At 42.6% G+C, this 121896-nt stretch overlaps 1 protein-coding gene across 1 annotated transcript; it reads left to right on the plus strand.

Moving 5' to 3' along the window:
- Positions 1 to 17121: 17121 nt before the first annotated feature.
- On the plus strand, positions 17122 to 118945 carry ELAPOR2 (endosome-lysosome associated apoptosis and autophagy regulator family member 2). The gene is made up of 22 exons (XM_063153775.1): positions 17122 to 17376; positions 69146 to 69266; positions 83141 to 83336; positions 84377 to 84524; positions 87099 to 87185; positions 89560 to 89665; positions 90985 to 91137; positions 92408 to 92496; positions 95667 to 95847; positions 96572 to 96700; positions 97645 to 97735; positions 98678 to 98780; positions 99551 to 99688; positions 100389 to 100652; positions 102671 to 102844; positions 104304 to 104493; positions 107929 to 108025; positions 109707 to 109808; positions 112189 to 112315; positions 113055 to 113233; positions 113902 to 114067; positions 116662 to 118945. The coding sequence occupies exons 1-22, from the start codon at positions 17257 to 17259 to the stop codon at positions 116719 to 116721; spliced, it is 3021 nt and encodes a 1006-aa protein (XP_063009845.1). The 5' UTR covers positions 17122 to 17256; the 3' UTR covers positions 116722 to 118945.
- The last annotated feature ends 2951 nt before the right edge of the window (positions 118946 to 121896 follow it).

Below are 121896 nucleotides of genomic sequence, written 5' to 3' on the forward strand. Positions count from 1 at the left end.
TTTTTTTTTTTTTTTTTTTTTTTTTTGCCACAACATTGTTTAAATTTTTAATGAGAAAGCTTCCAGTATAAAAAATGTAACTGCACGTAAATAAGACTGCAGAGCAACAATAGGGGAACAGGTGTGTTCCTCAGGACGGCCGTGTCAGAGGGTCAGTGTTGTGCATCTGCACTAATTTTGGCAGGGCTGAAGCAGATCTGGCCTGGAGGAAGCTTTGGGTCACCTGCAGAGCCACTGAGATCTGCTCTGCACAGGATGGGTCACCCAGCTCCATCATCAGTACCTGAATGAGCCAAGATGGACAGAACTGCCCTTGGAACAGATACTCCCTCCACACAGATTAGCTGTGGTGCCTAAGAGAAATTTTCTGCCTGCTCTGAAGCTCTTTCAGTCCTGGTGTTCAGCTTTGTGCTTTATTCCTAGAGAAGAAAAGAGCTCAGGAGAAAACCAGAGATGACAATTAATCTCCTCCTGTTTCCAAACTTCACTTGCACCACTTTTTGTGGACATCCAAAGGGAAAGATAAAAATAAGTGAGGAACTCAAGACAGGCTTCTTCCATCAAAGCTTTCACTGTGACTGTGTTCACAGGGGTCTTGGGATGAGGGAAGAGATGAGGATCTGACTCCATGTTTCAGAAGGCTTGATTTATTATTTTTATGATATATATTACATTAAAACTATACTAAAAGCATGGAGGAAAGGATTTCATCAGAAGGCTGGCTAAGAATAGAAAAAGAAAGAATGATAACAAAGGTTTGTGTCTTGGACAGAGAGTCCGAGGCAGCTGTGATTGGGCATTAATTAGAAACAACCACATGAGACCAATCACAGATGCACCTGTTGCATTCCACAGCAGCAGATAATCATTGTTTACATTTTGTTCCTGAGGCCTCCCAGCTTCTCAGGAGGAAAAATCCTAAGGAAAGGATTTTCCATAAAAGATGTCTGACATTTCACCTGTGTCTTTATTAGCAATACACTCTGCATACTTTTGAGTTTCACTGATTGGCAGTACTCATCTGAATTCCTACAGGCAGCTTCAGCAAGTGCCTTAAAGATGTGTGGTTATTAAAATTAAAAAAGGAACTGGTTATTTCTGTGCAAATTTAGCATCCTACAAATGATAATTTCAAACCTTCACTATGAATATTCATCCATTACAAGAAAAGGTGATGTGAATGGTTTATTAGATTCTGGGCAGATTTGGAAGCAATTCTGCAGCTGGTAAAAAGGAAAATAATAAGTTTGTCTTCATGAGGCTGCAGTCATTTACAGACTGAAATAACCTCAGCATTTTCTGTTTGCTCCTTGAGGCTTTTACATGAAGGCACTCAGTGTTTTGGGGAACTCAAATGTGTATTTCACAGGAAATATGACATTCTTAAAAATCTCCTAAGAATTACATCTGCTCAGCTTTACTGTCATGGCAAAGGTTCAGATGTCTCCCATCCAGGCACCTCTGTTTACACGTATGCACACCTTAGGTAATTTTTCCTGTACAAACAAGTGGCAAAGGGGGCAATAACAAGACCCAAATATGCAAATTAAACAGGAAAGTCAGAAATAATTGGAATAAACCCAGACTGGTCTGATCTTTTGTATTCTGACATCTGTGTACTAAATGCTGTAGCAGCTGGAGAGGAATTTTGGCTTTTGGAGAGGAAATTTTGGCTGAGCATCACATTAGGAACTCCTAGGATCACAGAATATCCTGAGTTGGAAGGGGCACACAAGGATCATTGAGTCCAGCTCCTGGCCCTGCACAGGAATCCCCAGGAGTCACACCCTGTGCCTGAGAGCGTTGTCCAAATGCTCCTTGAGCTCTGTCAGGCTCAGTGCTGTGACCACTGCCCTGGGGAGCCTGTTCCAGTGCCCAGCCACCCTCTGGGTGAAGAAACTTTTCCTGATATCCCACCTAAACCACCCCTGACACAGCTTCAGGCAATTCCCTTGGGTCCTGTCACTGATCACCCTAGAAGACATCAGTGCCTGTCCCTCTGCTCCCCCTCATGAGGATGTTGAAGACCATCATAAGGTCTGCCCCTGTTGGGGTCTCTAGCTGGTCAGAATGACCCTGAGATACATTAGAAAGTCTCTTTTCCCCACCCAGCGCTCAAAGAAGGAGTCAGAGCTCTTCACTTCTCAGTCTCAAGGTTGTTTATTGTATCTTATCTATAAAATTTTTTGTCCTGTCCTGCCAAGGTCCGTCCAGCAGGACAGTTCCAGGCACTCTGCCTGCTCCCAGGGTGGTGTTATCTTTTTATGCTAAAAACTATGTATACACTATTTACAATTACTTTCAAACACCTATCACCTATGTTAGACAGTGAGCTTCTACTCTAAACCAATCCCAAAGTGCCAACACCACAGCAGAAGATGGAGGCCAAGAAGAAGAAGAAAGGCTGGACATGCCCAGTTCCCTCCATCTTGCCCCCCTGAATCCCCATTCTAAAAACCCCAGAATCTACTTTTCACCCCATAATAAATTCACTATCATTCTACTTAATTTGTCATGGCTTGCAAATCTTCATCTAAGGTTGGTAATTTGCTCCATGGGTCATAATCAAAACCACGGGGGCATCCTGGGCTCTGTGTCAGGGGTCTTGGCTGCTCAGGACAGCCAGAGGGATGTCCTGGGTCCTGACATCCCCCTGCCTCTTGTTCCATTGCCCTGGCCATGTCCTACCATGATTAAAGAGATCTCTCCAAGGTCATGTGGTGTCTCTGCAGTCAGGCATAGACATTTATTTTGACATGCATGAAATTGGTTTTGAGGTTCTTAATCTTTGGGGGTAGAAGAGGCATCTTTCTGCCATTTTACTTTTCTACTCAATCTTCATTTTGTACAGTATTCACTCTGCAATCTTAGCACGTTAGAATATTCAAGTCCCATTTACATATATAGAAAAAGGCTCCTAAATGCTCTGTAATTAGATGATTCAGAGTAAGAGCCATTTCATTTGGTCTGACCCAAATCTGCTGTTTATCACTGCATACAGTCTGAGTACACGCCAGGGTTTTCTTCTGTGCTGTAACAAACTCATCAAATTGGTGGGGAAGTCTATTTTATTGTTCTCAGAGAATGAAATATTGTTTTTGCTTTCTTGGTCGTCATGGAAAGGAGTAGAGAAGCAATTTTAGAGCTGCCAACTTTTTATGAGGCTGATCTGGAATACTAATTCAAAACTCACATTAAACATCTGATCAAAGTGTTTTGGGTTCCATTATCGTGGATTTCTTAAATAGAAGCAGATGGTATTTTACTGTGTGACAGCATTGAGATTTCCTTTCTCTCAGTTTTATCCAGGGGGAGTACTATTCATGTGAATTCTTATGTAATTCTTAAAACCAAAAAGCCCAAATATATAAAAAGATAACATGATGCATGCAACTTTTCCTAATGAGGTAAATTCTCCATCTCTATATCAGTCTGTATTGCACTTTCCAAAACAGAATTTGGAAGCCCCAGATCCTCCATGATTAAAACTTAAGGATGCAAACGGGTTTTGTGTGATTTATATTTTTTTTGTGCAGTGATGTTCCTCTGGCAATAAAATTTGAACAAGAAATGGTGAAGGTCCTTAAGCATCACTATTAACAGGGATTAGCTAAGAAGAAAATCCCAGGTGTCAGGGTCACACTGTAGTGCTTTCTGTCATAGTTGTAATAATAACCTGAAATAGCATGTGAAATCTCCCATGGAAACATTGGTGGGGCTCCACCCAAATTTAAAGCTCTGCCCATGTAATCAGCTGGCTGTGAAAAAAGGGTCTCAGATCAATTTCCTGTATTTTCTTCCAAAAAACCAGTCATTTATCAAACAAAGTGGGGCATTGCTCCCTCTCCATCAGCTTTGCTTCTGCTTTATCTATTTATTCCTTGCCCCAGAATTACAACTCATTTACTCTATAAATCTGCAGGTTTGACTCTGCTGTATTTGATGAAGAAATGTTGTTATTAGACTCCAAGTTTACACTGAAGACTAAGAGAGCAGCTTATGCTATTTTCTGTCCCAAGCAACTCCCTGAGGCAATCCAGGACAGTTCTGCATTACAGCAGATCTGAGAGGTGATTCTCCTAATGATGTGATTAAAAGCAGATCTTCTTTGGGTGGCAAAAGTAGATTTTCAGGGGATGATTTTATGAATTAAGCAGGCAGAACTGGTTCTATAAGCCAGAATTTGTCCTGTCTGGTCTAAATCAAAAAGAAAACTGAATATATATATATATATTGCTTTGCTCTATGGGATAATAAAGTCTTCAGGAGTGTCAGACTATTACCATGACTGATGGAAAGTGAATCCTGGCTCCCAGCACTATGAATTTTGCATAGAGGTTAAGAAAGATAATGACCTTTATAAAAGCAGCTCCCAGAATTGCTGCACAAGGCCACGAGTTTCAGTGCCTGGAATGTGGATGAGGTATCCCCTGCCCTCGAGATTGCTTCCAGACCTGTGGTTCTGAGATTAGGAAGGGCTCTGCTTTCAGTTATCCTGCATAGTGGTAATCATGCCAATGAGGGCATGCTAGTTTAATATAAATTGCACATCATAACTTCGCATTTCTGCACAAAACAAAAAAAAAACCCCAAAACCAAAACCAAAACAAAATAGACCCTTCTCCCTGTCCAAAAATCAAAGCACTATGAAACTTGAAAAGCTCTTAAAATTCAGTTTCCTTGTGGAGACAACTGTGGGGTTTTACAGTTTTTGAGAATAAGGAATTCCAGACAGGGCAGTTCAGCTTTACCAACTGTGAATAATCAATCCCTGCTGTTACTTGTAGACCCTAGTGTGGAGAAATATCCTCACGTTTGGGTACAGTCGATGGTGAAAACAACAGACTTGGTGTGGGCTTGAGTAATTTAAATGCCTTGTAGGAGCTTTGTAGGGTCACTTTGTAGGGTCACTTTTAATCCTCATTGGAACAAGTGGAAATATTCTTAGCAATGTCAGTGATTCTTAACTATTCTCTGAAGGCGGGTGGTTTGGGATGGCCCTGAGCAAAAGTGTGTCTGCAGCACAGATACCTGCATTTCAACAAGTTCCTAGGACTATCCTAGCCAGAAAAAAATAGGTGTCTGCTGGATGTCATTCATCCCATTTTAGTGCAGGTGTCTGAAAGAAGCCATGTGAATCCAAATGCACAGCAGATGGTTCTGAAATGTTTGATACTCCAACAGCTCCATCTTAAAAATCAGAGAGGGCTTTAGGCTATTTTTAGCAAATCAGTGTAACAGGACAAAATCCTTCAATTATTCAATAGATAACAATCATCCCACAATCTTTTTCAATCAAAACTGCAGTTGGTACAAAACACACTTATTGTTAGCTCACTTACTAAATTTATGTCATAGACTCAGTGTTACAATTGTGTGGAGACCCCACAACCTCTCTCCACACGGTCTTGTTGTATATTGCAGCAGCTTTGGTTGATGTTTGCAAGTCCCTTCTCCATAAACTCAGTTGTCAGCTCTGGGAATTCCTGACACCACTTCAGGATGTTTGGCACAGCAGGCTGACTGTTTTAATGTTGCTCTTCCTTGGCTGTCACTCTGCCAAGGACTTTTTAAATCTCTGAAATTACTTAAGAAAGCTTTAAGGTAAAATCAGTGTCACTTAATAAAAAGCAAACTATTTAATTAGTTATTAGTTTCAAAGTGACATATCAAAAGATAAGTGATTATATACCTTAGAGTTTCCTCTGTGCTGGCAATGGGATGTCTGAAAACTATGAGGTGAATGTATTACAGATGGAGAAGGTCCTGCCCAGGCTTGCAGTCCAGCAGCACAAAACTCAGAACGTGTTGGGTGATAAAAAGTGGAATCAGACAATCAGACTTTACAATGGCTGTCACCATCATATTTTCTGAAAAATCCCCTTGCCCAGGATTCTTCTCCTGGAAAGCTGAGAAACCTCAGAGAAAAAGGAAAACAATAATGATCTGATTTTCTTCTCCTGTGTTTTGCTGCTTTGGAATGTGTTTGGAGATTGTTTACCAACAGGTGGTTGTTTCATTGGTTTAATGTGAATTGTTTTGACTCAATGGCCAATCAGGGCCAAGTTGTGTTGAGACTCTGGAAAGAGTCATGAGTTTCATTTTTTATCTTTCTAGCCTTCTGTAAGTACCCTTTCTGTATTCTTTAGTATAGTTTAGTATAGCATTCTTTAATATAATATAGTATCATAAAATAAAATCATAATAAATGAGCCTTCTGAGAACATGGAGTCAGATTCATCATTCCTTCCTTCATCTGGGCACCCCTCAAATACAATATATTCCTACATTTAATTAACTCTGAAGTTTGGCAGAAAAATGCCTGGAAATAAGAATGTTCAGCCTGCAGGATTTGTCTCTGCATGTGGGAAAGTGATAGAGGAGCAAGTTGTTCAGCTGCAGCAAAACCACCCAGTTGTTATGATGGGTGGGCTGAGCACAACCTCTCATCATCCTTTTGAAAAGGCTGTAATTTCATTACTCTGATAAATATCAGGGGTCACTTTAAGTCTTAAAACAGAGATTGCTTTCACAAAGCTTTTAACCTCAGGCTGACATTCTACCTTACCTCCATGGCAAAGCCCATTTTTTAGAGATTAATGCAAACACACTGTTCACTTTGCAAAGTTATTTTCAAATTCACTCCCTCTGATCTCTTGCAGGTCTGTGGGTTTCTAATGACGCCAATGTTTGTATTTTTTACAGCCAAAGGTACTAAAGATTCACCTTGCCCTCACCTTGACTGCATCTCAGTAATATCTAGGGATGAGTTAATGCATAGTTTCATGAGGTGTTTAAACAAATCTTTCCATCTCTCAGCAGGGGAAGAGTTCTGTCATCTTTTTGGTCTGGAATGGGCTGTTTTGGTCCCATCCTGAGATGTTTGATCCTTCTCATGGCCCTGGAGGCCTGGCTAAAACCCACCTCTAATTAATTGTGCCAGGATGAGGCTCCTCATGGATCATCCTCATCTTGGGCAGGTCTAGGCTGCAATGAGCCTCTGTGTGCCAAGGGCAAACAGACAAATGCTCCAGCTTGAGCATCCATGGCTCTATAGAAGCATGGATCAAGGAGATTTGCATTCTACTTGCAAGGTACTGAACTTTTTTGGATATAATCAGCTGGCAGACAAACTCCTCTTGTCCTGCTGTAAGTCCTTTTCATCCAAACATCTCAAAGGCTGATTAAATACTAATTTACAGAGACAGACATTGAAATAAAGAAATAAAAAGTGGCTTTCCTGAGACAACAGAAGCCACAGTAAGCCTTTAACTAAGGTGTAAGTTTTGAGGTGATGTTCTGAAAAAGAATAAATTTTATCTGGGATGAGTCAGTGGCAGTGATGTGAGTGGAAAGACATTCCTGGAGCTCTGGGCTGGCACAGGAGTGGGATCTCTGTTCAGAAAGCTGGGTTTGAGATGAACCGGAGTGCCTCACAGACTTTTAATTCAAAGCATTTTCTTTCAGCTGAATTTGTAGGGAAAGGGGGCATTGGGAAAGATGATGGGGAAAATGGAATTACTACCTTTGGGTAAGGTAGTAAGGTAAGCAGTGGTTTTAAAGAGGGGGGGAAATTCAGGCACCAGCATAATCACAGCAATGAAAGCAAACTCATAAGGGAAAAATTAATAAGTCATAAAAACTACATTTACAAGAATTCTACATAGCTAAGTGCCACTTGAACACCAGCATGTTAATGCAGCGAGCTATTTTTAGTGCAACAAATCACCTCATCCCTTAAATTGCAAATTCACCTTTGTGGATTTTGAAGGCTGAGGTGTGTTACCAAATTTAAAAGTGCTGACAGAGCAATCAGTATTTTTGTGGAGCAAATCAAACTGAGATTTTGTGTCAAAACAACGTCATCCTGAGGGAGCTGGAGAAGCAAACATGCAGAGAAAGGTATATTCCTTGTTTAAATACTGCCATATTCCTTGTAAGGGAAATAGGTTATACTCCGATATAGCATCCTAAAGATGATATATAATACTCTTTATAGGGCTCAGAGCACCTGCTTTAAGAGACAATTCTCCCTGAAACCACAGAGGGAGCAACCAAGGCTGACTCTGAGGCATCACCTGGAGGTGGGGACAGGGCTAATGTGAAATGTACAGGTCTCCTCCTGCAGAAAACCATGCAAAGCCCAGCTGTGCCCCAGATCTGTACGTCCTTTTCCCCAGAGAAGTGGTGTTCCCTCTGGGCAAGGGGTACAAGCCCCCAGGATGGGAGGTGCTGCTCTGTGGCATTCACATTCCCTGAACATGATTCCTTCACCCAGGGTTTTCTCCTGGGAAGCTGAAAGGCAGAGAGTGAAGCCTCAGAGAAAAGGAAAACAATTCTTATCTCATTTGCTTCTCCTGTGTTGCGCTCATGTGGAATGTGTTTGGAGATTGTTTACCCACAGGTGATTGTTTCATTGGATTCTGCTGTGAGTTGTTTGACTCTTTGGCCAAGCTGTGTCAGGGCTCTGGAGAGAGTCAGGAGTTTTCATTACTATCTTTTTAGCCTTCTGTAAGTATCTTTTCTGTATTCTATAATATAATATAGTATTCTTTAATATAAGATATCAAAAACTAAAAAAAAATATATCAAAAAGAAATAAATCAGCCTTCTGAGAACATGGAGTCAGATGCATCAATCCTCCCTTCCACAGGGCTCGCTGTGCATTTACAATACTGCTCCTCTGATGGGTTTGGCCCCAAACCTTGCTCTTTTTCCATGAAGATCCATAGAGTGAGCAGGGTCTAATGGATGAAAACCTGTGGGAGTTTTAGGAGAGGGAGGCTCAGCAAGGCAGGCAAAGAATTTACACAATGTTTATTTTTGAGCACGCCAGCATCTGCCTGCGGCACCTGAATGGCTGCAGAAATTGTTTTCAGAAATTAATCATAATTGAGGCTGATGCTCTGGGTAAATGCACCATGACTCATCCAGAGCTGAACCACAGAGAGCCTGCACGGTGACTGTCGCTGTGCTGGGATAAAATAACTCCTCAAACAGATGATGCATGTGACACTTGGATGTGCTCATCTAATTGCAGTAACTGGCACAGAGAAGAGGAGCTGTTATGAAGGTTTTTGCATTAGCACACACGTTTGAGGGTATTTATTGCTTCCAGGACTGCTGAGGATGGACAAAAGGCTCCCAGGTGCCAAGAAAGCTGCTAAGAGCACTCAGCATTTTAAGCTTTCCCTGTCATAGCTGCAAAATCATCTAACAGCATGTGCCTTGCTTTGCCTTACATCCTTACCCACAGGAGCAGCTTGATCTAGTGTGTGACATCCCTGCCCCTGGCAGGGGGGCTGGAACTGGGTGATCTTTCCAGCACAAACCATTCCATGATTAGGAGTCAAGTGAATGTTGTGTCTTGCTCCTTCAGCCTCCTTACAGCTGAAGCCCCAGGAATGGAGATGGGACCCTGCACTGACATGTAGATCAGCCTTTTGAGGTAGATCAGGCTGCTTGGTGACAGCATCACCTTGAAATTACCTTGAAAAGTTGTATTTCTGTCACATGCTTTTGTAGGGCCAGCACAATTTCACACCCAGATGTGTGAAATCCGAGTCAGTCTTCTCACATGATGAATTACACCTCTGGCTTCTACTAAAATGACTTTATTACAATTTCTGACATTTAGTTGTGTGCTTTTTTTTTGGAAAAACTGGGTTTTGAAAGTTTAAAAAGGCTTTCTTGGGAGCAGAAAATCAATACTGTTGTTAATACTGAGTTGCAGTCATTTGCTGCCATTGCATGTGTCAGTGCTATCAGCAGTGTCAGCTCAATTCGTTTTTGCTACCAACCACAGCAATAATAAGGTGATAAAATATGTCCTATCTACAAAAAATCCTGTTTATCAAACAGGTGGGACTTTCAGAGCATTTTAATGTTGGCTCAGGATGGCTCCCATTGGAGTACCTGGTATTGTTTGGCTTGAAGCTTCTCACAGACATCTTTTATGAAAAAATCCTTTCCTTAGGATTTTTCCTCCTGAGAAGCTGAGAGGCCTCAGGAACAAAATGTAAACAATGATTATCTGCTGCTGTGGAATGCAACAGGTGCATCTGGGATTGGTCTCATGGGGTTGTTTGTAATTAATGGCCAATCACAGTCAGCTGGCTTGGACTCTGTCCGAGACAGAAGCTTTTGTTATCATTCTTTATTTTTCTATTCTTAGCTTAGCTAGCCTTCTGATGAAGCCTTTTCTTCTATTCTTTTAGTATAGTTTTAATGAAATATATATCATAAAATAATAAATCAAGCCTTCTGAAACATGGAGTCAGATCCTTGTCTGTTCCCTCATCCTTGGACCCCTGTGAACACAGTCACAGAAGCTTTTGAAGAGTGAGGAGATATTGTCATTCATTCAGGGGATGCAGAAAGACCTTTGAGAGACCATTGAAAATGCAGTGTTTTAATCACAAAATTTCCATCAAGTTCAGGCAGGTCAATAGAAAATATGAGCCCTTTTTCCTTCCAGAGAAGAGTATCATAAAATCATAAAATGTTTTGGGTTGGAAGGGACCTTTAAAGGTCATCTGGTCAAACTGTGTGAAAGCCTTGTGATGTTTTGATTTTTCTTTTCCTTGAAAAGCAAGATGTTTCTGATAGGGTGGGTGGGAGAGGGAGTTCTGCTCACTACACTGAGGGATAGTGGCCTCTGACACTTTGGTGATGGAACAAGGGACAACGGTGACTGGAGAATCTGGGCAACACGGGGACCCCTTGGTCAGAAATACAGCAGTGCATGGAGGCTGCTTTGCTTTCTGCTCCTTCCTAGAGCCAAGAGTGCATCTGCAGAGCCCTTGCCAGCCTAGAGTGGATGTGGTTAGCCTCAACACCCCTGCCATCACTGTTGAGATGAGTACAAAGTTACACCAAACTGTTCTCCTCTGCAGAAAGCAATTCAGTCCATGCCACTCCTACTTAGTTCACACACCAAACCAACACAGGCAGAACATGCAGATTTTAGCTTTCTAATAGTTTACACTGCATTACTTTGCAGATTGCTAACCCTACCCCCCATCTCTTTGGACATAACCATGTCACCATGGATCCCTGAGAGTCCTCTAACAAGGCAGGATTTTGCACACAAAGTCAAGAGGATCGTCATTACTCAAAACCCTCTTTTTACCCAATAGCACACAAATAGGAAAAAGATGCCTGTGGACGAATTGCTGAGAAACCCTAATAACAGCAGTAAAAGGCTTTGGATGCTGATCCTACTGTCTGTCCCCAGTTGTCTTCGAAATAATTACCCTTGCTATTCCTTCTTACTCAAAACAAACATGCTAACTTGATTTTCATGCAGTGATCATCTCTTTTTATCCTATATATGATAGGGAGGAGAATCAGATGGTCCATAGACTATAAAACTGAAAATTAGTATTTCCCCCTTAGTTTAGAAAGCAAAGAAAGAGCTGTCAAATCATGTGGCTATCTCAAAAGCAGAGAACTCAGAACTGAATTTCTTGTGATTCAGATTCAAGCAAGGCAGATTATGTCTCTTAACCTCTTTTCTCCAGGCCTGTGGATAGAAATGGTACAGAAGTGCTTTGGGTCTTTTATGTCTAACCTTTGCACAGCTCATATTAAATTGTATGTATTCAAGGAGCTGTTCTAGTGCCAAGCCAAGAGCAAGATTTACAGGGAAATACACCTAAAGTCACAATAAGAGAAAGGATGAACAGAGAAATCACAAAGGGAAGGCTTTGAGAGGTTTAAAGTGGATCCAAAGGATGAAGTTTGCTAGAAAAGCAAAATATCAGGCACTCTAAACATCTCTAGGGAGAAAAGGCAAAAATACAGCATTGAGGAGCACAGGAGGGAAAGGGATAAATCCTGAATGTTCCACCTAGGAGTGGGTATTATGAAAAGGCTGTACAAGTTGATCCTGGCCTTCCTCTACCCAGGAAGCCTTGTTTTTCAGGTGTGGGTTTAAATCAGGAGGCTACAGCTATGTGATGAAACCTCTCAATTGCATCACTTGTAACCCCTGTACCACATCACTTCCCCTGTGCTGGGCTCTGGTTTGGAAGCAGGTGGGGCTGAGGGTAGGGTATAAACCAGCCAGACATGCACCAGTTAATACACCCCAAAGCTGGAAGACGTGAACCTTGTTTAAAGAGGACTCTCTCTAGATAGCAGAAAATTATTTAGGGTGGCTTCATTGCACCATGTATGAGTGTCTATATCAGAACTACCCGTACAGTTAATGGAGAGAAAAGACATTCAACTCCTCCTCAAGTAGATGATTAAAACAATGTCTGATGAAGGCTACCTTCACATTCAGCTCTGGATTCTGTAAGGTACCCTTTAGAAAAAGGTTTCTGATGTGTTTATAACTTATATTTTAGGGGAAGGTGAATAGTGCTCCCAGAGCCCTACAAGCTGAGGGTGACAAAGTTAAATGAGGTGAATCCCAGCACTGGGTTCTTCCATGGGCTACAGGAGAACCTGAGAGAGATCTCAGTGCAAATGCCATCCATTTTTTACAGTGACTGCTCGGCCAGCACATCAGCTTTCTCAGCTGGGCTCCCCAGATTATTCCAGCATGGAGTCACGATGGTCCTTGAATGATTTGACAGTATAAGTGATGTCTAAGTATGTCAGAGGCCTGGGTATAAACATTCTTTTAGTATTGTTATGTATCTTGAATTTCCAAAGAGCTTGAAAAGTTTGGAAGTACAAAAGTAACAACATTTGTAGGAGCAAGCACATATTTTAAGGTTTTCTTGAACTGCACTCAGTAAAGCAGCAGGATGACACAAGGTCTTGAAAGAGTGTTGTTTTGTCTCATATAAAGTATTTCCTCATGGAAGGTACACAGATGACCAGGTTATATGGGAAAATATATGGTTTACAAGAAAAAGAATAAGTCAGAGCAGGACATACTGTGGTAGAGCTCACAGATGGATGTGTTAGCAAGCTAAAAGGATGGTACCTTCTGTGGAAAAGCAGTTACTCTCGCAGTGCAATCACAAAATTTAACCACATGGATAGTCAACAATGTTAGAAAACAAGTTTCAGCAAAGAAACTCCATGAGATTGTTTTATATTGGTTAGCTTTTCCAAAAGTTGCAGTGAAATTTGTGTGCAGGCAAGGTTTTTAAGGCAATTTCACCAGAAAGAGGCAGAGCAGAAAGGGGTTAACAGCTTCATTTACTGTGTGATGTATTCTCACGAAAGGCTCTGTCAGCCCACAGACCTGACTAATCCCCAGTGTGGTTACTAATTGCTGCCATCCAAACAGTAGCTGGCAGCCATTTAATTTTCCCTTTCACTTGGTGTCATTAACATTAGTGACATATGGCTCTGTCCCTGCCCCAGCTCAGTGGCCACCAGGGAAACCCATGGCCTGAGCTTTGCAAACATAAAAGTCCATGATTAACTTTCAGCATCTTGATGGTGTCAGGAAGAACTGTTTACAGATCTGGATCCTAAATGCCTGCAAGCTGTTGGGCTTTTTTCTGGGCACAACTTAGAATAGCAGTATAAAGGTACTTTTAGATCTTTAACTTATACCAGGCTGATGCACAATAAAATTCAGGTAATAGGGGAGATGTAGCTTGAAACACATTACAGCATAAATTAGTACTTGCTACTTTGCTTTTTTTTCCTTTCTTTTTCACTTTAATGTAGTTGAGCTGAGCAATTGTTTATAAGTGAGATTGCATAAATCTTCTGAATTACTTTTGTATCTTTTCACTTGACTCAAAATATTAGGTCAAGATTTCAGATACAGATCTCAAAACTGTTTCACTCTCTGCTATCTGTTCTTAGTAGACTTAAAATTCCTTTATCTCTGCTACCTTATATATAGGTGCTACTCTTTTATGTATGAAAGCCATACAGTACATCTCAAATCCCTCACTGCTTTCCTCTACTTCATTTGTTCATGTCTATCTAAGCTCATTAATTTTTAAAACTTTTTATTTTCTGCTGGCCACATGATTACTATGCACTGCAGAATTTTTGCCATTCTGCTTTCAGATAAGATCTTCAGGATTTAGTATCACAGGCATTTCAGATCCTGTTCAGATAGCACAGCAACCATAGTGATGATATTGCTTTTAAAGATTGAGTAATTTCTGGACCTTGTGTCATTTGGAAACAGAGTAAGACAAAAAACAAAATCTCAGATCCTGGTGATTTTTCCTGCTAGGAAGGCAGCAAGTCCCACAGAGGACAGTAGAAAAGCTTTGGTGACTTTCAGCAAGTCTTGAAGAAGAGTATGTAGCCTTTTATTTGTAAATTTACTTAGCCCTGCTCTGAGTTTTAAGGTTAAATAATTTAGTGATGCAAAAGGGTGACAGAGCAGCTGACAAAGCACGCTCTGGTACTCCCTTTCCTCACCTGTCCCTGTGCTGTATGGAAGCTGTGCTCACCTGAAGTGACTCTGCTGGCCCTGTTTCCTCCTGGAGGGTCCCTGGGAATCAGCAGCAGTAACCCCACACTGCAGAGAGCCATTCTGCCAGCAGCCCCCCAAATCTGCTTCCCACTCTGCATTCTTACTCAGGGTCAGCCCCTGCAGCAAGAAGTTCACTTTTCTGCAAGCTGACCTTGTGCTGCAGCACATGCCTCAGTTGAGATGGCCACAACACACAGTGAAACACAATTTCGGAAGGTTTTAAGCACCAGCCCATACAGAGTAACACCATACCACTTCAGAAGGCTCCAAACACCTGCTCTTTATTGCTATTTAGCCCAACCTTTTATCCCCTTCATGTTGATGCATTGCACCTGTGTGCCCTCTGCTCCCTTGGGTGGTTGGTAGCACACCTGGGCACTCCCTGTCTCATCACCTTCAATGCTGCTCACATAATTTTCACATCTGTACCCATTGGGGATGGGGCTCAGCCACAGCCCCACTCCCAGTCACCACAAACTGTGTGCCCACACCCTTGTACCCATTTTCCTTGTGTGAAAGCCGTGCTGTAACCAACCGATATAATTTTTCCCATATACTTTGAGCATTGCTGAAATTCCTGGGAGTGCCTGCAGTTGTGTGTGTTTTATTTTACCAAAGGTGAAGAGAAATGCTGCTCCAGCTGAAATCAGTGCTCCTCAGACACTGGATTTTATGCTGCAGTTAAGGTGAGCAACAAATCCTTGGGACCGATCTTGTGACCTACCCAGTGCAGAAGCACAAAACATAAAGCAGCAGCAGGATTTCTGTTCTGTTTTCCACTTTTTCTGGAAAGATAATTTTATTTTTTTCATGTAACTGATTACACAAGGTGCTTTGTTTGTCATCCTGGTGAGCAATGGGGCCTTTGATGGAAGCACCATAACCCACTTTCCTTCCTCCAGCTGGAGCTCAAATCAGAGCAAGGTTCTGTACAAGAACAAAGGGAAATTGCAAACCTGTCTCCGTTAGCAGAGCATCACAGAGCTCCTTTCCTGACTGCTCCAGCAAGCGTCTCAAGTGACATAAAATGAGCAAATTGAACCATTTTTGTGTTAGCACACAGTCACAGCAATGACACCAGCCAGGGGTGGACGGAGAGCTGGCATGATGCAAAGATCTGAATCTGCCCTTGTACCTGCATCTCTTTTCATGAGGTGAATAAAAGCTGAGTCAAACCTGAATCATGGTGAGCAGGAACCGCAGTAAAATTACTGAAAAAAAGTCACTCCATGAATTGAAAGAAAAAGAAAAAAGGGCTATCTATTGGAGTCCAAAAAGTGGATCAATAAGGACAGGAACATCTTGTGCCAGCCATAGGAAGCCCTGTGCTGGGCTTTGCTAGTTAGAGAAGAGGAGGCAGAAAGGCAGACCCAGGAGGGAGCAGGAAAGTGAGCAGGGCCAACCCCAGAGATGCCAGGGAAGCAGAGGATGATCCGTGCCTGAGGCAGTCACACACTTCATTAGCAATGAGTAGTTGGACATTGCTGGGGAGCAGGAGACAAAATTCGGACTGAAAGGCAACCACCGAGGGAGAAACGTGCATAATTCTGGGGGATAAGAATAATTTGGGTCAGGCCACGAGTAAGCTGCTTTCCCATCTCGCTGAGCCGGTCCCTGCCCTGCTCTGGCCATGAACTGAGTGGTCCAGGGCACATCCTGCCCGTGGGATCCCACCTGGCCCGGGGGACACGGGGCATCCTCAGCACATCCTGACTGGGGGATCCCACCTGGCCTGGGGAACACGGGGCATCCTCAGCACATCCTGCCCGTGGGATCCCACCTGGCCTGGGGGACACGGGGCATCCTCAGCACATCCTGCCCGTGGGATCCCACCTGGCCTGGGGGACATGGGGCATCCTTAGCAGTCCGAGGAGAAGGGGAGGTGGGTGCAGGCCACCTACACTCCTAACCATCCTGGCTATCCTCTCAGCAGCCCTGGGAGGATGAATAGGTCAACCAAACACAAATCCGAAAAAACTTAGATTTTCTTCCATCTCCCACCTAGGCTGAATAGCAATCATTATCATCTACAACCTTAAACTCACCCTCCTCAACTTCTACCTATACCCTATAATAACTGCAACTGTTCTCCTCACCCTAAACACAATGAAAGTCCTAAAGCTATCAGCCCTAATAACGGCACGCACCAAAATTCTGTCACTACTCCTAACCCTGCTCTCTCTCGCAGGACTCCCTCCCCTGACAGGATTCCTGCCAAAATGACTTACCATTCAAGAACTGACTGAGCCAGACACAGCCCCATCAGCCACACTTATCTCCCTCCTTTCCCTGCTAAGCCTGTCCTTTTACCTTCGTCCCGCATACTGCACAACAATTACAAACCCCACGCCGCCTGGCGCTGCCAAGGACAGGGACAGGGGTGCCAGCAGCCAGGCGGGGGATGCAGGCCAGCATCCCAGGGCAGGGCTGGGGAAGGGGGGATTCCATCCCGGAGCCTATCGACCGCAGAGGTGCCAGCGGGGGCTGCTGTGTGCTCCCCAGTGCGGGGGTTTTGGGGCTGGCGAGACGCAGCCGGAGGATGCTCCGCGCTCCCTTGGCCGCTCCGGGGCTGGACCAGCCTCGGCAGCGTGCGCCTGCGCTGCCAGCCTTCCTCCCCCTCCCGCCGCCGCTCCTCCTCCTCCCGCCGCTGCCGGCCCCTCCTCCCGGCTCTCCGGTGCCGGCTGCCGGGGCCGGCGGGGCCGCGGTGCGCCGGAGCCCCGGGGTTATGCGCAGGGCCGGGGGCAGCCCGCGGCCGGGGCTCGCAGGTGTCCGGCAGGAGCGGGGGGCGCTGAGCCCCAGCAGCACCCCCGGCCCCGGGAAGGGCTGAGCGGGGGAGGACGAGGAGGAGGATGATGCTGCTGAGGATGCTGAGGATGCGGCGGGCCGGAGGGTACCCGGGCAGCGCCTGGCTGTGCTGCTGGCTGCTGGGCTGGCAGGCGGCCGCCCTGCAGCTGCCGCCCTGCGAAGAGGTGAGATTTCCCGAGTGCTCTTTGGGTTTTCCCCATCCGTAAGGGCGGGTGGGGGGCACGCACCGGCTCGGGAGGAGGGTGGTATTCCAGCCAGGGGTATTGCTGGCTCCCCAGAGCTGTCCGGGGGATGGCAGAGGGGTCAGACCCACGGGGAAGGATTCTCTGCGGCCGAGCCCCCCGCACCCCGAGCGGAGCCGCTCCTTGCCCGTCGGTCGCGATCCGCTCTCCCCACTCCCCTTGCCCGTGGTGATCCCTGCTCCTTTCAGTACATGGAAATAGCAAAGTCCTCCCTCCGAACCAAGGGGGCTCGCCCGGCCTCGCTGTTTTAATAAATACCGTGTTGGATCAGCGCAAAGGTGGAGAGTGAGGGAAGGATGGTGTGTGATGTCCCGCCCGCCCGGTGCCAGCTCGGTGTGTCCGGGGCTGAGCCGGGCTTGTGGCATGGCGAGAGAAACTTTCCGGCTCTGTGCTGCCGTAGGAACCCGACCCTGGCGGGAGTCGGTGTGTTCGGTGTGTTCGGAGCGGGGACGCTCCGCACGGCTGTGCGGGATGCGGGGCCGGACAGGGATGCGCAGCCCCGGGTGATCCCTGAGGTTTCCCGGGGAAGGGACCTGGGCTTCATGAAGGTTTTTTCCAGGGTTTCCAGCCTTACTCCTACATGCAGGGAAATCCTCTCTGCTGCTGTTAAAGAGCAAGTGGGTCTTTGCTGTGTTTTAAACCAACAGTAGAGGTGGGGAGACTGGGTATCAGCATCCCGAACAGGTCTGGGTGGCCGGAGCTCTGCTCAGGCAAGCAGAAACCTGTGAGTGCATTAACAATGGTCAATCCTCTTCCTTTCTAACCCCCTCCTATCTGAGGATGCTCTGGGACCACAGCTTCCCCAGTTTACCTCTTGCATTGCACCGTTTAGCAAGAGTGAATTTGTGCATTTTCAGAGTGGGCTCGGGTGGGTGGCTGCAGCCAGAGGGGAGCACTCGGCTGATGAAGGGTCCTGATCCATGCTTGGAGGTTTTTGCAGCTTGGGACGTCCTTGGCTGGGGGTGCAGAAGACCTTCCTGTGGCGAAGGAGAGCGTTTCTGACCTGGGGAATATTCTCTCTTTGCCTATGAAATTTCCTTGTTTTCTTCCAAGTGGCAGAGCTCAGCGCTAGCCTAGCGTGGGAAATCTTGCAGCAGGGAGAGGTGATGTCTGGCAAATCAGTGTCTGCTTTGGGCATGTTTCTCCTAAATGTTGATCATTCTCAGGGCATGTTTTTCCTAAATGTTAGTCATTCTCAGAGAGAGGAATTTATGCAGCCACCTGCTTTAAATTACCTATCTGCCTTTTCAGCTAGTGAAGGGAAACAGGTACTTGTAGGGCTGTTTTCATCCTAAAGTCTTTGCATCAAAAAAATGAACCTCTGCAGATGGTTAAAGGTGAGAGCTGAACCTGTGCAGTGGTACCAAAAGTATAGAGCTGGTATTTTGAGCATCTTGCACTGGGCTTTAGGTGTGCAAATTCTCTCTGGAGCCCCACTCCTGTACACCTGTGGATCTGGACCTGTGTGCTTTTGCTTTCTTTTCAGAGAGGCTGACAATGTGTTTTACTTGAGTTGAGTGTTCAGAGACAGCCCTCACTCACAGGGTTAAAAAGCTGTGTGTTGCTTGTGCTGGGGTGTGTGTCCCAGGAAATGTAATTACAAACATGCCTGGATGGAGACAGAGGGGAGGAAAAAAAGGGAGCTTACAAAGAACCAAGATAGCAGATGAGCTGCTTTACAAAAGGGAAGAACAAAAGTTAGTATTTTTTGTCTCAAAACGTGTCCATTTGCCCTAGTTCAGTCCAATTTGAGTGACCTGGGTGTATTGCCATTTACAGCCTGATGGGACTGATTTGGGCAGACTCAGACAGGGATGAAGTTGTGCCCTAAGAAAGCGCAGCCTGTCAGAGGGCATTGCAGTCCTTTAAAGACTTGGTAAATGTCCTTTGTTTTACACCCAAAAGCTCTGAGAAGCACAAGGCTTAATGTACTGACAGGTAGTTCATTTTCAATCTATAGGGGATCCTTCTTTAGCAGCACTTTCCCCACTCCTTCCTTGACTACTTGTTTTGGGTTCCCTCACTTATGACAAATACAGATATCTGCTGGTTTGTGAGATTTCTGTGCTGGCACAACATTTGGAGCAGTGGGATCTCTGGCTGTGCCTGAGGCTCTGTGGTGTTCTCATTACATAGATAGTAAAATAATAATGTCTAGCAATGTCACTTTCCAGAAACCTTTTTGTCATTGACTCCATTGGTCAGGGACTGCAGCAATTGAGCACACTGGATTTAGGAGGGGTGTGTTTGTGCTGCCAACCAGGGGTACAAGCAGCTTCAATGAATGCTCCTGTGAGATTTTGGAGTAAATTGACACAGCCATGAGCTTCTGGCACAGCAGTGCTCAGCTCAGGCTGTGATGGTCATTTACATCATGAGCCCTCCCTGAGCTCTCCAGTGCCAGCAGCGAATTTAAAGGGGATTTGTGCATCTCCAAGAGATGGAGACAGCCTCAGCTTGGATGGCTGGGGTGCAGAACCTGGGGAGACCCATCACTGCTCCCTGTGCCTCTGGTGACCTGGCAGCTCGGATTAGGGCGGTGGTAGAAGAATAAGTATTTGGTGAATTCCTTCTGCTGTGCCAGTGACGATCAGGGTACTCATGCAAATGTTTCATGCGTTGCATAAATTATGACTTTGAGTGGAATTGATGACACCCATGCTTTTCACTGCCATTAAATACACATTAAGCTGTTATCTTGGAAATTATGAGGTATTTATGCCAGTCCCCCTGCTGCTGCAGGGACAATGGTTGTTGCATCTTATATTCCAGTGTTTTGTGCTTTTTCTTTTCTGAACTTTTCAACTGAATGGGTCTTCTTCAGCCTCCCCTCAGAGATTCACCCAAATCTGAGCAGATTTTGCTTTTAGGACATTTGATACTCAGCCTAAACGGGTCTTTTCTTCATTTCCTCTTTCCCTGAGTTGTTTTTTGCAATAATAATAAAAAATTGAACTCCCTGATTGACTCTTCTCTTGATTCCCGTTCAGCCAAATTGCTTTCAAAGAGAGATACAGAGTATCCTGCTGGCAAAGATGTTTTCTTTCATACTCCTGTGCAACTCTCAGTTATTATGCAGATTGAGAAGTGCCTCTGACATTGATAATAAATGTGATTCTGATACACTGCATGGTTTACCTGCTGTTTTAGTAGACAGGTAAATTAAAGGGTAATGCTAAATGCTCTCTTTAAGGGAATGTATTTTTGCACTAGTCTGCTAGAATCCTTATTGAAAAGACAAAAACAATACAAGAAATGTTCCTGGAAAATAAGAGTCTTATAAAATCACTTGAAGGCAAAGGCATCTTAAGAATAAAGGAGGAGCATGAAATTGAACTTGGGTCAAGTAAGGGAGATTTGGTGTGTTGAAATAGTGCCAATTCTCATGAGGAGAAAAGGTTAAAAAATCTAGTATGCCTAAGCTAAGTGTGAAGTATTTTTAGTACATTAGTATGTTAAATCAGGATATTAGATACTGAGCTAAGCAGTGTGGGAAGCAAGGTGAAATTCTGTATTTGCAAGTAAAGGATGGAGAGGAGATGTGTCAGTCCCGGAAAGGTGTCACATAAGCCAGCACACCTGTCACACATGGCAGGAGTGACAGGGATGTGCTGGCAGGAACCTGGATATCTGAAACACCTGAATATCTGAATATCCTGTGCTGTAAGTGAGCTGGACCTGCTTGGGAAGAGGTTTGGAGTCACTGCAGAAGGCTCTGTGGAGGCAGCACATGTGCAGGTGGTGAAGCAGTTTGGGTGGGTGATTAAAAGGAAAAGAGAAGAATAAAACCTGTCAGAGGGGTTGTGTGCCCTGTCATTAGCACTCAGGAACCGTGAATGCTGTGTTTGTTCTGCGGCTGGTTAATGAGCACACAGTGATCACAGCAGAGGGTGGGGCTGTCTTGGTGAGGAGGGAGTGACTTAACAGAGCAAGAAAAAGAAGAATTATCCCATGTGTTAATGCATGGGATAGAGAAAATTAATGAGATGCAAATCTATGGGATAAGGTGGAAATAAAAATGACTTTTGTGCACTTGAAAGGCTAAATGTTTTTATTATTAAAAGGTAATAATTTTTTATTTTTATGTAACCATAGACAACCTTTGGGTTGATCGAATACAACCATTTGATTTCTGTTGGCTTTAAAATCTTTGAAGGGATTTGCTCATTTAGGAAGGAATTCTCCCTCTAAATTGGTTTCCTTGCTGCCCCTTATTGGTACCCTCATCCATTTCTCTGAAGCATCTGCATTTGCTGTTTTGGCAACAGAGCAGGTGCTACCTATACCAGCTTCTGGAATGATCCAATGTTGTATTCCCTAATTTCTAACCACCTTGAGAGATTTTAGACACAATCTATGAATGATTCATGGTCAGAAGAAGAGGCTGGGGAAAGGTTCCTGCACAGACCATTTTATTTCTTTCACGTCTTGCTACATGAATTTTGTGTTTGTGAGGGAAAGAGAAATGTACAGCTTCCATTTTCCATGGTGATGAAGGGTCATAAAGATGAGGAAAGAGGAGCAAAAAACAGGCTACAAAACTGCTGACAGTGAAGCTGATGGAGTGGAAACACGTGCACAAAATGTGAGGAGACAGATGCTAAAACACAGGTACCACAGCAGAGAGCACAGGGGCAGACCAAGGTGGGGGAAGCTCAGGGAGATTGGTGAGGTGTCAGAAATGAAAACCTGGGAAGGAAGACAGATGCTGGCATAAAAGCTGGATAGTGAGCCATGGCTGTAATGATTCAAGGGTAAGAGATTTAGTCATAGTGGAAACTGCTGTAACAGACCATAAACTCAAAACAGGAGTAGCCATTAAACCAACACAAGATTGCATTTCTTCCACCATCAAATATCACTGGATCATTCAGGGTGAGATTTATCATTTATAAAGAAGGCCATGATTTTATTTTCTCTTTTCCCTCATAGGCTGAGGCTGAGTGAGAATGGGAGCTGTGCTGGGACTCCTGACACATCCATGAATCGTGGAGTCAGGATTACCAGCCAGCCAGGGGCCGGGATGGGTTTTTGCAGGATTTGGGCTCTCAGCTGCCTCATCCAGGCCATGTTTTCCTCCAGGTGTTGGTTGGGAAGGCTTTGGCAGCGCTGTGTGGTGCTTTATGCCAGGTCAGAAATTCTGGGATCACTTGAAGGGAACCTTTTCCACGAGCCTGAGCGTGTGTCAGGGAAGGTGTTGGCAGGGCTCCCACAGACTGCAGTGACCCTGGGGCAGAGCCAGGGGCTCCCAGACCTGCAGGGCTCAGCAGGGAATGCCATCACTGCAGGCTTCCCTGTGTCATAGGGTAGGTTGCTGTCAGCACCTGCTGAAGGAGGTAGTGAGCATCAACTAAGTAGAAATAAACAGATTAGAGGAGAAAAGATAATGGTTGGTAAAAGGAAAAGCAGCCTTGAGTGCCTCATGCTTGAGAGGAAAACAGTGTTTAGGAACAGGTCCCATGTGTCTCCCAGATGGTGCCAAGGTTTTTCTAGGGGTTGCTGCTGTGAAGGTCCAATGTTATTATCCTGTTATTATCCATCATGGCCATATCTTCCCCAACTATTACATCTACTAGGAAAAGAGTGTCCTGCTCACTAGCCTTTGTTAATACCTTAGGTCTTACCCTGGACCAGAAAATGTGTTTAGATTTTGATTGCTGGTACTGGGAACATTTTGGTTTTCAAATGTTTGAAAACAAAACCCTCTGGTTTTGAAGGAGAGAAATGGATAAACCCTCCCTTTTTGTTTTTTTTTTTTTTTTTTTTTTATTTTAACAACCATCTTTTAAAGCAAACAACAAACAAAACCCTTTCAAGTACAAAGCATTGTCTAAATCTCATAATGACCTTGTTTCACCAGCATTGTGATACTCTCTGTGATAAATAGTGCCAGACAGTAATCACTGTGCACTTGGGACATGGCTCAGAGCTGATTTAAGATGATCTAGGACGACGTGTGCAGCTGAGCTGCTGGCTCTGCTGTGTTGGTGCTGATGATCCTGCCACTGTGCTGAGTCAGAACTGATGCTGATTTGGCTGCAAACTCACCTGCCATAAGGGAAAAATAAACCTAAAATAAGGCAAAAGAAAAAAAAAAAAAGGGGTGAGGGTTTAGCTGGGTGAGTGTCAGAGATGACTCAGTCAGGGTTTAGGTTCTGGGGTGTTAGAAGTGATACAGGTGGCTTTGGGATCTACTCAGGGGCACAAGTCTGGTCTTCTTTTATGTCTAGAACATAAAGTTTTGGTGGAATAGAGCTGGCCTGGATTTACACTGAGATAATGGCAAGGGGATTGCATTTTGTCATGTAGGAAGAAGAAAATGCGAGCTGTGTGTTAAAGGTGTGAAAGAACTGGATTGTTGCTCTCTGTTGTGCTTTGATTTAAGAGACACAAGTGCTGTCCCTGCAAGGAAAGGTATTTGCTGGCTGCAAGACGTTTTCAATGAAAAAAAAACAATAGTTCCAGATGATGGTGTATTCCCAACTGGAAAATTTCTTTGGCATTGAGTTTTTACTGCTACAAAGAGAAGACAAATCACTCATCCCATTGATATGGAATTAATCTTACTTGTTGGTGTTTTGTGGTCAAGAACACAACGCACAACAGAGGTGATTTATGGTGATACTTGAAGACTATTGGAAAGTACCTACAAAAACTCATAGGAACTGTTATCTGGTGGTGAAAATGCTGGCTAACTCAAGTTTCATTTGGTTAGATTTTGTTTAGATTTGTACCTCCACCTTAGAGGTACAAATATTTTCCAGGGATAACCCACAGGAAAGTGGCTCAGGGTGTTTGGGATTGGTTAAAAGGCTGTGCCCACCCTGCCAAGAACAGGAGCATCAGGAGAAGATATTCCTGCAAACAAGATGAGCAAGTCCATGACTGTGGGCAGATCCCTGGCCCTCCTCCAGCTAGCAGGGCTGACCCAGTCAAAAGAGCTATTTTCTATATGATAATTACCAATGTGGGCTACTAGTGCTAATCTTATAATCCAATTTGTTGAAAAACCCTTGCTTTGGGGAGAGGGTGAACTTTCCCTCTGAGGTGGAACTGACCTGAACATGCTTAGAGGTGTTTTTGATGTAATGAATATGGTCAGAAAATTGAAATGCATTAGATAACCTAGCCAGAGGGAGGAGAAATGGGGAGTGCAAAACCTGGAGATGACATTAACATAATTGCTGCTGGCTTGGTAAAACACAGGACACATTTAATAGTGGAGAAATCAGTGTCTAAATTGATTGTACTGCCACAGAAAACTGAAGTGTACCAGGTGGTGACTGTAGCAGCAAACTGAAGGGTAAAGGTGATTTAGACCTGAGCTGTTGACTCTCTTCAAGTGTTAATTTCCCACGGTGTTTCCTGTGGTGTATGAAATCCTCCTGGTTTTGTACTCGCTCTCTGAAGTTTCTTAAAGGAAAGCCTTCACACAGGCTGGTGGTGTTTTATACACACAAGGGTGCTGCTGTGTCTTTGGAGAGATGTACAGCAGAAATGGATGCTGGCTGATTTTTCCCAGGCTTTTATATCCATGGCTCCCTCCTGCTGGCAGGTCAACAGTGCTGATCAAATGCTGCTTGTTTCTGGTTAAGCTGCTTTTTATCTCCAGCTCTGTGGCTCCCTGAAGCAAATGAAGAAAAGAAAGATTTCCCAGGACAGCTCTTTTCTTCTCCATTCTGTTTGTTCTTATTTAATCCAATTTTTTAAAAAATTCAGACTTCTCTTGAAAGGCAGGCATGAGGGGCTGTAACCAGGCTTTCTTCATGGCAGGGTTCATGCTTGCACGGGGGGACTGCGAGCTGATGTTCATCTCAGGGATGCTGGGGCCAGGCTGCATGACGGAATTGGAGTGGGAAATGAGTCAGCTCATGATGCTGCACCTTCCTCACAAGCACCTGCCCTGCAGAGCTGCTGATGAGCAGCTTGTATTCCTTGTGATGAATGTCAAGTGTCCTGATTAGTGGGAGAGAGGCTCTCCCCTAGAGCTGCTCAAGTAACAGCTGAACCCATTCCAGCTCTTTGCTTTTCCAGAAGTTCTGACAGGATGACTGTCAGTTAATGCTTGGCTTTGGTGCTGAATATAGGATACACATGTGCTCTGAATTCTCCTTTTGTAGCTAGAAGCCCACTGCTCTCTGTGTTAGCCTCTGCACAGTGAGGCAGTCGATCCAGAGGCATTTCTCCATCCTCCATCTCCATTTCACCAAAGGAACACATCCTGTGGGAGTCAAACCATCCTTTCAGGGAGGCACTGACCAGGTATCACAAACAGCTCAACACTGAGCCTGAACTGCTGCTGAAATAGCTGTGATCAATGATCACACTCCCATTCACCCCAGCTGAGAGGGGGCATAATGCCAAACCAAATCAATTCCTGTATCTTCTTGTTTTGCAGTATTTTTAATAGCACTTAAAGCCAACTCTACTTAAATGTTTGCTGGCTCCTCTGAAAAGTCATTGCTTTGCAGTCAATTCCAGCTTTTAAATTACAAAAAATCCCAAACAAGCCAGCTGGTTTGCTGTATTGTGATACTGACCTGCAAATCTCTTGAACTGCTTTGCTAAACAAGGGAAAAAGATCTTAAAGCCTCGTCATGTGCTCATGCAGGAATCACAGCTTTCGTTGAAAAGGTGGGAGAAAAGAAAAGTTAAGTTGGCTCCTCAGTATGGAAGAGTTGAAAATGTGAACTTTGAAAATCTGTAAAGTTAAATGAGGTGGAGCTAAGCTGCATAGTGTTTTAAGGTCCTGTGGCACTTAAATAGGTTATATGAATTTGATGGGGTGGAAGCAATGATGCCTGACTCAAGGTTTTGGGAGGCTTTATGTGGCTGTTACTGAAAGTACAGTTTGATTAACAAACTTTGACATGATTTAAATTTAGCATTTACACTGTAGATAGTCTGATGGGAAGAGCCAGTAGTGCTCCATTGGGCACCACACATGCTAGAAATAGGAATAAATTACTGGGGCAATCACCTGCTCTCCATAGGCAGTCTCTAGCCTGCTGAACAGGACAGACCTGTGAAAAATGCATATTTTATGATTGGCTTTTCACAAATATTAAAATGAATATTATTTGTGTGATGTTAGAAAGTTATGCTATATTAATTTTCTTAAGTAATGTGTTAAATATAATTTTAGGTTATAACATAATGTTAAAATAGAAACTATGCTATGGAAGATACTTATTTTAAAGAAAAAAGTATCTCACAGCGAGATAGCAGCCACAGGACACCTGAATCTTTCAGAGAAAGAGAATTTATTGCTCCATTATCAGAAGAAATAAACTTCTTCCTGCCTTGCTCAGTTCTGAAGACGCCCTTAATCTTAGGATTAAGAGGAAGAAGCTGACACTGGCCAGACAGAATCCTGTGTTTGAATGGAATTTATGCATCATGTATGAGGTGTATGAATATGCAACAGGTTATTGTTTTTAAGGGTTAATCCTCTGTTTATGTGGGTCCTTTTTCGGGCTCATTTTGCCCAGAAAAGGCACCCGGCCATCTGTAACTCTTTGTTTCTATTTTCTCATATTGTCCTGATTCAAATTTTCCAAATTATTATTACTCTAATTATATTGCTATTTTTATAACCATTCTATATTCTATTACTATTAAACTTTTAAAATTTTAAAAGCAAGCGATTGGCGTTTTTCAGAGACCCAAAGAGCTCTGGTCCCTGGGCTGTCAGTGTGTCCCCCTGGCATGGATTTGCCCATGGCAGCTGGCACAGCATGGGACACTGCAGTAGAAGCTCTTGATGAACTCTGGAATCCTGCAGTTAGGCAGTAAAGATGAGAGGAGGCGGTTTTGTCATGGGATGAGGATAACTGGGTCCTTGTTAGATGTTAGGAAAGCAGGTAGCACCCTCCTTGTTCTTCAGGACAGCAGAAAATCAGCATGAAGAGACCTTGTTCCAGTGATCCATGCATAGTCCAAGCATGTGTGTGCAAGTAACACAGGGCAGAACCAGCATTTCTACCATAAAAAGAACTTACCTTGCTTTTAATTGTACAAGTTGAGCACCTAGCTTGACTTTAGTGTCTGGCAGAGACATTCACCATTGAAGATTAATGTTTATCATCCTGAAAGTGATTTTTCTGTTGAATGTGCCCATTTTTTCCCCACTGGCTACAGAGGGATGCTGGCTTTTGCCAGGTAGATGCTCAGCTTTTAGTTACCTGAAGCACAATAAGGAGGCATCAGTGGCATCAGTCCCCAGTGTGAGCTGCATTGGCTGTTACACAAGCCCCAGGGTCACTGTGCAGCACTCTGTAAGCTGCAGGGGTGAGGGTGCTTTGATAAGCTGGGACATCACAGCAGTGCAGCTGGGTCTCTGCAGTGACCTAATTATACTGGAGAAGGGATCTAAATCTCTGCCTCTGAACTGCTGAATTAGGAGGGAAACACAGCAGGAGCACAGTCTTGGTCCTTAGTTCTGGAGAGCTGTTTGTGAGCTAAAAAAAGAGTTTTTATTGCTTTGCCTTGTAGCAGCTTCCTACCAAAGGTGCATTATCACACAGCAGGGTCCCTTCCTCTCCAGGAAATAATTAACATCAGGGTAAATTTCTGTATTATACATGCAGGATACATCTATGTCTGTCTGTCTGTCTATCTCTAGACACACACATTTAAGCCTGCCTGTAACGATCAGCTTGTAATTTGTCCAACGGGCTAGACCTTGTATTTGAGTTTAATTCACACTGCAAAAATGCAGCTGCAGGATTTTTCATGCCTTCCCATGTGTGTGGTTACCGGCTGGATGCATTGCCCAGGCAGGTGAAGCAGCTATGAATGCATTTCTCTCTTTGTGTCCCAGACTGGCACATTCAGCAGCAAGGGACAGCTGTGGAACTGTGCCTGAGCAAAGCCCTGATCTCTCCCTCCTGCCTTTCCCCCAGTCCTGGCCTGATGAGTCACTGCTGATTGATTTGACTGATGCAGCCCTTTTGATAACACATTACCCTGCCCTGGAACAGGGTTTAATGGGGTTAGGGACAAAGCTCTGCCTACTGCTGTCGCGCCAAGCTCATCCCTCACCAGGCCCTGGCTGGATGCAAGAGGGAATCTTGCAGCTCTGGGCACTCTCTAGCTGCTAGAAATGCTAACAAATTTGGATTTGTAGCTGCCTAAGCTTCCTTAGCCCTGTGGGTAAATCTGGACTTCTGAGGAATAGTGCACTGAGCAAGGCTTGGCTAGACCCTGCTGCTGGAGGTCGTTTCAGCTGCAGTCAGCAGCACAGACGCAGAAAAGAAGCTGAATGTAGCTGATGGCCAAGTTAATTCTAAGATGTGTTTTCTCCACTGTTTACTTAGCTCAGGCTGCCTTGGGCTGGTAGTTTCTCCTTGGTTTTATTTATTTATTAGTTATTCTTGCAGTGGAAATGGACTCTGTGGGCTTGGAGACAGCCCTGGAGGGCAATATGGGATGAGGCTTGCTCATAATGTACAATGTTACATATTTCTCTTTGTCAGGCTGTGATTTAAGATATTGCTTTGTTCAATGAACAGGGTTGTTGCACATAAGGCAGTTAAGTGCTCACAAAGAGCTGCTCCTATCCTGGGATGAGTGGTTGCAAGTCAGGCAGAAGTTCCCAATTTAAACCTCCCAAGCATGATGTCCCTCTAGAGTTACAGGTGTCATCAGTCTCTATTTTGTCTTTTTTTCCCCCCTCTCAAAATGGAATATTCATAAAAAAACATACAGCATTTCCAAACGTGAATATTGATAAAGATTCAGCTAAAATTTTTAAAGAAAAAAATGTCTTATTTGCTATGGGGTTGTTTTTTTCCTTTCCTGTTTGAAAATACTCAGCCATCTGGTCAGCAAACAAATAAAATGCTGAATGATATTGGCAGCAAAAGATCCATTGAAAAACAATGAATGGGAGAAGGGAACAGTTCACAGTTTCTGTAGCCTGGTGGGTTTTGGTTTTGGAATGTTTTTTTTTCCAAAGAGAAGACTCCTGGATAAAATTTGTATTTGTAAAATGCAGAACCTGGTAATAATCTTCAAATGCAGCTTGGCAAAGTATAAAGTCAATGAAGTTATTTTTATTTTTACTTCCTCACAAGGATTAATTAGGTTTGGCAAAAGAAGCATGCCTTTCCTTAATTTTCAAAATGCTTACTTTGTAGTATTACATGTAAATGCAGTATTATATATTAGTGTAATATAGTAAGTAATACTGTATAGAAGTGTAACAAAGCCCTGTCTATAAATATGTTTGCTGTCAATGTGACCACTTTGCTTAAAATTGTGGGAGTTTGAGTGCACATCACTTGTTTTGACACAAAACTGGCCAATACTTGTAGCTCTTCCTTTGGGGACTTTGGTAGAGGAGATTTTGGATTGGGCTAACATTCCCTTCCACACTGAAGGTTTATTTCACTGATTCTCTCCCTGGCTGCACCTAAAATCCAGCCCCTGAGGAAGTCAAAGCCTGAAGGGAACAAGCTGAGCCCAGGAGTGAGCCAGACCCATCCATCCCATGGAGAAAGGGAGGAGCACGCCAGGAGCTCATGGATGTGGGTCACCAGTGATGAGGGAATGAGGGATGGGTTTGTCACACCCTGCCCTGGGCAGCACAAGTAACTCATGGACATTTTTTCATGTAGCAACACCTCTCAGGAGAAAGGGAAACGTGGAGCAAATGCATTTGGGAGGAAATTGTGGAGGAGGTGACAGGGCAGAAAAATGATACAAGATCAGACAAGTGAGCATCACATCACCCAGGCTTCCCTCTAGTAACTGTGTTGTTCCTTTTCTAATAATTTTCTGGTGCCTGCTGTGAAAAATTCTTACACCTAATGGAAAGTGATAACCAAGAGCAGAGGGACAGGAGTGGAGGCTTTGCAAAATGCTCGTGCATGTGCCTGCTTTTAAGCACATGAATAATTCCTCTGAAGTTTGAAAATGACTGCCTTATTTAAGATGAACTTGATGTTAAATACCATCCTGGATTAAAGTCAGGGAATTCTGTGTATTACAGAGTCAATGCTCTGACATAACTGAGATATATTATTGAATTTAAATCTTTTGCCTCCAGTAAGTTGAGGATTTTGCTTTAGGTTCAGTGTTGAAAAGAAAAAAAATTGATTGGTGTTAAGAATGTTTAAATGTTAAGTCAGTTTGGTTTAATTTCATGCTCTTTTGTGGGTTTTCGTAGAAATTTTTCTTCTGTATATATTCTGCAGATGTTTTAAGACTAACTAATAATGTCCTCCTATATGGTTTTTAAAGTGGAATTTGTGTAGCAGATTGGACAGGATGATGCTGTGGGACTGCTGCAGGAGGGGAACTGCAATGAAATGGGCTGTGTTGACTCCTCAAATGATTAAATCTGGCCATAGTTCAGGTCCTCACAGGATTAAAGCTGGCAACTTGTAAAATATTCTTACCTTTATCCTTCTCTGCATGAACCCCCTGGGAGCCCTGTGAGGATGAGGCAGTTTGGCAGTAGAGAACTGAATCACTGGAGATGGATTTTCCCTGCGGACACTTTATTTGCACAAGTTGAACCTGGTTCAGAGCAGTGGCTCAGTGAGGAAGTGGCGGTACAGAAGGAGAGGCACAAACTCCTGGATGCACTTGCACGTGCCCAAAAATATTAATGTTGAGCTAAATTGTTCTCTCAGATTGGAGGTAGACACATATGCTACAGAATTTGTCCTACCATTTCCTCCATCTGGTCAGTTTTTCTCAAGTACATGGATATAATTTCCTCACTGAAGTTATCAGCTCAGGTCCTCATCTGAGGTAAGTTATTTTGTCCTACTCAGCTCTTTTATATCTGATGTAGCTCTAGTTTGTGAATTCTACACATCTCAGGAGTACCCAAAGTGTGGGCTTGTCTGTGTCCTTTATTTTGAGATGATAAAAAGGGACCCCAATTTATCATCTTGTCTTGCATCTGGTAAAGAGAGGCCATGACAAGGCATGAAAAGAAGTGAGTTCATTTGGCTGGTGCTTCAGGAAGCAGTGAAATTTGCCACTGTGTTGGTGTTCAGAAGAACAAGGAGCGGAAATAAAAAGGAAAAAGTTGTCTTGGGAGATGGGAAACTCAGTGCCCAGGGGAAACCTGGGCTGAAAGTTTATAAATCTGTTGAGTGGAGACTGCCTGGATGTGCTGGCTCACCTTGGAGCAGCTTGCTGTCCATCTCAGGCCTGGGATCACTGACTCACAAAATTATTTGGGTTGGAATGGACGTTAAAGACCCTCTGGTCCCATCCCTGCCATGAGCAGGGACACCTTTCTTTAGACCAGGCTGCTCAGGGCCCCCTCCCAGCCTGACCCTGATGGCCTTGAATCCTTCACAAACTAAAGCTCAGCAATTTTTTGCAGTGGCTTAATTAGAGCCACTTGGGATACTGCAGGTACCTTGGGTAATTGCTTTCTTAGGATTTGCTTCTGGGCTATTAAATAGTTATACCCTGAACCCTTTCTGTGCAGATTGCCTTCTGAATAGGCAACAGTCAGCAACATCCATGCTCAAAAACCAGAAGCTTCTCTTTTCATTTATGAGTCTTAAGCCCTGAATAGCTGGGAATAAAACATCAAGGTTGAAAAGGAGGAGGAATGAATAAAATCCAGCATATTAAAAGTTATAATTAGAACTGTGATCAACTTTGATACTGTCAGGCCTGTTCGACTGTAATAACAGAGTAGCTCTGAATAAAAAACTTCACCATATTGGTAGTGAAACATGAATCTTGTTCTAGGAGAACATTTTGGCTGATTGCACAGTGCCAGGGTGTGTGGATTGAGATACAGCTCGTGGGTGGCTTATCTGGTGTCCATATGCACGCAGCGTTTGCATAAGGCGTGCTGTAGACTTGATGGTTGGGAATAACAGGCACTAATATTTACTTTGCTGAAGAGAAAAGCTGGGTTTGTGTCTATGGAAGTGACCTTGTGCAAAGAGATCTCTGCCAGCCTGGATGCTCTGTATGGATGCTGCTCTGTTTGTGTGGCAGGGAGGGACACCCAGACAGATGGGGACTGTCCATCAGCCCCAACATGTGGGGACACCACTGGTGCCACATTGTCATTGTCCCCTCTGCAGGGCACTTTGCTTTGTGCTCTTACTGGTGAATACCAAATGACAAAACAGCATTAAGTGAGCTTTCTCCTTTACAGTTTTGTAGGTAGAAATTTATGGCAGTGGGCAGGTGTGGCATTCCCATTCTCTGGAAAAATCCCTTTGCCCAGGATTTTTCTTCTGGGAAGCTGAGAAGCCTCAGAGAAAAAGGAAAACAATTCTTATCTCATTTGCTTCTCCTCTGTTTTGCTCATGTGGAATGTGTTTGGAGATTGTTTACCCACAGGTGATTGTTTCATTGCATTCTGCTGTGAATTGTTTGACTTACTGGCCAATCAGGGCAAATTTGTGTCAGGACTCTGGAAAGAGTCAGGAGTTTTCATTATTATCTTTTTAGCCTTCTGTAAGTATCCATTCTGTATTCTTTAGTTTAGTATAGTATTCTTTAATATAATATAGTATCATAAAATAAAATCATAATAAATGAGCCTTCTGAGAACATGGAGTCAGATTCATCATTCCTCCCTGCCACGGGGACCCCTGCCAATACAATAGGCAGGGGGAAATAGTATAAAATTACACCTCTACATCTCTTTTTGACTTTTTAAAATTGCTATAAAAGACTGTATAAGGGATAGATTTCCAGTAATTAACAAGGCAACTACTTAAGCCATGAATAGGATGCCTAAATATTGAGAGTTAAAAAGCTGTAGCCCATTAATGCTACTTTGATGGGCCTTCGTGAGATTGTGAATATTGGCATTAAAGCTGACAGTTTTTTCTTAAGCCTAACATTTCTGTTAATGCATGATCTTTCAATCTAGTTGACTTCAATAATTGTAGATTTAAGTCCTGAGAATCTATTTCAGCAAGGGGTTTTAGGGGTTGGTCTTTTGGGGTTGTTGTCGAGGTGTGCCCTTGTGGCCCTGTTCTCCACCACAAACCTGCACTTGCAGTGACCTGAAAACCTCTTGTCACAAACAAGAACAAGTGAAAAAGTGTTATTTTTTAAATGTTTTTTTTGAGTATTGGAATTCCTACTTTGGAAGAGAGAGCCTCAGGAAAATCACTGAAAAGCCTGGATCTCCTGAAAATGCTGATTCTTGCTGTGTGAAAGCAAAGTGAGGTGAAAGGCAGTGGGGTGAAAATCTGTAGGATTGTGTAAAATCACCATATATAGTGAAAGTATCACTGAAAAAGTTCAGCCATGTAGGAAGTTGTGTGCATTTATTAAACTTAAAATATGATTATGTGTGGATTAAAATGTGTGTAATAAAAAGAAAGTAAAACCCACAGAAACAAGCCATGATGTATAAATTTTAAATTGTAAGATTTTCATGTCATGAATATTAAAGAAGAGTGTAATACATAGGTGATAATAAAAATCCTTCTCAGTTTGACAAACTACATTTATTTGGTTGTAAAAATCTGAGGAAAAATACAAAAACTCATAGAAAGCTTGTTGTAGTTAATGGAAAAATATTCAGTTTGTGGAGTTGGATTAAAGCTGTCCAAATATTACTGCTGGGTGAGTAAAAGACTGGATGACTCAATAACATTAGAACAATGAAGATAAACTTATGTATCAACATCCTTTATGATCACATACTTTACTTCAGCTTTCTCTGTAGCCTGGTTTTGTGTTAGAAAATTTAGAAGCTCACTGAAAAATTATGATTTTCCAATCAGTCTTGTCTAAAACTTGTTTGAGAAGCAATAGAGATTTGCAGATGAATTTGTTAGGTTTCAAGACTGAAGGGTTAAAAACCCCATAACCCAAAACATGATGGCATAAAAGGAATAATTTTGGGATTTTTGCTTTGGTTGTGGAGTTAACTCTATCTTGTGTAAATGGCACTGGAGAACTCCCTGAGAAGAAAGGCTGGTGAATTGGGATGAAACCTCAGTGTTTATGGAGTAATTAGGATGTGAAGCAAGCTTTCAAAAGAGTATTTGAAAGGGTCAACCCCTTCTGCCTGGTCACAAAGTAATGGTCAAGTTCTCTGTTAAATAAAACCCCCAGTTTGAATTCACAAGTGCAACAGCATGCTTGGTGGTTTTTATTTTAATGGGTTGGGCTTCTCTCAGTGTGTGAAACTGAGTGGAATTCATCTCTCTGAGTGGGGCTTCTCCAGTGGGCAGCACTGCCCTCTTCACCAGCATCCCACCCCTGTCCTGCCTGCACCAATGCATCCTCCACCTGTGCTTGCTGACCACAAAATAATTTGGTATTTCCTTTAGTGGTACAAGGGACTTTCACCAGCACACTCCTGGGGAAGAAAATGGAGAAGGGAGGGAAGCTCAGTCACAGGGAATTCACCTTCATAGAGGTTAATTTTCAAGAGGGAAGGCTCTGAACTATCTGTTGGTCTCTTTTGACATTTGTGGAGCTTTGTGAGCATGAAGGCTGTGAGTGCTCAGTGGTACAGCTCTCAGAGACTGCAGTGACACGCTGCTACCCTGCAGAAAGCCAATGTGCCTCTGACAAGTCTATTACCAGGGAGGTCTGACTCTGGCTTATTGCATTCAACATCTTTTTACAAAGGGTAAAGTGTTTTAAAGCATTTCGAGGAAGAACAGGGAGAAAATGGTTGCAGCAATTTCTTTTCTCCACACCAAAGACAATGCTGGTGTTAAAGCAGCTGACCTCCAAAGCAGCTGGTATTTAAGGGCAGAAATGGTAAAATCTGGCCTTATAATCAAGTCCAAGGTGGTATTTAGACTGTAAAACCCTTTGAGCAAGGTCCTCTGGATAAGAAAGAGCAAGATCCTGGGTGGTTTAAGCATTATAACTGGATGAGTGTGTATCAGAAAAAACACAGGGTTGCTGCTGAGAATCCTGAAAGGCAAATCAACACATGGGATAGCCAAACCTTACATGCATCCTAGGGGCTGGAAAGAACAATTGCTAAATGTGTGGTGAAACACTGGCAGGTGGGAATACTGACATGCATGGTGTCCTGGCAGGAGCAGGGGCTGCAGAGAAGGGGAAGCTGGGGATGGGTGGTGGGAATGGCTCCCTCCTTGTAGAAGTTGTTTGAATATTGCCTGTGCTGTTTTTTGCACCACAATTATATAAATCTATATTACAAACGAAACGAGATTCTATATAATATGGTCTCCTAACTAGGCAGCTTCTTATGTTTTCCTGCTCCTAAAGTTTCTCTGTGTCAATCCAATAAATGCTGCTGGATTACAAGCACTGGTTGTCACAGGAGGGGTCATGACAAGCTTGAAGCTTCAAGCTGCAGCTGTACTGGCTGGAAGAGGAATCTCCCCCCACCCTTGTCACAGACATCTTCTATGAAAAATCCTTTCCTTAGGATTTTTCCTCCTGAGAAGCCGAGAGGCCTCAGGAACAAAATGTAAACATTGATTATCTGCTGCTGTGGAATGCAACAGGTGCATCTGTGATTGGTCTCATGTGGTTGTTTGTAATTAATGGCCAATCACAGTCAGCTGGCTCGGACAGAGAATCCGAGCCACAAGCCTTTGCTATCATTCTTTCTTTTTCTATTTTTAGCTGGCCTTCTGAGGAAATCCTTTCTTCTATTCTTTTAGCATAGTTTTGATGTAATATGTATCATAAAATAATAAATCAAGCCTTCTGAAACATGGAGTCAGATCCTCATCTCTTCCCTCAACCTGAGACCCCTGTGAACATGGTCACACTCCCTGGGTGCTGTGCCAAGTTTTTTGCCTGTCCAGAGATGTATTGTGCCCCAGGCATCATTGCCTTTGAGCCACAAACAAGTTTTGTGCCAGTACCCCTCGGTCTCTGAGGACTGGGCGGCCCCATCGCTGCATGGCAGAGGTTAATTAAGCAAAGCACATGAGGCTTTATGTGTTTGGGGGCTACTGAAAAACCTCTCTTGCATGGGGAGATCATAGAATTACAGAGTGGTTTGTGTTGGAAAGGACCTTAATGCTTATCCACTCCCAACTTCCATCTTTCACTAGACCAGGTTGCTCCAAGCCCCATCCAACCTGAACACTTCCAGTGAAGGAGCATCCACAGCTTCTCTGGGCAACCAGTTCCAGTATCTCACTACCCTCAGAGTAAAGAATTTCTTCTTAATATTTAATCTAAACTAGCCTTCTTTCATTTAAAACCATTGCCCCTTCATCCTGGCATTACATGCCCTTCTGAGATGCCCCTCTCCACCTCACCTGCAGATCTCATTTAGGAAGTGGAAGGTGCTGGAAAGTCTCCTCAGACACTTGGAATATTTACCATAAAATATTCCTTGTATTCCCTGAGCCCTCTAAGAGGATAGGTAGTACCTTTGTGCCTCTCACCTCCTCATTAGGGAATTAATTAGGTGTGCTTTTCAAGATATATTGACAGTCCTGAGGTCTTTGTCTGTAATTATTATAATCTGTTTTGGCTCAAGTGTTTCACCTCTAGAATTGGGCAGCATTTTACTGCCTTTTGGGCAATTTGACTGTCAAAGCTGTTATTTTCACTCAGTGTTATGGCCTGATATAATTCCTTGCTCTAATTCTACAAAAGAGAAAAATTGACATCTCAGTTTCTCAGCCTCCCACGCAGGGTAACACAGTGTTTGCCTTTTATTCCCAGAGTAACAGAGTTAGCAGTGGTAAAATCTGGTCTTGTTCTGTGTTACTGGAGAAGTAATAAAAATAAAATCATAGAGGAAATTGGCTTTTTTGTTTGTTGCTATGTTGGCTTGAGGATTGAGTGATGTGCTGCTGAAACTGGAGCCTTAATGATGTCCCATTCTCTCTCCATTGCTGCATGTTTCCTTTTGAATTAATCTCTAGGTCTTTGAACTAATTATTTTGAGAACATATGAGGATGTGTAAGTGTTGCCTCCCTTCCCCCATGCTGGCACGGCCTTTGGGGAGGGAAGGGACTTACACAAAGTCGGATATAAACCCTGACCCTGTCTGAGCAAATTAAGAAGGAGGTGGAATTACTGATAGGAGCGCTCGGCTCCGTAATCCGAACAGGAATGAACACTCTGATGAGAAATGCTTTGGGTGCTTAGGTGAATCCATAGTGAAGTTTTAATTGTGTCCTTTTGTGACTCAGCCTAAATTGCTGCCTTAACAACTTCCCAATCAGTAAGGCTGGATGAAATGGTGTTAAATAATATTAGTGTTTTGCCACTGACATTTCTTAGGAGCAAGACCTCTCTGTTAATTTTCCATAAGAAGAGCACTGAACCATTTTCTGCTCTGGTTTTGCTCTCTCTGATGCCATCAGGAAGGTGCTTGCCCATGGGAGTGGGAGCTGACTGTGCAATGGGCAGCTGTGATGGACACAAGCTGCTGCCATCATTCCAAGAACAGCAGGGTCAGTTCAGACCATCAGATGTCCAGGGGAACCCCAGGTCCTACTGCAGTCAGGAAAATTGGGATCTGCATCTGAATTTTTTTATTATCAGAGCATAGTTTAGGTTTTGCAGCTATTTTTCTCAGCTATGATGAGACCTGCTTTGCTGTCTGGAAGTTAAACAAGCCCTAAGTGTGCCTTGCTTCTGAGTTTTCCATGTTCCCAGCAGTGAGGCATCGCCCAATATGCTGCAGCCCTTGGCCAGTTTATAGTGGGACATTTACAAGCCTGTGTGTGCATGCATGCTCAGATCTGGTAATTCCCATTTCTTCTGGAGAAGGGCTTTATCAGAGCGTGCTTTTAAGCTATTAGAGATGCAGAGATTTAAGTGGGTGGCCCAGTGGTACTCTCAAAGCCACAGAACAGCTCAGGCTGGTGGCAGAAGGAGGATCAGGAGCTTTAAGCCTTATTCCCAGTGTTTGCTCTAAACACTAATGAACACTTTTCTTAATGCAAAGCCAAAGCCTAAAGTCAGTGTTGTGAAATATTCAGGAGAGTGAAACTTAGGATGCTTATAAGCCAGTTATCTTCAACCCTCCCAGGCATTTAATGGACAGTTCTGACTCACTCCTCTGTACAATTATGAGTAATCAAGGTGGTAAAATTAAGTTAATCTCTGCTTACAGTTTTTTATAACAGTTTCTCAGGTTCAGGAGAAAGCATTCAACTAGTGTCTAGCTTAGGGTAGGTACTAAAACTACCCACAGCTCAAAGAGTGACAGCATTCATTCTAACATGTACATTTTCATTGTACTTAGTCATCACAGGACTCCTCAGGAAGAAATAAAAAAACATATAATTATTTAGATGGGATATTGGGAAAAAGTGGGTGGAAAATGAGTCAGTGACTGTAGTTGTTGTGGTACCCAGATGTGCATGTTATGGACAGGTCTGGTAGTTTCATTTGGATACATACTCATGAGTAATTCCCTGTCATGCAGATAAGAGCATCTGCACTCTCATTTATTATTTATCTGTGAGCAATGTTTTTCTTTTAATTAGAAATGTCAAAGTAAAATGATCTTTTCTGGGACTAGAAATGGCTCTTGTACGTGAAGGATAATGTGTGCTTGGAAAATGTTAATACATTTCAATTTCGTGAACATCATGTTAAAGCTGCTGTACTGCACCAAGATTTGTAGAAACAGTGTTTTGGAGAAGATGATGAAATTTGATAAAAAGGCCCACTATTTTTGGTTAATTTGTAACATATCATCCCCATAGGTTTCAAAGCCTTTTGCTGTTGGATGCAAATGAAGTGTAAAATGTAAGATGAGAGGCAGTGCTGTACCACACCTCTACTCTGCACTCAGCCCAATTCACATTTGGTCACTTCTCAGTCTGCTGCCTTGATTGCTCTCTGTAATTAAATTCTCAGCAGCAAATTCAATATCTGGGCAGCTGTGGCAGTGAACATGCTCCTCCTGTGTCTTCTTGGATGGTGCAGAGAAAAGCAAGGCAGCACTTGTAAAAGCTGTCAATTGTCTCTAGCAGGAGAGTTGAGGAGGGAAGTGCAGTGAGGTAAGGGTTAGTCCTGCCAGTCTAAAATAAATAAAAACACTCCTTAATAAAACCACTCTTGAATTCATGGAAAAGGCATCTGTATTTTTGGAAAAGGCATCTGTATTTGTGGGATATGGTTTCTATTCCCTTTTTCCAGGCAGTGTAGCTCTGGGAGGGTGGGTGCTGTGGATGTTGTATATTCAGGCCCATGACAGAAGTGCTGGAGCAGGGTGCTAGCAAAGGGGATCCAGTTTATAGTGTTCAATGCCAGTTCAATAATCCAGTTTTTAGTGTTCAATGCCAGTTCAATAATCCAGTTTTTAGTGTTCAATGCCACCTGGGCACCAGGTCACTCAGGGGGAGATCTGCCCATTCAGATTAACCTGGGCATGCTCAGTCCCCCTGTGCTACAGACAGACCTTTCCATGTGGCTTCCCATTTTTTAATGTGGCTAAAAGGGGAGTCCACAGCCTTTGGGTTGCCAGACTTGGCTAAATAACCCAGGTTCATCAGCACTAAATCTTGTAGCCCTTTTTAAACAGGAGCAGCTGTAGGAAGATTAATGTGTTTGAAAGCATCAGTCTGTGACAAATGGTGTTTTTTGGTAACTCTGGCTCACGTGGGCAATTTCTCTGGAGTCAGTGGGATGACTTGCTTGAGCAGAAGCCATCAGTCACAGCTCCTGCACAGCCCTAATGAAGTGTGTGGCACTGAAGGAAGGATGCTGCTTCTCAGAGGAAGGCACAGATCCAGCTTTACTGAGCAGAAGATGCAGGCAATCATCCCTGCGCTGTGGTTTCATCACTTTAGGAAGCATGCCTAAAAAAATAGTTTCCTTCAAGAATTCCCAGTCTGTTTTGAGTCAGGTTAGGTTAGATGCCATTGGGTCAGCAGGAAGAGAGTCTCCACTAGCCTAGAAGCTGTGCCACAAATAACATCTCTAGCCACAAAAAAAAAATCCCTGCTGTAATAATTTGTACGCCAGTGATGAGGGCTTTGATGGATTTGATAGCCTAATTTGGATGACTTTAATAGTCATAATTTCTTCATCAGGTTAAAAGAATGCAGATAGACTGGGATATTGTGAAACTGTTACCTAAAGGTGTTTAAAAGCAAATCCCTGGCTAAGAAAGCTGCTCAATTCAAGTAATATTAATGTGTCTAGATTTTCCCAGACAGCTGCATATGTTCTTCAAGTTGCCATGCATTTTCCATGGTGGGATGTAGGGTGAGAATGGCAGGAAAACTTTGCAGCCTGAGTTGGCCTTCTTTTATCATTTAGTGTTTTTTTTTTTTTTTCTCTCTGGTGATCTGATTCAATGAACTTTTGATGTGGGGTGTTGCAACATGCAGCTCATAGCATCAAAAAGCTGCTTCCCAAGGAGCTAGGTATGCAGCAAGAAATAACAACAACAACAACAACAACAACAACAACAACAACAACGAGAAAGAAATCAAAACCAACCAAACAAATAAAGCAACCATCATCAAAAAACCAAAACCAAAACAAAAAACCAAACATAAATACCCCCCAAAAGCTTGAGCAGATCAAAACTAGACTGCAGAACCACTAACTGCTCCACTAATCATCCTGGTCATGATGAAAGTGATGGTATTATAAAAACAGTGGGGATAAAGATGCCTGCTCTGAAAAAGGTAAACAACCAGGTGAACAAAAAATGAGGCATCTTTGTGTAATACAGGAAAAATAGCAAACAGAAATGAAGAATTATACATATTATATAAAATAGGTGATGTTGGGCTAAAATATATCAAAGAAATGGAGAGATATTTTAGACTCTTAGAGAAGAGTGAATAATGTTTGCTTTACACTAATTCCATTACTGATAATATCTTAACTATTTTATGATGAAAGGATACTGACTCATGAAATACCTTTATGGAAAATAATTAGTGGTAAAGGTCTTGTACAATAACTGGAAGGATGATTGGAATCTAGAGAACGAATATTTAGTTAATGTATATGAAGAGTTTGGTATGATAATGAGTAACAGAAAATTCTGAGAAATAGAAAAGAATAATGCTTAGTGTTTCTCTGAAAAAAAGACCCTCGGGTACCACTGGCCCATAAACCTGATGGAAACAGTGTAACAAATAACAGGGAGAGAAAACCATTATCTTGCGAATAAAACAATCATGGATTTCACTGGAACAAATAATGCCAGATGAATTTCATTGCATTTTTGCACTTGCTATCCTATTGCATTGAAATATCCTCATAAAGGAAATCCAGCCTGTGCTTTGAACCCCATCACACTGATAAGCGACCAAAGAGCTAAAAACAAAGCAGTGGCATGCCCAGACAGAGATTCATAGCAGGGAATTTATGCACAGAGCAAAAAGCACTTTCATTTAGCATTTCCTTTGATGAGGGCATGTTTTAACTGTGTAGATGGTACTAAACTGGCAGGCACAGGAAACACTGAGGAAAAGGGAATAATTCATGGCATGGAGAAATTAGGGTTGCTACACGTGTAACTTAGTGACAAAGCATCCACTAAATTATTTTTACATCCTCAGTGTCAGCTTTATTTTTTCTTCAGTATTTTAAGTGTACACAAAAAGAAGAAAGATGACATGAAGCTCTCCCTTGTTTCTATGCAGGAGAAAGGGTTGGCCATATGCAGTGAATCCACTCAAGAGCAGATTTGCAGTGCTTTGCTCAGAAGGAGACTGAGCCAAATGTGCCCAAATTTGCAATGGTAATCCAATTCTGTCTTACATCTCCTTTAAGGGCTGTTCCTGCACCTGTAGGCAGCTTTTTGTCCACATGCATATTTGTTAATTTTAATTTTTAAAGTTCCATCTCTCCTGTAAATGATTGAATCCAACAAACAGCAGGGAATGCAACTGACAGGAGAGAAAATAGATCCTGGTCTCTGATCTGTCAGCCCTCTGCAGATACATGCTTAGTGCTGAGGTTGGGCTGGGTATGAAAATACCCAGTATTTTGGGTTTAAATAGTGGATTCACATGCTGGAATGCTGTCCTGTGTAGCTGCAGGTGGAAATGCTCTCCCAGATGATTCAGTGTCTGCCTGATAGCTAATATCTAGCAATAATTAAAAAAATTACTTTCTAATGACTCTTTAGAGGAGAATTATATTAACCAGTAAAAATTACTTCCAGTGAATAATTAAAGTATCTGTAGTAAAAATAGTCTGAAAGACATGATTAGTGGAAGATAGAAACCTGTAAATAGGAAATTCTAAATAGACACAGGGATAAAGGGTGTCAGCATAACAGATGAAATTCAGAGTAGTGAGAAAGATCAGTTTGGTGACAAAAAAGTGCTAGTCTGTCTTGTGGAGGCTTTCCCTGAAGAAATAATAGAAGATACCAGTGATGAAGGGTGTAAATAAATAGCTCATGGAAAAATCCAATTAAAATTCAAATTTGATTCAAGCTCAATTCAAATTAAATTCAAAAGTTCAATTCAAATTCAAATAGATTGTAAGTGGTTGTAATGGAGAAGGAAAATCTGGCATTAGTTTTATTCTGTTTTATTTTCCTGTTTATGGCCCCTGGGCACTGAGTTGAAGCTGAGCTGTCTGGAACACCACCAGGATGAGATGAGGACATCTCACTGCTGGCAGGGTGAACAATTTGGGATGTCTGTGGTTGCTGGGGCTGGCTCCAGGACTCTTGGTTCCATCCCTGCATCCCCTGGTGGCAGCAGTGGAGGCTTTCCAGGGCGCTTCTTTTTCACTGGGGAGCAGAGGTGTGGCATAAAAATACTTTCCTGGGAAACTGGGGTGGATTTAGCCTTTTAAAATCAAATACAGGTATCCTGAGTGACAGCATTGGTGGAACTGCTGGCTTTAAAACTGTGAAAAATGCCAATTTCTTGTTTTTAAAATTTTAAAAGTTTAATAGTAATGAAATGGTTATAAAAATTAGTATTACAATTAGAGTAATAACAATTTGGACAATTTGGATTAGGGCAATATGAGACAATAAATACAAAGAGTTATGGATGGTCCAGGTACCTTTTTCTGGGCAGCAAGAGCCTGAAAAAAGACACACGTTAACAAAGAATTAACCCTTAAAAGCAACAGCCTGTTGCATATTCATACATCTCATACATGATGCATAAATTCCATTCAAACACAGGATTCTGTCTGATCAGTGTCAAATTCTTCCTCTGAATCCTAACAGCGCCTTCAAGGCAGGAAGAAGTTCGTTTCTCCTGATGAGGGTGCAATAAATTCTTTTTCTCTGAAAGATTCAGGTGTCCTGTGGCTGCTGTCTCCCTGAGAGTCCTTTCTTTAAAAAAAGTATCCTACATAGCATCATTTCTATTTCAACATTTTGTCATAACCTAAAACGATATTTAACACACTACTTAAGAGAATTAATACAGCATAACTTTCTAACACAACACATATGATATTCATTTTAATATTTGCGAAAAGCCAATCATAAAATACGTGCATTTTTCACAAAAACCCTTGCAGATGCAGGTAGGACGATTACCAAAACAATGCTGACACAGCTTCTGCCCCTTTCCCTGTTCCTTTCCCGTGCCCCTGTGTGAGCCGTGCTGGATCCCAGATCCAGCAGCCTGTCCTGGATGGGATGGGATGGGATGGGCTGTGCATCCATTGAGGAGCAGCTCTGCTGGCACCCACCCCACGTTGCTGAGGCCGATGGAGGGCTGGAAGCTCTGTCCCCTCCTGGCTTGCAGCTCCCAGCAGTGCTGAAGCCTTTAATGAGCCTCTGCCTCTCATAATGGCCGAGACCGAGGGCCAATTACAGGTGGTGTTTGGGTTTCAGGATCATTAAATTAATCAGGAAAGTGCAGCCTAGTTCCTGTGAGGATGTTGTGTTTTGTGGCTGATGACACTGTGTTCTACCTGCTGCCTTTGTGCACTGCCCAGAAACGGAGAGAAAAGCTGGGAAAAAAAAAAGGAAAAAAAATATCCTGCTGGAAAAAGAAGCAGCTTAATGTTCATTATGGTGAGATGAAAACAGCCCTGAATGTGGGATGTTCTATTGACTTCCTGTAACCATGCTGCAATATTATCTGCATGTTTACCATTTACCTGGTTTACTCTGTGAATGTTTAACATGATAGCTGATATATTTCTTTCTAATGTATCCCTTACAGTTAAAACAACCCCCTACTTCCTATTTGGCAGCAATGACCTTGCCTGCTGCCTCCATCTTAGTTTTATTTCTTCCTTCTCCGTATAATCCTTTAATTTATGTCCTTTCCCTACTAGGCTTGTGCTTTTCCCCCTGCTATAGCACAGGCAGGTTTAGAAATGGTTTTATGAACTGAAATAACAGAGATAAAGAGCCAGCTCGTGCAAGTCATCTGTACATAAAAGACCAATTAACCTTGAGAATCAATCCTGAAGGGAGCTGGGGAAGATTTCTGCTATTCATAAGCCTATGGTGCTTTTTCTTTTCCCTCTTTTCTTTGAAACGTGCTATTGGATCAAGCTGTAAAGAAACTCCATTGACTTCAATGGTGCAAATGAAATTACATTTTGATACTGAGTTTGTCTCAGTAGTTTCCTTTGAAGAATGCATGTTCTAGGGAAAAAAGCACTGGGACAAGTTGTAACTTCAGTAAAGATATAAAAGGGTAACTTTGGACCAAAGAAATTTCTTTTAATCAAGAGAATTGTAGAAATCTTTGTGATTTGCATTTTTCACAGCTTGCTCTCTGGGGCAGAAATTCAGTTCTGTGAAGTTGGATGTAAATGCACGAGGGGTCATTTTAGTGTAGATAGGAGTTATCAAAATAGAGCAAGTTGTTTGTTTAAAGAAAGAGAACATAGGCAGCAAAGATAAAGACAAATGTTGGCAACCAATTCTGTTGTGCTGAAAGATAAATTGGTAATAATACCAAAGATTTAAATGAAAAGTGGCTTCTAGATGTGGGGTGAAACCTTTACATTTATACTGAAGGTATGAAATACATTGGAGTCTCTCATTGCTTTCTTGGGGCATTACATTCACAGAGCACTGACTTTATCTATTTTTTTAATACACAAATGTGCTATATATAGATACCCTTGATTTCAATTAAAAAAATAACTCTTGGTTTAGAGAACACTTCTCACCAGTCTAAATAATAACTCTCGTCTGACATGCTACAAGTTGGGAATTGTATTGAATTTATGATTTTCCCTCTAACTTTTACAAGACTTTATTTATGTCAAGCTAAAGGAAAGGAATTATCATTTGGTTATTGAATCATACTTTGGAGTTAAAAAGAGATCATATTAGGGAAATTCAAGGAAGGAAACTCTTACTACTAACAGGAAACTGATAAGAAACCTCCATTGAAGCCAAGTTGGCGTAGGAGTCTGGAAATTCATAGATATTTGCAAATTGCAATGTGGCAATCCTGAAAAGCACTGAAGTTGTCCTTGAAGTCGATATGAGATGAGAAGGCTTCTCTCCTCAGCTGAACTCCAGGACAATTTTTAGCTCTGAAGCAAATATTGTTGGGTTTTTGTTTGAAAAAAATCCAAAATGCAAATCTCTTGAAGGAGGACGGACTCAAAGTGTGCTGAAGGCAGGGCAAGTTTTTCCTCTGAATTCAGGGGTTCCTTTAACTGCTCTGTGTCCTTCCCTCCCATCCATTTCTCACTTGGAGCCTTTGCTCTTGCTTCTGTGTTTTGCTTCTTCACAATGAAAACACAGAGCTGCTCTTTTTATAGTTGGCTTGGCAACAGTGTCATAGGATGCTGTGAGACTAAACTACATTAGAGATATAAGGATGTATAAGCAGCTCCAGTCTATATCAAACCTCATCCTCAGTCTGTCCTTGATGTCTAGTCATGCTAAAAACACACACGGCTCGAGGAGTGAGGTTGGGTGATAGACCTGAGGTTTTTAATAATTTGGATAACAAAAATACAGTGACATCAATGAAGGCCATGTTGTTATTAAACTTTTCACCAGGGCATTTTGGAAATGGTGAATGGCAATGGAGATTTTTCTCCTTCTCTTGCTTCAATTTTGTTTCCCCTTGGAGCTCATTGCTGCCCCAGAGGGATTTCTCTGGGGTGAGGTGGGGACAGGTGTGTCTCAGTGGTCCCTTTTAAAATAGTTTTTTCTGTGTGGAGAACTTTCCTTTTAAAAGAGGTTTTTCCTTCTCTCATTTAATTTCTTTATCCACACTAGATTTCTTGGTTCACGGAGTGAGGGTCCTGCTGTCAGCTTTGCTCTGCTCAGTTTGGCTTACTTGGGCCTCCAGAAATGTGGACTCCAAATGCAGTCAGACAGAACAAACCAAAGTGTGAGCTGTTTCTCCAGCAAAGCAGGGGACTCTTCCAGCCACTTCAGAAACAAATAACACATGTTTTATCACACAGTTTTTCTGCTGACAGATTATATTACATTTTTTTCTTATCAGTTGATGGGAGTACCAAATCCCCAGTGGCAGAAGGACTTTGTGGATCAAATCCTAGGTGCCCTTTCAGAGGTTCATTCTTTAAAGGCTGCAGCTTTATTATGCTGTGGAAATGAAGACAGTTTGGTGTATTGCATGTCCTGAGTAAGACTTTTTTGTTTTCCTTTATGAAGCTAATTGAAAGATAGTTACTGATTTGGTGGATTTGGATGGTGGCCATTTTCTGAGCCAGTTGAAAGCTGAGCTTCTCTGGAACCAGCTGTTTCTCTGCTCAGCAAAACTCAGAACAAGCACACTCCCATTCATATAGAAGTCAAGCTTCATTTTGAAAACAAAAAATGTAAAAGAAATCTGAAAAAGACAAGGCTAGATGTTAAGAGTTTGTTTACTTGGAGGTTAAAGTATTCTATACCATTTAAATGAAAAAGTGGATCATGCATATATAAAATGACTAGTGAAAATATGTGGGCCATAAAGATTTTCTAAAATGGTCCAGTTTGAAAAGTTTACAGTGATGTGGTCACTTCCCACAGAATTTCTCAGGAAACTGATGCATTTCAAGAGAGCAATTTCTCAACCAGAAACTCGCAGCCAGTTCCTGTCCATAAGCACTGATCTGACTGAGCCAGAGCCTCTGCCATGGTGTGAGGCCAGATGAGGTGCCCTGGATGGGAAATGGGAAATGTGCCCTGCTGTTCTGGAGCATTTTGGCAGCAGCAGGAGCTTTGGGGGATGCTGGAGCCCTGGGAGAGCATCCTCCAGAGCCCTGCCATCACTGCATTCCCTGCTTCAGTAGAGGACAGGAGGGGATCTGTATATCCTGGATGTATTTATGGGGTAAGAAGATGTTTTTTGAGGGTGATCATTTCTCTGGTAAACACTAATCACCTCCTTTCCTAAGTTTAAAAACAGGGTATTTTTACCTCTAGATTTCCTCCTGCTCCTATTCCCAGAACAATTTATTTTCTGTCTTTTCATGTGTAGCCTCTTAGCTTTAAGCTTACAAATGTCCTGTGTTTGTGCTGAATATAATCTGTTTAATAGAAAATGATTGCCTGAGGCTACAGATCTTAACCAAGCATTAGGCAGATCTAATTCACCTCTGGTGCTTATTGGCCTGCAAAAGCCAGTTCTTTTTTTATTTATTTATTATTATTATTTTATTATTTCCCCCTTCCTGGCTACATAAATCTTCAGAGAATCCTTAGTCATGTGTTAAAGCTTGCTGGGCCTGAGGAGTTAATCCTTTCTAAGACGAGCCTTTTCTCCCTCACATGTGTGGGTATTCATGAAAGCTTGGTGTAAATCCAGAAGAGCTTTCTTCAGAAACTCATGGCCTTTGCTAAGGAAAGCACATTATTCACCTAAGGAAGAGGCCACCAAAGCTGAGCTCTTTAACATTTTCCTCATTTATCATGATTTCTGATTATATAATAATCTCTTTAGACTAATCTCTGCCTTAACTTTGGACAAGTAAATTGTTTAATTGCTGGAAATTTGTTATTTTCCCTAAGACAGGGAGCACAGAATCTCCTGCCCAATCTTCCTGCAGCAGCCCCCCAGCCTGAGCTCCAAGGGTTGAGAACTATTGCCAGTTCTGTGATTTTTTAGTAGGGTTTGAGATACAATACAATACATCTGTGCCCTCTTTTCTTCCTTTCCTAAATTCTGCTCATGAAAAATAGTTTTTTAGCTGTTTGGGCTCACATTCATTTCCATGAAGTCACTCTGGTTCATCAGGACTTTAGGGGGAGCCGGTGACTGAATGTGACCATAAAGGAGTGCTTTTATTTCCCCCCCTTAGGATGAAAGTGAAATGATTCTGTGAGCTGCAATACTGAATAATGATTTTAAAGAAAAGACAGCTGTGCCTTGCAGGCTGCAGATTTTTCACCATTTACCAAAAGGTGGGACCTTGTTTGGCAGAGAGCTTCCCATGGGCAAAGAAAACCACTCTAAAAAGCTGCTTTCCTGCCTCTGTCTGCCATCATCTAACATGGTGCAGCATACGGTTTGGGTAGCATGTGGTGGTAGAAGAAGAAGGTAATTAGAACTTGATTATGTGCCTGGTAGCATCATCTGCACCATTTTTCCTTCTTTAAAAGCTGCTCTGTGTAAGTGCAATGGCCCTGTGCAAACAGCTGGTGGTCAGCCTAATCATCACTATTCCAAAATACTGAGAATTATTCTCTGTGCAGGAGGTGAGCATGGTGTTTAATGGCCCTGTTACACTCACTTCTGCCTACAAAATGTAGGTCCAGAGTGTTTCTCTGTTTGGGATCACTTGCAGTGAGAGCTGGTGCAGCTCCTGGCAGATGGGGGGCTGCAGGCAGGACCAGCCACTGATGCTTATAAATTTCTTCTGGGCAGCAGAAGGTGAGGATGGGAATTGTCTGTGTGTCTGCAGTGTGCTGGGTTCCACAGTTGCACAGCTGGAGTGAATGGCAGAAAGCGTAGGAGCCAGAATGAGGGATGTGGGACTCCAGGGGCTCTCCAAAATGCAGTTTATTACATCCAAGAGTTACAGCAGTCCAGGGTCATGGGTGGCAGAGCCTGTGCCTGCAGCTGTCAGCTCCAGACCCTTTGGATTTGGTTACAATGCATTCTATACTTTTCTTTGCTGAGCATCTTAATGCAGTAGAACCAATCTGTACCTTAACTTTTATCTATAGCCTATCATAGATACTATAATTACCATATTCATGTTACTATTCTCCAATCACTAAAAGTTAGTACATTACAGTTTAAGCTAGAAGTTGATTTTCAGTTTTCTTGCAGTGGAAAATTCTGAGACCTTTTTTCTACTTGCAGCTTTGCTGACTTGTTTGCCTGTGCTATCTTTCTGCTTGGTAAATACATCTTCTTGTTTGAGGTGGGTTTATCCTTTGCTCAAAGTCATAAAAACCCCTTCTAACTAACACACCCTTTGGCTTCTTGGTCTTCCAATAAGACTGGCTCAGCAATTCTTTTCTTCTATATCAAAACTTGCTCCCATCTCTATTCCTTCATCAGACTCTACATTTAAAAATCTTTCTGCTAAGCACACACATCTGTGAGACTTTCTTGTCAAACCTTCATCCTTTCCAATAAGAAAGGAAAAGGCATCAGGATGTGCATCACTGTCCTCCAGTGTGCATTCATCACTGGTCTCAGGCAATGAACAGCATTTTCTCTGTCCTCTCTGTGAGTGGGATGAGGACATCTCCCACTCTGTTGCACTGATAGAGGGTTGCTGTTGTTGCACCTCTGTGATTTGCCCTGTCAGGTTGCGCCTCTTCACCAGGTACCTTAAAGTGCTTCCTTGCTTTAAATACAAAGATAATCCTGGTATTACACCTTTCTCCTTCACTCTGCAGGGCACCCATCACCCACCTTTGCTATCCTATGGCCCTTTGGTCTCCACAAGGAGGACCTGACCCCTGCATCCCTCTGTGATTCTGCTTCCTGGCCATGGCTTTCACACCCAGCAAGCAGCCCTGTTACTCTGCCAACATGGGGAAAACATCTCAGAGCTTCTCCTCTGGCCTGGCTTCTGCTGCTTGCTGACAGCCCTGCCCTTCCTCGTTTGCTTTTTCATCCATAAGGGCCAGTTAAATCCCTAATGCCATCATTTTTCTGCCACGTGACTCCCCCTTACATTTTGCTGTGTAATAACGCAGAGGCGCTTGTTTCTTTGAGGCTGTCTCTGTGAATCACTGTAATGTGTTTGCACAGTGAAAGGGATTTGGAATTAATGTAGCCTGGATTGTGGCTATTGATTTAGTCCCCCTTTCAGTTTGGCACTGTGTTTTTAACAAAGAAACGCTGGCCGATCAGTTCATATCGTGCTGAATCATTGTTCAGGGGTGTTTTCTATTTTAATATCCTTGGATGGTGGAGTGCTGATAGTGGTGCTCCAGGGGCAGCTCAACCCCAATGGGATCAGCCTCTCCTGGGTTTAATTTTGTCCTGATTTACTGCAGCATCATACAGTAAAAAACAAAACCAAAAAGCAAAGCAAACCCCCAAGCTCGGGCAGATGGCCTGTGCTGGTAATCCTTCATCATAATGGCTCCTGACAGAGCAGCTGTGGCTCACTGCTTCTCAGGGTATTCCATCAGAGAGAACACTTTTCCTGGGATATGAAACTTGGCTGTAGCAGTTTGCTTCACTCAGGCATCTCTCACAGAAAGGACAACACAGAAGAGGGAATAACTTTTTTGGAAAGGAAAGCAACCTCATTCCTGTTGAGATAACCTGCCAACATGTGACTTTTTGCTTATCGCTTGTGTTTATGTATTTTTAAAAATATCTTTCAGCCTTTTAATTGGAAAGCTTTTGTAGAGGCTGGAGGTAAAAGCCTACAGAAGCAAAACTGCTTAAAATGGTCACAGATCTTCACAGGAGGCAGTTGTGAGTTAGGGGCTCTGGCATTGCTCATTAGGGATTTGATTAAGCAGTTAATTCCTGCTCTTTATGGATTCCATGGATGTAAAGGTAATACTTCTGCAGGAAATCCCCAGGATTCTTCACTGGGGGTTTCCTGCAGAACCCCCTGGTTATTTTCTTCAGGAAAGCCCCAGAATGCCTCGCTGACTTTGCCATCCCTTGTGTCGGATTTTCCAGCCCTGCTGGAGGTGTCAGGTGGGTAGAAAGGCTGTAACTGAGATTTGCTGCCTTTGCTTCTATGTCTGTCTGTGTGTGTGTGAAATACTCAGCCAGTGGTGGAAGATTCATAATTATTTCCCTGTCTCTGTGCCTGATGGTGCATAGTTGTATATTGATTTGCTGTGGTTGAGATGAGCAGACAATTATGATGTTTCATTACAAACCTTGAATTATGGCATTAGGCAGCCAGTTGTTTGGTGTGTGTCAGGTTATGAATAAATATTATAGGATGTTGAGTTTGCAGAGGTTCCCAGGACAAGGTGAGAGATGAGAATCTGACTCCATGTTCTCAGAAGGCTGATTTATTATTCTATTCTATTCTATTCTATTCTATTCTATTCTATTCTATTCTATTCTATTCTATTCTATTCTATTCTATTCTATTCTATTCTATTCTATCCTATCCTATCCTATCCTATCCTATCCTATCCTATCCTGCTGTACTAAAACTACACTGAAGAAAGAGAAAGGATACAGACAGAAGGTTTAATAAGAATGATAATGAAAACCTCGTGACTGACTCCTCAGAGTCCAACACAGCTGATGGTTATTGGTCATTAAGTAAAAACAATTCACATGAAACCAATCAAACAATGACCAGTTGGTAAACAATGTCCAAACCACATCCCAAAGCAGCAAACACAGGAGAAGCAATCAGATAATTCTTGTTTTAATTTTTCTCAGAGGCTTCTCAGCTTCCCAGGAGAAGAAATCCTGGCGAAGGGATTTTTCAGAAAATATGACAGTGACAATAGGACATTGCAGGGGGATAGGCACAGGGAAGGTGGTATGTTGGGAAGGGATGGAGTGGCTTTGTCAGGGCTGCTTTATCCCTGGAGTCTGCCTGTGTGCTGCAGGAGACCCTTAATTCACATTGATTTGGGTTATCTCTGCACTGGTGTTACAATTAATTAGTGCTGAGGCTGTCTCCATCTGATGTGATAAAGCTTTGGCTGGGTTCTGTGGGTTGTGCTGTGGTTGTATTCTGAGTCCTGAAAAAATCTGATGTCTGCATTATTTCAAATGAGGGAAAATGTCCACTGGGTTGGTTTTGTGCCTTTTTATTTCCTTTTTTTCTTTTGCCTTAGAAGCATATGCTATTCTGGGTGGGATTTGCAGTCTTCCACATTGAAGGGAATGTTTTCTAATGCATTTTGACAAGCACACTTTTGTCTGGAAAGCAGACTATCTCCTGTTGCACGAGTATTTCAGAATGAAATATCCTTTGCTTTTCATCTGAGCAAACCCCACAACTCAAACCCTTCCTCCTCCTCCCCTCCTTCCTTCCAGCCTTCAGGGTGAATGACTTTGACATCCTGAGTGGTTTCAGCTTAAAGACTCTCAGGTGGCAGGGACTCCTCTGGGATGACAGGTACCATCCTCTGGAGGCCCCACCTCTCTCCTTGGACACCCAAAAGAGACATTTAGACTCTTTTAAATGAGGACAGCAAACTTCCAGACTCCCAGCTCAGGACAGATTTGATACTGTTGAAATAAGTGCAGTTTGTGGGGAAGAATGGAAATGTAATTATGCTATAGCTGTTCTTAATTCTGATTTTAGTAGCCAACTAAAAATATGTTTGGTTGCCACTTCAAAATATAATCACGCCATGCCCATATAACATCTCTTAATTTCATCTCTTAATTTCCACTGCTCTTCCTTCAATGTTGAACCTTGCTTAAAGCTTGAGAGCTTGCAAAGTACACTGTGGTCAGGGGTGGGAGGAGGCTGTGGGAACCTGTGCCAGCACTAGCCTGAGAAATGCAGAGTTCACAGTATTGGGAAATTAGCTGTTCTATATGCACGTGTCCTTTCAATGTATTATTACCCTTTATTTCTTTTTTTTTTTTTTTGCACCTTGACTACATTAACCTTGTGCTGGCTCTCTGGGGCTGGCTGGCAGAAGATGGATGGTGCTGGTGGCCTGGCACAGCACCACAGGCTGTGCCTGCAGAGGGGCAGCCTGTTCAGCCTGTTTGCTCAGGTTGGGCAGCACCACCTGCCAGATTGGCTGGAGAACCCTGTGCCCCTGATTCTATGTGATGAGCTTTCCTTGGCAAGAAAACAGATGGATTATCAAGAAAGCTGTGCAGAATTGTAAAAGTGGGGCTAAATGTTCCTATTTTGTTGCTTTTTGAAGCTCTGCAGAAGTGCTCTCTGGAATTGCCATGGCAGGGCTGCTGCGAGATTTCCTCCCACGGCGAAAGCAGCTTCCTTCCAGCAGTGCCTCAGGCAGGATCAACACTGCAGATTTAGAAAGCTCTTAGCAAAGAGTTTGATCCAGTCTTTTGACCCTCAGCAGACCTGCATTTGATCTTCTTGTGTGCCACTTGCCACAGCACTTGGGACACGATTCCAAGCTGGTGAAGAGCCCAGCTGCTGTTGTAACAGGTGCCTGGATAGGAGCAAAGCTCTTTTGTGCCTTTTACAAATAAGGACCTAAATGTCCTGGCTTTTAGCTCCTGGGCAGAATTACATTTGGTATAAGAACACTTGTTTTTATTGAAAGTGTTCAAGGCCACGTGGGATGGGGCTTTGAGCAGCCTCGTCTAGCGTGTGGCATCCCTGCCCATGGCAGGGAGGTTGGAAGTAGGTGATTTTTAAGATCATTTCCAATCCAAATGATTTTGTGGTTCTGTGTTGGAAAGATGCTCTGAGGATAAAATTACCAGAGCACCCAAGCTTGCTTCAATGTTCTGTGTCACAAGTAAGCAGATGTAAGTTAAACAGTGAATTATCAGGGTTTTTTTAATAGACTCTGATTTCAGATCTTAGATCTAGAGCTGAGAAGAGCACTACAGAGCAGGTGTGGATATCAGGGCTGTTCTCACCCATTTCACTGGGTGTCAACACTACCTCAGAATTCAGATTTTCCAGTTAGGGTAGGAATATGAACCCCTGCAGACAGATCCTGCTTTGGACATGAATTTGCAGCAAGCTTATTGAAACTGGTTCAGAGCTCATGTGCTGAACTTGCAGCGTGCTGGGAAAACTTTTGCTTAATGGAGACTGACTTGAGTAGGGAATAGTCTTCCTTCATACACTGGCCTCAGGTGATGCTTTGGGGAGAGGCATAGGTTTGTTCTATTCTTACAATTTCAAAATTGCTTTGAATTTTGCCTTTGGTGCTTTTGGTTGTTTCTTGTAGATTTTGATGTTAGGGTGTGCAACTCCCTCCCTGCTGCATGGCAGGGATGTGGAGCCCGACTGCGGATCTGTCTTGGAGCAGTGCAGCAAGCCTGAGCCTACTCTTCTGTAAATCCCTGATTATTTACTTCCTTATGCAATGAAACTGCTGATAATCTCAGAGGGAGTCACATGCAAATCCTGCAGCCCCAGGAGCAAACACGACACCTCTTTCAGCTCTGTGTTCACTCAAGCCCGGGCAGCCCTCGCTGTGCTCTGTCGTGGCAGTCAGCACGGTCTTGCTTCTATTTTCAGCCTAAATTGATTGAACTTCTGTTTGCTGGCTTTTGGCTCCATTTCTCCACGCTACCTGAAAAGGAACTGAGGGAGCAAACAGCTTTCCTGAGCTATTGTTACTGCCTGGGGCAGCTCCAACCCCCGTGCTGGGGGCTGGCCAAGGGAACTGGGACAACAGGGGAGTCTGGCATCTGCTCCTTGCTGCAAGGATCAGGCTGAGCTGGCTTGGCAAGGATGCAGGGAAAATTCTCACTGGAATCTCTGATGTCACGGGAGAGGGAGGAGGATTGTCATTGCCCCAGGAAAAGGGTTGTAAATCGTGTTTCCCGCTCCGCTTGCTGAAGGGTATTTCCATCCAAATCTTTTGTGACCTTTTCCCATGGGAGTTATGGATAGAAATAGGAAGTAGAAATAATGAAAGGGGAGAAAGGGATTATGTGGAGCTTGTGGGGAAATATTACTGCAGCTGTTTTAGCTGGAGCTTTAGGTCACAGTCCTTAAAGGAAAGGGAGGAGCCTTTGGTTGTTCCTGGATTTTCATGTGGGTCTGAATGCCTTCATGATTTGTCCCAAGTTATATATTGTTCCTCCTGTATTCCTGGGGCATCTGTATCCGCTCTGCAAATACCTGCTCTTGTCTCAGGCCAGGTTAGGGTGGTCTGCTGGCAACTGTGCTTTTCCTGAGCTGTGATTTTTATCTTACCAGAGCCACAGGTTTGTCTCCAGCAGCTGAGGTGAAGCACTCATAGTGCTATGAATGGGAAACTGCATTGCCTCCATATGTTTCCCTCCCAGTGTCCATGGGGATATTTTCTATCCAGCTCTAGATGCTTGTTTCCTTGCTCCTGACAATCCCTTGTGGCTGGTCTGAACCTGTGTAGAGGTTAATTGGAATGGAGTCTGTATATTTGCAATTTGTTGGGGTGCTGCAGAGACAGAGGCTGCTGGAGAGATCACGAGGCTGGAGTAGCTCTGGGAGAGGAGAATAGATTTGTAATCAACAGAAAGGAACAGATGGCTTTGGTTGTAATGCCTATATTTGTATTTGATGTTAATATTCCTCCCAGAGCACCAGCACTTCAGTGATATGTAACACAACTTAAAAGCATCTGGGGAGGGAGGGGATAAAATAAATAGGGTTTTGAATCCCGTGAGGAAATACAGCCGTGGATTTAGCCGCAAGATTTCAGTGGGTGTTAGCAAGCAGAGAAGGCAGAAGTTTGCTGCTATCTTCCTTCACAGCACTGTGGGCATTGCCTTGATGTGCCCATGCCACAGACCCCAAGGAGCCATGGTGGGACCCTGGAAGGGAGCAGCATTTGTGCCCAGGGCTCCACCTGCAGCAAGGTGTTGTGCCATGACAGGAGCTCTTTCTCAGAGCAGTTTTTGATTCAAATGTGGGGGAAGACATCAAGACCTTGCTCTGTCCATCCATGTTCTGGTGAGGTCAATCCCATCCTTAGAGCATCTTCTCCTGCTTGTCCATGCTGGGATTTATTGGTGTATTTGCTATGGTGAACTGATTCATTCTGTGAATGCAATTAGTCACCACCAGCACACAGGTGGAAGATGAAAGTTAATTCTGCACCACCTAATTAGCTGTCATTGCTGGAAGGGCTCAAGAGCAGAGCCAAGATGTTTTGGTTGTGGCTGCACCATCAGGGGCTCTCATGGAGCAATGGTCAGGTACCCCAAACTTCCCCCAAGACCTGTGTGTTACTTTGACAACCTTTTGTCATTCTGTTAAAAGATAAACAAGACGCTGGAGTCTCCGTGGGTGTAAGTCAGTGTGGCTCTGCAGGCAGCAGAGCTGTACCAAATTTTATCAGCCAAAGGGAGATGGGTTAAATGATGACAGAATTATCCTTGTGTGAGTTGCTATGTGTGCATAGAGAAATGCACAAGCAGGTGTGTATGTGCCCACACATTCATTAAAGGTGACTGGTTTTTTTATTTGCTTGCATTTAGTGCACCTTGGAGGCTTTACCTAGACAAGAGTCGTACATGAAATGTCATCAGATTGTTAACACATCCCCGACTTGTTAACAAATAATCCCATGATTTACAGCTAAAAAAGCCAGTTGAAAGACACGCTGAGTAACATTCTTCCAGGTCCCCTGGCATGTGCATATATTAGAAATCCATGTGATACAAAGCACAGGACAAAAATGATTGATAGCAGGTTACAGTGTTCTTCATTACAATGAATTAATTGATCATGTCTAGCAGATTTTCCTCCCAGCGGAATCTCTGGATATTGGACACGTCTGTCTCATTTCTCTTCTATCCTCTCTGTTGGAAACAAGCCAGGCAGTTTTATACCATCATTTAAATTTATTTGTGACCTGAGAAAGTTGTGTTGCCCTTGAGACAGCTAACTTTATAACTTTCAGCTGAAAAGTTTGGTGGTATTTTAGGACATACAGGTATGGATATTATAAAAAGTTTTCTGATGAGGTGGAGCTCCTCAATCCAGTCATGGCAGCAGGTCCCACCTGAGTTCAAGTGTTTTTCCTGATGCTTGAACTGCTCTTATTTGACTGGCATTCTATTCTAAACCAAATATACTCCAAAGACATTAATCAGCACTGTTTTCCATAGTTCTGAGCAGTGGAAGCCAAAAGCCAGTGCTTGCAGGAAGTATTCCTTCAGCACAGGGATGGGACTTCTTGAGACAGATGATGACAGGGATGTGATGGTAGGTAACTGGAGTGGGAAACTTCTGCTGCTTTCTGTGCCATGCTATATCACTTCTTATTCCCTCTTTCTGGTAGGTGCTTTTGGTGGCTCTTATATGTGGAATGACCTGCCAGAGGTAGAGAACATGTTATTAACCTGCTGTTTTTATAAGCTTTCTCCTGGCAGAACTATCCTATTTATTGCACTTGTGACTGGCCTATTACAGAGTCTTAAATGTAAAGAAAATAAGTGCTCCAAGCTTTCCATTTCCCAGAAACCATGCAGACAGTGGGCAAAATACTGTGGAATTGCATTAGTAAATTCAAATCTGGTTTGTGGTTTTGCTCTTTGCCTGTGGATAAGACATTTATTATCTGTTTAAGGACTCAGCTTCTGGATTCCACTCCTGACCTGTCTCAGTATTTGGCATTAGGTAAGACAATACAAAGTGGTCTGGTTCCCAGAATAATTTGCAGAGAAATATATCATCTCCAGGTGTGCCAAATGAGATTATACTTGAAAGGCAGGTGAGTGAACACTTCTCTGGTACTCCTCAAGCAAGCCAGCAGCTGATGAAGAAGTAGGATTTAAACCCCTGGCCCATGATAATCTTCCTGTGAAGGAGACCCAGCCCTGTTTGCCAGAGGATTTGATGTCTCCTGCCATTTTTACAAGGTGCCATTTGCTACATCCATCTCATGCTTTATCTGAGATGTGTTACACCCTCACTCCCCCATCTCCAAATCACCCAAGTCAGCTATGGGGGGGACAATGGAGCAGGGTGGGAGGTTTAACTCCTCCTTTCTCCTTTAGGAAAAGAATATTTTAGGCCTTAAGATACAATGCAAATGTGCATCATCATGTCTGAATTTCTTCTTGATGGCTTCCCTGCAAGTTGCTTTCTGTAAAGCGGGGATAGGAGGTTTTGAAACAGGAATCAGAATTTCACCAAAGATGCAGTTAAAGCACAAAGCTTATTCTCTTAACTCTCAATTTTCTATGGTCTGACTGGCATTAAAAAGTCTCTCTTTGATGAAGATTTGTGAGGCTTTCTTGCTAAGAACCAGAATATGCATTTGGAAATTCTACTGAGTGGCTTTGGAAATATGTATCCCTAGAGACTGTGTTAATTTCCATATTCATTAAAATGTTCTGTCATGCCTGAGAGACCCAAACCCTTGAATAATAAAGCTGTGGAAGCTGGGAAAGAAGACATCAGGATCAAGGAGTAGTTTCATCACCAATTTAATGCAGTCTAGGTCTGTGTGACCAATAGGTCAGTCCTTTTCCTGACTCAAAATGCTTTTCTTCCTCTGTCCATCTTTCTGCCTTGGCCATCCATTGCCACTCCTGCCTGTGTCCACAGCAGTGCTGACACAGTCTGCAGGGAGCTCTTCTGCTGAAAACTAGGAGAAAAAATTACTTTATGATGGATCAGCTTCCTTTTAGATTTAGTGCTGACACAAAGGAAAAGAAAAATGTGGTTTGGGGCAGGCAAACTGCTCAACACTTCTTATTAGCTTATTAAGCCATCACTGGATATGCCTCTGCAAATGCAGTTTGGCTGAAAATAACCTTTTTGAGGGCCTTTTTGTGCCATCCTGTAGAATTCTCTGTTTGGTATCTCCTTCCCTGAAATTCAATGGGATTATTTTAAAAGAGAAGAAGGGTTTTGCCTTCTCTAGAGCTTCACTTTCAAGGATGACAGTGACCATTACCTGTTATTAAAACAACATCAGGGTGATGAGTACATGAGCTGGTTAACTGTGGCTCATCCTGTTGTCCTTTGAAGTGAATGGATATCTTTTATTGACTTAACTGGGCAACAGATAAGGCCCTGGATGAAAGAGACAGTGTTTTACTAGAGGCTACTTGTTTCTGCAGATTGCAAAAACAAATAATCCCAGACACTTTCAAAGATGGCTGGGGTTGGGCTGCAGATATTTTTTGGTGAAGTTTTATTTAAAAGAAAAATGAATTTCTCATAGTCAAAGGGCTGCTGGCTGACCTGACCTTTTCAGACTGAAAATGGTCCCTGAAAAGAAAAATAAGGTAATGATAATAAGAACTCTCCTAGCCATTACTAGACTGCTGCTGAAAGGGATTTGGCAAAGGCTGCAGAAGTGTCAGAGTGAGGAAGCACCATCTCTGCTGGAAGATGACAGTCTCTGGCCTGGCTGCTGCCCTGTGAGGCTGCAGAAATCTCCCCTGATTCCAGCCAGAGGGAGGGTCCCTGACAGCCAAGAGAAGAACTGCTCAGAGCACAGCCCTGCAGTTTCTTGAAGTTGATGTTGTTACATGGGAATTCACTGTCCTTAAGAAACTATGTTCAACTAATCATGTACTTGTCACAGACATTTTTAATGAAAAATCCTTTCCTTAGGATTTTTCCTCCTAAGAAGCTGTGAGGCCTCAGGAACAAAATGTGAACAATGATCATCTGCTGCTGTGGAATGCAGCAGGTGGATCTGTGATTGGTCTCATGTGGTTGTTTCTAATTAATGGCCAATCACAGTCAGCTGGCTCGGACAGAGAGTCTGAGCCACAAACCTTTGTTATCATTCCTTCCTATTCTATTGTTAGATAGCCTTCTGATGAAATCCTTTATTCTATTCTTTTAGTTTAGTTTTAATATAATATATATCATAAAATAATAAATCAGCCTTCTTAGACATGGAGTCAGATCCTCATCTCTTCCCTCATCTTAAGATCCCTGTGAACACTGTCACAATGTACTAAATATATAGAATTGTACAGCATAGTAAATGTGATTTCTTGGAGGGATGCAGCCAGCCTTTGGGGCCAGCCATGCTCTCTGAATCTCTTTATATGCTGAAATGGTATCTTTAGGGCTGTACTTTTCAACAAATAAACTCTCCAGCCTAGATATTTCTTCCAGCTCTTCTGCTCAGCTCCCTGGCTGATGATATCTGCTTCATTAGCTGCCTGATGAATGCTCTGAGTGCATTAGCATCGTTTTATTGAGCCAATAACTGTGAGCTTCACCCTGCAGAGCTGGGCAATATCCGTCACTGGGAGGTTGCTAAAAGGTTAGGCAAACTTCTGTCAGGAATGGTTTAGGTGTGGGGGGCAAGAACATGGACTAAATAGTTTCTGAAATGCCCTTCTACCTCTGATATTCTTAATTTAAAACCTTGCTGTAGTAATAGCACATGATTTCTATGACAAGCCTCTCTGGGAGGCTCAGGTGAGCGGTGGACTGGGAGCTGTTCAGAGGCTGCACCAGCACATTCAGAATGTCCATGGCAGCCCAGCAAATTCAGAATGTCTGTGGCAGCCCAGCAGGTGCCAGCTGGGTGCAGCAGGAGGGAACAGCAAGGACTTGTCCCACCTAACTCAGGTACCTGTATGGAAAGGAGTCTGTACAAACTCCAGGTGTGGAGGGAGAAATGGATGTAGTTCCTGTGTCCTACTCTGAACATCTGGGATGCGCTGGAACCACCTCCTGGTTATCTCCCTGGTGGTCTTCATCCCATGCTGCAGCAGGTTCACCAAGAGCAAAGGAAGTCCTTTGGCCTGGTTAGGGTGAGAGCTGAATGCCTTTTTCATTTCCAGTGGGACACCATTGTCATTACAGTGCAAGAGTTCTATTATCATAACATCACAAAGGTTCCATATTGCTAGAGTTTTGTACCGCCTTGACATTTCTCGTAGGCATCTCCTCCTGGCACTGACTCTTCCTTGTCCTCACAGCAGCCACCTGACTGCAGTTCCCCTCAGCCACCCAATCCACTCTTTTATAACACTCTTCTTATTGGCTACAGCTGTGGCCTGTTAAAATCAGGCCTGCTGCTAATCTTTAATAATTAACCCAGCTGCAATTCTTTAGCGGGCAGGAATACTTTCTATAGTACCTTTATTTACCTATGTTCTGTCCCCCTATAGGGCACTATATTAATCCAAACACTTCTTTATCAGTTGTTGTTTGTAAACATTGCTAAGGACTGTCCCTGTCTTCCTCCTGCTGACAGAGCTGCTCATGGCTCTCTGAACTTCACCCATCATTCTGCAGACATCTGTCCACTCTAGGTCACTCTTCTCACTGGCCTAGGACAACTGGACATCTATTTTAACACATTTGGGTTAGAATTCTGGTTTACATTCAAATAGGTTTCATAAAAACTTAGTGAAATGTCATTTATTCTGATTCCTTGCAAATATTGATGATATATTTTTGCTGAATTCTGGCTTTCATTCAGTAAACCTCTTCAGTTCATCTTTAATTTGCAGATGGCTTTGGCAGTGTTCCAACCTCAGCTTCTGGTGATTGAAACCTGGTGCATGAATTAGATTCAAGATGCAAATAGCCTGATTTTGAGAAAGTCTGAATATATGCAGCTGCCTTGTGAAGTTCTAAGTAATGCAATTAGGTCTGGGATTCTTACTGCCAAAACAGCCTCAAATGAATTAGGGGTCCAGAAAAGAGAAATGTGGTGGAATACACGTAAATGTCTTTAGGAATTTGGGGATTTAGGAATAAATGAAAACCTGGCTCAAATTTTCAGCTGAAAATCACTGATATAAGTAATTTCAAAGGAGATTAAAGGGGAATGTGCTCATGTTGGGGAGGTGTAGAGCTGGGCATTAGGTCTGCAGGAGTGATGTGACAGCCTACTGACTCAGGGGTCTGTTGCTTCCTCATGGGCTGGGTGGTAGGAGCACAGAGGGGCAGGAGAGATATTTGGGATAGAATTACAAATAATGAGCATGGTAAAAGAGGAAGAGGGGCTAGAAGCTCAAAACTAACAAGAAATGGGAACTTGCTTCTCCTTTTCAAGGCCGGAGTTGGAAGTGACTGATAAGCAGCCCTTGAAAGCTCTGGAGATGTCTCAGAGTGTTGAAAGCATCATCCCTGAGTGTGCTAGTGCTATGGATGCCAGACTTGGGAAACAGCCATGCAGGGAGAATGCCATTTCCCTGCATCTGCTGTCTTTTGGGGTGACATTTCCTGGTGTAGCAGGGAAGTGAAAATGTTGACTCATTTTCATTGAGATTTGTCTGGGGGGAATCACAGCAGTGCTCAGTGAGGTTGGGTTCCCTCCTTATCTCTGCCTGTAGCCATTCTTTCCTTAAAAGAGGCTTTTATTTGTGAGGAGGGTTGAGGTTTTTTTTAAATAAATACCCAACTAATCCCTATTGTACATGTAAATATAGACAGCACAGAGGTCTGCAAAGATTATGGATGCCCCTTTTGGCAAGCAGTGTCTTTTAATAGCATTGTGTGCAGTTAATCGGGTTAAGCAGAAGTATCAGTGGAACAAGAAGTCCACGTTCAGGGAAGGAGTAACAACCTCTGGAGAGGTTTTGGTTAGTAATATTGGCCAGGTAGCATAGAAAAGTCTTTTTCTTTTTCTCTTTCTTTTTCTTTTTCTTTTTCTTTTTCTTTTTCTTTTTCTTTTTCTTTTTCTTTTTCTTTTTCTTTTTCTTTTTCTTTTTCTTTTTCTCTTTCTCTTTCTTTTTCTTTCTTTTTCTTTTTTTTTCTTTTTCTCTCCTCTGTTTGTTAGTTTTTTGTGGGTTTTTTTTGTTTGTTTGTTTGTTTTTTTTTTTATTTGACTCAGGGATGTCTGTGGTTGGAAAACAACAGGAGTAGAGCAAGCTGTTAAATTGCAGGAGGTTTTTGCTATTGTGTTCCATAACAGATATGGCAAATGCTCTTTGCTCCTGGGCTTCATCCAGTGTTTTCTGCGCAGTCTGAGGGTTCAGTGCATTGGGAACTGGTTGTAAGGTCTTGTGCCCTCTCTGCTCATCATTTCTAATTAAGTGGAAGGCATGCAAGGCATCTCCTGTCTATGTGAAAGGCAGGAATGAAGAAATTGGTACAGAAAAATAGGAAGAGCACTGAAGAGATGTTGCTCTTTGTTATGGAGAAAGCTCATTGCTGTGGGGGTTGTCTGGAAGAAAGCTCTCCAGTCAGTGGAGAAGAAAACAATACTTGTGGAGTTTCAGAAATGCCCTGAAATAGTAATTTACTTTAAGACAGAGGATCTGTGCCCTGGAAATGCCTGTGTCAGTCAGCTCCTGTGGAGGACTGTGAGATGTCTGACTCAGATGTAGAGGTCTGGAAACATCTAACACCACATGCACTGTGCCTGGGGAGCTGGGCACAGAGGGACCTTGGTACCGCTTAAAGTGAAGGCAAGAATTGGATGAGGTGGGGGCAGTGGGGCTGCAGGGACACGGGGTGGCACACACCTTGCTCCTGGTGGGCTGGAGCTGGGGAAGGGCTGCAGGGCAGGAGGTGTGGGAGCCCCAGGGAGCCAGGAGATCTCAGCTGGAGCTCTCACAGGATGGGTGCAGGGATGCCAGGCCCGCACCATCGATCCCATATTGATGGGCTTGGAGCAGAGGGTGCTGGAAACATTCTGTCCCGTTTTCCTCCCCCTGGCGGGGCTGTGACCAGTGCACCACCTCTTTGACGTCATGTGCATGCACAAGGGCTTCTTTTTGTGCAGGGTGTCCTTCAAAGAGAGCATGTGTAGGTCAGAGAGTTTCTCATTACAGCTTTGCATGGTGCTGCTGATGTGATTTCACTAATTCTCCAAGAACAATAAAGCAAAATTCAGCACAGGGTAAAGCAAATGCAGATGCCTATTTTTGGTAGCATTTTTTCAGGTTACTATTAACCTTTCATTTGAAATTTAATGCTGAGGACTACACATTGATCCTGAGCGATTTCTTGGAACAGCATCAATTTTCCATTTAGAAAATTGCATTTTTTCCAAGTTTAACCCTGTGTGGGATGCTGTTGATTTTTTCCTGAGAGACACTTTCCAATGGAAACTTCCTCTTTTGGTCTGAAATTCAAACTGGTTTTGCCAAACCCTAGGAATTATGATCAATAAAATAGGAAATGCTATATAGGAAATTATAGTTGAATTGGAGGAGTGACATATTTAGAAGAAGGCCAAGTGCAGAAAAGTGATAAAACAGAGTCAGAATTACAGTTAAAACAGGCCTGTGGCCAAATGTAAAGATACTGTATGAGTGGATGATAGTGGGAAAAAATATTGAAAGCAAAGCCAGAGTAGTAGGTGGCAACAGATAACATCTGGCAATGGATTTGCCATGAAATTAACTTCAGAGAACTGGTAGGTGAAGACAGTTTGCTGTCATGGGGTTGGAAGTAGACAATCTTTAATGTTCCTTTCAATACAAGCCATTCTATGATTCCATGAGGAAATCCCAACATAATGGCATTTTTCCACGAGGACCAAAGGAGGTGTTGTAAGTGTCCCACGGTGCTGTGGTGGCTCCATGGTCAGCCTTCTATATTTGGGAGTTCAAACTCCTGAGGCAGATTAGAGGCTGTGAGCCCTGTAAGCAGCATTAAAGGGCAATTCCCAGTAAACATTCCTGCAAACACTGTGTGTGATGGAAGCTGTGGGTGCTGCAGCTTACAGGGATGGACCTGAGCTGTGCTGGGTGCTGAGGACATCACCATGGCTGTGGAAGCAGTTGGAGGTGCAGGATCATGCAGCTGAACCAGGGGCTCCTGCAGTCACATTCACCCACCATGAGGAGCCAGGCTGGTGAATTTAAAGCTGAAGCTGTGAGCTGCTGCCCTGCCTGTGAGGCAGCACAAATGTATTCTGGTTATTGAATATGGATAAAGCTGGGCCTCAGTGTTTGCTTCATAGAATCATGGAATCACAGAATGGTTTGTGTTGGGAAGGAACCTTAAACATCTCATGCCAAACCCTGTGCCATGGGCAGGGGTGTAGGGGGATACAGTATGGGTAAATGAAGATGATGTAGAGTGTAATCTTATCCCCTAAAGAGTTGCAGCTGAGCCAGTTACTAAAGATTAGGAGCAGGCCTGATGTTAACAGGCCACACCTGTAGGCAATCAGAAGAGTGTTATAAAAGAGTGGATTGGTGGGAACTGGAGTCAGATGGCTGCTGTGAGGACCAGGAGCAGTCAGTGCTTAGAGGAGCTGCCTATGAGAAATATCAAGGAGTCATGAAAGATGATATGGAATCCTTATGCTATAATGATAACTTTTAACGTATAAGACAACACAGGGGCATCTTCCACTATTCTAGGTTGCTCAAAGCCCCATCCAGCCTGGTCTCAAACACTTTCATGGATGAGGTATCTACAGTTTCTCTGGGCAATTTATTTTTTTGCAGATTCTTTGCAGGAAGGTTGGAACTATATGATCTTTAATGTTCCAGCCTAGACCATTCTGTCATTCTCTGATTTTAAGAGAATAGCATTGGTAGCTGGCAGAGATCTTCGGAGCTATGCATGTGTGCACAACCAAAGGCAAAAGTGAGTTTGAAGAGTCCTGAATACAGTCACTTATCAGATAAATGCCATGTCTATAGAGAGGTTTTCAGACACAAAGCTGAGTTGAAAATCAGATAGAAAACAAACAAATAAAAAACCCCACTCTGACCACTCATCCACAAGGGAACTGAGCATAGTACAGGGAAAAGTGATGGAAAGAGACCACACAGACCTCTTGTTCTGCTATACAAACATTTTGAGTCCTGTGGCTCCTCTGTGGACACAGCTGCACCCAGGGATGGGATGATGAGAGGGAATGACATGTATTGGGTCCATCTCTCCAGGAACCTCACCTGACTGGTTAAAGCTGGAGAGTTTTCCATGGAGGGATGGAAACTTAATTTAGCTGCCTGAACATGGAAGGAGAGCAGATACCCTTTATTCTTAATAATTTTTGTTAGTGTCCTGAATTTTGAATCCCTGTTGATAGTTGACAGTTATCCAGCCATTAGAGGGGACGTTTCTGAACTACTTGATGTGCCCCTCACAGCTGCCCCACTTTTGGGACTGCTTTGGCTGCAGAGGGATTGCATTGCTGGCTCAATGTCACTGAAGTATGCTTTGAGAAGGTGGCTATGAGAGCAGCCTGCATTGTTGACTCCAAACTGCTTGCTGTAATTTTTTTAAAATCTGATATTAAATAGAAAATGGATCTGAAAGTAAGTCAGAGTCAGAGCACTTCAATATCCTTTTTTTTGCTTCACTCCAGTCTTGCATATTTAATTTAATAGGCACATTTTTTTTGTTATATCATATGAACTAGGAGATGAATCTATTACATTTGTGTATTCTGCTTGCCTTGTGGCAGATTTTATACTGAGATGATTCAGGAATATTTTTTCAATGTATTCCTGAAAGATTGCATAATGAGATGAAGGGGGAAAATACATATTATAATTGAGTATATTTGTAGAGTTGGCAGTGTGTTTTATCATATTTCCTGTGTTGGTATGGGTTTGGTTTTTTTGAGACAAATAGTTTTCCTTTCCACTGTGCTGCAAGTTAGGATTCTAAAGCATTGGTTGAGCTACAAAGATAATTATTCAGCCATGAGCATATTAATTCCAGAGAAATCAGATTATTATTTGCACCTGGATGCAAAATAGCAAAGGCTTTAATGATGTTTAGGTAGAACTTTATTAACATCTGAATATCTCTGGAGAGCTATGGTAACAGTAGGAGAAGTATTAAACTCAGAATTGTTTGTTTTTCTGCAAGTAAATGAGGAGAATTGCAACTCTTCTCCATGTGAGTCAGCTGAATATTTGCAGGAATTAACCAATTTATATCAGAGCCAGCATGGATCCACTCTTATCCACCTTCTCCCCTTTCTTCTGCTCTATCATGTACAATGTTAGTTGCAAGGAAAGGAACAGGCAAAGATTGCCCCCAAAATATCCTTGTGTTCCAGTGTGAGGTACATAAATGTTTTCTGTAGCAGCGTTGATCACTGGCAGGTTTCTGACTGCTTGCAAGCATCATTTGAGAGTGTGTTATTTCTTCTGCTGCACAACCACTTTTGGTGTACCCTGGAGGACATAGGTATAACTATTTTTTTGTGATGTATATTATTTCTTCTTAAATATTGTGATTTAAGTCCAGCAACATTGCAAGTCTTCTTCATGTGAGTCAGCTGAATATTTGCAGGAATTAACCAATCTGCATCAGAGCCAGCATGGATCCACTCTTACCCACCTGCTCCCCCTTCTTCTGCTCCATCGCAATGTCAGTTGCAAGGAAAGGAACAGGAGAAGATTGCCCCCAAAATAATCCCTGTGTGCACAGAGCTGCTCCTCCTAGGGCAGCAGAATTAGGGCCTGATGTCTGCAGTCATGGCAGGAAGGCAGATTTCTGCTGCCCCTTGGGTGGGGATTGCTGCAGTCAGAGTGAGCTGCAGCAGCTGGAGAGCTCTTGTTGGAGAGCTCTGTGTCTGCAGCCCAAAGCTGTTGTGCCCGGGGCTGCAGACACAGCCACGGCCTCCCCTCCTGGGCTCATGGCCAGTCCTGCCTGGGAAAGACAGATAAACTGAAAGGAACCCACCAGACTTTATGGATCATCCCTCCAGGCTGTCCCAAAACTTCTCAAATATTGAGCTGGTGGCTAAATTTTCTCATTACCATGGTTTTAGGTGGTGCTTTCATGGGCCAGGAAGAGATGTGCAGTGTTGGAGGTGGGGTTCCCCTGAGGAGATGGAGAAGACTCCATCCAAATTAACTGGCTAGTTTTCCTCTGTAGCCAGTGGGGAGAAAGAAGTGTTTCTAGGATGTTTTGTCTCCTTGTCCCCCTCTGCAACAGGTGTATGAAATAGGCATATGAGCCCAAATTTGGTACATCTTTCAAATTTGCCCTAAACTAGAAGCAATATTTTACTTTGTTTAACTGCAGAGGGAGCTGGAGGTGGCTTTGCCTATATGAAACCGTCTTATGAAGCTTGCATGTTATTTGAACATGGGTCTGTTCCTTCTGAAGGAGGTTATTTACCCTTTTTGCCAGCTCCACCCAAACTGACTGAAAAATGAGATGTTGCTGAAGTTTATTTTAATCACAAACTTCTGAGCTATGAATTTGAAAACAGAGCTATAAACACAAAACAAAAAATGTAATTAAATGTAAGTCTAGATTATATGTGGGATCTGAATCAATACTATTAATAAGACAAATAGCTAATATTCTTTCCTAGCTAACTAGGAAATTTCTTACTCTATTTCACTGAGTCTGCCCAGGGCTTATCTCAGCCCCAGAGACCATGGGACTGATCTCCCCTTGCACCACAATTCTGCCTTGAGGTGCTCCTCAGAGCTGACCCTGGATGACATTTTCAGGTAGCCCAATACTGGGGTTATCTGCCCTTATTTGCCTGGGATTCCTCTTAAACTGACAAAGAGGGAAAGGCACTTGCAGGAGGAATGCTTCCATCCATCTTACACATTCAGCCTATCAAGGGATGACTTGTGCTCAAGTGTGGCTTCATCCATTGATCAAAGAGGAAACCTCCTTGGCTGCTGTAGATCAGATACTGTGATGGACAGAAATTTTCCATCAATCCTACTCTAAGAGACTGGGAAAAAAATTCCAGGGGCATCTGCCTCCTGTCTATCAAGTGCTTTGTCAAATCCCTCCTTCTGCCCCAGCATTTGTGCTGCACAGCACCTGATGAGAGCCACGCTTGCTCTGTGATGAGACACGGCAATCATCACAGCTGCACACTGTGTTCCACACCAGCCACTTCCTCTCTGGTTTAATTACAACTGAGCTTGCTAATCCCAGCCTTGATTAATGAGCTTAATATGCAAATGTTATGATGAAACTGAACCTCTTTGTGGTTGCTTGCAGACAGATTACCACTTCGAGTACACGGAGTGCGACAGCAGTGGCTCCAGGTGGAGGGTGGCTGTCCCCAACCCGGCCGTGGAGTGCTCTGGACTACCTGACCCCGTGAGAGGGAAGGAATGCAGTATGTTGTGACTTCTCATTTTACAGACTGTTACTGCTTTTTTGTGCTGTTTACATTTGTAAGGTTGTCACTGATGTCCCCAGTTTCCCTGAGCTGTCCTTTCCCTCCAAGCCAGCTTTCTGTCTGCTGGAGATGTGGAGCAGGGATTGTCTGCGCAGTGTATCCATGAAAGGCACTGTCTGCTGCAGGTACCCTTGTATGCTGATTCACAGACACATCTCTGACAGCACCCCCTGAAGAGCTGTGGTTGCTTGTCTTGAGCTGCCCTGCAGCTCTCCAGTCAAAATGGTGACCACCAGTGCTCAAACTATATTTGCTATATATTGTTCAAGCTGTATAGTGTCCACATTCTCATTATTTCCTGTCCACATTCTCATTATTTCCGTTATTTAGCTAATTCGTAAACTGAATGCATAAAGAATGGTAAATGTCTTATTCGCCTCAGTTATTTTTATGATAAATCTCCTGCATTTTTATTTATTTATGCATTTTTTTAACAATTTGGAGTGTTTTCATATCACTTGGTTCTGCATTTTTTTAATGTTGAAACACTTTTTTGCATCTGGGGGATATAAACAAAGTGCTGCTCTGCAAACACATCCCTCACTGTTTCATTGCTCCCCAGTCTGAATGCTCTTTCCCATCACACTTCCTTGCTCCAGCAATTCTCTCCACAAAAGATCCTAGCAGTAATTTATACCAGAGGGTATAAATTATTGTATCTGACAAACAGGATGAACAATGGCTATGTCTTTTCAGTTCTATTGCAGCAGATGTCAGATTTACTCACTTCTGACTCTGCTCCTCTAAAGGTTTATTTTCATTTCTCTGTGTTCCAGTGTGAGGTGCATAAATGTTTTCTGTAGCAGTGTTGATCACTGGAAGGTTTCTGACTGCTTCCAAGCAGCATTTGAGAATGTGTCATTCCTGGTATTTGGATTTAGTTTCCAAGGTTTTAAATGTGGAATCTCTGTATATCCTTAGGATGGGCTTTTTCAATTACAGAAATCTAGACCTGAGAAGCACCTCAGGTGATCCCATAATTCACCCTCCAGCCCAAATAGCTGTAGTAGCAATGACTGTCATTCATGGCTGATGTTTGGCCAGGCTGTTTTCAGGCACCTCTTGTGATGAAGAGCCCAGAAGCGCTCCAGATATTTGCTCATATATTTAGTTCTTTTCATTTTCCCTCCTGTTAAAGATTTTTCTGCTGTTGAATCTCCCTTGTTATACTTCAAGCCTATCACTTTTTGCTGCCTGCACTATAAAGGAGCTGATAGTTTTATTTCTTCTGCTGCACAACCACTTTGGTGTACCCTGGAGGACATAGGTATAACTATTTTTTTTGTGACATACATTATTTCTTCTTAAATCTTGTGATAAATGGTTTAAGTCCAACAATATTACACTATCCTCAACTTTCTGCTACAGATCTTGACAAATGGTTCGCTTCCCTCTCCATCTTCTATTGTTTGTGCCTGTTTCTGGTCTTAAATCAATTCCAATGAGAATTCAGCTGGTTTATAACAATAGATGAATCTGGCTTTTCAATATCTGGCCCCTGCTAGACAAGGTGAAAACTTTTCCTGGGAGATGGGCTCTGATATTATACACCAAAATACAGGATTCTGTTAAATATACTGGAAAACTCTTCTCCTTGTAGTGTTGCTGTTAAATCCCATGGCAATTCAGCTGGTTTGAGAAGCAATCAGATGTTTGACTTTTTTACTGAACCCCTCAGATCCCATCTCCCTGGGCTCTTGGAGTTGTATATTTTCTTTCTGTGTGTAGTAAATTAACTGGCAGCAGGGGCTGTCTGGCTATGTTCTGATGGCAAAAGTAATTTTAGGTTTTCTCATCTCTTAGTCTTTCACCTTTTGCTTAAAGAACAACCAATCTTTCAGCCTGAAAACATGAATCTGTCAAAAGCAGTCAGTCACTGTGGGAATGTGTGGGGAACACCTTTCACATTCAGCTTGGTTAACGTAGTGATTTTTGCTGTAAAATATTTTAACCAGCAGAGAGTTTGGCTGACAGTCCATTCTCCAGTGGGTGGGATAAACTGGGAGAGGCAGCTTTTGAAAAGTGACTGCCCCACAAATCTCTGGAGTTTGCACGTGGGGTCTGTTGTTGATGATGAATTGTGTTGAAGGTGCTGACAGATACCTCCTTGTCACATTCTCTAAGCTGGTGGCTTCTGTCTCACCTGACAATGCAGCAGCTGTACCAAGGACATCTTACTCTAAAAGCATGAATTTCTGCAGCCTAAGGAAAACAAAAGGTTCTGTGTCTGAGGCTTCTACAAGTCATGTTCTTTGTGGATTGTGTGCAGAGTGAGATTTGTGCTGCAGGCTTGGCCTGGGTTTGCACACAACTCACATTATTGGCTCTTTGAGAAGCATTCCTTCTCTCAGGCCTGGTGCTATTTTATCCCAAGGTCTATGAAGAAATGCCAGAACTATGCCATATCCTCTGAGCTGAGTCTTTCTGGACATTCTACAAATTTATTCAGATTCTCCTACATCTTTCAAGTCCTACCCTATGCCAGGACATAGGAACTGGGCTCCTTCTGGCATTTGGTAGAATCCTGGAGTCCCCTTGGGTTTCTTCTTGGTCCTTCAACCTGCAGAATCAGGGCCTACAGTAAAATCACTCTGGGTAGGACAATTTCCAGCTTCCAGTTTCCCCCTTCCAGAGGTCTGCTATCTTCAGAAGTTGTGTTCAGCATCTATTAGTCCTGAGATACCCTGTGGCCAACAATGTCTCTGCCTTTAAGAGAGGGTTGCACTTGTATAGCAGTTGCAATTGTGAAATAGCATGAGTTCTTACCATGTTTTTTTTATTGTTTCCTTGGGGTTAGTAGAGCCCTTAGTGGACACAGTGGTATGAGGGAATCTCTATGAGAAAGTTATTCTTTTGGAGCACATCTGCAATCACTGCTGACTTCACAATGTTTGCAGTTGTTTCCATCTACTCAGAAATGCTGCTGGTTGGGAATATCTGCCACTGGTCTTTACTGCTCCCTGAAAAGAGAAGTGATGTGCAGTCTGTCATTAATTTTGAATCCTGAGAATACTGTGCCAACCTCTCCTTCTTCCAAATGCTCAGCAGTCGCTCTCTTTAAGTTGTGTCTGAACTAGAAATGTGAAAGATGGCATAACAATATGTTAAATGTCTTCTGCTTTGTAAATACGTCTAGACTGTGGCCTCCAGTGGAGTGGAAAGACACTTGAGATTGCTAAAAATGTGTTAGCTCAGGTGCTTCCCATATCTGGAGCAATTGGACTGTGGCATCAGAGCTCAGTCGGTGTCCCGCGATGTGCTCGTGTTCAGGATGTTGTGTTTTACTGCTTCTCATTTGGATGAAACCATTTCAAATTACCTTGGGTGTCTCTGTGCTCTGCTGCATTTTGGAGCACACAGTGACCTGCAAATCACAGCTGACTGTGTCCTGCTGAGCACAGCCTCAGCATTCCCTGAAACTGCTGTAGGCTCCAAAACCTGCCAGGATTCTACCCCGTTTTTGTGTCTTCAGAAACTTCATCAGCACAGCTCACCTGCAGAGCAGACAGTGTCCTCAGCAGCCAGGGCTATCATATTTTGACTGCTTTGTGACCTGCTTCCCAGGAGAAGGATTTTAATGTTTTTTTTCTTTCCATGAGCACAGAGCAGCACAATGATCCATTTTCCCTCCTGCTGCCCTCCTGCCCTCCACACCTCTCCCATGTAGGTGGGAAGGAAGGAGGAGGCTCACATGAGAGATTTTTGTGGTGCTGTAGGAAGTCCTGCTAAGCAGTGACCCAGATATGTGAGGGAAGCTGCAGTAGCAACTCTGCAGTTGCAGCATGCCCTGTTCTGTATTTCACTCCCCTCTGTTTTTTTCTGTTCTCCTTGCTCTGTGGGGCTGCAGCCATCACCACTTTGAGGCCCTGCAGCCTGTGCGCATGGTGTGGTACTTCTGTGGGACTGGCCACAGCTGTGTCACCTGTGTCATGGCCACACCAGACTGCTTGGGCACCTCTCTCAGGTTTCTGTTTGTTCAGAGCTGAATCACATTTTTTGATGCTGCCACATCATGGTTGCAAGGGTTCCTGTGAAGAGATGCATTAAAAGTCCAGAAAGATTTTGGCCAGGGAAAAGGTAATATTTATTACTCCTAGAGCTATTCTGGCTCTCCTCTGCTTCCCATTTAAGGTATCCCCTCTGGGCATCTTCCCAATACTGTTCTGGAGGTCGGGTACATACAGGGAGGTGGGAGTGGCAGACAGAGATCCTCCTTCTGCAGAATCCAGACCTCTGAATCACTCCTGACAGTTGGGAATGTGCTTTACTAATTTGATCTCCTTCATTTTTAATTACCACAGATCTCTCTCTGATCCCTCCATGAGTCTGATAGCAGGAAGGGAATTTAGCTGATAAGGATCACTGCCATCAGGGCAATTGCTTGGCTTTTTAAATGGAAAATATTGATGGCAGTCCCCGGGAGCAGCTTCCTTTAGGGCTAGGCCCTTTCCTGCACCCCCTGATGGCTGGGATCTCTGAGAGCCCTTTGCTTTGGTGTGGGGGTGTAGGCAGTGTTTAATGGGGGGACTCTTTGGGATTTGGCACTGGGAGCAGCACTTGGCATGGTGCTCCTGCTGACACTGCACTGCAGTCTGTTTCTGTGGCCACCATCAGGCTCTTCTGCCAGCCTGACCATATGCTGCATGATTTACAGTCCAGACTCTGAATTTGGAGCTTCCCTTCCCTTCCCTTCCCTTCCCTTCCCTTCCCTTCCCTTCCCTTCCCTTCCCTTCCCTTCCCTTCCCTTCCCTTCCCTTCCCTTCCCTTCCCTTCCCTTCCCTTCCCTTCCCTTCCCTTCCCTTCCCTTCCCTTCCCTTCCCTTCCCTTCCCTTCCCTTCCCTTCCCTTCCCTTCCCTTCCCTTCCCTTCCCTTCCCTTCCCTTCCCTTCCCTTCCCTTCCCTTCCCTTCCCTTCCCTTCCCTTCCCTTCCCTTCCCTTCCCTTCCCTTCCCTTTTCTCATCTCTGAGCAGAATTTTTTGCTAAAAAAGAGCTGAAAGGGTTCACATTTTGACCTCGTACCATCTTAATATATTATCTCTCTTATTCCACAGAATATTAGTTCTTTTTTGCCGTCCTAGATAAGAATAGGTTGTACCTTATCTCCTTACCTCATAAATGTCTGCTCATTTTGTAGTGCTGTGAGCATAATAAAGAAATTATAGTGAAAATAATGGAGCATTTTTAAAGGAGCTGGATTTACTGTGTTCAAGAGCTGATAGGGTCATTATTATAGTCAGCATCAAAATGCCAGTTGTAATCAGGAAGATTTCTTAAGAAAAGAGACAAAAAAAGAGTTGATAATATAGAACTTGATCATATTATTGGAACAGGATGCCCAGGGAGGTGGTGGAATCACCATCCTTGCCAAGTGTTGAAAAACCATGTAGATGTGGCAACTGGGGACATGGCTTATTGCTGGGGTTGGCAGTGTTGGGTTAAGGTTGGACTTGATGCTTATAGATCTTTTTTTCTGGATGCTTTAGGTCTTTTCCAACCTCAATGATTCTGTGGCTCTGCTTAGCAAAGTGCACCTTCACCTGGTGCCACTAAAGTGGGAGCAACTTCTTTGATATCAGAAATGTGCTTCAGTTTTGAAGATATTGGTGTGAGCCTGTAGCAAATGAGAAATGTGAAAAGCTCCACCGACTTCAGAAAATAGACTGTCCTCAATTACAATGGGCCTTATGGAGTCTGAGAGCAGAATTTGACCTGATTTATTGCTACTGAGCTGTGTTTGCTGAGTGTATTCTAACATGTGTAATCTGCTCCCAGGATACCACAGGAGGAGATAGGGATCTTCCTGCTAATTGCAGACTCAATTAGGCAAAATGACCTTTTTGAGGCTGTTCACTTTATAACCCTTTAGGGCAATTTAAGTGATCAGAAAGAGTTTTAGCATTTTTCTTTCATAACAGAAAACTTAAATGAAGGTTTTGAGTTTGATGTTCTCTCAGTCTTTGGTAAAGTTGGATATCCCAAGCATGTAAGAACTGGGCCTGCTCCTAACTCCCCTGGAGTCAGGAGGCATCTGCAAATTTTGTGTGCACACACACATTAATGCAGGGCTGCCATGGAGCAAAGCTGTTCAGCTAGCAGGGGTGTGCACAGCACAGTTTGAGAGTTGCTATTGAAAGGCTGTGATTTAGCAAAGCACTTGAGCAGGTTTATTCCTGTTCCTCTTTGAGCATCCCTGCTAATTCATGTTCCTGACTCCAGTCAGGTGTGAGTCTTACTGATGCTATTAGGTTTCTCACCTGGGCTGAAGCTTGAGGCTAGATTTCATGGCATTTCCATGTGACATACCCCAGTTTTACAAGTATTTTTTCCAGAATTTTTACTCTGTGCATGAGCAAGACTCTGTCTTTGCAAAAGGAGTCACATTGTTAACTTTTTGAAGGAGAGATTCAAAACAAAATAGGTAAATAGTTTAAAAAGCTGAAAAGTTTGCACTGAACCCTCAGAATTTGATTCTCTTCTCTGAGGAAGAGTTACTGGGAGCTGCATGTTGTTGTGTGTACTGAGTTTATGAGGAGAAAGGCTGGCCTTAGTGTCTTTTGATGAATTCTTCACCTTGGTTGTGTACAAAATGTAATTAAAAAAGGGAAAAAGAAAGTCCTCTGAGTCACTAATTTGTCTTTCAAGAGGGAAGCAGCTGGCAAGACCTTGAGATTGGTTATGGCTTGGTAGAGGGATGAGGGGCAAGGGCTGTGTGTGTGTGCAGAGACCATCAAATGGCGCTAGAACCACTTTGGCTGATGAACAATCAAAATGTGCCTGATGGAGTCAGTAGGGCTGGAGAGATGCTCACTCACCTCCAGATGTGTTTCCTGCCGTCTCCACTGGGATGGCTGCTCAAACCCTGGTAGCAAATGTGCTTCCTAAGCTCTTGGTGATCGCTGCATTCCTGCTCTCCACACCACACTGCTGTGAATTGATTATTTCCATTCCAAACCCACGCCTTTCAGTGTCCAAATGATGCAATAAAGTGATAATAAAGTGTCCTATGTGGCAGGCCAGCTGGGGAAAAGAGGTGAACTGAAAAAAGCTTTGCTGTATTTCATTATTTTTTGGATAAAAGGAAAAGTTATGTATTCCTATGAAATGCAGAGGTATTCCACAAAAGGGACTCTTGCCCAAGTTGTATCAGGTTTCAGTATGATCACATTTCTAAGACTAAACAGCCTAGACAGACTTTTTTCTTTTTTTAATTAAGATTCAGTCTAGTTCCTGGTAACACAATGGGAAATAATGACTGACGAAAACGAACATCAATTATTCACAGCCTATTGGAGAAGCCTTGTATAAATTATTCACAGAAGACATTCTGAAGCTGGCAAGATTATAGGAAACATTAATAATAAAGCAATGATTTCCTCTCATCCTTTGTCTTCCTCTCTTTTTTTCCCCTCCTCATTCTGTGCTTTGGTTGCTCCTTGGTTCCATGTTGTGTGGACCCTGATGCCCCAGGGTATCACTGAAAAGCCTCTGTGTGCTTGTCCTTGGCCACAGCTTCCCCTCCAGGCTTGTGCCATGTGTGTGCTGAAAACAGCAGCTGTTCTGGGACACAGCTGCCTGATGCTGCCAACCTCACATTTCCACCTCTGCCCATGGGAGGCTGAGACAGTTCAGGCCTGACTCTGCCTGCAGGGGATGGCTGCACGTCACCTGAATCCCAGATCGTGGGGCTTTGGATGAGCAACAGAGGAATGGAGAGGGGAGAGATGGAAAACAGTGTTTGAGATTATCTTTGCTTTGTGTTTTCATTGATTTGTGTAGAACTGCTCAATTGCTATCCCCTTCTGATGTTGTACAAATTGGTAAAGTCCAGTCCTGTGTCTTTTTCTTTTTTAATTAATCCTAATTTTTGAAAGCTGGGGGGACATAAATGTGCACATGTTCAGTGGCAACAGAATAAACGGAAGACCTGAGATAGTTTAGTTTTAGTTTTAAGTAAGAAATGTCTGGAGGAAAAAGTCTGCTGAGAAGAGTGGTGGAGGTAGAAGTAGTGGGTCCAAGTGGGATTGGAAGCTGGATGAGGGAAGAGTTAGAGGCCAGGGCTGCATAAGGGAGGAAAGCAATTGAATACATTATAGTTTGGTGTTGGAGGATGCATGGTATTGAGACAGCTTTGGTTAATTTTCTGGTGAAATCTCAAATATTCTGATCCCTCTCACAATGTGGCAGTATCTGCAAGATACTTGGCATGAGAAAACACTCCAGAGGAAAGTTTCAGTGCTCAGGAGAAGCTGAGTAGCCAAATACATGTGAGGATCTACTCTGTTTGGCAATCTTTGCTTATGGTAATCCTGTCCTGATCTGATGCTGGAGCATCAGAGAGTTAAGCAATGTGAGAATGATGTGGTCACTTAATAGAAATGTGCCAGCTAATATTGTTCCAAGTCCACCAAAATCACCAGGAGGGTCACTGTGAACTAAAAGACAGAATGTGACCCTGGAGACTTGCAGTCAAAGGGCAAATGAGACAAGCTTGTTTATGGTCTGTTTTGGCCTCTGGAGAGCTGTTTCCATGGCTGGCAAGTGATTGTGAAGTGCAATCAGATCTGCCAAGTGATGGACTGCAAGCACTCCTTGGAAGTGGTTACACCATGGGCAGGGCTCCTGCTTCAGGATGCCCCAGTCCTCATGGTGTGTCCTAGGAGGGAGGCAGGGCACCACTGATCTTGACTCAGCGCTTAAGAGTAAGGGGTTTAATTAAATTTGCTGGTCTGACCTCGCAGACCATTAAAATACACACAGCCAGGCTGATGGAGGGGCTGATAATGGGTATTTGGCATGAGATTTTCTTCCATATGCTATCCAGTTATGGCATGAAACACTTGAGAGACAAAGAGTCCATCACATGCCATGACAGATTGTTCCAGCAGTCAGTCATTCCTCCTATTAAAAATCTGTGCCTTATTTCTAATTTGAGTTTGTTTGGGTTCAGCTTCCAGAAGGTAGCTCTTCTCATGCATTTGTCTGCTTGATTAAAAACTGCAGCAGGATCTTGTGTTTTCTCCCCCTGGAGATGCTTATATATTAATCAAGTTGACTTTCAATCTTCTTGTGATAAACTAACTAGATTAAGCACTTCAGATCTCTCACTGGAGGACATTACCTCTAATTTTAAAACCATTTGAAATCCTTTTGTTTTGTACTGACCTCCTAAAAATGCCAAATCATATCTATATGCAGCATTATAACAATCTTCTTCTCTGTAATACATGTTTCATCCTCCACGTCTCTACCTGCACCTCTGAATTTATCCAGATCTCACTAGTGTCAGCACACTGACTTTGAGTGGGCTCAGGCTTGGTAACAGCCTCTCCCCTGCCAATCTTGATACCATTCTTTTTCTTTTTGCCTGCAGATCATTGAGAAAAATGTGGGCAGCCATCAGACTCAGTCCTGGGCAGGCAGAACTGCCCCTTCCTCCCTGCTCAAGGATAATTTCTAATTTCTAGCAGCCCCACCTGAGATCTGTTACTCAGGCAGTTCTCAATCCCTTTAAGGTGTTCCCCACCTTTCTTCATCAGAGTGACATGCAGCTGTGTTAGGAACCCTAAGTCCGTGACATCCACTCTACTGTATTTGTGGGGTCCCTGGTGGCAGGAAGGAATGATGAATCTGACTCCATGTTCTCAAAAGGCTAATTTACTATTTTATGATACTATATTATAATAAAGAATACTATACTAAACCATACTGAAGAATACAGAAAGGATACTTACAGAATGCTGAAAAGATAATAAAGAAAACTCCTGACTCTTTCCAGAATCCTGACACAGCTTGGCCCTGATTGGCCAATGAGTCAAAACAACTCACAGAAGAATCCAATGAAACAATCACCTGTGGGTAAACAATCTCCAAACACATTCCACATGTGAGCACAACACGGGAGAAGGAAATCAGATAATTATTGTTTTCCTTTTTCTCTGAGGCTTCTCAGCTTCTCAGGAGAGAAATCCTGGGCAAAGGGATTTTTCCAGAAAATGTGAATGCCACATCCACTCCATCACCTTCATCAAGTGACTTGTAATCTCTTTAAAGAATGAAATGAGGTCTGTTTGACAAGACTTATACAGTGGTAGCTATTAGCACTGGGTCTCATGTAAATTTTTTATTAAGTGTGTACATACACTGTCAGCTTTATTGCATGTGTGTAGGAATATGTGTGGCTGCCTGGGGAAATATCTAGTTAAGCTGTACTTTACAACATCTTTTTGTGAGAAAGACTAGTCACCTGCACAAACTAAATTTTTTTTTCCCTTCTGTAGTTATTTAGGAAAGCTGCAGCTTCAATCACCAATAATTGTATCAGCTCCAAAGGCAGCAGTGTATCCAGCACCACAGCGTGTCCTGCTGTTCCTAACTGCCTCTGGAAATGTTCTCCCAATTTTAAAAATGCCCATGATGGGGCAAACCATGAAATCTTTCCATTCATTTCACAGTTTTCTTCACAGAAATATCACATTCAGTCTTCACAACGTGCATTACTCTGTCTAAGTTGGTGTGTAACAGCCAAACTGATATTTGAGAGGTGTAATAGTAAAGTCTGCAATTAGAGAGGGACAGAAAACAGTGATGTCCAGTTATTCAGTAGAAATGGTTTCTTTGAAAATAACATATCAAATACCTAAACAAATGAACTCTTGGGTCAGGGGTGTTCACAGAATCTTCCTCTAATGTGGAAGAATATTTTTTCCTCTGGATTCTGAAGAGGGAGGATTTAGTGGAGGACAAATTAGAGCACACACCTAAAATATAGAATTTGTGTTCCCACAACTTTGCATCACTCCTTAACTTCCTAAGTTGTGATGCAGTCCTTCTTGTCGGCAGCATCTCGTGTGTGTCACCCTCACAAACACAGCAGTGCTGCAATAATTCCAGCTGTTTCTGTGGCTGCTGGGAAGTGCTGCATCTGTGCTCAGCTATGTCTTAGTGATATGGAGTAGCCATGAGAAAGGAGAAGCTCCTGGGATGCCCTGGGGTGGATCTGTGCTCTGTCCCTCCACAAGTGACTCATCTCCCTGTCTCCTGCTGGGATGAACTCTTGAAATGATGCAATTTAGACTAAAGAAAGTTTGCCCTGTTTTTGGTCTCCCCCTTGATGAAAGACCAAGCTGTGGGACTCTAGGAGAGGAGACCATCTTCATGCTCACCACACACTGGATTTCCTCCCCACCCTTCTCCAGCTGGAACGAGACCAAATGCTGCATCTGTTCCAGTGTTGAAAGTGGTTCATGTTGCCATTAGCCACATTCAGCCCCAAATTGAACCTGGCAAGCAGCTGGCATGCTCAGAGCCAGTTTGCTTGCAGGGGAATGTGTTTTGATGGGAAATGCTGCTGCCTTTTAAATACAATTCTTACAAGGAAAGAAAGTAATTCCCCAAAAAATAAGAGAAAGGCTCACCTATTTCCTGGAAGGTGAGAGATGTGTGATGTGTCTTGCACAAATCTCTTGCACTCTTTTATTTCTCTCAAATGATCAGTTTGCAAGGGGTTAAAACATATTAGTTCAGCTAAAGTAAAAATCTCTGCTCAGCCTCACTGTGATGGAAGAGGAGGCTCTGCTGCCCTCAGCATCTTCATTATGGCAGTGAATTGCTCATGGTTCTTGACTCCTGAGTTGAATTTCATGATTCTGGAATGGCTAAGCCGCACTTTCAATTTCCTGCTATTTAGCTTTCCTTAAAAAAAAAAAGCTGAAACTATTAAAGAATTCAAAGATGTCATGAGAGACCTTACTTTTCTGCTTCCCTTTCTGATAGCTTTTCTCTGCACCCTTCAAAAGGAAAAAATAAAGCAATATTTATTAATTATGCTAAAGCAGTGAGTCAGGACATCTTTATATATTTAAGGTGAAAAGCTGTACAAAGTGTGGTCACAGTTCAGACACACAGGGATGTGTTTACTGCTTTTACTTCCCAAATCTCTGAAGGAAGCTGTTTCCCACCCCAGGGGCAGGGAGATCCTGTGGCTTGAGCTGAGGTCACACAGTCAGTCAGGTGGGGTGTTAGCTCTATCTTGTTGCTTATAGTGAACCACTTGCCCTTATTGAGGGTGGATTTTCTGTCTGTCTGTCAGTCTTTCACAGAACTCCATCATGGCAGGATTTCTTTGTTTATTCCCACCCCACACCCATCTCTGCCTGGATCCTGCCCACTTTCCTTCTTGGTCCATCACCAGTGAGCAGCAGGGTTAGAAATCTGTCTCAAGTTCAGAGTATGCTGATAGGACCAAGAAGGAAAAATGACCCTTTGGCAGATCACTCCATCAAAACAGATCTTTAATCTGCTTTCCAGTGCCATGCACTAAGGACAATTACAGAAAGAAATCCTGCTGGTACTGGGACAGAAATGGGAGCCAGAATTGTTAGTTGGATTCAGATGGAGATTCATGTTACACAGCCATGAGTTAATCAAAGTTCTTACAATAAAACAAGTTTTTTCTGCAGCTTAGATAAATACTGGCACATCTGTGGAACCACATTTTCTGGGACTTCAGCCGACGTCATTGTTTTGGGCCAGTTTCACCACTTTGGCTGCCAGTCTGGTCTCATCCTGCAGTTTCCCAGGCTAATGAGTTTATGTCTGTCAAAGAGAGTGTCTGAAAGATCTGTCACTGTGCAATGTGGCATGTGTGAAACAGAAGAAAATCCCATCATTTCTTGGGATGTGAGTTGTGTGCATTGCTCTGGATCCTGCTTTGACTTGACTGGAGTAATTAAAAAACCTGCAAACGTTGTAGGAAGTACTATGGGCTGCAGAAAGTGCTCATTTTTTTTCCATTCAGGATGTTCAGTCTCAAAGAGGACAGGATGCAGCATGGTACTGAGGGAAAATGGGATGGCCTGCCATTGAAATGAGTGTCCAGGCAGGAATTGTGATTCCTGACACAGACATGGGGCTCTGTGGGCTGACAGGACTTCAGCTACTGTCTAGGTATCTCTTTCATAATGGGAATAATCTTCCCTTACCAGGCAGAGATGTGATCAGGGGGACAAGGAGCATACAGCTGTTAGGAGGAAATAATTTTAGAGACATCAGAAAAAAAAGCACTTTGTGAATATACCTCCTAATTGTACTTCCCTTAATTACACAGATTTTGAATAATGCCTTTGCTGTGCTGACAACCAGTGGTTATTTTCTCAGCATGTTAATGTCACCCTAATCAAAGATCCTCATCTTCTAGTCACAACCCTGTGGGTGACCTTTTCCAAGACCACATGGTCTATCAGGCAAGATGTTTGAGGCTTTGTAGGTAGTTCATGTGAGGAGAAACACAGAGAGGCCTTTGGATTAGGTCTGCTACTCTCAGGCAAGGTTTGTAGTGTTATATGACTGTCAGCCTGCTGCTGTGTGCCCTTCTTAGCTTAGATGAGTAGAAAAGTCTGTTCTGACTCTCAAGTACTGTTGGTTTTAATTGAGTTCAAAGTGTAACAGTTGGGTGAGCAAGTGTGAGGAGAACTCTATTATAAATACTCATTTTCACAAATTGCTTTTTGACACAATCTGTCAATAGAGATTTTGTTTCTAAAAATCTTCTTTTGCCAGTGGAGGCAAGCTGCAAATCAGGAGCTGTCACCAGGGTTTGGTTTCAGTGCTGCCACTCCAGTGAAAACCCAGGTGAACATCTCAATTTTGCTGATGATGTTGGTAGTTCTGCTGTTGTGTTCCTGGGGCTGGGACATTCTGTTTGCTTCCCTTTAGTGGCAGTTCAATCTTAATTAATTAAGTGACAGAAAAAACAGAGCAAATTAATAAGGATTGATGAATTAATTCCTATGTTGTAAATTATTGTCTCCCCAGCTTTCTCCTGTGCCTCTGGAGAGTACCTGGAGATGAAGAACCAGGTGTGCAGCAAGTGTGCAGAGGGGACCTACTCACTGGGCAGTGGGATCAAGTTTGACGAGTGGGATGAGCTGCCGGCAGGATTCTCCAACGTGGCGACGTTCATGGACACGGCGCTGGGCTCCTCCGAGGGCAAAGCCGACAGCTGCAACAAGTGAGGAGCTCTGCTTGCGCCTGGCCTGGGCAGCTGGGGGCAAACCTGGGACAGCTCAGCAGCACAAAGCTGCTTAGTGACTCAGCTAAGCTCTGCAGAGAGCAGCCAGCCCTGCTGATGGCAAAGGAGGGTGGCTGGGAGGTGAAATCTGTACCCCATCTCTTTGCTGTCACCGTGGTCTCCTTGGGCTCATCGGCAGCCACTGAGTTTAAGGCCAGCCTGGAGCTGCTCTTTTTTGGGTCATGGTATAGTGAATGTGGCTTTATAGTAAAAGGTCCTTTTATGGCCTGTTTAGGGACCTGTGGTGCTTGTAGAACGCTGTTTCTGAGTGTAATTGAAGGTATATTGAACCTGCGGATAATAAAACTTTCTTATATAGGCTGAGTCCTAAATTTTTCATACCATATCCTTTCCCTTGCACAGTTTCATGGAAAATTATTGTTTTATATTATTAATGTAACATATAAAAATATATAAAGATATAAAATAAAATTATTAAATATCATTATATATCATTATATAATATGATATACTATATATAAATATATGAAATAATTTTTATATAGAGAGAATTTAAATTATCTATTATTAATTTATTATTTTTACTTTATAAAGATCTATTATTTATATTATTTATATATTTTTATTAATTTTTATTTTATATATTAATGATATATAAATAATGCATATATAATTTATATAAAATATATTTTATATTATATAGAATTACATACTATTATTTATTATTATACAAAATAATATATAATATATTATATTATGTATAATTATATTACATAATATATGAGATATAATATATTATTATATAAAATTATATATAAAGATATAAAATAAAATTATTATATTTACTATATCTGAAAAAATAAATAGAGATCCTGTAATAAATTTATAAATTCACTGCAGTTAGCTGTTTTGGGATTCAGGGGTCTTTATTATGTAACATGTAGTTGTGTATTAGTGTACAAAAAGTATCTTCAATATCTGTGATCTCAGTTGAGGCTTGTTTTGTTTATGTTCCCCAGCTCTTCATGGACACCTCGAGGGAATTACATCGAGTCCAACAGGGATGACTGTACAGTTTCTCTCATCTACGCTGTGCACCTGAAGAAATCCGGCTCTGTCTTCTTTGAGTACCAGTATATTGACAACAACATCTTCTTTGAATTTTTTGTAAGGCCTTTAAAATGGTGAATCCAACCTTATTTTGCAAGAATTCACCCCAGATCATTAGCAGCAGCTTTCTCCCTTTTAAGTTCCCTGCGTGCCCATAACTTGTTATTGCTGAACGATATAAAAAATTCTGCTTCTATTTCTGTCACTTATACTGTCTTGTGACATTTATTTAATCTTCAAAACTCAGTCTGAACTGATTCTGTCTGCCATGCACTGGGATTTTGCCATTGGGGATCATGACTGCCCCAGTTAGTCCATCCTTTTGCAAGACAGGTGTTGGTGGTAGATGCTCCTATTTAGGAGTGTCTGATTTGAGATGTCTTTGAAGGGACTTGACATTTAAAAAGACTTCCTCCAAGGTGGTACTATGTGGAAACCTTTAGTTTTAGGTCAGTTTGTGTCCTAGTAATTTAGTAATTAAGATGAAAAGAAAAGCAGGAGAAATTCAGGTGGCTTTCAGCAGGAATTAGTCTCTGAGGATGTGTCCATGCTGTGAAAAGGAGGGGCTGGGGATCATTAGCTCTGACTGGGAACAGCCTGGCTGGGCTTGCACCATGGTGTGCTCAAATTGCTGAAAGTGTCTGGTCAGCAGTGAGCAGAATGGGGAAGGCAGCCCTTCTCTGCCCACCTGGCTGGACTGGCTACTGCCCAGTGAGCTGGAGGGTTCCCAGCACCAGGATTTGCAGTGGGGTGTAAATGCCCCACATTACTGAGGTGCTTTGGAAGGTTCCACTGTCCTTGTTTTGTTGTACCTGCCATGTGGGACAGAAAAAAATGTGATGGGAGGGTGACTCAGAGAGGCAGATGACTGGAAATTTTCAGTCTCCTCTGTTACTGCCCCTTTACCTGTCTGACAAGCTCTGGTTTTCATCAGAAGGACACAGCTCATGGCACCTCACAGGAGTGAGAACTCTTAGCTGGTGTTGGTTAATATTTATTGAAGTTTGGGGAAAAGTGTAAAGTATCTTATCCTTAGTAGAGCCAGAAAAGGAAGACAAAAATTACCTGTTGGAGGCGCCTTCATGCTGCTCCATCAGTGTGATAGCTTGCTGCTGCACTTGGATAACAGACCATGCAGGCAATGTTATTTGGGCATTTCTCTTTTGTATTGGACTATCCTGCCTTCTTCATGGGAAGAAAGCAGCAACCATGCTTTGCTGAAGGTGAGTGTGCCAGGATTATGAATCCGAGCTCCAGTTGCTTGACTGGCTGGCAGATCTGCAAATATATTGTTTCTGTGAGCACTGGCTTTGAGAATGGCTTCTTGATTATTGCTTCTGTCCACATCCCACTCATTCACCTTCTCTGAATTTATCATCCCCGGTTCAAGAGACAATGTGTGCTGCAGCCCTTTATAGAAATGTCCATAAATTCCTAGTCAGCCTCAGTATTTCAGGGAAACCATATTTAATTCTCCTGTAAAAGTCATTTTTTCCCCTCCAGCATGCCTTTGTGCTGAAATATATTTAACAATGACACTTTAGCTCTGGACAGTGGTATTTCAGTGGCAGTGGCATTGGCATTTCAGTCCCAGTGGCACCATTTCACTGGGAAATGGTGAGGTGTTTTATCTGCCCTTCCTTGGCTCTATTTACCTATTGAAGCCCTTTACATCTGCTAAAAAGAGGCTGTATATTCTTACCTCCTCTTTGCAGGTGGGAACCAAGACAAAAGGGTGTTGTAGCTCAGGTTGCACAAGATAATTAGGGATTTTCCTTCTACACAGGTGCTTCTTCACACCTCTTTTCCTCAATGCAGTTGGTCTAGGTGGGAATTGAGTGTATAGATGCTTTGGAGGATGTGGAGTTGCACAGCTTATTTCAGGTTTGATTTGGAGCAACTTTAAGGAGGATCCTTGACTCCAGGTCAAGTGTGTGAAAGTGTTGAAGTGGCCTTTCTCCCTGGTGCAATAAAAGCTGAGTATGTGATCTTGTGCCTCAAAGGGAACTTGATACTTTTTCATCTGAGAAGGTATAAGAAGAAAGAGCTGCACCAAACCCTGCTGTAAGGAAATGATTCTGAGCTGCCCTGGACCCAGGCAAGGGACAGACAGCCTCCCACTTGTGCCAGGACAGACTCCCCATGGCATGTTGCCTCTGCCTTGAAAGCTTTATTCTCATCCCTGGGTCAGGTGGCAGCAGGCCAAAGGGAAAGCACATATTGGCTGTAGAGATAACATTTTGTCTTCCAGCTTTGGCCCATCCATTCCTGCTTCCCCTATGACTTAGAAACCTCTGGGTTTTAGAGAATTAAGTCTTGGTAGGCTCAGGAGAAGAATAAAGGAGCAAGACAAGATGCTCAACATCCTTGTCTGCCCATACAACATGAGGACAAGCCTGAAATCATCTCATCCTCCTCTTTTTTTACCATCTGTGTCAGAGGGGGCTGGTGGAGGCACTGTTAAGCTGTTGCAGATGTTGAAAGTTGGGAGTTTATCTTGCCACAAGTAAGGCAGCTGTCTATATATGTAGACAAGAGGAACAGAGCTGAATCTTATCATTCCCAGTAGTCATTATGCTGCCAGAGAGATGCACCTGATTGAAGTCACTGATATTGTGTTTTTATTAACAGATACAAAATGACCAGTGCAAAGAAATGGAGTCCACAGCAGACAAATGGGTGAAGCTTACAGACAACGGGGAATGGGGCTCTCATTCTGTAAGTGTGTGAAAAATTCCTCAATGAAGTTTTTTTCCATTTTTAAATGTCTGTAATTTCCTCTGTCCAGACACCAAACATGGGCCAGCTCCTGTGAATGCATTTGAAGAAGCAGAGCTTTCCTAGCACTGAGGGGAAAAGTCATGGAGATCCCTAAGGAGCTGATCCCAAAGGAAATTATATAGATGCAAGAGTTTGTATTGATTTCCCTGGGCTTTGAATTAAGTGTTTTATGAGGTTGAATAGATTTATGCAAATCTGCGTGCCGCAATCACTCTGCATGATTGTAATTGAAATCTTGTACTACCATTGCTTGCTCATGAGAACACAAGATTATTCTCAGTGCCTTGGCAGAGCAGTGGGAGTGGGGTGTGCATGTGGAGACAAGCAGGATGGGCATTTCATTCCCAAGCGTGTGCAGAAGAGCTAGAGCTGGACTGCACCCAACCTCTCCTCCATGGGGGCTTGTGTGAAAAACCAGCTGGCAGCACCAGGGTGGCTCCTGCAGCAGGGATATGAGCCTGTCTGTGTTGGGGGTAGGAGCCCTTTGGCTGCCTGAGTTTGCCCTGTGAACATCACATTCACAGGATCATGCGCAGACCAGCTCATCAGCTGAGGCCTGGCTCCCACTACACCATCACACCCTTGTCCCCAGAGCCATATCAGCAAAGGCCCAGCACAGGGGACATTGTGCCAGAAGAAAAAGGCTTTTGTGGGCATAGGCAACTGCACACTCTCTGTTTTCCATCGGGTGCTTTTCCTCCTGGAGGAGAAACTATGTTCCTGAGCCAGCTCTGGTTGGAGTGCCTGTTGGGTCAGGTGCAAGACCAATACAGTTTACTCTGGGAAGCTGGAAAACTGGCTGAGGAGGGATGAGTGGCATGAGCTGAGAGGTAGATCCAAGGCCAGGGCACTGATTTGGGTGAGCTGAGGGATGTAGGCAGTCTGCATGGGAGATGGTGCCATCTGAGCTCTTCATCTGGAATGTGCAAGTGTCCTCACTGTCTATAAAAGTTGTTGGGATGACTGGCTGAAATGTAGACATGGGCTAGGTGAGATGATGATTCTGGCTGTCCTGAGGGACTTTTTCTGTAAATCCTGACAAGGTGTCTTCTGTGAGCACAATTTTGCAGGTGCTGCAGTCTCTGCTCTCAGCAAGTGAGTCCTGCTGCTGGAGCTGGTGTTGGGTCCCTCACCTCACACAACCTGGTGCCTGTTTCAGTATGGTCCCAGCTCCCCTGTTACATGTGACAGCTCAGCTCTCCTCTGCCCTTGTGGGTAGCAGATGTTTGGGTGTGGGTGATACAATACGCTGTATCTTCTCTTAGCTAAATTTTTCGACTCTCTACCCTGGGTGAACAAGAACTGTGGTCCTGCCAGGCCTGCTGTAAATCACATTATCCTGGACCCTTATGCTGGTAGAGTTTATCCCTCTTCTTGTGTGAAAATATAGCACTTTCAGGCCATTATCCTGCTGTTGGCACTAAACATCTTGTACTGGGCTAGTAGGTATGGAACACCAGGCCAGGCAGGGGCTTGGTGAACCTGCTGCTTTTAGTGATGAGAGTTATACCATAGTTACACAAGTGAGTTGAAGGCAGAAGGCACCAAAACTGCTGCTGGAGAAGTTTTCCTGCCTTCCTACAGACTGGATTAGCAAATAAAGAGAAAAAGGAATAAATAGGTTTTCCTTACCTCAGCCATGATGCCACCAACCCACCACCCTTCCACAGGGGTTGTGCAGTCACTCACTGCACCATGCCATGAACACAAGTGGGTCAGGGCAGTCAGAAACTAGGTTGTTTTCTGCATCTCATTTGCTGTTTGCAATCAGAAATGAGCAGGAGGGATGAGACCGCTGCTGGAGATAGCCATGGATTGTGTCTGGCTTTCTGGTCATGATACTGTGGTGTTATGTGCAGATAGAAGTTGATTTTTAAAACCTATAAACAAAATTCACTTGTGGACTGGATTTTCAAAGTCTGGGTCCTGTTGAGTTTCTTTATGAAAGAGTATCTCAAGGCTTTAAAAACAAACTGATTGACTATATCTGAACATAAGGCTGGAGATAAAAGCTCTTGAGTGCCAAGGGTAGTTGGATAAAGACAGGAACAGCTTTTTCCAAATTCTGCTTACAACAAGGTCAGAAACAGCTCTTGGTGTTTTTCCAACTGGGGTGTTGATAAACATTTCCATAAAGCACATTTTGGCACTCCTCAGATATGTCTGTACAACATCTGTCTATTGTTTTACCATTACCTCTTGACCCACTAAACAGCACATGAAAAGCTGCTAGGATGCAAGAAATTTGAATGGAAGTAGGAAATAAAGTCTTGGCAAGGGGATGTTTGCTAACTCACATGTGTTGTTGCAGGTAACTCTGAAATCAGGTAGCAATATATTATACTGGAGAACAACAGGGATTCTCATGGGCTCCAAAGTTGTAAAACCAGTTTTAGTGAAGAACATCACAATTGAAGGTAAGTAGAATTTGTCTTTGAGGTTTTATCTCACTCTTTTGTCACAATGTTTGCCAAGTGCTACTTATACTGCTGTGCCTACAGCACTGAAGTGTTTTTTTTTAGCCCCTTGCCCCCTGTCTCCTTCTCTGAAGAGTAGAAACAGAACAGCAAAACTTCACAGCGAGGAAAGGCTGAAAAATTAGTTTATCTGGAAAATGTTGCCATCTACTGGAAAAGACTAGATTAGCAAATAAAGAGAAAAAGGAATAAACAGGTTTTCTTTGTTGTAGGATAGAAAGACTGTGGTTATTGGTAAGCCTCTCAACAGTGATAACTGGATATATATCATAACAGTGACAGTTGAAGTAATATTCAAATGATCTGTTTTTTCTGGAATTGCTCTTTTGGCCCTGGGCTAAGTGTAATAAAACTGGGAGTGTCACATAAGGTTCTTAGATGGGTCAGACTTTATTGAGGTATAAACATTAAAGACCTAAATTATGGGTCAGCAAAGCTGAAGTGTATTAAGTGAGTGGTGGAACTGAGTGTGATTTTTTATGCAGCTGGTTTGCTCTCAGCCATAAACCCATGTAGGCAGGAGTTACAGATGGGTCTCTGTGAAAAACGCCAATCACTTGTTTTTAAAATTTTAAAAATTTGATAGTAATAAAATGTTTATAAAAATAGTAATACAATTAGAGTAATGAGAATTTGGACAATTTGAATTAGAGACAATAAATACAAAGAGTTACGGACGTCCGGGTACCTTTTCCTGGGCAGCACGAGCCCAAAAAAGGACACACGTTAACAGAGGATTAACTATTAAAAGCAATTGCCTGTTGCATATTCATACACCTCATACATGATGCATAAATTCCATTCAAACACAGGATTCTGTCTGGTCATTGTCACCCTCTTCCTCCGAATCCTAACAGCGCCTTCGAGGTGGGAAGAAGTTCATTTCTTCTGATAATGGAGCAATAAATTCTTTTTCTCTGAAAGATTCAGGTGTCCTGTCAGGCTGCTATCTCAGTGCAAGTCCTTTCTTTAAGAAAGTATCCTACATAGCATAGTTTCTATTTTAACATTTTTTATAACCTAAACCTATATTTAACACACTACACTACACACTAAGAGAATTACACTACACTAAGAGAATTAATACAGAATTAATACACATTACACTAAGAGAATTAATTCACACTAAGAGAATTAATACAGCATTACTTTCTAACACAACACATATAATATTAATTTTCATATTTTCAAAAAGCCAATCATAAAATATGCATTTTTCACAGTCTCTTTCAGTGCTTTACCCAGAATTTTTCTTACAGGGGTTGCGTACACGTCTGAGTGCTTCGCATGCAAGCCTGGAACCTTCAGTGACAAACCAGGTGCCTCTGGCTGCCAGGTGTGCCCACGAGACACTTACTCTGAGAAAGGGGCTAAAGAGTGCACCAAGTGTAAAGAAGAAATGTATTATGCAGGTACATAAACCAACTGGGATGAAGCAAAACCAGGAAGGTCTGAGTATGTGCAGTCATGGGCTGTTTCAGATCTGAGTGTGGTTGTATCCAGCAGTGATAGTCTCCAGCTAATATCTAAAGGGGAAATGATTGACTTCCCAAAATATGCAGAGGGCACATAGATACATAATGGGCCACAATCAAACGTTGTTAGTGCCGTCAGTGTTAGCATGAAGGGATGGAGGCCTTTATGAGCAGGAAGGGGAGAGTTCTTCTGAAGAATAGAGTGGTGGTGCTGTGCCCTCTCGTGGTAATTTGTGTTATGAGTTGGCAATGACAGGAATTTGCTTCATCACTGCCTTCAGCCTTAACATGTTTTGAGGATGTCTTTTCCACACACTGTCTCCTGCCTTGCCCCTGCCTCCTGTGGGGTGGGAAAATGGGGTGATCTAGTTGCAAAACCTAGTCCCAAAGTGTTCTGTGTTTCCAGCTATGGTTAGGTGGTGATCTTCAAATGACATGGTCCTAATCTATTTTTCATAGTCAAAAGGTCTTCAAATTTCTTCCTTGTAGTAGTTTTAGAAAGTTCTTGAAGAATCAGTTACTGACCATAGCACCAGCTATCACCAATGGCTGCAAATGCCTGGGGACCTGTTCCTCTGCTCACAGTGGGAATGGAAATATCACAATATTATCTGGCAAGAGAAAAAATTGGGTCAGTGTTGTAAGGAAGTCTCTACAGGATTAGAGTGGTTATGTTCCTTATCAAGTGAGAAAATATTTCCATGCTCTGTAAACTGTATAAATTGTTGTTTGAAGTGGGGAGGGTGTGATGGAAGCATAGAGTGGTTTGGGTTGGAAAGGACCTTAGAAATAAGCTCATTCCAACCTCTGTGCCATGTGAAGGGAATTTTCCACTAGACCAGTTTGCTCAAAGCCCTATCCAACCAGGCCTTAACTGTTTCCAGAGATGGGATATTCATAACTTTTCTGGGTGACCTGTTCCAGTGTCTCACCATCCTCAGATTAAAAAACTTCTTCCTAATAATTGTCCCTGCATACACTGAATCAGTGGATTTCAGTGTGACAGTATTTCACAGCTGGTATTTCCTCTGTTCCCCTGCTTCATTTCAGGGGAAGGTTCATGCAGACAACATTAAGAGCTTGATTTTTCATTTTCCTTTTATAATTTTCTGCTGACTCATTTTAACCTTCAGATTTCAAGCTTGTTATGTTTGTTTCCAGGGACCATTTGATAATTTAATATCCTGTTTCTCACCTTTTCTTTTAGAGGAGGGATCCAGTGCGTGCATAGAGCGACCTCCATGCACAAGCAAAGACTTTTTCCAGATCCACACCCCATGTGATAAGGAGGGAAAAGTAAGTAGAAGGCAAGATACTATTTTTAAGCTCACTGACCTTGTTGCTATCTCTGCATTTGAAAGCAAGGTAGTTCTTTTCAGGAATCCATTTCCCAATTACTTTCCTAATTTTGCTTTCAGTATAGAATATGTGGCTTTGGGCTTGTCCTTTGCCTGCCCTCTCTGCAGCCTTTATCCCTCTGTAAGACTCTGCCAGATATGGGTCTGCCTAAGGGATGTGTTTTGCTGAGATGATAAGCTCCTTGCACTTGTGAAGGGTCTGATGGGGTCACTGGGGCTGCTTCCATACTTCCATGCTGCTGGAACACAGGGTGAAGCACTGTCCCAGCACAAGCCCATCTCTTTAGTTGTTAATTATCTTTCTGGCATACTTTAAGGTCATGATGACTGTCCCTGCAGCACCCAGGGATAATTCAGGTGATGCCATGGCCCAGGAGCAGTGGATACAACCATCTCTATTTCAGGTGGAGGAGTGTTTGGCTGCATAGGTGTGAATGTGTCATGTCCCTTGGTTTTAGCATCAAAGGACAGGTTAAACTCTTGCCTGTGGTCAGGTAAAATACCGGTATATACAAAGTCTGGAGTGTCCATGTGTGTCAGCTCAGCTGCTGGTAATGTGCTTGTCCTATGGGATGCCTCAAATCACCTGGACTCTCAGGACATTGTTTCACCCAGAGACTTCAGAACCACTTGGTCTCTTATAGAGGGACCTCCTGGTGGAGCAGCCTGGCTTTGTCCTAGCAGTTAAGTGAAATTTTGGGAGGAATTTGGAGAAGAAACTGTGTGGACACTGTTTCATGTCTTTCCTTTCCCATCTCTCACTTAGATCCCATTTCTCAGATGGAATTGCAAATAGTCAAATTCCCTAACACCTGTGTGTTGCTGGCCTAATGCTTGCTGGCAGGATTGGGTATTTTGGAATCTCCTCATCAGTGAATTCTAAATGCAGCTTAGAGCTTGCATGCTTTGCTAACGAAGCATCAGTGAGTTTAACCCCAGAGACGTCAGGCTCTGCAACCTGGTATTGACTCAGATTTCTGCTCTGTTAACTGTCTCTAATGACTCAAGAAATCAGCAGCAGTGTTCATCAGTGTTCAATTGCAGCCTCCTGTGGTTTGTTCTGCCACTGCTCTGTGTGGTCCAAGTCTCCCTGACACTCAACAAGTTCCTGTTATTTGACCCTTTTCCAGTGGCCTTTCCCTTTACTGATGGATATCATTAGAATGCAAAGTAGGTTTTTCTGCAGACAGCCTTCCCTGCCCAGCTGCAATGACAGCAGCAGGTGTCACAGGCGCACAGATACTGGCTGAGTTTTCAGGATTGGTTTCACTGCTCTGCATGGCTGGAAATTGGTTCAGCTTTGCTGTACTCCACATCCCTCTGTGTGATGCAGCTCAATGAGAGGGCCTGACTCTGCAGGCCATCCACAGGAGAATAGTGGCTGTAAAAGACCAGGCTATTGATCCCTGATTGCTGAAATAAGCCAGGTTTTCACTGAACAATAGATTGTGTTCTCCTTTCTGCTGTCCCACTCCATGTGTAGAAGGGACCTCTGGAGATTTATGCACTTTACTCTTGTCTTTACATCTACCTGCTGATTTAAAAATCCCAAGTTGAATGCTTCAGCCCCAGTCTGAGAAACCCCTCACCCCATGGCCACAGGCACCCTCTGACCCTGCTCTCCCTGCTCAGATGCAGGGGGATTCCTGTGGTAGGCTGTGTGTTTGGGCTCTGGTGCTTTGCCATCTTCTGAGCCTTTTCATTTTAAACACTGTGCACCCTGATGCTGCTCAACCATTTCTGGGGTGATTCTCCAGAAAATCCTCCAGGTGCTCAGGAGCAGCAAGGACAGGCTGACCCATAGGAAGAGGTGCCACTCTGGCAGCAGGAGCAGTGCCTCAGTGCTTGAGGACCCTGTGCCAGTGACCAGATTGAGCTAAGGGGGCCAGACAAGCCCATGGAGAAAAGACACAACCGGTGTTGAGCTGGGACATTGTGTCCAAGGATCAGCCAGGGAACATGACCTGGCACAGCCATGGCTGCAACAAAGCACGGGCAGGGATGGAGAGTGAGAGCCTCAGCATCATTGGAGCTCCCAGGAGCCAGGGCTCAAGTGTGAACTGAGGCTTCTCCCAGCTTATTCTGTGGAACAGTTTCAAGAGGGATCAATGCTTCAGGTGCTCTGTGTTACCAGAGGGCTAACCCTGAGTGCAAGCAGCTCAACACCCAGGGTGACAGGGGGTCTGGATCAAATTCACAAGGTGAAATCTCCATTACCTGAGCTTCCAGCCTCAAAGGTCCCTGAGTGCTGGGACCAAAGGGTGGAAGTACCCAGAATGGGAACTGTGGACAGGTTAAACTCTTGCCAGTTGGGTTTCTCAGCTGTGGAACTCAGCTAAGTTCCATCTTGAGATGTAAAACCCTTTCAGAGAGAGACACAAAGTCAGATGAAATTTGAAACACAACTTTGTGGGTGATGCATCTCACCAAAGCTTCTCCTGAAGACAGAAGCTTGTGTCCTCAAAGAGGGGTGACGATGAAGAGGTGGCACCATGGTAACACTGTGGACTGATTCAAATTTGTGTTCATAAACTACTTTTTATGTGATGACAAGGGATTGGAGGGGCTTGGGGAGAGCTCCTGCATGTTTTTGACATTTCCTCAATAGGTGAAAAATGGCAGGAGAGAAACTGGGAACTTTTCAAAGGACGGGCCAGTATGAATTAAAAATGCAGAACTTGGGGTTCTCTCTGCTAATCCAGATAAAGGGCTGAAGTTGTATTTTGTGTTACTGGGGTTAAAATGCAGAGATTGCATATCCAGTTAGAATTATTTATCTGATGTTCCTCAGAATCCCCTTGCATGGAAAATTTACTAAATAAAGAGAAATTAAATTTACTAATTAAAGAGGAAATTTACTAATTAAATAATAATTGTTTTAAGCTTCACATTTTTGTTTTGTCCTTAAAGCCTCATATCTTGCAATCTCCCAGTCATTTCTGCTGCCCTTACCTGCACTTCCCTTTATTGTCCTGTGTGTGCAAGGTCTGTTTTTGGCCTCAAATGATGAGAACACCCTAATTTAGTTTACAAGGGGGACCTTAATTGGTGCATCTACTTCTAAAGCTTCATGGTACATGGTGTGAGCTCAGTGTCTCTTCCTTCCAGACTCAGATCATGTACAAGTGGATTGAACCCAAAATCTGCAGAGAGGATCTCCCTGATGCATTGACCCTTCCTCCTTCTGGAGAGAGGCAGGACTGTCCACCCTGCAATCCTGGCTTTTACAACAATGCCTCATCTTCCTGTACTCCCTGCCCACCAGGCACATTTTCGGATGGGACACAGGGTAAGAGTCTGCAAAAAAATTTTGTGCGTCTCCAAAAGCAGTCATCATCAGTTTAGTGACATATCATCATAAGCCAGTGTTTGTTTTGCTTTAAATACTTGTTAAATAACATTTGAGAGCAAGATGTGGATATCTGTTTTCTCTCCTGAGTCCTTTCTTATCAGGGATCACTGCTCCAAGTTGGCCTGTGTTCTGGATGCATTTCTTGGCTGATATAAACATCCTGAGAGTTATTTTAAGGGATTCTGAGAGGAGAATCAGAAATTTCCAGTCAGCAATTCCTCCTCAACCATTCTCCTATCCATGCCAATTTTTTTCCTGCAAAAGCCTCATTTTAAGCCCAGTCAGATGAATACCCTGCCAACATTGTCTAGCCTAAACTCTGGCTTGTTGATTCTGAGATGCATTGGCCCAGTGGTCCCCTTCAGTATGTTGGGGGAACTCTTGTTTATCAAACTTTCAGCTGAATCTATTAAAAAGTAAATGGGGGACCAGCTGCAGATTACTTAACACGATGTTATGATCTACAATTTACAAAATGCTGATCTCACTTCCACTCTCCTGGTCCTGACAGGTCTTTGACTGTTTAACTACAAAGAAATAAATTATTTTCTTTGCTTATTACTTGCACCAGAGAGTAAAACAGCAGTATCTATGTACTTCAAAGCACTGTTTGACATGTGCCTTGGCTGTGTGATATCCTTTTCTGCCCTCTCACCCTTAGAGTGCAAAGCCTGCCCTGCTGGGACTGAGCCAGCTCTTGGCTTTGAGTACAAGTGGTGGAACATCCTGCCAGGAAACATGAAGACATCTTGCTTTAATGTTGGCAACTCCAAGTGTGACGGGATGAATGGTGAGCCAAACTCCCTGTTTTGTGTGATCCCATTCCTCCTGCATGGATCCCTGCGGTAATGGAGCACCCATCACAATGAGTGTGCTCTTGGCTGCATGACTCACAGCAGTTTCCTCCCTTTCCTTTAGTGGCACCAGGCTTGAAATTTCTTGTGGGAAGCAATGTCACAGTATCATAAAGGAATAAAAATCTCTTGGTATACCAGAGGAGGGCAGGAGCTGCAGCCTATGTGAAATTCCCTCAGCAAAGACCTATCCCACACTGGCTTGAATGCATCTTCAGATGCATTCATATCCCCATTGAAAAAAGCATTGTTTTGTCTTCTCCCTAGTTTATCTCCTTTTCTGCTTTGTGATAACTGTGCCCATCGAGGTCACAAATAATTCTTTTGGAAAACTTAATTACAGCCTGTAATTTTATTACTTTAGTGCTCAGAGCTTTCTCTCTGCACATGTGCTAAAATTGCAGCAGAGAGCAGTCACAGCTCACTGGTGAAAATGATCCTGTTTGGGACTCCTCCAGCCTTCTCTGACAGATTTTCCTCAGCCTGATCCACCCTGTCAGACTGGTGTAACTCAAGCTTTGAATTATGCGTGTTGAGCAGAGGGGAACTGAAGTATGTGCTTAACATTTAACACACAGATTCACTGATTCATCTGTTTTAAAGCTGAAAGATATCAGATGGATTATCCCCCTTGAGCTGCACTGCACAGATCAGGGAATATCAATTGCTCTGCTGATTTGAAAGGTGAAAATTGCCTGTAAAATCAGCGGTTCATACAATTGCTAAAATTCTTCATTCAAATCATCGTGATATTGTTCTGTAGTTGATATCAGGCATCTTTAAAATACACTGACATACTGAATTGTTTAAAAATTATGGTAACATAGATTTCCTTTGCCACCCATTGATTGAATTTTTTTTCTTGTTCTGTTCTGTAAAGGTTGGGAGGTGGCTGGTGATCACATCCAGAGTGGGGCAGGAGGCTCTGACAATGACTATCTTATCTTGAGCTTGCACATCCCAGGATTTAAGTAAGGAATGGGATATTTTTTCATCTATTTCTCAGTTATTTCTGTCTCTTATACCTCTTTCACACTATCCCAGGGATAATTTGAGTGTTACTTTCTGAAGTGAAATAATGCAATGAATAGGAGACAAGAGGAATCTTGAATTTTATTCCCATGTCCCCAGTTTGTCTATTGAGGCAGGCAAGCCTGTGGGACTTTGGTTTTTAGCAAGGACATCTTGGACTGAAGTATTTGCTTCAGTCAAAGATGCAGCCAGCTGGCTGTCTGGAAGCTGAGAAAAGATATTACCATCCTCTGTTTCTAAATTATTCCACAGTAACCAGCTAAACCTGCCATGGGGTGGATACTGGAGTCTGCCCTAAATGTATTTTAGTGAAACCCAGGTTACTTTGCCCTGTGGCTCCAGGCAGCCTCCACAGTCTGTGCTTCCCTTGGAGCCAGTGGGGAGGTGCAGGCACTGCAGGAGAATGGGAATGCCCCCACTCCTGCACACTCACACAGGATGAAATACCTGCTTAAGGTGTCTTCTGTCAAAAGAGTGAGCTTAGACTCCTAGCTCAGACCAGGTGCTGAGTGTTGAGACCAGCAAGGTGTGGAAGATGAGCCCCACCCTCCCTCTGCTGTTTTCCAGCTGAGGCAGATGCAATTACCTTGGTGTAAATCACTTGAAGTATGTAATGTGTTTTAATAATAAGGCTCCCTACCAATATGGTCAAATTTGGGTGTTCATTATAAGGAGGGAAGTGTACAATAAAGAACTTAGACACTTAAAAAATGACCCTACTGCACCCAATACTCAGTGCAGAGGCTCCCACCATTCTGCAAAGACAGGTTTTCTATGACAGGACTTTGATGGCTTCACTGAACAAAAAGGAATTTGAAGGATTGACTGCTGCCTGTCTGGAGAGCACTGTATAAATATTTTGTTCCTTCTATGTTAAACAGACCTCCAATGTCAGTGACCGGAGCAACTGGGTCAGAACTCGGCCGGATTACTTTTATTTTTGAGACCATCTGTTCAGCAGATTGTGTGCTGTACTTTATGGCAGTAAGTGAGACCTCTTTCTCCAAGAGCCTGGTATTCCACAAGTCACTTTTATACCTCTGCATAGGTGTGATTAGCTGCACTTGGTTTATTGTGATTATTCATGGCATTAGTTTAATATCTGCAGTGCCCTTGCAGGAAGGATTTAATGAATGACCTAGTGAAATTCCTCCAGCACGTGAGTTGTGAACCATTCCTGGCTATCTGCTTATTCTAAAAGTAATCACTGGACACTAAGGAGCCCCTATGAAATTAATTTTTCCCCTATTAAATTGACTGATGAAATTATCAGTGTCTCTTGTGCTGTTGAGTTAGCATCTAGTAACAGAATGACAAGTGAAGATCTGGGACGGAGAATGGGAAGAGGACAGTTTGGAAATTTAGAATTGATCCTGTCAGTGACCTGGAGGATCAGTAGAGCAGCAGACAGATGTTTGTTTGAATGTCCATTAGCTGAGGAAGGCAAATGGATCTGCAATGGTTCCCTTGCCCCTTCCACTGAAAGGGGAAGCTGGTTATTTTTGGTATTTAGTGGCTCTTTAAAGGAACCTGCTTTTAATTTAAAGAGAATTGAGTGGAAATTAGGTGGCAATTTAGAACAGTCTGAAAATTTGTCAGTTGTGCAAAACAAAACAAGTATGTTTGCTTTATTAAATGTTAAATGATGTTGTGGAGTCCTTTTAATATGCTAATCTCTAGATCATAAAACACTGGTGCTTAGTGTAGTATGACCACACTTTGTTCCTTTTTTTAAAATTATGCCCATTTTGTAGGATGTAAATCGAAAAAATACCAATGTGGTGGAATCATGGGAAAAAAGTAAAGAAAGACAATCCTACACTCACATCATCTCCAAAAATGCTTCCTTCACATTCACCTGGGCCTTTCAGAGAATAAATGAAGGCCAAGATGTAAGTACTTCTTTATGTGTGGGGCTTTACAAAACATCATTCTTTGGACACTCTCTGCCAGAACTCCAGCCCTCTGTTGAAGCTCACAGGTTTCCCATAAGGGACGAGTGGCTCTCACCACAAAGCACAGCTGGGAGGCAGCTGTGCATAACCAATCCATGAGCAAGGACAGAGCCACGGATAAGCTGATCCCTGAATTGGTGCACAGAGGTGTGGGTGGTGTCCCCAGTGTGATGACACCAGGTGTGGTATTTGCAGGGATCCCCTTGGCAGGGAGGAATGATGAGGAGGACTCCATCTTATCAGAAGGCTAATTAATTACTTTATTATACTATATTATTTTATACTATATTACACTATGTTACATTGCATCTAAACTGAATCTGCCAAGCACTCAACTCTGCACAGAACTGCACAGAATGCTGTGACTGTCAGCCAACAGTCCTGACACACACACACACACTTGGCCCTGATAGGCCAAGGAAACAAAACACCATCACTCTGGGCAAACAATCTCCATATTGCATTCTACTTTGGCACAAACACGGGCACAGCAAACGAGACAAGAATTGTGTTTTCTTTCTCTGATGTTCAGAGAATGTGAAACCCAGAAATATTCTTGGGAAAAATTGTGCATTGCTTTTCTCTGTGAAGAGAAATGTGGCGACACCCGGGGTGGTTTCCTTGGCTCTCGTTCCAGAGCAGGCAGTTCATCAATGACATGGCCAAGATCTACTCCATCACGGTGACCAACGCAGTGGATGGAGTGGCCTCCTCCTGCCGGGCCTGTGCCCTGGGCTCCGAGCAGTCAGGCTCGTCCTGTGTGCCCTGCCCTCCAGGACACTACATTGAGAAGGAGAGCAGCCAGTGCAAGGAGTGTCCTGACAACACCTTCCTGTCCATCCACCAGGTGTACGGCAGGGAGGCCTGCATCCCGTGCGGGCCTGGCAGCAAGAGCACCAAGGTACCCAGCCTGGGCGTTTCTGGGAGATGGGCACACAGGGTTTGTTGAGCTGGAAGCTCTCGGGGGGGTGCTTCTAGTGCTTTCCTACAGGCATGTGCCTTGTGAGCACTGGAACATGGCTATGACCAATGTGCCCACCAAAGATGTCACTTATTGCTATATATTGGAATATTACCGATACAGCCAGACTGACGTGCTTGAGCTTGTCTGGCCCTTGGTGTTGAACCAAATAGCAGCACTGTGGTGTTTTCACCCCAGAGACACTTTTGGGTAGCTGTGTGCTGCAGCTGGGCACATGGAGACAAGTCCAGGCGTGCAGCTCTGGTGGTGGCAGGATGGAGCTCTTCTCACAGAGGGGCCACTCTATCGCTGTCCGGGGGTCTCTGTACGAGTCACAAACGGGACGGGACTGCTGTGGAAGGGGCCTCGAGCTGTTTTATTTTCCAGCATCAGTCTCATTACATGGTTATGACAATGGGAAGCTGCTGCTTAGCTCAAATCACAGTTCTTCTGTTTCTGAGGCCTGCATTTTGCAGCTTTCTCGAAACCCTCTGATTTTGTGCGTTCCCACACCACTCCTCAGGCTTACCTCTGTTGGAGAAGCTTTAAGGTGGTGGTGAAGGAAAGGAGTCAGTTCTGACGGAGGGTTTCGATCCAGAGCTTTATTCCTGGCCCACAGGCCTCTGAATCCAGCAGCAGCTCCAACAGAACTCTCTGAACCTCATGGTTGCTGTTCCTTTTAACCCCGGGGATAAGGGGGAGGGAAGGGGTAGGAATCTCACCAACCAGGTACAGGAGGGGAGGGACAAAGGGACAAAGGACACCTGGATGGCCCAATGCCCCCCCAGGGGTAGAGGGCATCCTTCGGATCTGCCAATCACTCAATGCCCTTCTGGAATTCCAGGATTGACAGACAGCACTCAGCAGGGTTCAGTGAGGGGAATTATCAGGGGGGGGGACCCGAGGTTCTGAGGTAAATCCTGAAATCACAATGCAACAGCAATAGGACACGAATAACACAACGTGGACATGCAACTCTCTGATGGTGAAAAGAGAACATTTAATTTCTGACTCCAACATTTATAGATTTCCAAAAGTGACAGTGGATTGGATGGTGACGGTGCTGCCTCTCCAATGACACTGGACAAACCAGCAGTCCATCAAAATTGTCCTCCTCCATAAAAGAGTGCAAACAATAAATTATTTATATGAAGTGTGTGAGAAAGTTCATTACAAGAATGTAAACATCAGAAAGCTTAGACAAACTAAAAAAAAACCAGGGAGACAGTCACTAGTCTAATTTCTGTTTGTAAATAATCAGATAAAAGTGACAACTTCAGTTCAAAAAAAGGTTCATTTCAAGAAGCTGTAGTGTAGACAGTGTACAAACAGGGCAAGTATCTATGTTACTTCCACCAAAGCTATCCCAATCCCTGCTCTTTTAAACCCAGGGACTTCCCCAGCTGGATGATATTTCTGGGCCTTTAGAAACCTGTAACAAGTTCCTCTTATATGAAACTGTAAGCATAAGTAAACATTTATCATGTTCAAGGAGCTGCACTGGTACTGGAAGAACAGCTCCAGTTTGTTTGTATTCTGCCTGTTTTCTGCTGTGTTCATATCCTGCCCTTGTTTCTTGAGCTGTTCTTGTGTTTCCTTTAAAAAATGCAAGTGTAAGCAAGGACGTGTTTTGGTCTGTTTACAGGGATTTAAGCTGGAACATTGGGATCCTAAAAGTACCCTGAACAAAAGAAAGCAAGAAATTGCATTCTCTTGGCTAATGCAGCAGACAACAGAAAAACCAGGCTTAGGGAACATTTTAGTCCTGATATGTGATTGCAAGGGACTGGAATGGGAATGGGAATTATCCCAAGGGAAAAATGAGTTACAGGATAGGACAGAGTTCCCATTCATCCTTAACAAGGAAAGCAATCCTGTCTGCACCCATGCTTTAACTCTGAGGTGAATGGTTTGCTGCTGTTCCATGACTCCTTTTAATGGGTGCCTCTGCCTTGCAGGACCACTCTGCCTGCTTCAGTGATTGCCTGCTGTCCTATGTCAAGGATAACCAGAGCCTGAATTACAATTTTAGCAACCTCAGCCAGGTGGGCTCGCTGATGAGTGGACCCAGCTTCACTTCCCGCGGGACCAAGTTCTTTCACTTCTTTAACATCAGCCTGTGTGGGAATGAGGTGAGCTCAGCTGGGCTTGAGGGTTGGGAGCATGGACCAATTTGTTGCTTGTGCTGATGCTCTGGGGTGACAATGAGACAGGACAAAGACTCCCTGTCAGCTGAGTTGTCACCAATACTGCGCAAACACTTCCCTTTGGATCTTGCTTTGCAGTGCAAGAGGACTTTTGAGCACCCAAGTGATTTTCCAGAGCAGAGATACTGTGTTATAGGCCATGAATAAAGCTCAGAAGAAAATTCCTGTCACATCCCTGCTTTTTCTTTCCTGTGCCTTTAAGTCACTTTCATCGTGACCCTGTCCTTTGTGTGCTGCCACCAAGGAGCCCAAATTAAGAGTTTGAGTCTTTCAGCTGGCAACTGCTTTCCATATGTGTCCCTCATTGCTTCACTGGAGATGCTGTATGCAGAGCCCCTGGTCACCCTGTTGTCTGCCAGTGGCCAAGATGCCCAGTGCTGACTTTGCAGCCTTGGAGAGTGGCAGAAAAATGTGTTTTTAGTTTGTGAGTTAAACAGGCTCTGTCTGGAGCTTGGACTGAAGCAGAGCATGTTGTCACACACATAAATTGACTTTCAGAGCAGTACCAGTGTTGTGCATTGTCCCATGAAAGACAACATGTGTAGTTAACAATAATGCTCAGCCCTGTGAAGTTCTGAAGTCTTTTTGCCATGTATCAAAGGATTTGCATGAGTTCAGACAAATGAGTAGTCACATTTCTTTATAGCATTTTGCATACTTTTAGGCTTGTTTGTGTGTTTTACTACCTGGATTAGACCTACTGACAGCTAGATCCACAAATGTAGATATTTTTCTCTCCTCTGTGGATCTGGTCTTCACTTTCCCAAACTACTACAATGGTACTACAGTACAACCAACCATATGGTTAGGTGGTGAGTGCTTGACATTTTGTTAGGAAAACTGAGTCTGGTAATTTGTCTTTCATTGCTGTTGCTCTGATTCTAGCACTGATCTTGACATTCCACATTAAAGCAGTCTTGAAGTCTATATATCTGTTTAGGGATTTCATGTATTTGTGCTTTGAAAATATTTTATCTGGATTAAATCCCAAATAAAGAGGTATTCTACAGTATATTATTTAAAGGCAAGAAAAATAGGGTTTTCCTTTGCAAGCATTTTACTATGCTCTGCAAGTAAACAGTGTGCTGTCAAGATAAACAAAGAAGAGTGCTCCACAGTACAGGTTTCTGATAAGTCACGTGCCAGAGGTGACATTGTATTTCTGAGTCTGTACAAGGCTTTAATGGGAGCTTTGACAATGGCACAGTTTGTTGTGGTTTGTCCCTCTTATGACTGACACATAGAGACATCAACTTGTTGTAAGGTAAAGTAATGAATCTCATCCAGTTTGCAATCAGCAAGTTTGCAATCTCTCTCTTCCCAAACATTTTTCACATCTTATCAACAACCAACAGCTTCTCCCTTTTTTCCTGATTGTCCGCAGGGGAAGAAGATGGCAATTTGCACTGACAATATCACAGATGTTACTCTGAAGGACATGGTTGCAGAATCAGAAGATTTTTCCAATTTTGTGGGAGCTTTTGTCTGTCAGTCCACCATCATCCCATCAGACAGCAAGGGCTTCCGAACAGCCCTGGCTCTGCAGTCCAACAGCCTTGCTGACAGGTTCTTAGGTACACAGTTTGTCTTCTCCTTGTTGTTGTGAATGCACTCTCATGTATTTAGGGCTGCAGAGTAAATCCTTCCTGGCTCAGCAGCTGCATTACTTTGAGGGAAGGGTGAAGGGGCAGCCCAGGATCAGTCTGAGGGCTCCTGAGCTGTGAAGCAGCTCTGCACAGATGCCTGTGTGTTTTGCTGATGTTTCAGTTCAGCTGATGGCTGGAGGAGAAAAGCAAGGGCTGTGCACATTTTTAGTTTTCTGTTTCTGTGTTATTCACTCTTCCTTGTGCTTGGTTGTGTGGGTCTCACAGTGCATAGCATTTCAGCACAAAAATCTGGAGAGTGTAATTAAAAAGCACTGGTTTTATTTTATGTTCTGTACCCACCTCACTCAGGGCAGGACCAATGACTGTGAGAATCACTTTAGTCCAAGTGTTTCTGCCCGTACCAAGATCCCACTTGGGCAATTTTAGAAGAAGAAACTGATGTGGGGACATAATTAGACAAGGAACCAGGAGGCTTAGGGCAGCACGTGGCTTTGCACATCATTAAGTTTTACATTGGTCCAGATCACAAATTCCCAGAATCTGAGGCCAGATGAGACAATGAAGTCATTTGCTCTGCTCACCTATCCATTACAGGCACTGAGTGTTTGTACTTTCTCCCTGGCACTGAGCCCAGAAACTTATGTTTGACAAAAGCACATCTTTGGAAGAGCATTCAACCTGGACTTTTAAGACTGCCAGAAATAACAACTTTGCCACAGTCACTGGTATTTTTTTCCACTGATCAAACACCATCTCTCTGTTTTTAAAGTAGGCTTGTCTCCTATTTGAATTTCCCTGACTTCAGTTTCCAGCTCTTGCTTTTTATTAGTCTTTCTCCAGATCACACCAATGTTTTCCTTCTTGAAGAAATATTTTGTGTACTGGAATTGTCACACCCTTCTGATAAATTAAGTAGACCAAGTTCTTCTACTTGTCTTGCTATCATGTATTTATTTTGACCACCTAAAGTGCTCACCAGTGCACTTTGAGGCTCTTTCTATGCTTTCGGTAACTTTTTATATTTTTTTAAAGCACAGAATGGAATAGTATCCCAGTATTTAATTTGCTATAATGGCAATAAAAATTTTGCATTTGGAATCCCTGCATCCTTCTTTCTCTAAACTTAAGGGATTTAGTGATGGCTTCTTGGATCTGATGTAGAAGTTACAGTTTCCAAAGGAAATCTCTCTTTCTTAAGACTGGCCTTCAATTCTTGCTGCACTTGTATTATATATTTTATTAATATAATATAATATAATATAATATAATATAATATAATATAATATAATATAATATAATATAATATAATATAATATAATATAATATAATATAATATAATATAATATAAACTATGGAGTTTGTTTGGGACCATCTTGCTAAGTGAACCGCAACCAAGTTGCTCTGAATTTTATTTTTAATCCTCTTAATCTTTGTCTCATCTACACACTTTACCAGCATGGATTATACAGTTACTTGCAGATCCCTGATGGTAATCTTGCATTTTCACACTTCAATATTGATGTCTGGAGAAGCCTGGAGACATCCCATGTTTGATGAGAATTTCCCATGGCCAGATAATTTTATAATGACTTAGCTAAATAGTTTTTAATGCAGAGTGTGCTCCTAATTGATAGTACACTGCTAACTTTTTAATTAGAACCTCATGTGGTAATTAGTGAAATACTTGATACATTTACATAACTTTAGCAACCAAGTTCATCAGCACTCAAGGAATGAGATCAGATTTGTTCAACCAATGAGGTTCTCCCTAAATTCTTTTTGACTTTCTGTCATTGTGCATCTGTCCATGAACTGAGACCCATTTTCCATCACCATTATTGAGTCTCATTGTGAGAGACACATTGCAATTCAGGTCACCATATCCCCTCTCCATGAGTCTTTTGACAATTCACTGTCATCAAAAGCTCTTTTAAAGGTCACTCTTAGGTATGGGTTTCTAGTTCACAAACATTCATGCCAGTAAATGCCAATATTGTCTCCTGCCACCAGAGGAATGAGAGAGGGCAATTATTGTCTTGAAAAACAAGGAGATAGTCCTGACTTTTTTTCTAATACAAAGAAATGATGTCAAGCTCTTCTGGCACCTTTTTTTATCTCAGTTCCTAAATTTTAAATTGTTGGAGTTTGCCTTTCCTAACATAGCAAGGATGTGGAGCTGCTGAAGTGAGTCCAGAGGAGGCCAAAACGTGGTCAGGGGGCTGACCAACCCTCCTGGGTGACAGACTGAGAGAACTGGGCTTGTTCAGCCTGGAGAAGGTTTCAAGGAGATTTTAGAGCATCTTCCAGTACCTAAAGGAGCTGCAAGAGAGCTGGAGAGGGATTTTTTACAAGAGCATGCAGTGACAGAAGAAAGTGGAGTGGTTCCAACTTAAAGAGAGTAGGTTTAGATTAGATATTAGGAATAAATTCCCTGTGAGGGTGGTGAGACAATGGCACAGGTTGCCCAGAGAAGCTGTGGCTGCCCCATCCCTGGAAACATTCAAGAAGAGGTTGGACAGGGTTTTGAGCAACCTGGTCTGTGTAAGGTGTCCCTGCCCAGGGCAGGGTTTGCAACAAAATTATCTTTAAGGTTGCTTCCAACCCAAACCATTCTGTGAGTCTGTGATTCTATCAACTGTTTCAAGAGCAAGTGGAAAGCTTCTTTTCTTCAGTCTTTTCACCAGTTTCTGACCACTACCACTTCTTGTTCTATCAATTTTTAACTCCTGGGAAGAATGCAGCCCCCTTTGTACAACTCCCTCTTCTGAAATGTTGCAGTGGAGCACCAATATTTTCTGTCTTTGGTTCATGGGGTTGGAAAGATCTCCAAGAACTTTGATTACTTGCGTTTTCCTCCTTTTCAGCTTTTGCCCAGAATCCATGTAGTTCATACACCAGCCTGTCATTTGTTCCAAAAAGTGCCATCAAGGCTTCCCCATGATTCCATAATACTTCTGAGTCTTGTTATTCCGTCTCTCAAAGCACTGCAAATTGCTCAGGTCATTACCTGGTTTTGATGTGTGAGGGTTGTACACTCAAGGCATATGCTCTGAGGGGTTGCATCAGATATCTTCAGCAGTCCTTTGTCAGCCTAAATTATTTATTGCTTCTCTAATATCCAGTCATTGCTTTAAATTAATATAAAAGAGTAATAAGTATTTACACAGGTGTTTGGGTTTGTTTTTTTTTTGCTCTATCTGCATGAGGAAATCAGACTGTATGAGGAACATATATATCTGCAAAATTTAGTTAGAAAAAAGTGTGTGTAATGTACAGCGATGTCATTAAATGCTATAAAGTGAGATCCACAGCTTTCAGATTGAGAAAATATTACACATGGACCCCTCTAAAATTCATTAATAGATTGCTTTTTTTTTTTTTTTTTAATGTCTTACATTTTAGGAGCTACTGTTGAAACAGTGCTGGAAAATATCAGCATCAAGGCAGATATATTTCCTCCCTCTCCAAGCAAAATACCAGATGTGCATTTCTTTTACAAGTGGGTAAAAAATGCTGAAATGCTGTTTATTGCATTGTCAGATGTCTTCATTTGTTTAGAGGAAACTAAAACTGTGAGGGGGGATCTATAACCCACCTTTAACCTTTGCGCTTTAAGCAATATCTGCCTGATATTGATTGACATGTTGAAGATCATCTTATGAAATCAGCAAACACTCTTTACTCAAATCTAAATAAGTCTTGATCCATAGAAAGTGATCCCAGAGCTTTGATTCATCCAGATTATTTCAGTGTCCTGTTGCTTTTCATATTTTCTCATATATGACTTGGAAATGTCCACTTGTGGTTGCATATTTTCTTTCACTTTCATTTGTGTTTACTTTGATGCTACAGATTAAAAGTAATTGTTTCAACACACACAGTTACTAGAATGCTTTTCCCATTCTTCACTCTTCTCCATAAAAAGAATGCCTCAGTTTGGGTAGGAAGCAGCTCAAAGATCAGCTCAGTTCAGATGTCGACATGCTGATCTTCATGTCAGCTGTGTTTCTAAGCTGGGACTTAATTGAATATAGGACTTTGGATATCAGCATTTTATGCTTATGTGAATACTTAAATTATGTGTCTGATTCTGCAAACTGAGCCCCACACCAGAGACCCTACTTTGAGCATATTATGAACTTGGCTTACAAGGTCTATCATGCTGGAATAAGATCTTTTAAATCCCCTTTAACTGGGGGTACAAGTTGTGCGTTTCTCTGGGTCTGGATTGAAGGCACTTGAGACAGTAATTCATGTTCAGACTCAGCTGTTTATTATTTCTTATCAGTAAAACAGTCTCACTACTGTGAGCTGGGCAGTTTTTCATTAGAAGGCACAAAATGGCCAACAGTCTCTTGTTCCAAGGTCTTTTAAGACTAAACTCTTCCGTTAAGAACTGACACCAAATTCTTTTCCCCTTTACCCCAATAACTGATCCCACAGAGCCCACAATGGGGACTTTCCTGCCCAATTACAAAATGCCACCCAAACCCATGGAGAAGGAAGAAGAAGCACGAAGAAGAAACCCAGGATGACACCCTGTGCCCTCCATCTTGCTTCCATCCACTACATACTAAAAATCACAAAACCTCAATTTCTGACCAAGTGATACGCCTACACTGCTCTCTATCATCTATTGCACACTTTTGTGGATTCCAGTCTACCTTGAAGTCTGGGAAACTTTCTCCATCAATGAGGGTCAAAGTCAGGGCTCCCCTGAAGGTCTGGGCACCCCAGAGCAGACAGAGGAATATTCCCAGTGCTCTGGGTTTCCATACAGGACAGTTTGTTTCTCAGGTTGCTAGGCTGGGAGTGAGCCCTCAGAGCCTCTCCAGCAGAGTAACACAAGAACCACAGCACCTGTGACTCTCCTTTTCAATAATTTTGTTCTGTTTGTGGCAAAGTTCACTCCTTGATGCAGCAGATTTAGAAAACCAGAGCAGTTCCCTGAGTAGCATCTCAGAGCACTTTGAGATTTAAATGAATTGGAGAGGCCTACCCTGATTCTGTTGCTCTTTTTTTTTTTTTTGTTTGTTTTTCACCTGGCAAAATCAAAACCATTGTGGTAAAGGGTATTTTGTTAGTATTACAGCTGCATGAGTGTTTACAGACCTCTGAAACAGTAATTTCCATTTAATGTAGTGGAAATATGTTCCTTTTCTCCTCTTGTTTGACATTAGGTCTTCAACAGTGACAACCTCCTGTGAAAATGGCCGAGCAACTGTTGTGACAATGAGATGCAACCCCCACAAACCAGACCAAGGAGAGCTTTCTGTGCCCAGGTATTTCAGTCTTTGCATCCTACTAGTACCAAAAAGCCTTTGCTCCTCAGGTAATCCTTACAAAACTCATTAGTAATTTTATACTACAATAGCAATGAGGAGAGCTCTGTCCCTCATCAGTCACTTGTTTTCCTAGGTGTCCATCAGCTTCCAGCAGACCAACTGATCTGTGTTTAGGCTGTGTGGCAGGTTGTTCTGAGCTTAAATGCAAAAGAAAATGCAGTGATGTTTGCTTGTTTTCACCTCTCCTTTATTTCAGTTCCTTATTTTAATCTTCAGCCTCCTGATTAAACTGCCTAGTTGAGGCTTTGAGAGGTAGTTTTTCTTCCTTGAGCTACAGCAGTAGGTAGTTAAAATTATTTTTTTGGACAAAGGCAATCTGCTCTAGGAATTTTAAAATCTGCTATTGCAATGCTTGTGTGAGCTCTGTCTATTTTATGTTTGGGATATATTTATTTATGTGCTTCATTGCTGTATCCTGGCTGCCTTGTACCAGTTGTGTTTAATTTGCCTGATGTTTTTTCCCTTCAGTCTGATTTGAGGGACTTTAAAAAGCTTCTTTCTTCCAAAATCCTGCTTATGCCCGCATAAGCATAACTTAAGGCATAAGCATGATTGAAAAACTGCAGAGAAAAAAAAACCCAGTAAAATACTCAATTCTATTAATTTTTAGCAACACACTCTGATTTTTCAGAAGCTTCCTTCAACTCTGATAACTCTCCTCTTTGGTTATCAAGGCCCATTTTAGTCTGCCTGGATGTTACTATAAATCTGCTGATAGCTCTCACTCATCCTCCTTCCCAAAAGTGAGCAGAGTGAGAGGTGTGGGATCCTTTGGTCTATGTCCCTCTCGTGGCACACAAACTGTGCTTGCCTGGAAGAAGGCAGAGTAGAGTTTACCTCACAGGTGATGGATGAATGATTGGGATTTGAGCACCTTTGGAGATGCTTGCCCCAGTTTCTGAGGGACCTGTCCTACTACAAATTCTGCTGGGCAGTGATTCACTATCAGCTTCTGCACGAAAATTCTTCAGTTGTTCTTCCAGTGCCACAGGAAAAACATGATGGGAACTGTGATAAAGCACCAGCAGTGAGGGAGGAACAGCCTCCCTTGCTTTTGAAAGTGTGAGCAGGGGTAGAAATGGTACATAGCTGACATGTGTACCTTATCTCAGTTCATGTTGGCTTTTCCTTTCCTATCCCCCTTTGATTAGCTCAGCAGTCAGCTGCTTTCACACAGGGAGGTATCAGGAATATGTCAAATAATGTAACTCCTTGATCCTCCAGCTTCGTGTTTAGTATCACATGAATGTGCAGTACAAGATGAAAGCAGTTGAGAAGAAAGGTCTGTCAGTGCTCTTGCCATGTAGGTTGGAAAAATGCTCCATAATTCACAGAGGAATGTACCTGTTGTCAGGTATTCAAATCTGGATAAGCCAGAATGGGCTTTTAGGGCTGGGGATTTTTCAGTGCTTCAGATCAGGATATCAGGTTTCCAGATGATATAGAACAACACAACTTTAAATCTATTTTTTTCTGCATGAATATATTTCATATTTACATGACCAAACTTCCTGCATGGCCTTTGGCCATTGCTGCTGTTAGGCCTGATGTGATTGTCAGTAAAAAAATCTACGTGACTGTCCTGCCACTGCCAGTGCAACTTCCTTCTGCAGGCTGAATACAAAATAGGCCATTAGTTTTTCTTGGAGTAAGAGAAGCTGTTATCTCTTCATTAACGGGTGAACATCCTTCTAGTAATTAACCATGGCAGGACAAGTCCATTCCATATGGACTAAATCACCCAGACATCATTAGAACAATGGCAGGAACCAGATAGCAGCAGTCAGGTGGAACAGCCACCCTGTGCAGGAGAACAGTGATGCTCCATCAGTGTATGCTGGTGTAGTAACACTGCACCTCTTTCTCTTTCTCTTTCTCTTTCTCTTTCCCTTTCTCTTTCTCTTTCTCTTTCTCTTTCTCTTTCTCTTTCTCTTTCTCTTTCTCTTTCTCTTTCTCTTTCTCTTTCTCTTTCTCTTTCTCTTTCTCTTTCTCTTTCTCTTTCTCTTTCTCTTTCTCTTTCTCTTTCTCTTTCTCTTTCTCTTTCTCTTCTCTCTCTCTCCCTCTCCCTCTCCCTCTCCCTCTCCCTCTCCACACTCCTTTTCGATCTTTGAAAGCTCAACACCTGTTTTCACTTGAGAAAGCACTTTACAAACCAGGAAAAATTCTCCCCCCAGATTCTTCCATCTGCTAACTCGATGGATGTTTACCCATTTCTCACACTTCTCATTCCTAATCTTCAGCAGCAGAAGGTGGATGAGGATGCAAACCCCAGAGTGTTTCTTTCCTGACTGATAACTGAGCTCTGCTCTCCTCGTAGCTCCTGCCCTGCAGGCACCTGTGATGGATGCACTTTCTACTTCCTCTGGGAAAGTGCAGAAGCTTGTCCTCTCTGCACAGAGCAAGACTACCATGAGATTGAGGGAGCCTGCAAAAAAGGATTTCAGGTACAGCACCCATGTCTCAAAGTCAGATGGGCTCATTTGGATATAACTTGGACTCTTGTTGAGATTTGGTGTGCAAATTAATGTGTGAGTGGGTTGGAAGGCTCTGAGCTGGCTGGGATGCAAGCTGAGGGAGGAGCTGTGTTGAGACTCAGGAATGTTTGTGTCAATGTCAGTGTGGTTCCTGCAAGAGAGCTGGTGTGTGCTGCCAGCTGTGTGAGTAAGGATGTGAACTCTCAATGCATTCAGATTTGCAGGACAGTTATTTCTGAAGGATGGAGTGCCCTAAAGACTTCAGTTGTTTCGTAGCCATAAGCATCGGGGCAGGCTAGGAAAGGTTTCCAAATGTCAATTTATAAATTCATCCTACTTACTTGCAATGTTTTTGCTGCTGCCTTCTCTAGTCAAATATTAGGAATATTCTTCCACAGGTTCAAACTCTCCTGTTGATCAACAGCTCCTGTGCAGGCACAACTTATTCCCAATAGCTGTCCAGCCCATATTGTGCCACATGGAGACCTATACAGGGGAGGAAATCCTTTTGCCATGCCTGAACCTGCAGGCCCAAGCAAGGAGAGGACTGATTATACAATATAACTGAAAACCTAAAGGGGGTGTTTTGGTTTGCTTTCACTAAATGTTATCTGACCTTTCTACCTGAGAACAGCTTGTTTTCTGTAAGTCTAAACAGTTCTCTCTTTTCCTACAAGCAGCTCACTTTTTGGTGTTTTCTGTTTGAAAGGAAACCTTATATGTATGGAATGAGCCAAAGCATTGCATTAAAGGAGTTTCCTTGCCAGAAAAAAGGACCAGCACTTGTGAAACAGTGGATTTTTGGCTTAAAGTTGGAGCTGGTGTTGGTGCTTTCACAGCTGTTCTGCTCATAGCCTTGACTTGTTACTTTTGGAAGAAGAACCAGAAGTAAGTACTGCAAATTGTATTGCATTTAAAAGTTAGCTAAAAGCTTGATGGAGTGACTTTTCCTTCATCTGACTTTATGACACTCTTGATAAGCAGTACCTTGTGGGATCAATCCATTCACACACCAAGTTGATGTTTCTTCTGTCAATGGTGGCTATAAAAAAATTCAGTGAGGAAAGTATAGAACATCCATGGTAATTTGCAATGGCATAACTTCCAAATGTTTTTTTAACCCTTGAGAGTTTTAAGTTGACTTTAGTTTCTGAAACAACGTGGCTTTCTCAAGATCTGAAGACCAAAAGAGTATCTTTAGTTTAATTAGTCCTTTCAGCTTGGTAAAAAATTAGGTTCTTGACCATATTGTTCAGTTCTGTTTTGGTAGTTACTCCAACCAGCACTTCTTCATGCAGGAAGTCCTCTTGACCTCCCCTTGGTCCGGTGGGAAAATATGGTTCTTTTATAAGGATAGAGGACTAGTTGGAAAGCAAGAGCTCAGTGTATTGTTAGTACTATTTTGGTTACGTATTTTTAATGATTGAAAAGTATCTAATTTCCACTGCCTCAGAAGTAACTATGTGGGAGGACTGCAGACAATCTAAATTACAAAACCCCTGAGTATGGGACATTTGAGAAAAAAAATCTATTCCTGTGTGGCTTTATATCTTCAGGCTGGAGTATAAATATTCCAAATTAGTGATGACAACGAACTCAAAAGAGTGTGAACTGCCAGCTGCTGACAGCTGTGCTATAATGGAAGGAGAAGATAATGAAGAAGAAATTGTGTATTCAAATAAGCAGTCGCTGCTGGGGAAGCTCAAATCCTTGGCAACAAAGGTGAGTAGTAATTACCAATATTAATACAAAAATAATTATTACCTTTTTTTATTACTGGATATGATGAGTCTTTGATGCTAATTTCACAGCAGTGCAGCCTCCCACGCACACCTCATCCAGTCCATAGTGATCTGCTGAAATCCACAGTCTGGATAAAATTAAGAAATGTTGTAGGGTTTTTGGGTATATGCTCCTTCCTCCACAGAGATTTCAGTAGCATTTTTTAATTGCATGGGTGACACCAGAAAAAAACAGGTAATGGCAGAGAGAACTTTTTTGCCTGGAATCCTCCCAGGCACATCCATTGCTGAGGCAAACACAGCTATTAGAGATACAAAAAATTAACACTGGCAGCACAGCCACCAGCCACTGCTTGCAGCTCACCTGGGCTGGCTTCATGGCTGGCTGGAGAGCCATAATTTTGAGTAGGATTCACTTGAAGATAAATCATCTTCATCCTGTTGCCCAACACAGCAGCCTCCTCCATTTCAGTGGGAAGCAGCACCAAAAAAAGCATTTTTTTTCTGCAGTAGATGTCATGTGGATTGTTGCATGTCTGAATTGACAGCACCAAACTCTTTGGTGTCCTTCGAGCATTTCTGAGAGGAGGCACAGAGGACCATCATGGTAGATCCCAAAAGCTCTTTAGTCTTTGTTCCAAATGCCTTGAAATCTGTGCTGTGGAAAGGGTAGTGTTGTCTTTAAGGGATTCCAGTGGGGGCATCTGTTATGATCAGGATAAAGGCAAATGATATTTTCCCTTTCAGTTTTGTTGAATACAATTTCTTGGAAAGTCTCTTAAAATACCATGATAAAAATTAATTTTAAAACATTGTACTCCAGTTTATTGTCCAAATAATATCTCAGAATATTGAATTTTGAGATTTTTTTCCTTGTATCCCTTTTTGTTTCCTTCTGTGATTGGCTGCAAAATAATTAAAACTTGTGTGCTGCCTTTCTTTTCCCTTATTATTCTTTTCTCTTCATTTTTTTACTTTTTTTTTGTTTGACTGGTGTCCTCTTGCCACACTACCTGCTCCTCAGATATCCCTCCTAGGAGAAGTTACCATTGCACAGATAATGTGCAGAAACTTTCCCTTGAACCCAGCCTGACTATTTGTCCTGCAAAATCAATATTTTTCCTTGTGGAAGGGGGCAGAAATTCAATATTAATTCTTAATTCAATATTGAGAATATTGAAGATGTAAATAAAATCAAATCACATAAAATTTTCTGGTGATGTTGCTAAAATAGAATTAAGCTTTAGTACTTCAGTATTCAGACAGCTTGAATGCCTTGTTGGAGTTTTTTAATGTTCCTGTATCCACTGTAGCAGGCCTCCTGAGTGTTCTCTCCATTTTCAACAAGCTTCTCAGGTATTTCTAAGCTTGTTCCTTTTTTTACTGCTAGATAACAATAGCTGGTAAATTCAACTTCCAGTACCTCATTAGCTTTCTCAGCTCTGTGTCCTGTACTCCCACAGATAACTCAAATTTAATATATATATTTATAAAAAACCAAATGTTATAGGCATTGCTTTTCATTTATGCAAAAGATGAAGAAATTAATGTCCTGCTAAATATGCATGTAAAATACAGGAAAAAAAAAAATAAATGGAGGAAAACAGGGGAGAAAAAGGAGAAATGTAAAATGAGAGAGAAAGAGAATCTGCAGTGTCCTAACTATATGTTCAAGCCTCAGGCTATGGCATTTCTGCCAGCGTGTCACAAAGATATCAGTGGGTTCAAGCACCCAAGGGATTGAGGGCTGGGCCTGTAATATAGAAAGGGATGACTTATTTTTAATGGGAAGATATAAGCCAAATAATTACAAACCTGTTTCAGATTGGGGGCTGTTCTTGTTGGGTCTGTTGTCTCCAGCATGACAATACCAGGCTCTTCAGAACAGATATTTTTCACTGGACTAGCATAGGACAATTTCTCCCCTTCTTTCTCAAGTCTGCACTAGACTGTCCTGATCTGTGTGAGAGGGCTTTAAAAATCAGATTATGAAGGTAATTCAGGACATTTTGCAGACTATTTGGGTGTGTAAGTCCAAATTTCTTGCTCACCCTGATGCCTGCTGGCCAAATGAAAACAGAGAGAAAACTCAACTCTCCAGCCCTGATTTTTAAGGTGGAAACTGATGTTTTGTCTTGTGGGTCTCCCAGAGGAGTTGTTGAGATTGGAATCCAGGACCAAGGCAGTGGTGTTCACACTCACATGCTGTGCTTCAAGCATTTTATATTTTGCAGAAAACACATTGATAAGTGATAATAACCATAGAGAGGATTACCTTGCAATTCCCCAGCTCAGACTACCTGTCCTATTCTCTGAATATGAAATGACTTTCCCTGCACCCTCTAAAATAAGTACCATGACCAATAGCTATAGCATAATTTTATTGTTTTTGCAATTTTTTTACAGAATTAGTAATGTTATTAAATATTAAAGGATCAAACTGTGCACTTAATTACCATAGTAAAAATAAAGTGAAGTTTTTGGCAAAGGATATTGAGAGCAGAAATGATTGTGCTGACTTCTGGAGAGATTTTGAAGAAATCCAGTTGATGGGAACCTGTCTTTCCATTGCAGGAAAAGGAAGATAATTTTGAATCTGTTCAGCTGAAATCTTCAAGATCCCAGAATATATGAAGAATTAATGCTGCCTTCAAAGGAACAAACCTAATTTCTATTTTTACAGGACTATATTTTAAACATATTCTGGCACACATTATAGTGGTGATCTTGGTGAGAAATGCTTGGCCTTTTAAGAGGAAAGAAGACAGGAAGCAAACCAGAAAAATGGATTGCCTTACCATGTGATTGAGTACCTTGCCAAAAAAAGAAAGCAGATTCTTGGATTCCTTACTGGGAATGAAATTCAACTCAGGAAGAGATATACATACTGCATATAACATGAATTTTTTGCATTCACCTGGGCAACACTCAGGCATGCCATATGATTTATAGGTACCTTTCATTTCCTTCTCATTCCTGTGCATATTCCTAAGAAATTATTTTCAGAGAGGCCTGCAACCTCCTGCTAAGGTTGTGTGTTGTTGTTTACTGGCACAACTGTGAGTCTTTCTTGAAATCAAAATTGTGAATGGTACTCGGAATGAGCCTCGGGTGAGTTTTGAACTTTGGAAAATACTTTTGATTTTAATGCTTTGAAGGTGTGGATGGTCTGTATTAACCTCTAATGCAAAAGGAATTTTGTTGCACCTGCAAATTGAACCCATTCTGGTGCCCAAGTCATGGCCATCAAGGTTGGAGTAAAACCTAGTGCTATTAAATTTAAACTTGGTAACAGCTGTTGTGTGAATTGTAGGTCTGGGCCCATGAGTTTGTAGGCAGTAGCAGGTTCAAACTCTTTACAGAGATGTAAAGTGGTACCTACAGTGCAAGTGGCACTTGTCCCTCTCTGTGGAAGCTTGTCCTTTCAAGAGAAGTCTTTGGCAGATTCAGTGTTCTGCCTTGGGCTGGGTAAATGTCACTTTTCCCAGGGCTAGGAACCAGCAAAACCGGAATTCTAGAGGTACAGCAAAAATCTCAACTTTTGGGAATGAAGGATCAGCTCTGTCAGTTGAGAGGCTTGTTAGAAATACCCAGCCTCCTTTAGTCCTGAGCTCATGTGAGGAAGGGGTAGGGATGGAGGGATGGATGGATATGGATGGAGGGATGGATGATAAATGGATGGACGAGGAATGGTTAGACGTGTGGATGGATGGATGGATGGATGGATGGATGGATGATGGAGGAATGGATGGATGGGTGGGTGGATGGATGACGGATTGATGGATGGATGGATGGATGGATGGATGGATGGATGGATGGATGGATGGATGGATGGATGGATGGATGTCCAGCAGAGCTGAGCATGGGTTATGTACTTGCACAGCATCTGAATGCATCCTGTGGCAGTGCAAGTAGCAGCTCTGGAGGAAAGGCACAAAATGGTGCCTTGGAAACTGGAGGCTGGGTGATTTTATTTCCATAAAATCAGCCACGTTATAAGCATGTGATCTTCATAATATCCACAGTAATAATTTCCTGAAATTCCCTCTGAGGTTGAACTCAAAGGAATCTGAAACTTGGGCAAAAAATATTTGAGTAAAATTATGCAAGACTTGTACAGAGCCAGAGAAAATGAGTCACAATTCTTGTATTGACCTCTGGTCAGACTCATATTTCCATTACAGCAAATTTATGGGAATTGTGGAATGCATCAAAATCAGAAAAGAGACATGGGCAGAAACGGTCTTTTTACTATAAGGAATATAGATTTTTGATTTTATATGACTGAGCTAGGTCTATCAATAAAAGAGGGTCCACTTTTAAGTAAAATTTAAATGCAACTGAATTTTCTGCACTCTAAATATTTTATTATACTCTAGATGTGAACAAAAATTTTATGAAGTTTAGGTTTTTTTTTCAATAGGGAAAATTCAGCTCTGTTATTTTATAGTTCCAGTCAAAGAACACACACTTTACTTTTTTGATGGGAGATCCTTCAGGCATCTTAACTGAAGTGGTGTACATTTTCTGTTGGTCTTGAAAAGGCACTTCACTTTCCCAACAAAGATTTTTATGGGGTAATGTTGAATGTACATTAAATACACATTCCTTTTTGTATATTTTGTACCATTGCACACTTATTATTGTACATTGTATTTGTTGTCATGATGTCATTTATATATGGTTGTCAAAGATGATATGCTCACAGAGTAAATGGTTATGGCTTTGGGGTTTCACGTCTTGAATCTTTTATGATGAGGGGTTTTATGTTGTTGATTTTTATTCAACTAGTGTGTTGTAGCATCAAAGATATATATCTGATGGACATTCATAAAATAAAATAAAAATATATTTGAAATTTTGGACTTGAGATGTTTGGTGGCCCTGCAGCCTTCCCTGAACATTGCTCGTCTTCAATAATGAGTAGAGCTTTTGACTGTCATCAAGTTGCATTTGTCTATATCTCCTTTAATTTTTCCCCTTCTCTCTCCGTATGTTTGCTCAGCCATAATTACACTTCATTCTCCAGAACACCATTTCTTTTCTTACTGCTGGACCCAGATCCCTATAATACAGAAACGCCTTATTTTTATAAAACATATTCAATTTGAATTAATACTGCACAGGTTTCATTGAGTTCCCGTCACTTTCCATTAGGTTTCCCAAATAAAATGGAGTGGAATTTCTTTAAAAGCTGTGACAGATTTTGCTGTATGACTCTTCTCAGCTCTCCTTCCAAAAATTTTATCATGATGTTGTGGAACATTCTCCAAGGCAATCTAATGGTGTATATGGTGCAGTGCTAACATAGTGGGAAAGAAACCAATGCTGTAGACTTTATTTACCAAAAAAAAAAAAAAAAAAAGTGCATTTTCCAAGAATTAGGCAAAGAAAAACTGAAATATTTGAGGAGACTTATACTATTCATTCTGTTAAAGATGAAGAAGAGAGGGGAAGTTTCCACTTTCCCATAAGAGGGGGATGCAACAAAGATTCCTCTATTGCTGCCCATTGAAATCACAAGACTCCTTTTCCCTTCCTGAATCCAAAGAGATAGGCTTAGAAACCCTCTGGAAAGAAGATAGGATCAAATGAAATGCAATTAAAAAAAACCCAGAAAAAACCAGAAAATTGGGACTTTTAGTGTCTTCAAAAAAGAGGCTGTGAGGAAATGAGCTGCATTGCAAAGGACCAAAACCTGCAAAAACTAAGCTCAGAGATGTTGCAAAAGCAGGGCAAAAGTCAAGAAGGAAGACAATACTTGGAAGGGAAGATACCAGGGACATGGCATGGATACCTTAAAAAAAAAAAAATTTCCCTAAGTCATAAACATAACTTTTGAGAAAAGGAGCTATATTTCAAAGCACCAAAACATGCTAAACTAAGCTCACAGATGTTGAAAAAGCAGGGGAAAAAGCCAAGGAGGAAGACAAAACTTGGAGCGGAAGATATCAGAGACATGGCAGGGATACTTTAAAAAAAAACAAACAATATTTCCCTAAGTCCAGAACATAAGCTGTGAGAAAAGGAGCTACATTTCAAAGGAGCAAATCATGCCAAAACTAAGCTCACAGATGTTGCAAAAGCAGGAGAAAAATACATGTAGCAAGACAAATCTTGGAGGGGAAGATACCAGGGACATGGAATCGATACTTTAAAAAAAACCAAAAATTTTCCCTAAATCCAAAACATAAGCTGTGAGAAAAGGAGCTCCATCGCAAAGGACCAAAACATGCCAAAACTAAGATCACAGACGTTGCAAAAGCAGGGGAAAAAGTCAAGGAGGAAGACAATACTTGGAAGGGAAGATAGCAGGGACATGGCATGGATACTTTAAACAAAAAATAAAATTTTCCCTATGTCTAAAACATATGCTGTGATAAAAGGAGCTCCATCGCAAAGGGCCAAAACATGCCAAAACTAAGCTCACAGATGTTGCAAAAGCAGGGGAAAAAGTCAAGGAGGAAAGCAAAACTTGGAGGGGAAGATATCAGGGACATGGCTTGCATACTTAAAAAAAAAAAATAAATTACCTAAGTCCAAAACATAGGCTGTTGAGAAAACGAGCTGCATTTCAAAGGACCAAAAGAGGTCAAAACTAAGCTCACAGGGGTTGCAAAACCATGAGAAATATTCTTGGAGGAAGACAAACTTGAAGGGGAAGATAACAGGGACATGGCATGGATACTTAAGAAACAGAAAACACAAGCAAAAAATCTTTCCCTAAGTCAAAGCCATCAAAAAGCATGGCATGCCATCAAGGGCAGGGACATGCACCAATGATTCTTCTAGTGGTCCCCATTGAAATCGCAAGATTCCTTTTCCCTTCCCGAAAGGAAATGAAATTTCCTTTCGGGAAGGGAAAAGGAATCCTGCGAACCCGGAAAGAAAGGCTTACAAACCCTCTGGAAAGGAGATAGGATCAAGTGAAATGTAATTGAAAAAAAAAACCCAAAAAACCCAGAAAATTGGGACTTTTAGTGTCTTCAAAAAAGAGGCTGTGAGGAAATGGGCTGCATTTCCAAGGACCAAAACATGCCAAAACCAAGCTCAGAGATGTTACAAAAGCAGGGGAACAAAGCAAGTTGGGAGACAAAACTCGAAAAGGGAAGATATGAGGGACGAGACATAGACACTTAAAAAAAAATATAAAAGTTGAAAAAATCATTCCCTGCTTCAAAGCCATCAAAATGCATGGCATGCTATCAAGGGCAAGGACATGCACCAAAGATTCCTCTATTGGTCCCCGTTGAAATTGCAAGATTCCTTTTCCCTTCCTGAAAGGATAGAAAAGAAAAATTTTTTTCCAAAATCATGGCCATCTAAATGCATGCAGGCCATACACCATCAAGTGCTGTCATATGTAGCAAAACTTGCTGAAATTTTATCCCCACTGAAGGCCAAATCAGAAAAGAAGAGTTTACAAACACGCTGGAATGGAGATACCTCCAAATGAATTGGAATTGGGGTTAAAGAAAAAAAAATTCGTAAATTTGCAAAATTTATTGACGATAAGAAAATGGCCCGGGATTATGTCAGGTTCTGTGTAAAGGACCTAATTTTGGCAGCCTTTAAGGGTTTATTAAAAGTCAGGTATATGTGACCTCTTCCTGTGCTCTGCCAAAATATACTTACAGCAACCTCCCCTTTTATTCAACGTGGAATCACATTAGAAAACTGTTATTTGATGCCATAAAACAATGTGAATCTGTCTGTTATGCGTTCACTTGACTAAATGGTTCTCATTTTATTTCTGCATTTGCATGCTTTTCTTTGAAATCTGGAGTCAAGCAACTGAATCTCTTTGAG

Source organism: Melospiza melodia, chromosome 4, assembly GCF_035770615.1.
Source record: "Melospiza melodia melodia isolate bMelMel2 chromosome 4, bMelMel2.pri, whole genome shotgun sequence".
NCBI lineage: Eukaryota > Metazoa > Chordata > Aves > Passeriformes > Passerellidae > Melospiza > Melospiza melodia.

Bases quoted from the DNA above. Each gene is read 5' to 3' on its own strand.
- ELAPOR2 (XM_063153775.1), top strand. From the start codon at position 17,257: ATGATGCTGCTGAGGATGCTGAGGATGCGGCGGGCCGGAGGGTACCCG. The intron at 87,186-89,559 runs GTAAGTGTGTGA...GTGTTGTTGCAG, and splicing joins GGGAATGGGGCTCTCATTCT to GTAACTCTGAAATCAGGTAG. The intron at 89,666-90,984 runs GTAAGTAGAATT...TTTTTCTTACAG, and splicing joins GAAGAACATCACAATTGAAG to GGGTTGCGTACACGTCTGAG.